Source organism: Rhinolophus ferrumequinum, chromosome 2, assembly GCF_004115265.2.
Source record: "Rhinolophus ferrumequinum isolate MPI-CBG mRhiFer1 chromosome 2, mRhiFer1_v1.p, whole genome shotgun sequence".
NCBI classification, from domain to species: domain Eukaryota; kingdom Metazoa; phylum Chordata; class Mammalia; order Chiroptera; family Rhinolophidae; genus Rhinolophus; species Rhinolophus ferrumequinum.
This window is the reverse complement of record NC_046285.1, coordinates 16,063,319-16,207,497: the sequence shown is the minus strand read 5'-3', so window position 1 is coordinate 16,207,497 and position 144,179 is coordinate 16,063,319.

Below are 144,179 nucleotides of genomic sequence, written 5' to 3'. Positions count from 1 at the left end.
TTTTTTTTTTTTTTTTTTTTTTCTGAGCTCTAGACCACTCATCTGTAGCAAGAAACTCAACAAGGTCAGGCAAAGAACTACAGGAAATTGCAAGATGAACAATTACCAGAGTTTGACCAAGAGAGGGAGGCATTCAAACTCCAACCAGACAGAATGGACAGCACTTAGAGGTCACACATTAGAGATCACCAAGGAGTAAAATCTTAGCAGTAGAGCTGAAGTACCCCTGAAGTGAAAACTAACCTAGACTTTCCACAGAAATGCTTAAAAATAGGTCTTAAAGTGATCTACAAGTAACTTCAGGTTAAAGCCTTATAGTCTTTAAAGGAGAAAACAGATTTAGTTTTTATCTAGATTTAAGATAATCAACCTATATCATTTACAAAGCCCATCATTCTATAAAAATATATTAGATGTTAAATCAAGTAGCAACATACTTAAAATGGTTGACTTCAGTAAAACCATATATAAAATTTTATAATTACTAAGCATTTGAAAATTAAAAACATTCTTCCAAATAGAAAATAAAATCATCGGGGAAAAGAGAAGGTATTTTTAACTAAAGGAAAATGAAAATATCACAATTTGTGGAGTAGCTTAAAGCAGGACTTGAGGTAAATACATAGTTTTAATTTCATATAGAGAAAGCACAAAGTCTTTTCTTTTAAACCATTTTTTGAGGTATGATTGACATTCAAAAAGCTGTATATATTTGATGATTTTGACAGTAAATATACATTAATGAAGCCACCACTGCAATCTATGCCATACTATATATGCAGCTACTATGAAAAAGAGTACGGAAATTCCTCAAAATATTAAAAAGAGAGCTACCATATTACCCAACAATCTCATTTGTGGGTATCTAACCAGAGGTGATGGATATGCTTATGGCATAGATTATAGTGGTGGCTTCATTAAAGTAATTTATTGTCAAACTATTACATACACATATATATATATAAAATATCATGTATATCATATCATATATATATCATATATATGTCATTCTAGAATGACATTTGTTCAAATTCCTAATGTCTATATAATTTTACTTTAAAAATTATGACTAATATATATATGTATATATATATACATACACATGTTTGCATATATAGATATATATATCACAAGAATATTTAAATATATATGATAAAAATTTAGAGCATATATATGTGTGTATATGTGTGTGTGTGTGTGTGTTGTGTGTATACATACAGAGAGAGAGAGAGAGAGAGAAATACAACATTACCAGCAACATTAGAGTATCTTGTTTATGTCTTCTCATATAGACTCATTCATCACACCTAAAGAAAATCATTCTTAAATTTGAGTTTGTCATTCCCCTGCTTAGTACCTGTAACTAACATTACCTGTACTAAAATACATTGTTTAGTTTTGTATGTTTTTGAAATTTTAATACATGAAATTAAACTGTATGTGAAATTTTGAAACTTGCTTTTTCATTCATTATGCTCCTGAAATCAGTCACATTGATTTATATAGCTCTAGTTAACTTATATTTTGTTGCTATTTAATATTTCATTGTATGAGTATTTTATTATTCTTTTTTTATTATTTGTTGATAGACATTTGAGTTATTCTAGTGTCTGTGCATTATAAATGTTGCTATTGGTATTTTGAACCATATCTCCATTACATTTGGACAAAAATTCTCTAAGGACACTGAAGGAGATTATTGCTTCAATTTTATTGGATGACTTCAAATCATTTCCAAATTGATTACATTCACCATACTGCTACCATAAAAGTCTATGGTCCTTATCTTCACTAGTATTTAGTATGTCAAACACTTTATTTCTTTTTAATAAACTTAAGTTAATATTTCTTATGGTTTTAATTTGCATTTTTTGCTTAAGAATGAGGTTAAATGAAAATATTTTTATTTTAAATTAATTATATTTGAGCAAACAATTTTATTTTTAAAGTTTATAAAATAACTGTTTTAATATCTGCTATATTATATGTCTAATAATAGTAAAACATTCCATTTGAAAAACAAAATAGTCCATGATTCAAAACAGGAGAACAAAGGAATATTATCTCTAGTTCATTTCTGATAAAGCAAAGTAAATGTTTCCATCTCTTTTTAAAAATATTATTTGGATACCCTAATGATACTGGAAGCATAATTTAAATTTTAATTTACATTTTTATTATGTATTAAAAACTGGACAGAAATAACCCACTAATTTTAAATTAATTAATATTGAACATCAAGTTATGTTATTTTTTTAAATTTTTCAGGGAAAGCAGAATCCAGATAAAGCACTATTTGTATGAATGTACTGGAAAAGTTCATTAGTAATAAATAGCTTCATAGGAAGAGTCACGTTACCACTACTTTCTATTAGAAAGACTTTACGGGCCTTTGTGGGTTACTTTTTAATTTCTCATTTTCTTCCATTTGTCTTTTAAAATATCTTACAGGTCATTCCTCTAAAACAAAAAGCATTAATAGAAATTCCATTAAAACCAGATTATTGTTTAATAGGTAAATTTTTACAATGTCAAGAGTAATGAGATTGCCAATCAATGGAATATATAGTGTATTAAAATGTGAAAATGAAATGGGAGTATCATGAAAATGCCATGGCCTTGGGAACTTTGAAATAACCTTGCTGTCACAAATGAAAATGAAAAAAAAAAAACGTGTTTGAAAAAGTTAATAAACCTTGAGGTGCTATAGCATGTTTGTTACATCAAGAAAATCCTATAATCAGATATACTATATTAATAGGTAATCTGAAAAATAATATATCTCATTTAGAATCTTGAATTTTTATAAAATGATTACTTCATGATATATGAATAATAATAATAATAATTTTAAATGCTGCCTCTTCTACTAGTTATCTGTGTTGCATGTCCAATTACCTCAGAATTTAGTGGGTTATAACACAATTAACACTCATTATTTCACAGCTCTTATGAGTCAAGCATGCAGAAGCAGCTGGGCAGGGTAGTTCTGGCTGAAGGTCTCTCATGAGTTGCAGAAATAGTTTAGCCAGGGTTTCAGTCATTTTAAGGATTGACTGAGACTAGAGGATCTGCTTCCAACTTGTGTCACTCATGTAGCTTAGCTGGCTTTTGTTAGGGACTGTCAATTTCTTTAACGTAGACCTCTCCATGGAACTATTTGCATGTCCACACAAATGGGCAGTTAGTGGACTTTGTTCAGAGCTAGTGATTAACGTCAAAACATCCTAAAATCAGCAACATCTTTTGTAACCAAGCTACAGAAGTCAGATGTTTTCACTTACGCCATATTACATTGGAGACACAGATCAATCCTGATACGATCTGGGAGGCATCTTCATTACGGTTCATTGGGAGCCATCTCGGAGGCTGGCTGCTACATTCCATTTCAAAGCTGTATATTCTTTTCATGTGCCTATCGCACTTTAGTGTTAAAACAAACAAACTGAAGTGTTAAAAAAACAAACTGAAGAAAACAAAACAAACAAACAAACAAACGAAAAACCAGAAACCAAAAACCTCTTATTAAGAGTACAAGTTACTTAAAGACTCCCTATTGTAATATGATTAAGGTGATTGCAATGGTTCGGGAAATTTTATGTTAAAATTTTGTTACTGTGGAATAATAAACTGTTCTATTATTGGTTATTTTTATAGTACCTGAGCTAAGGATATGGCCAAAATTTTTGGTAATAAAAGTTGTCAAAATTATCAAAATGACAGAAACATTTCTGTCTTAAAAGATAAAGAATAGAAATTAAGAAAAACAAAGAGTTTGAATTCCATATAATTTACAAATTTGCCTAGGCCAACTTACATAATTTATGTTAAATTTACTTATGCAAAGGGATTCACAATGTGGAGATGTTGAATATCTCAAGCGTAAGTTTAACATTACAAAATTATAGTTAATGCACAAGTATCTTTGTACTTGAGTAAACAGAACTACACAACTACAGCAAATATTTATAACTACAATTATTATAGACAAATATATCAGAAATTTAAGCAAAAAATAATAATCCCAAGAAGAAATCACAATAGAAATTTGTTTACATGTCTAATATTACCTGTCTCTTTGGCTCACTAAGCTACATTTATTTAATTAACTAAACGAGCTTCAATTTATTTTATAAAAATTGAACATTGGAATCATGCTTGTATCTCACTTTTGTCTTGAGATTTAAAATCTAAAACTGTTTAGAAGATATTTCAGTAAATCATCACTACTACTTTTGAGGTAGAAATTGTTATTCCCACTTTATTAATGAGGACATTAGGGCTTAAATGTTTACCTGGCTTGCCCAGTGTCTCAGTAGGTGGGTATAAACTGGAGAGTTTTGGATTTGAACTTTGTCTTTTGATTCAAAGTCAAAGCCTTAGCCACTATACCAGATTATTTCTCACTAATCATGTATTATAAAACAGCCTAGATCTTATTCTTTTGAAATCTTTATTTTTAAGAAAATACTTGGAATTGTAAAGACCTAATTATTGACTATTAGGATAATAAGTCACCATTTTAGATAGATTAGTATTTTTTTTGTATAGAACATTATTCAACAACTGAACATTTAAAAAGTGTCATTGGGTTATTTGCCTATCAAATGATGTCCTCATGATTCAAATGCCATAAATTACAAAATGGAATACAAATGGAAACTCTATTATGTTCAAGTGTGTTTTTATGCTATTACTATTATTATTATTACATGGGCTCTAGTCTAGGATACCTGGAGCATGAATATAAGCATGTTATAGTTGAAGACTAATTTGTCTTCTCTGAGAGAATGTATTCATTTTACTTTGACATAATTTAGAATAAGACATTTTTATCATCTGCTTCTTTAACAGTCACATCTAAGAAAATGTAAAATTGATTAGTGTTTTCACAGTAAATAGAAGAGTTTTGAATTTCCTTGATGTTTTTGAAGTATTGAGAAGTGTTATGCAATTCACACCCACTTTATTCTCAATTATTCAGAGTAATAGAGAAAAAGTACGAAATGGCATTTCTCATATCACAGCTAGCTGACAGAATATACAATTAGGCTTGATTCATAGCATTTATTAAAATTTCCATTTAATTGCTAATTAGTCTGTATAGATTTGTAAATGTAGGAACTGGCACTTGTGTAATTTTTTTTTTTCCCCTTAATGCTCCGCACAGCAGAGAGCATTGAAATTTCTGTAGAGTAAAATCACAGTAATTCTTCATTATGCCCTGTGGTAGTCATGAAAATAATTATAGATTCACTAGTCTATTTATTTTCTTAATGTTCTTTGTGTCAATCTTTTACTTCCACTTCTACCCCCAACCTCCAACATGAGATGTTGGAAAAAATCATAGAATATTAGAGCTGGGAACATAATACGTCAATTTCCATGTTTTGCATATTAGGGATAGCAATATCCAGAGAAACTTCCTATTATATATGGTCACTTTCACACATCTAAGTCATCAACAGATTTCTAACTGAAATGAATCCTGATTCTACTTTAAAGTTGCTGATATTAATAAACCATGTCTGATTTATTTTCTTTTTGATCCTAGCTAATTTGGCAAAGAACGTTGTTAAGGCATAAAAATGTCAAATCACTATATTGTACACCAATATAACCAATATAAGATTGTATACCACTATACTTGTATACCTAAATAAAAAATAAAAATAAAAATAAATCAAAAAAGAACAAAATTCAGAATATTTATAGGTAGTTCAGCTAGGCATTGAAATATTTAAACATTTAAAATTTTCCTTTTCCTTCCTCTCTTCCTTCTTTCCTCCTTTCCTTCCTTTCTTCCTTCTTTCCTTCCTTCCTTCCTTCCTTCTTTTCTTCCTTCCTTCTTTCTTTTTGAAATTGAAAATTGTTTAAAGATTGAATCCTGCTATCTGGCCCCTCCAAATTTAAGATCTTTGATTTAGTAAAGAATAAGGACAAAACCCTCAGGTTATCTAAATATTGTGGCCAATTTTTGAAGGCCCAAGAATTGACAAATTTTTATTTTAATATTACATGGAAAATATTTCAGACAACTTAACTACACAACATTAACAACACTAACAACATTTCATTCTTGTTAGTACAGTTAAGAAATGAAATGTGATTAAGGCCATGGTTTTTGAGGCTGAAAGAACAAAATTGTGATTTTTGGCTGTATTCTCCTATTTATGGTCTTGAGCAAGTTATTTAATCTCCTTATGACTCAGTTTACTCATCTATAAGTAAGGGAAGCCAATAGTATTTTTGTCATAGAACTGTTATGATATTTAAGATATTTTATGTAAAACCTTAGCATACTGTATATAACTTTGTAACAATTCTATAAATGTTAGCTATTAACATGTATGACATTGCAATTGTAATTATTCCTTCTAAGAAGCTATTAGAATCTTCTAATCTATGTATCTATGTGTCTATCTATGTATCTGTTATCTGTCATCTATTTGTGAAACTATCTAGGCATACACTTAGGCCTTTGTATATACATATAGAGTGAATGTCTTTGCTTAATATATAGTGATTCTGTGATTTATTTATGATGAAATATAATCACTTTCTCAAAGATTCATAACATTCTAGCATAGTATTTATACTGCCATTTGCGACAATGTGGATGGATCTTGAGCTTATCATGCTAAGTGAAGTGAGTCAGAGAGAAAAAGTTAAGAACCGTATGACTTCAGTCATATGTGGGATATAAAACTGAAAGCAACAAAGGAACAGGACAAAGAAAGAAACAAAAACTCATAGATACAGACAACAGTTTAGGGGTTACCACAGAGTAATGGGGGAGGGAGGATGGTAGAAGAGGGAAAAGGGGTTGAAATAGATGGTGATGGAAGGAAAATTCACTCTGGGTGGTGAGCACACAATGCAACATATAGATGATGTGTTATAGAAATGTACACTGGAAACCTATATAATTTTATTAACCAAATCACCCCAATAAATGTAATCTATTAATTAATTAATTAATCAATTAAAACTAAGACACAGCTCTAGTGATATACAGAAGCCTCGTATTAAATAATAATCACTAAGATGGCCACCAACCTCCAACTTAAAAATATTTTATAAAAAAAAAAGAATTTATATATGATTTTCTCTACTGTCCTTTTGAATAACCTCAAGAATTTATGCCAACAGCAGTTTTCTTTCTCTGCCCTCTTTGTTTATCCAAGCATTCCAGCCCATTGCCAATCTTACCTGAAAAAGATTCTATGATGAAGCACAATAAGTATATTTTTCAGGGTTGCCATTGCTGGAAGAGAAAATCAATGTTCACATCTTTATTAATTTAGTTGGTATTACTTAGTAATGATGATAGTAATAAAAATATTGGCTAACATTTACTGTGTGTTAACTATTGGAAAAGCTCTTTACACACATTCTTTTTTCATTTAATTCTAACAAAAACATGAAATAGATACTAAAATCTCCGTTTTCAGTAGTGGAAGTTGAGATAGAATAAGATTAATTGCCCGAGATGAAACTATTTGAAGCTATTTGGATGGTGTTTGCATTTAAACTCCATAATATTTTAATGTAGTTTGCAGCTCATTTATCTAAATAACATAGCCACTCTTTCAAAACCTAATATTAAAATGATATTTAATATTTTGTAGTTTTACATATAATGAATATGAAAGAATATCTTATTATATATTCATATTCTTGTTTATTAAATACATTTAAAACATTTCATAAGTTTTTTGAGCACTTTCCTCTTCCATGGATATCCTGTTCTGATGCTTTGCCCATATTTGTCTTTAAATTATTTTCATATCGATGTGTATACTTATACCGAGGTTGATCAATATGAAGAACCACAAAATCTGATACACTGCTATTGCCTGCGACACTGCCTTTTCAGCCTGGTTCTTCCACTTAGCAATATGCATTTAAGATTCATTTGTGCTTTTTCATGATTTGATATTTCATTGCCTTTATAGCTGAATATTCTTACATTGTAGTGATATATTGCAGTTCATTTATTTCATTTACCTGTTGAAGGGTGTTTCCTGGCTTCCAAGTTTTGTTTATGAAATAAGTTGCTAAATTGTCTCATGCAGGTTTTTGTGTTCACATGTGTTTCAAATACGTTGGTAAATACCTTGGAGCATGGTTTCTAGATGTATAGTAAGATTATGTTGAATTTTGTAAGAAACTTTCAAAATGTCTACCAAAGTGTTTATTTCACATTTGGAAAAATGTGTTTCTATTGCTATGCTTTCTTGCTAGCAATTGATTTGGTCAGTTTTTTTTTGTTCTTCTAATATCTATTAATATATGGCAGGAGCTCATTGTTTTGAATTGCAATCTCCTAATGAGAAATGATGCTGAGTATCTTTTCATATAAATGTCATCTGCATATCTTTTTTGGTCAGGTATCTGTTCTGAGTTTTTGCCCAGTTTGAAAATTTGAAATTGCATTGCTCTTTTTCTTATATAGTTCTTTGAATATTTTTAAATATAAATCCTTTATATGTATGTGATTTCCTAATCTGTGGCTTTTTATTTTTTACAGTATCTTTCACAGAGTAAAAGTTTTTAATTTTACTAAAGTAAAATTGATCAATTTTTAAATTTATGAATCATGCTTTTTGGTGTTCTATTTAAAAAATCATCATGAAAACCAATGTCATACATTATCCTCTATGTTTTCTTCTGGAAGTTTTATATTTCTGTATTTTACATACAGGTCAATAATCCACTTTCAGTTAATTTTTGTGTTAGAAATAAGGACTTTTTTTTGCATACTGATGTTCCTTTGTTCTACCACCATTTATTGAAAGAACTACTTTACCTTAATTGCCTTTGCACCTTTTCAAGATTCAGTTAACTGTATTTTTGTTGGACTTTTTCTCATCAGACTATTGTAAATGGCATTTGTTATGTCAAATTCCAGCTGTTCATTGCTTACATATGGGAAATCAATTGAGCTTTTATCAATGACCTTGTATGCTATGAACTTGCTACACTTGTTTTTATTTTCAGGATTTTTTTTTTTTTTTTTTTTTTTTTTTTTTTTTTGTCAATTCTTTGAGTATATCTTTGCTTTGTTCCTAATTTTATGGGGAAAGAGTTTAGTCCTTCACTATTACATATGAGGTTAGCCATATGTTTTTTATTTTATTTACTTTACTGGGTTATAAATGTTTTTTCTCTTCTTTGTTTTTGAGAGTTTTTATTATGACTGTCTGAGGTTGTAGTTTTGAAGTGCTTTTTCTATATTTATTTTTCTATATTTATTAATGTGATCTAGATTTTTTTCTTATCAGATTTGTTAAATTGGTGGATTACATTGAGTGATTTTTGAATGATGAATTAATCTTGCATTCCTAGATAAATCACAGTTGGTCATGATCTCTTATCCTTTTTGTATATTTCTGGATTTAGTTTTGTAATATTTTGACAACAATTTTTGTGTTTAAGTTCTTACAGAGATATTGATCTTTGTTTTTCTTTTCTTGCAGTGTCTTATCAAAGTTTGGTATTGGGGTATAATGGCCTCATAACATGAGTTGGGAACAATTACCTCTGCTTATATCTTCTGGATGACATTACACATAATTAGTACTATTTCTTCATAAATGTTGGGTATAATCACCTATGAAACTATCTGGACCTAGTGCTTTCTGTTTTTGAAGGTTATTAATTATTGATTCAATTTTTATGATAGATATATAACTAAGTTCTCCATCTGTGTGAGTAGTGGTATTATGTGTATTTCAAGAAATTAGTCCATTTTATCTACATTATCAAATCTGCGAGCATGGAGTTGTTTGTATTATTCTCTTTTCATGTTTTTCATCTCTATTGGAGCAATATAAGTCACCTATCATTCAATTCTCATATGGCATTGTGTCTTTTCTCTCTTTTTGTGTGTGTTATTTTGCCTAGAGATGATCATATTTATTGATCTTTTCAAAGAACTAACTTTTGGTCTTGTTGATTTTATTTATTGACTTCCTGTTTCAAATTTATTTTGTTTCACATTTAATATGTTTGTCTTTCTTTAGTTTTCTATGATGGAAATCTAGGTTATTTATTTTATAGATTCCTCCTTTCTAATATATTAATTGTGTTTTTCTCTAACCACCATTTCACTGCATCTTACAAATATTAATAAGGCTTTTAAAATTTCCATTTAGTGCAAAAATATCTTTAATGCCTTTAGTTTAGAAACTTCTTTCATCAAGGTTTATTTAGAAATGTATTGTTTAATTTCCAAATATTTGGGGATTTTTTCAGTTATTTAGGTTATCGCTTTCTCCTTTGATTCCCTGTGGCCTCAACACAAACTTTGTACGATTTTTATTCTTTAAATTTCTTTAGATGTGTTTTATGGCCCAGAACATGCTTTATCTTGGTGAATGTTCTTTGTGAGCTTGATAAGACTGTATATTTTGCTATTATTGGATAGAATATTTTAATAATTGTTGATTCGTAATAGGAATTGAGGTAAATAGACCTTTAGAATAAGTTTTATGTTAATGTAGTTAGAAGCCAGACTGTGTTTAATATTTGCTGTAATTAGGTGCCAGATATTATTAATTCCTCTAGAGTTCTGGTTTAGTTCTGTGTTTGTTTGTTTACTTGATCTTTTTCCTTTCTTTTGTGCTTATGGGCTCCCTAGGTATTTGTTCTCAGAAAGATTCTGTGTCTTGCATCTCTTTCCACTGTAATCCACTGTTAATATACTGAAACCCTATGAAGTGGTAGTCAAGTAGGGGGGAATAGAAGTATTATGTCATCTTTCAATTATGTCTCAGTCTTCAGTGAGCCTGTATTTCAGGACTGTGGTTTTCACTAGTGTTTCTGATCTGCTTTTAGTTGTATAAATGTTTTCCTTTGTCTCTTCTTACCTTCCCTGAATGAAATCTATTTTCCTGAAGCCCTGTCTCCTGTTAACTATGCCACTGCCCCACTTCTCAAGTGACTCGGGAATATTGGAGAGGATTGAAATAGGGAAAAATTCCTTTCTTCCAACTAGGATAATGTTCCAACATTTGGCTCTTGACAAGTCCCATTCCTGGAGAGTACATCTTTGTTATACAGAAGTCTCTGGGTATATTTCATAATGGACACTTTTCCCTGTCCCTGTCGAATCCAGGAGGGGATCTTGCTCAGTCTTTACTGGGAGAATCCAATGGAGTTCTTTTAGGGAAACTCACAAAATGTGCATATATAGGACTGGATTGATGTTAAGACTGCAGACTACAGAAGTTCCTCACTCTCAAGCAAGTCCACACTCAGACTCCAGCATTTGATCAAAACTATATCAAGGTATTCCTACCTGTTTATGGCTCCGGTTGTTTCTGCTTCACATGAGCAAATACCAGCTGTGATACTCCAGATATATCTGACTCTCCATATTTTGATTTGGTAGTTTGTCCTGTGACCTCAGTTCTCTGATTGGCCCATAACTATAGTGCAACTCTTTTAAAAGGTTATTTATTGCCTATATTTAATTACATACAAGGTACATTTGATAATTTGGGCTATTTCAAACATTACAAAAAATAATTATCTTCTATATACTTATACTTATTCTCAATTTAGAATCTATGATATAAGTAGGAAAGTGTGACCTAGTAGTTAATATCAGAAAATTTAGAGTCAAAAAGACCTGAGTTTCAATCCTGAATCAAAACTTTGGGAAGATTTTTCTGTGTAAAACAGTAATACTAGTACACATCTCACAGGATCTTTGTAAAGAATAAAGGAGATAATGTATATATTTACTATAGTATCTAGCTTATAAGAAATGTTCAATTAATTGTAATTATTATTAATCCTGTTTCATAGATAAGAAGCTGAGACTCAATGTAGTCAAGGGCTTGCCCATATCTCTAAAAAAAAATGGATATAGGTCTTCATAAGGGGGTTAAAATCAAGCAAGTAGAGAACTATAAGTAAATAAAAAAGTGAAATACAAAGTATTAAAAGTTTCAAAATGGTTATAAAGAAAAACAGTTATAGGGAGAGATGAGTAGAAATGCGACATTGTGTTGTGATGGAAAATTTCTATGAATCAATGGTGTTTAGATAGGCATTGACAAAATTACAGAATTTTCAAAGACAAACATAGGGCAGCTTTGTAAAGAAAGCTGTAATCAATGGATATTTTGCAGGAAAACAGCAAATAGTTCAGTGTATCTGGAGTACAGCATTCCTATTGATGAGTATGGAGGATATAAATGAGAAGCTAGGCTTTCTGGGAGAGAGAAAGTATTTGAACTTAATTCAGTAGTCCATCATTTTTTTATTATTATTATTGGAGCACAATATAAAATACAAACATATTTTTAAATATCCATTTTAATTTTTTGCACAGATCTAAATTCAAGTTTTAATTGTCCATGGTGATAAAAGAGCAAATAATCTTTTATCCAGTAAGGAGTTACTGGAACCAGTGGAACAAAAGTACAATAGTTAAGTTTGAGACAAGGACAAACAGGTAAATAAGTTGGTGAGGAGTTAACAAAGTAGATATATTTAAATCTCAAAGATGAAAAGTGTCCTGCTTTTGGCTGCCTTTTTAAAATTTCCTTGTAAAATAGTTCATGATTAGTTGTGGAGCCAAAGATGGATAGAAATTTCAAAGTCAATAGCACATGCTCTATTTCAATTGTACAATTTCATATAACTAAATATTTACAAAAACCATAATGAACAGTAATGTCCAGTTCTTAAGAAAGTAAAAATTAAAAGTTGTTTTCAGTTAGCAAAATTAAACATTTTTTTCTGTTGTTGTTTTACCTACTATTCCTAATGTTCATAATTGATTCTTGGAAACAAAATACTAGGGACAGCATGACGACTTACTGGGAAATATCCTTGATAGCCATTAGGCACTTCAATATAACTCAAGGAAAAATTTAAAAGGCAGTAGATTTTTGAAGATATATTTGACAATTCCTCATCTAGTGACTCCAATGGCTTATTTGTGAGTTTAGTTTAAAGGCATTCTTATAATGCTTGTCTCAAACCTGTCTTATATTTTTCAGTTTTTATGAAAATAGTAAACTGGAAATAAAAACATATCGAAAGTGGCCTGAATTGTATTAGAATATAATTATTAACTTATACGTAGAGAGGATGTCCGAAAAATAAACAAATAATCATTATTTCCGTCAAATGAGGGTTTTGTTAGCAATATCTGTTCTATGCCCTTGTACGTATACTATGTGAATAGATTTCATCTCCCGTTAATGATGAGGGCTGCGTGTCTTGTCTATGGATCATTTAAAACAATGCTCAGTGACATTTTGGATGGGACATTCATTTTAGAAATAGGCCAAAGCTAAAAGGGCGAGCAAATGCACACAAGCTTTTTTCCTAAATTCATGACTGTTTCATTTCTTCAAATTATGCCAAGGGATAAATATTTTCGTAACTAAAGGGTGTTTAAAACACCCTTTAGAGCATTTTAAGTGTACTGCTGACCAACTTTTATTTTTTTAAAACAACAAGGTTATACGACTTTTACTAGTAATTGGAGGGGTTAAAGGAGAATTGTCAAATGAATTCCTAAAGAGGCTATTTTCATCACAGCTCAGTAAACATGATGGCTGCTGTCTGGGCCAAAGATTCATTTCGTTTTCTCTCTGTCTTTCTTTGCCAGTGGGAAAAATTAAGTAATGCTGCTGTCTTTTCAGTCATCCTTATCATAAACGATCACTCTGTGTGACATGTGTTAATTATTCCAGCCGTCTCTTTTTCTCTCTAGTAGATTAATAGTTGCCAATTATGATTTCTGTCTCCTGCCCTGCTACTGTGTATACATTTTCTAATTCTCTTCATTACACCAATGAGTACGTATAATTATGATTATAAGTTACCCATCTATCTTTTCAAGGACAGTGAGCAATACAATGCTGTAAAAGGCTAGAGAAAGAGTGTGTGTATGGGTGTGTGTGTGAAAGAGAGAGAGAGGGAGAGAGAAAGAGAGAGAGAGAGAGAGAGAGAGAGAGAGAGAGAGAGAGAGAGAACATGATTACCTTAGATATATATACACTGAACACATGAATATAATGCATACATACATATCATTTATTTATATGTTCATTTAAAAATATAAAACAAATAGGCAAAACTAAATCAATGAAAACCAGGTCTTATTGGAAGCCCTTAAGTCTGGCCACTGACCTAGCACTCCCTCTGCAATTCACAGATCTTCTCTTGCTGGTATCCAAACTCTCCATTCTATGGGCATTTAAAGGGTACATGCTCCATAATTAGGTTAAAACACAAAGACGTATACTATCGTATCTACTAAAATTCACAACAAGTTACAGAATTTATCACGTTCAGCAGGAGTTTGGTGGGGGTAACAGATACAAAGGATTAGGACAATTTAAGGTCAAGGGCTAGTCGGACTCAAGAGGAACCGTGACAGAAAACAGAGGTGAAGTGCTCTGAAGATACCCATTTCCTGCCTTAAGATGATAACACAATGATTAGAAGGCAGGCAGAGCAAAATTAAAGAAGCAGGAAAATACATTCTTTATTGTTTATGTTTTTTTTTCCCTAAAAGCATTGACACATTTTTTAAGCAAACTGGACAGTCTCATATTCCCAGGTCACATTCCCAAAACCTTGTGTAATGGGAGGCATGAGATTGTCGCTGATATTCCTTAACCTCTCCTTCCTCTTGTTTATAAGAGTACCTACCAGGAGCCACCAGAACCAACACTGAAAGCTTGTACTGGAGATCTGTCCGAGCCTTTGCCAATGGGAGTTCAGACCTTTATCTTCCTAAGAAGAGATGAATGATCCTCAATCCCAATCTTTTCAACCCATGAACTCTTTTTCACATAAATCTTTATTTTCACAAAGCTTTCTTGGCCCCCAACTGCCAGAAAATTGTCTCATTTAATTCTGTATTCTTAAACTCTTATATACAGAGTGTGTAAAAACAATGTATACACATTTTAAGAAAGGTAAAAGCTGTATATTAAACTTATGCTGATGGTAACCATTTTGAGCCTCTCTTATAATTGCAGAAGCCAAACGTGAATTACATTCATATTTGTTATTGGTATATATTGAGTATTACAGTTTTAATACAGTTTTTTCCTTCCTTAAAATGTGTAAACATTTTTTGGAACCCTGTGTATCTATTAGTACTTACCAGATTATAAATGCTTGTTTATATAGATCTGATTCTGTTCCTAGACAATGAACTTCTAGAGATTAGAGTCCTATTAAAACTATTTATAGCTTCAGTTTATATGATAAGGCCTGGATCATAATTGTTGTTCAATAAGTGTCTTTTAACTAAACTGTATAAATGCATTTTTAGATGAAGTCGATCAGTTAGAAAGATTTTATGTGTCTACTGCCCACTACATACTGTGCTAGGAGCTGCTTTTACAATCCCAAGGCAGAGCCAGTTCCTCAGACAGCTTAAGGTCTAGAAGCAAAGAAATAAAAATACAAAACCAAAATCTAATACAAATATATATGTTACATATATATATACACATATATATATATGTAACATATCCAATATATAATATGCAAGAAAAACATAATCTACATGTATATATGTATGTGTGTGTGTGTATATATATATACACACACACACATATATATATAATTTGCACACATATATATGGATTAATGCTATGATAGCATTATATATAACATTATATATATAATAATTATATAAATATATATGTATGCACAGCTTGTGTGTATAAATTGACTTCTCAATATTTGAAATCTAGTTCTGTAATGAAATCATCCCAAGAATATTTCAACTAGTTTTGTTCGTGGAATAACATTTTTTTGGTAATAGGTGTGCAATGAAATATTAGTATTTGCACTTTTTATAAAATTTAATTTCCTATTTCTGCATATTATCTGATAAAAACTTTACCATATATTTATAATACTTGCAGATATTTATTGAGTGTACACTATATGTTTTGTCCTGATCAAAATAATATCTATATTCACAACACTATTGTTTTTCTCTTCCTACATAACATATAACCACAACCTCTGCCTTCATACCACATAATTTTATCATGTCATCATTACAGTGGCCCAGCTTTCTGGGTTCAGCTTAGCTGGATCCTCTGCTTGGGATCTCACAAGACTATAGTCAAGGTGTATTCTCATCTGGGGGTTTGGCTGGAGAATAGTCTGCTTCCAAGCTGACTCAGTGTATTGGCAGAATTCGTCTCCATGCAGCTGTAAGACTGAGCATCCTGGCTTCATGCTAGTTCAATCAGCTTCTGGAGACGTCCACTCCTAAAAGCCATACTTGCCTTGTGGCCTTCCTCACATGGTTACATGCTTCTTCAAAGTCTGCAACGGAGTAAGTCTTTGGGGAGAGTCTTCTAATAAGTTATTGTCTTTACATAATATAATATAATAACATCTCCATCACTTTTGCCATATTCTATTGGTTAGAACCACACTAAAGGTTCTGCACAGACTTCAGGAAAGGGAATTACACAAAGACATGAACATGTGGAGTCCGAGACCATAGAGGATCACCTCAGAGTCTGGCCATCACACCCTAGAACGAAGTCAACCATATTTTATAATTATAATACTAAGAACACCAGGTGTGATATGACTTGCCCGAAGTCCCACAGTTAGAAGTAGTAGAGCTGAAATTCTAGCCTACACTCTCTTATTCTAGAGCACACATGTTCAACCTCTACGCATGCCATCAATTTTTCATTGCAAAGTGTCAGAAGGAGTTGCTTTACATAATTCAAGTGTCCATGTTAGCTCCTAACATGATTAGACACAGGACCAGTTGTAAATGAAGTAAGATAGAACAATGCCTTTAGGTTTGAGAAAATGTGGAGAATGATAGCCTTGTAAATCCATCCCCAGGTTTGGCCACGGCATGCATTCAGTTAATGTTTAGCTAGTGAATGTCTACCGCACTGCGGAGAACACAGAACACCAATATCAATGTCTACGATTACAAAGTGTCGATTCAGTTAACAGAGTGTAATACATAAAAAAAATAACAAATACTAAATCTGGATGTTAGACGATCTTAGGTCCTTTGGAGGAAGTCAAACAAATGTATTGCTCTTAATAGAGTTAGGAGATGACATGTTAAACTCACATAAAGTATTCACTTTGCCTATTCCCGAGACAAATCAGATTTGGAAGAGGCAGGTTATCCAGTTATGGCCTCCTAATGAAAACCGCTATCTGTAAGAAAAATCATCACTTGAATTGAGGATTACTTAATAGCTAACTGAGAGGAACACCATTGCTTCCCTTTCCATAAATTTAAGAGAGTGCACTATGTATGGATCAGCAATATATAATCTCAGAGGAAACAAAAACAGGTAGCAAAAGGACAAATATCAATATTTAGAATACAACTGACATTATTGGCTCATGAATGGATTAATAATGATGTAATTTTAAAAAACAGAAACAGAACTTGGGATATCTAAATTCTCATCCTTGAGATGGCATTGATTCTTAATTGATTTAAGGAAAACCATGTAAGTTCTCCCTGCTTCATTTTTTTTTTCTTGGTAAAAATGACATGATATTTACTTTATCCAGGGTAAAAATATGTAATAAATAGAAAAGAACTTTTTATGCAGCAGTTTACAATGAATATCAATAGCAGATAATGCATCTTTTTACCCAACTTCTTTGATATATCAAGTGCCAATAACTTGGGGGATAAACCTACATTTAAAAAAATAACCTTAATTTAGATAATTAATATAACCTAGAGTTTCAACTGTATACAGAATATTGAAAACAAATACGTAATTTTACATTGCAAGCTACCTTGAGAAGAAAATTTGGATCATATTGCTGAAGGCATCACAAGTCATTCTTAACATGGGCCTTTTCCTCATTTAACTTAATGAAAAAGCTTGCAACATTTTACTTTCCAGGTGTGATTTGATGCCTTCAGACATCTCTTTGTTCACATTTCAATTAAATTGTTCCTAAGGATGCAATTAAGTCATTGGGTTTGTAGCAAGAAGCTCATTGTTATATAGACAGGCTACAAATCCAGGTTCTTTTCCCTTCTGCCTAATTTCTTTCTACTTTCCAAATGTTAATCCCAGTGAGCGTGAAAAGTTACCTCTCTCCCTAGGAAAAGTTTATTCTGCAAGGCTGTCAATTGTACCTTGCAGCGCTTCAAGCAGAGCACGAAGAATGAAATGATTAAAAACATTAGAACTTGCTTTTCTCCACAAAAAGCAAAGATGAAAATAATGCAAAATGAGTAAGTAAAGGGAATAGAGAATCTTCATTGAATCAACCTCCTTATCAAGATAGGGACCTGTGAAAACACTTACATGGAGAAGTTAGGAGCTTTGCCCAGGGTCACACAACAAATCAGCCAAAAAGTGGCCCCAGGAGCTCTTAATCCTTGTCTGTGCTTTTAGAAGGAGACAGTTATTTGTTTTTTCTCAGTGTGACACAGGCCATCACTCATACTGCTGTGCGAAGCAAAAATAAATAAATAGATTTTCTTAGTAAATAACGAGGGAGAACTACCCTTGTTACTCCTCCTCCCCACCGACGCAGTGCACATTAATCTGCATATAATTTTGTTATTTATGGGAATTCTATGAGACACACCACACAGGGTTAGAGAAGCCCTAATGCAACGCAGTTTCTACTTAGAATGATAAAACTTCATTTAGCTAAAAGACAAATGATTTTCTTCAGGGCTCTTGCGTTTATAAGAAAAAAATGTACTTGTTCTATTGCTCAACTTACACCTTTTTGTTTGTTTTCCAACTAGATGTGGAAGTCAGTAGAGTGGGTTAAAATGAGCAAAAATAGAAGTCAAAACATCTGCTTTTGAATCCCAGGTATATGAGTAACACAACTTTTTTTGGATATGTTAACCAATCTTTCTATGTTTCAGTACCCTCTGATGCCAAATTACCATACATAACGTACTTAAATTACAGGAATTTTGCTAGCCTTCCTTCTGTTGTAACAACACATTTAACAGTGAAGGGCTCCCACTGATCTGAAAAAAACTGATTCTGGGTGGTGAGTGCACAATGTGATATATAGATGATGTATTATAGAAATGTGCCCTGGAAACCTATGTAATTTTACTAACTATTGTCACCCCAATAAATTTAATTAAAAAATAAAAAGCTATGATTTCGATTAAGATGGCTTGTTTACATTTTTATGCTTTAAACTATTATATTGCTCCAGAAATATAATAGTGGATGGTATATAAAAATAGGGGAAAAAATGGAAGTCAGTTTTAAAAACAATACAAACAGTTTTGGGACTACAAACATAACAAAACAACAATGAAATCTAAAGTCGGTAAGCATGGCTGAAACTCTTGGCTTGCTTAGTGCTAGTCTGAAAGCCTGCAAAAGTGGCCTGTTCCCCATTGCTGGCAGAACCATTAGTTAATAGAATTGTTCCAAAAGAATCAGAGAGTTGGAGCTGACATGCTGCTGAAAGCCCGCTAGTGGATCTTACAGATTCTATGAGGAATAAAAGTAAATCTCCTACAGTGACTACAGTTTCTATGGAGCTCAAAGCCTTCGGAGGTGAGAAGACCACCATGAAACCAGAAACTGAACAAAATATCTTACTGCTCTGTCATCGATGATCATTTCTATTTTATTTACAATATTACCTCTATTCTTCATATTGTACCTACGGGAATTTGTTTACTCCCTTAATTTTCAGTATCTCCTAAATATTGGTAATTCATCAGATCTCAGCTATTTCCTGAAATCCATTCTGGAGGCATTCTTGGCACTTCTAATTCAGTTTCTGCAAAATAGAACTGAAGAGATAATGATAGAATTCAGACTCTTGGATTAAAAGGCATCCTCCATAAAGAAATAACAAGTAGGATACAATTTTTTTATTTTTTATTTTTTTAAGGAGAGCACATCTCACAGTGGCCCATGTGGGGATCCAACCGGCAACCTTGGTGTTATTAGCACCATGCTCTAACCAACTGAGCTAACCGGCCACCCCAAGTGACACAAATTTTTAACCAGCATTAATGAAGATTCATCAAGCTATCCTGTTATACAAACGTACAGATTTATAGGTCAAATTTAAACCTAGCTTTAACTTTTAAAATTTTCAGTTTAATTTGTGTGTGTGTGTGTGTGTGTGTGTGTGTGTGTGAGATAGATTAGGACTTACTCTATAACTGGCAAAGGATATGGGTGAGTCCATGTGCACAGAGGCAAACAATATTTATTTGGGACAATTAGGTCAAATATACGGAGTTAATTTTAGGACAAACAATCATTTGGAGGGGCTTACTAGAATTGATAGTATGTAAAACATTATGCACGACAAACAGTTAATTATTCTAAATAGTTTATTTTTTTCTGCTCCTCTCTGCTTTGGTATATTCCCCCTAGAGTGCTGCTTGACTTTGATTGATATCCATCAAGTAACGTACTTCAAGATTTGAAGATTTTGATACCATTGAGAAAGCCCTTGATTGAGGAAATTTTTGCTTAACTCACTTCTATGGTCATAAGTTTACAAAAGTTGTTTCATCGTTTTTCTTTTATTCTCTTCTGTATCTACCGCTAGTTTGTTTGTTTTTTTCTTATCCCCACACTTAGTTTTTTACTACCTCCTTTATGTTTTTTCCCACAACCACGTTTATTTTTATTTGTCTTATCAAAAGTCCAGCTTTTGGTGATTTTGGAATATTTTCAAATAATCTTACTATTATTTTTTTTGTCCTAAATTCTCTTCTGCCTCCTCTAGCAGCTCAATTTTATTAAAAGCTATTCCAAATATTTCACTTGTACCTTTTCTTTCTCTCTAATGATCACTGTTAGCACATTTTCTTCTTTTGTCTGCTTGGTGGATGGCAGGTCTATCAACTACAGCAATCTGTGTTGTGAATTTTCGACGTATCTTAATGAAAGATGGCAGTTCCCTATTGGGGCACTAGGAGGAAGCAAGATCAAGGACAGAGAGAATTATACCCACCTATTCTTCTTTTCCTCTATGTTTTGGGGACAAGGGGGGACCAATAAGTTCAAACAAAGTAGCATTGCTCTTTCCAGAAAAAAATAATCCCTCACATCTCACTTTCCCCTGAAAGTCGTCTGTTCCTTGTCCTAAGTCTCCCCAGTACTGGTTCCTTCATCCTACTGGTCATTAGCCCAAAGGGTGAAGAATTCTCCACTCACTCTCAAGGTCGTTTTTACACAGAGCCTGAGTTCTGAATCATACCCTTCTCTCTTTCACCCTAAATCCTCAGCAACTGCTTGCTTTTGGAGGAGTTAATGGGTAGGAATTCAGAATACACAGCAAGAGGGAAAAAGAGTTTAAGCTTCCATGTCCCAGCAGGCTCTGTAGCTCTTTAGAGAGAAAACACTTTCCTATGGGCTAAGGAAACTTGTCTGAAGGCCAAGATACTCCAAAAAAATTTTGTTAAGTATCACCCATTCATATTCAATTTCCTGTATAGTCTCTCTGAGTTAAAGTCAAAGCTCAAGATACACACTTTAGAGTAAATATAGATATAGATATAGATATAGATATAGATAGATAGATACACACACATATATACACACACACAAATATATATACACATACATATGTGTGTGTATATATATTTTTTACTAACTCTCACTTTTAAAACCTTATACTCAACGAATTATTAAATCAAAAGAAGGATATATATCCACTGGTTTTTCCATAAATTGTCACTATTCTCATTTTCAGGTATCTAAGATTTTCACCTTTAGACTAAATTGTTGCAATAATTTCTTAACTAATATCTCTGCTTCTAGTACCTCGTTTAATGTCAACTTCAAAGGTAGCACTGGACACATGCTATTAAAACTCACTGTTTTCCCATTAGCTAAGAAAAATGTAGTGCCTACTAGTTGCCTAAAAATTAATATACAGAATTTTTATAATATTACTTATGATTTGTCCATGATACACACTGATTCTTTGATCCTTTGCAACTTCACTTATAGGCACTCCTCCAGCTTGAACAATCCATCTCACTTTATTGGCCTTTCTTCAATGTAGTCATTTTGCTTTTCCTAGTTCCCCATCCTAGGTAGACACTAAATTTCAAAGCCAACATTATCATGAGGTTGAATGAACTGATCTATAAAAAATGAGTAATTTGTTAAGGTTCAAATTAATTATTTTTAAATAATTTGTTGATGCGTACCAGCATTACTTGCTTTCACAAAGTTTTTGCAGTAGTTACAGAAAATGTATACGATACAAAAAAACAAATGAATATTTGAGAGTATGTAGGAAAACCAAACCACAGACAGATGCTAAAACAAATACACAGATAATCATGCCATAACCCACTATCCACTTAGAAGAAATTTAACTCTAAATTTCTCAGTGGTCAAAGAAAATAAAAAAAAAAATAATGAAAGTGTTTTTACTGATAGGGTCTAAAAATCAAACATCAAGATAAAGATAGCATTACTATTATTCAAAGATAAGAAGATTTCTTTCTGTATAATAAAAAAGATGTATCTGTGATGCATACACAGCATTTTTAATAATATTCCTATTAAAGATTCAATCACTGAGCACTGTTTCTTGTTACACACCTCAGCAGGAAGGAAAGGTTGCATAAAAAGGCTATGTTCTCATTTTTCATAAGTATGATATATAATCTGCAGGAGATGAATTAGAAATAGAAGTATAAGTATATTTAATATAATTGTGATGTAAATAGTAACAAAATAAAATGTAGGTGAGACAAGGTAAATAGATTATGGTTTCATAGTACTGCTGTCTATGTAAATCATTTATATTATGTGATTAATTACCACATAACTGTACTACTTTGAAAAAATCATAAATAGAAATAAGTCTACAAGGAACACACCCCCATTCTTTTTGAGCAAAATCTAACTTTTTCCTCTACTGACAGCTGTGAAAGATGGCTACAAACTTCTGAGCTTAACTGTTTTTTTTCCTTCACAAGGCTGAGTACAAACTTTGATAGAGAAAAAAACACTGCAGATCAACTAGCAGAGTGATTATTTTATTTACCCTTTGTACATTTCTGATTCAATAAAGAGTCAAAAATATGCAAAAAAAAAAAGGTTAAGAAGGTAGCATTGGGGTAAAATACACATGAAGACACTTTATTTTTTTATAACTCATTTGTCTTGAAGCACATCGCTGAATAAAATTTTGGATTGGATTGATAGCAGTCGCTCTCTGAAGCATCATTGCTCTAATTCCTTTATGGGGCACTGATGTATTTAGTGCTCTCTGTTCCTACAGTGCCCATCACGAGCAGGTCATGGCTATTTTGTTTATTTTAATGAAAGGAGAGCAGTGAAGGGGCATCCCAGCTCACACCATGGGGTCACAGGAGCTGGCAACCTTCTACGACTGACCACGTAGGAACTGGATTGTATTCTCTAGCTCTATACTTCAATGGGTTTCAAAGGTTCATGAGGATTTTTGTCAATATTTTTAAAAAGGCTCCATTCAGTATCACAAATTATATGTACAATTCTATAACAAATCAGGGATGGATAGAGACAATTTTATAGTTTACATTTCAATAAGTTATTTATAATTGATATGCTTTGGTTTATCATTTTTATCCATGAAAACTGTCATGTAGAAATTGTGGTGACAATTCATGCTTATTAATAAGTTTCACCCTTATTACAGCTGCAAGAGCAAAAAAATTGAAAGGACTCGTTTCTGCCGTTTTCTGCCTTTTTCTGCCTTAGTACAGACTCCTGATTTGTGTTAACACAAAATTTAAAACAATAGGCTGGTGGCTGCCAGGGAAGCTACCTTGCAAGAATTTGATCAGGGATCATTTTACTCCATGAAGATATTTTTGTAGCATTGACAATTAATAGTGTCAATTACTTGAATAAAGTGAAGGAATTAAATCCAGTTACGTGCAATGTGCACAGGCTTGGTTTCCTTTCTCAGCGCTGACATTACCTATTGACTCAGGGATTCCTATTTTTCCTCCAGTAATGCATAAGCATACTCATTTGTGTAAAATAGCACTAAATAATTCCATGAGGACTACACGTTTGTGGGAATGTTCCTTTTTATAATGTTGTTGTAGATCACAAACAACATGAAAAAGCCTAACGTGCTCTCACAGCAAGAATGAGGAGTAGCCATTATTCATAAAAATATTTTAACAAAACATGACTTTTAAGGCACAAACTAGATGAACCGCATTTTATGTATTCCATGCATCTCATGCCCCTAGCAGTTGCTGAATGGATATTTGTTCAATGCCTGATTAAATTCATGCATAGAAAAAAGTAAGGCATTAGTATGTCAAACCCCAAGAATGTTTCTAATACTAATATAATTAACTTCAACGCTATTACAATTATTTTCTGAAGCAATTATAAAACCTCAGAATGGGTCATCCCTTTTTAGGCTTATACTACAAAACACTGTGTACTGAGAAATGAAGAGATTTCTATGTCCCAGTTTCTCTTTTGGGAAACTACTAGGAAAGAGGTCAGTTGATCCAAACTCAGACACATGCGCACTTATGTAAATGCCCACATGTAAATATACCTATTTATACCCCCTGACAGTGAGTGAAGAGAGAGGAAGAGCTTCCTAAGGGTAACTGTTAGCTCAGATGTGGTTTTGGGAAAGTTAATATGAGACAGACAGCAGCCTCGGTTTTTTCTATTGTGTAGATTTTCTTATCTATATTCTCCCGTTTTGCATAGATATTTTTAAAATAGGCTTTTTCCTATTATTTCCTTTTTGCAGGCTAAATTCAGGGATTCTCAATAGATTGGAAGGAGTGCCCCTTGTCATGACCTCAGGGATGTACCAGAATATCTAGGTGGGGTAAAACCATTGGCAATGTGAATTCTTTCCCCCACCACCCCATTCATTCTAGTATTTTTCTAACTCATACGTTTACAGAAATTCATGTTCTAATTTAACTTCAGCTCTCACTTCTTTTCCAAGAAGTCTTCTGGGCCACTGTCGTGTGTCCTTCTTATGGCATGTATTTCATTTACCATACTTTTCTATAGCAGCATGCCTCAACCACTAGATTAGAAGCTTCTTGAGGAACAGAGTTCATATTGTATTAGGTCTATTGTTCCCAAGGGCTAATGCAGTCACTCAATAAAATCTTCAAAATTCAGTGTCTGTCTGTCAATGAAACCTTTCTGATTCCTCTGATCTCCTATCGTAATACATGTCACCACCATAAAGTGAATCATAAAGTGAATGTTCTCCAATCCTTTGACATTTTAGTTTTATTTGCAAGATTAAAGTTCCATAAGAGTAACATCTACCAAAATTCATTTTTATTAGTTTCAGATTATTTGATCCTAGTAGCTAGAACATTGCTAAAAGCCATATATGTTTATAAGAGATAAAATTAGAAAACTGGAAAACTTTTATATATCACTGAAAAGAGATAGCATACAATTATGTGAAACAAAACTTCATCAAAAACACTTGCATATATAATAAAGTTTAAACATTGATGCTCAATATTTAAGCTCTTTTACAATCTGGCCTCAAACAGACTTTCAAACATGTCTGTTGTATGAATTTGTCACTTCAGCTCTACTCACCTAAATAAACTAGGGATATTCTATTTCTGTATCTGTGCTTCCCTTATTATACCTTCTCTTTGTGATGCCTTCCTGGATCTCAATGACTTTCTAAATGCTATTCATTCTTAATGTCCTTTCTTCAGCAATCTGAAATCCTTCTTGGCTGATCTAGATCATAGACATCTCTTTCCCTAGTGACATCTTGACAGCATTATTGTGAGGACCACCCATTTCACATTTATTCTCTTATACACCCAATTATTCTCTTATACAAATTTTTGAGAAAACTGTCAAAAAATATAATTTTACATTTTGTATGCAGGTTCTTTTTCTCCAAGTATATTTAAACTACTTGATGACAAAAATAATATATTTGTGTCCCCAAATGGTTAACACCAATGTACAGAGTAGGCACTTAGCAAATGATTATTGATGTATGCCATAGCACCTTGAACAATAGAAAGCTACACAAGTGTCTCGTATTATAAACATTCTACCAAAGCCTATTCTTTTTCTCCATAAATTCATATTCTCTTTATTTATAAAATGAGTATCTTTATTGTCATTGTATTGTGTAGAAGTGACCTGTTCATACAGGGAATCTGAATCTATGTATTTAAAGGCACTGATTTTTGAAAATAACACGTTTCGATTTTTAAACTACTTTCTATTGACATTTTCTTATTTACGTTCAATTTTTGTATCCTTGTATTCTGCACATGTGAATGCAGCCACCTTATCATGATCCTACCTCATTAGAACTAAGTATGCCAATTAAAAATAGAATTGATCACTTTGAAATATATGATAGATTGTTACTAGTGTGAAACAGGACAAGAGAAAAATCTATATACACAGCACTATGTTTAATTTCACATAAAAATGAAAATTTGGTGTGATTTTCTATAAATAAAGCCATCACCTCTGTAAAAATTGATCTAACAGTCACTATATATTAAAGTTTTTATGCAGTTGGACTCCTCTGGCTGCATTAACATTTTTGAAAAAAATCTTCTTGAGTCTAAGAATTATGTTTGAGATGTTCGTATTGGTGTAATTTTTTTATTGGCACACAAGGAATCCAATTTCCAGGTTCATTACCCAAAACAACACAGAAATTTGAAACAAGAAAATATCTCAGTGCTTGAACTATAGATCAAACTATAATTCATGCACCACATTTCCCTTATGGATTCTTAGGGTAAGAAGAAAGAAAAAGAAAAATGGCAATTTTTCTGCCTACTTGATCGATGTTCCATTTGACCTCCGTAATGCCCTCCTGCCATAACCTTTTAAATACCATCTGCTCTTTTTGTGAAGAGTGTGATGGGAAGGAGTCACTTCCAGACAGCAATTGATTATAAGAGCATTAATCAAGAGCATGGATTATCTGTAGCATGACACTGTGTGCTCTAGTTAAGCAATCTGGTCTTCAATGCAATGGGAAGGCTAATCCTTATGTGTAAGCCTAAAATGGGTTTAGCGACACATGTTTAAGGAGAGCCAAGCAAATAATGCATGAACATTTATTGTAATCCATGATAAATTTTAGCAATTTTAGGTCTAATTTGTTTACCCAGTGCAATAGGATTAGATTGATTATAATATGCTCTCATAAAATGCTATACGTAACTCAGATCTTTGTTCTAATCGTAGAAAACAAAAAAAGGCTATGCAGCTTTTGCATAGTTTTGACAAAATATGGTATTTTCTAGTGTAATTTGAATAAAACACGTATCCTATATTTCCATTTATTTTTCCCAGTAATTAATACAATCTAAACTAGGCTTTGGCCATAAGAAAACAATCTACATATATTGTATGCATATAAGTAGAAGAAATTCTTTTTTTACTTTAGTAGAAGTGATTCGTTTTTAGATATGAATATTAGAAAACAAAGATTTTAAACATCCACACAGTTTTCTAAAATGTATGTATGACAGTCTAAATTAGTGTTCAACAGTAAACAAAGTCTTCATTAAATAGCAGTGAGAATGGATTGCCAAGAAATGCTAAAAATGTGTGTGTGTGTGTGTGTGTGTGTGTGTGTGTGTAAAAGGAGAGAAGGATGGAGGAAAATTGAGAGACATTACTTAAATATAAACACTTTAATCATTTTCTTCCTGCCTTATCATGCTTGCCCACAGCATGGGAGTTTATTATTGATACAAAGAACTTCTAGGGAAAACAAATCATGTTACCACTGGAAAAGAGGGAGGCAAGTTATCTCAGCAGATGAGGCATGAAGAAATGATAGAACAGGATGGTTTTTGAAAGAATGATCATTTAGAACCTAAGCAACAAAAACAACAACAAAATTCCCTTACATGGCAAAAAGGACTTTGCAGATGTGATTCCTAAGGACCTTAAAATGTGGAGGTTGTTTCGCATTACCCTGGTGAGCTCCATCTAATCATACAGGTCCCTAACAGTAAAGCACTTTTGCTTGCTATCGAATCATACAGGTCCCTAACAGTAAAGCACTTTTGCTTGCTATCGTCAGAGGGAGAAGTGACTAAGGAAGAATGTTCCTAGTAATGAAACATTGTTATTTTGGAGATGGAAGAAGGGAGCTATGAGCCTCTAGAAGCTGGAAAAGGCAAAAAAATGGATTCTCCAGAAGAGCCTCCAAAAGTAATGCAGGCCTACTGATAACGTTGATTTTAGCCCAGTCAAACTTGTGATATATCAGCAGGATTGTAAGATAACACGTTTTGTCATCTGAAGTCACTAAGTTTGTGGTAATTTGTTACAGCAGCAAAAAAAAAAAGCTAATAGTAGAACTAATGGGAAAAAGAAAACAGAAATTGCCAGAACCCAGAGAAAGTATCTGTGTCCCGAGTAGAGAACTCCCCAACAGGAACTGTGGACGTCATTGAACTTGGCATGAATAGGGTCACTCTTCTAATTTTTTTTAAGTACCTTCCACCGGCAAGAAAAAGATGGGAATCAAAGGGCTAAGATGTGTTTCATAAAAAGTATAGAGAAGAGTGAAGTGTGTATCTATTTGTACTTGTTTTCTTTACTATTATTTTTAATATGGTCTCATAAGCACAGCAGATGAAGACTTCTTTTCAGTATTACACTAAATATCACAAACAATTGATTTTAAGATATCTTAAAAACTGGTAATCAAATGCATGAATATAAAGTAAAATAAGATCCAGCACTGGAACCTTATGCTTGCCATACATATTTGCAAGTACTTTACATTTAATAGTTCACTTAATGTTTAACACAGACTTTTGCGGGAGTTACTATATGTTATTCACCTCTCAGCTTTGTTGTTGCTGTTGTTTTGTTTTAGAAGAGAAAACTCAGGCAAAGGAAGTAAAGTGACTTGTTAACAAGTGGTAACATCAGGATTTTAACCCAGGGAGCCTGGTTCCAGAGTGCTTGCATGTTGCAAGACTGTGCTTTATGCCAAAATGCTTCCTTAATACCCTACATTAAACAAATAATGATATTTGATGATGGGTAAAAAGTATCCCATGTTTCATAATAGAAAAAGAAAAAAAGAAAACTGAACCATCTTTTCAGACCTACAATAAATATTAGAGAAAAGTTTTCCTTAGCCTTCCTTCTTTGCCTTGACAATCTAAGGTTTCCTTCTTGTCTTTTAGCATTTGCTTTGTGTGGGTGTGTTTGTAATTACTGAAGGTAATTATTTTACCCAAAGCTCTTAAGCAGAGAGAGCCAGTCAGGAATTCTGATAGACTTCCCCTGGGTATAAGCACTGCACCAGAAATTATGAGACTAGTGAAAGAGAAAAGGCCTCACAAACAGTTACAAAGCAGGGTGATGAACATAATGAGCTCCGGGCATTAGAGAAAGAAAAAGGATGTTTTACTCACATGAAAGCATGGAGTGGTCAGGTTAGATTTGCAGAAGATGGTGGCTGTAGGGCTAAGGGTCTTGATGACTGGACCAGGAAGAATTGGTAAAGACAAAGGACTAGGAAGAGGTGTTCTAGAAAGGGAGAACACCATGTGAAAAGAGAAGGGAATGGATACATACATTGTGGTACATCCAGACTATGGGCTAGTATTCACCACTAAAAACATGAGGTATCAAACCATGAAAAAACATGGAGAAAACTTAAATGTATATTACTAAGTGAAAGAATCCAATCTGAAAAAGACACATACTGTATGATTCCAACTATATGATATTCTGGAAAAGGTAAAACTAAGGAGACAGTAACAGGATCAGTGGTTGCCAGAGGTTTGGGGGGTGGAAATGCTCATATAAGGAGAACATACAGGATTTTTAGGGCAGTTAAAATACTCTGCATGGATACATGTCATTACATGTTTGCACAAACCCATTGAATGTACAATATCAAAAGTGAACCATAACGTTAACTATGGACTTCCTGTAATTATGGTGTGTCAATATAGGTTTCTCAATTGTAATAAATGTGCCACTCTGGTAGGGGATATTGATACTGAAGGAGACTACGCACGTGTGGGGACTGGGAAACTTGAGAACTCCCTGTACTTTTCCCTCCACTTTGTTGGAAATTTACGTTGTTCTAAAAGAATAAATACAGTCTTAAAAAGAGAGAGAAGGAGATTAAGGACCGCTATGTATGTAGGGACTCATAGTATTTCAACTTGACTGAAGCATAAAGTGGGACATTAAAATGGTGAGAATTGAGGCAACTCGTATTCAATGATGTTCATTATCTTCCCACGTCTGACAAATGGTGTGATATTTCCCACAATTCCCAACATAAACTTGGATCCCTTTTGGTGAGCTTGATATATGTATCTTGTTTATCTTTATTCCATTTTCCTCAATTCAGTCTTTCCTTCCCCTTCTCACTAACTTGCATTTGCTCATCTTTCAAAGAAACAGTGAGTAACAGTGGTAGCTGCTTTTTATAAAGGACTTCCAATGTTCTAGAATTCAGCTAAGTCAGACTATATAGATATTATTGATTTCCACATCTTCTATTCTTTTCTCTTCAGCTGACTGTGACTACTAATCTTTCTCTTTCTATGTTATTATCATGTTAATTCATAGATCATGCAATTTCATTAGTGACAATGTAATATTATATTTAGTTTACTCCTGTTAATTCTCTTAGATTAATTTCCCAGTTATTTGCACAAGTTCATACTTGTGAGAAGGAAGTTCAAGTGTTAGCTCTCTCTTGAAGTCCTTGTTTGAATTACGTTAAAATCCTAGGGGGTTCTTCAGGACAAAATGGTTATATTAATGCTTGACCTAGGGAGAACTCAGTCTGATCAGTCCACTCTTACTGCTTCTGCTGCCTTACTTACTTCGGGCTTTGAAGTCTAACCACACAGAGCTCCTGCCCAGAGCTGCAGGGAGGTTCTTGGTAGTCTTTCTGCCAGGCGGCAGAGGATCCCAACAGTCAGATCTCAAATATCTCTTGGCTTTTTGAGATGCATATCCATTGCTCCCCAAAGCATAACCGCTATGTTACAATTGCTAGGTTCAGCAGCTTTCCATCCCACAAAGTTCCCAAATTCCAGCACTGAGTATGAGTAACCAAAACTACAAGCAAACCTTAAAAAAAAAAAAAAAGAAAAAAGTGCTATCCACATTTAAATCGGCTTAATTCTTTCACTGTAGGTAGGAGTAAAAGAACACTTTAGTGACATGCATGTCATCCATTCTGATAGCACTCTAGCATGCCTTTCCCGACTAGAACACCAATGACATTTAGGGTTGAATAATTATTTGTTTGGGAGCTGTCTTGGGCATTGTAGGATGTTTGGCAGCATTCCTGGCCTCTGCCCATGAGATGCCAATGGTATTCAGTTAGAGAGAAATTATCTTGACACTTGTTTAACAAAAAGAAATTTGCACTGTACACTTGTTAAAAACAGCAAAGAAGATTTTATTTAAGAATATGATAGCAGAGGTCAAGAATATTGCCAGAGGGAGAGAAATTGAACTCAATTCCCAATATAGCAAAGATAGCTGGGGATTTGCAGGCATGGAGCAATGTGAGGGGGTCAATGAATAAAACGTTACTCAAAGGAACAGATTAGATACCAAGGGTAAGAAAATTCTTGCTAAACTGGCTTAAAGAGATTCTTAGTAAAGGCAGGCTGAGGATTTACATATTAAGAGTGGGGATGACGAATGTGATCAGACATCAAATTTTGGGGAGTGTGGGGTTCTCTGTAAGTGCATTTAGCAGAATTGTTTGCTAACATCGGGCCCAGTAGGCCAAAGACAAGGGAAACCAAAGTACAAGCCCAATTGAGTAAAGGAGTCAAGGAAGCCTAACTAAACTTTGATCAAGGACAGAGTCTTTGTTAATCTGCCCTACCTGAAGCAGCAACAATACAAAGAAAAAAATAATGGTTTCTAAATATGGCCAAATGTTCCTTGCTGGAGACAAAAATCACTTGTCATTGAAAACTTTCTGGAGGTATCTGTTGGACAATTATGTGCCCTATAATTTCACGGTCCACGAATCAGGATTTTTTTTTTTTTTTTACTTTTTTTGTCAGTTATGACCATAGAATTTCAAAGTTATAAAATGTAAAAGAAGAGGAAGTGATTACCACCTGTTTTACCCGTAGCTACCACCATTTTATAGAGAGCTTTCAGAGAAAATAGGGTTTTTTGTTGTTATATGTGATTTTTCTACTAGAAGCACGTTATTGGATATTTTGTCATTCACTATTTTGATGAGTTTTATTTGTGTTCTTTTCCAATACCAGTAAAAACTTAAAGGGATTTTAAAAGAGGAAAGAAAGTAAAAATCATTTCATAGATCATATTGATTGAAAACTATTCCATTTTCAAAGAAGCTATACATGTGTGTATTTTCTATTGCTCTGGTGAGCATGGTGAAGGGATTATTGGGTGGTACAAATGAGTAGAAAATATTTGATCTGACTATTAAAATGTTCACATTACAATTGTGTATGTAAGTTATGTATTTATTTTAATGATCCATATATGTGTGGCTATCTTCTAATACATTGTACGTGTTTTCTCTTTTAGGACAATATTAAGATTCATCAATTCTAATAAAATAGGCATTACTTGCTACAGTTTCTACAACTACTATTTCTAAAAATGAGATATATTTTAATATATAAAATACACTTCTATTAACAAGCACTGTAATTAGATATTGAATATACTGGAAAACATATATACCATACAAACAGATTTATAAACAGGATAATTATAGTGTTAATTTAAAAGCAGAGTATTGAGCAGTCACATAAAAAATTGCAAATTCATTCATCTATTTTTTTTTTCAGTCTTCATTTAACATCACATATTCAATAAAATGCTTTGCAGCTTCCTTTGGTCTAAATGGTCACTTTCATTTTTATATTGTCAATATACACTGAAGAAACATTAATTTGGAAAGGATGATTTACTTTGGTTTATACCGTATATTGCAATTTGGGGTTCTAACAATACTTAAATTACACATATGTTCACCCCAGATAATTATCATATATTTGAATGTGAAATCACTATAGATGGTAATTAAAAGACTTAAGACCAAAATCAGAAAAAAACAAAAGTCATGATTTGACTTTACAGAAGTCTTTCAAGATAACATTTTCAAACACCAGAGAACTACAGTGTAGATGAATGACAAAGAGAATTTTAAAAAATTATATTTTTAAAAACAAACACAAAATGGATTTTGAAATAGCCTATTTATGAACAAATACTATATTAAAGTGAATGGAAGGTTTAGTTATCTCATTTTAAGATATTTACTGATCATGTATCCAATTTAGTAATATTAATTTGATTTTTCATTAGATTTTTTTTTATACTTTAATTTCCTATTTGGAAGTATAAACTAGGATCTAAGCTGAGTGTGTTATTGAATTACCCAAAAGTTAAATACTGTACTTCAGCCTAGAATGGCTGGCTGAAACCAGAATCGCTAGAAATTGCACTTTTAGAGCTGTCTGGAGATAATATTTTAGTTATATTTCCTGGTCAATAAAATGAAAGAAAGCAATTTTTTTCTGTCTATAAAAATTAATGAAGAAGCAATTTGTTACATCTCTACTCTCTTCCAGTAATACAAAAATAGATTCACAGAATAGTACCACTTTGTTACTTAAAATATGTATTATTTTAAGAGTGAGCGCCACGATGTATATCTGAATAATGAAGGTACAATATTATATGTTTCTTTATTTTGGGGACTTTTGAATGTATGCTGCAGTCATTTTCATATGTGTCTAACATAAAGAACTTTTTTCCTCGATGGGGAGATTTGTATAATTTTTGTACATCTCCAACAACCCTATCCTAAAACAGATTTAGCAGGTTTTAGATGACATAGGTCATCTAAGATGTCACCAATGTTGCAATGACAGATATGAAACAGAACTGCCACATGAACAGCAATGACTTCAACAGGTCCTTAAAAAATTTAAATCTTAAATGATGACTAATAAAAGTGGCAATGTTTTCTTGGTGGTAGTGTTTATTTTGTTTTGCTTTGTTTTAATAATTCAATAGGATTGTCACATATTCCAATTTTAGTTGAAGCAGAGTTAGTGACAATGCTTAGTCACATGTCAGAGTCACATACCTGGGTAGGATTATACAGTAGTTCGGGGTTCTTTATTTCCCATAAGATAGCCAATATTATTGAAAATTATGCTATGAATATGACATTTTTCAAAGCCATCTTCATAAAAGCTTCTTAAGAAGAAATTAGTTAGTTAGCCTAGAAATATTTGTTCAGGTAGTACACCTATTATATGTATTCTTTCTTTTTTTAAATTAAATCTATCCATGTTATTTTTTGAATATGTATTGCATTCCAGTGTTTCAAAAAAAACATAACATACTAATACAAGTACATAGTGAAAATCTTTCTCCTGTTGTTTCACAAACTCCACACTTTGCACTCAAAATAACTGCTGCTAGTGGTTTTTAATATTTATTTTTAAAACTTTTTAAATACATGTATAAGCAGAAACAAATATCATTTTTCAAATGTATTACTATCTAAACTGCTCTGTACTTTTTCATTTAACAATGTATTTTGGAGAGGTTTTTATATAAGCTTGTAAAAAAATGCCTCATGCACTTATCACTATGTGACTATACATAATTTATGTATTTAGGTTACTTCCAATTTTTATGCATTGTAAACAATGAGCAAAATAAAGTTGAAAATACGTCATTTCACATATGAGTAAGTATATCATAAAGATACATTCCTAGAAATGAGATTGTTTTGTCAAAATGTATAACTGTTTAAATTTGTTCATATTAGCAAGAACTCTTTATAAAGTTTGTACCAGTTGATAATTTCACTATCAGTGTGAGTGCCTGTTTCTCCACCTCTCATTAACAGAATGTGTTGTCATATTTAGAGATTCTTTCTTTTCTTTTCTTATTTGAAACATTTAGGAGAAGTTTTGGCTGAATATAAAGTCCCTAGTGACATTTTCTTCCTTAAGGCTATCTTTTCTAGGTGTTAATCCGCATTCTTCTGTCATCAAATACTGCGGAAAAAAAACCCTCAGTCCCAATTGAATTAGTTTCCCCTCTCAAAGAGATTTCTTTTTTCAGCCAAATGGTGTTCCCTTTCATTATGTAGATTTTAATTTTTTCTAATTGTGTACATTTATTATTATATTTTAAATTATATTTATTTCCATTATTTTGCTTTATGTCTTTCAAAGCACGTTATACATATTTTATGTCTTTTCCTGTCTTCTAAATCTATTATGTATTCTCTTATCCTCACACACTTGTTTTATTTCCATTTCCTTGTGCTTTTTTTCCCTCTTTTTCATTCTTTATGTGCTTACTGTGTTATCTCTAGGGCCTTTTGTTTGTGCTTCTTTCAAATTTGTCTTCACTTCTGTGATGCTGTGGTTAATTTTTCCTGCTTCCTTCCTGCATTCTGCCTATATTCCTGTATTTTCTATTCCATTTTTCTTATCCTCTAGTCCCTGAAATTTTGTTTATTTCTGTATTGTAGCCTTCTTTCAGCAATGTTATTTGTTTAATAAGATTTTTGTTCTTTGGTTGTTGTGTTTTTTTTTTAAATTAAAGTTTATTGGGGTGACAATCATTAATATCATAAATCAGTAAAGTTACATAAGTTTTGAGTGTACATTCTGTAATACATCATCTATATATCACATTGTGTGTTCACCACCCAGAGTCAGTTCCCCTCTTATCACCAAATTAAAAAAAAAAAAATTCATGGGAAAATATATAGCCAAATTGCTATTTTTCTCTGTGGCAATATTTGGGGTTTTTTTTTGGTCACTCTGTGTGTTGGTACATTGTTATGTTCTTTATTTTCTTGTTTTACATTTGTTGCTTTTGAAATTCAGTATGTAATTTCCTTTATTATATTATTCATCACTAGACATGTTAAATATACCTGGTCTAGCTATTTTTATTAGTTTCCTATATATAGGAAGGGGTCCAGGTTTGCTATTAGACAGGGAAGTTTCTATACACCAAAGTCTCACTCTGCCTCTGCTGCGTAGAGGCAGATTTTATTCATCGTGGTTCATTGTGCCGCTCCAAATCCTGAGCCAAATCACTTGCAGAAGAGCTTTGTCTGCCTTTGTCACTTACCCCAGTTCTCACATTTCTTATCCAAGTCAGGAAATACACATTGACAAAATGTAGTTTTTCTGGAATTTTCTGAAACAAGATTTTCCTGGTCCTTACTGTCATTATCTACACTCTTCCCCCTGTTCTTTCATATAGCTTATACCCAATTTTAGATTTTTTGGTAGCATTTACACATCATTTGGAATCTGTGAGTTACAGCTGCTTCCTAGTTTTATATAAAATTGAGTTTGTAAGTTTTTTTCTCTCCTTATGTTGATAGCTGTAGTTTTTGTTTTCAAGGATTTTCATGTGGAAAAGGAAAACATTGACTTACATGGCCAGGTCCATGCTTGAAGTCTCACCTAAATTTCTATTTTAAATTGTTTTCTACTCTTCTCAGACATATAACTGCATCTTCTTCATATTACATGGGTTTGCTCTCAGTAAACACTGTCAAAAACTACTTTATCAAGGAAATTGAAACCACAAGACCAGACACATACAGATTCCAGTTACTATATCTAAACACCAGAATACCCAGATCTAAGTTTTCACAATCACCACTTAAGGACAGTAACTCCTGCTGGGCTCTAGATGTAATGATTGCTTCACCCAACCTTACTGTATCAAGAAATGTGTCATTCTTTCTACGCTGTGTGTGTTCATTCTTTTGGCTGCAGTCTTTCATTAGCATTGAGTTTAATTTCCAGCTATTCTCCTATTTTTCAGCATCCATCTTCTCCTTACCTTTAGAGACAAATTCCCAAAATATTTGTCTACATTTCATTATTTCCGATTACAAGGGGGTGGAGGTAGTGGGGGGACAGGCGGGGAGAGAAAGAGAGAGAGAGAGGGAGAAAGAGAGAGAGAGGTTTCAAGGAATTAGCTCATGTGATTATCAGTCACAAATTTGTAGAACAGGCAGGACGGTCCACAACTCTGTAGCAAGGGTTGATATTGTACGTTAGGTTAGAAGTCCAATCCACCATTATCTCTCACATGCACTACAATTGTAACATCTTACCTCATTCCCACAGTAACACCACCTCAATTTTTTTCTCCACTGGCCACCAGAAGAGTTGCTTACATATATATTCTCATCACACCACTCCCCAGCAAAAACACTATTCTTGTAAAATAAAGAGTAATATAGCCTGAACTTGCCTAAGTATCTGAGTTCTACTTACCACTTTATCATCAATTAACCCACTCTTCAACTGGCACTTTGTACTTACTAGTCTCAGAGCGTCCAAATGTACTGTTACCTGTGACTTGTATGCTCTCCAGTTCCATCCCCCTACCTCGAAAATTTACCTTTACCATACAAGCAGTAATTTAAGATATTGACTTTCTGCATTCATTCTCTTTTCTTCACACTTATTGCAGTTTGTAATTTTATGTTGCGTGCATTTTTTTTCATGTTCATTTCTTCCATTACTCTAAGAGCTCAGGAAAACAGATTATCTTTTTGTTTACCACTACTTTCTTAATACATTATGTAGAATTTAGTATGTAATTGATGCTGAACAAATTATCTGGAATGGAGAAATGACGGAATACGCAAATAAATGAATGATCTCTGCTTTCTAACTAGAGAAAGTCTTTAACCAACTTTCCCAAGGCAAAGGAGGAAAGTCAGTTTAACTTATTCTGGATCCAACAACTTTACATGAAAGACATACAATATTAAAGAAGCTAATTAACCAGAATGCATTTAAACAAGTAACGAATAATCATGGGACTATATAGACTATAAGTATTCGAGTCTAGGTATTATCTGTAGACTCTATGAGAACAGTGAGATTTTGAATAACAATAATATCCAACATGTGTAATGAGTAATACCTTGATATTTTACTAGGGGTTAAGATCCCAAGGGTTTTAGTAGATAAAGCTTGACAACTACACATTTTTCTTGGTAACAGTCTATCATAAAACATTATTTCTGTAGTCAAAAGACCTATTTTCACATCTCAGTGTAATATTTATCCAATACATAATACTGAGTCAGTTATTCAGACTCTTTAAATCTCCATTTATTGTTAATTACAGGGTCAGGTGGGATTAAGATGCTTTGAGATATATGTTTTTTCCTCAAAATGTTAATAATTAAGTTAGAATATCATTTTCAAGATTTCAGGAGTTCTATAATATTGATGATACAATGATTATAGGGAGACTGTAAGATGAGTTAAAAGGAAGTTAATAGATTTCATATCATATTTATAGTGCTAATAAAAATACTGTTCAATAGACAATCTAGTGATCTAGTGAGTCATTTTTCTTATGTCACTGACACTTGACCACGCTTCCTTTCCCTGTTGACTCCCTGAAAGCTAAGAGTTTTGAGTGCAGTTGGAGTAAATACTCTTAAAGTTGTTCTTTTGACATAAATGTTTTATTTCTCCTTATCTTTACCAACCCACGCATGAATCTTCAGTTTTGGGATGTTTTCTATGTTTTTATTCTGATCTCACAGTATTGTTGGATTTGGGTGGTTTTGTCATCAGTTGACTAAAGTCTGTTTTGGCAGTAGCCTTAGTATCGGAGTTAAATATGGAAAATATGACATCAAACTTAATTCTCAAATTCATGGTCAATATTCATTCTATCATGATAAGACTGGCAGTCAGTTTATTTTGTGTTCCTTCCAAAACCAAAACCAATCAGACAGACTCTCTACAAGGATTTTCTTATAAAAATTACATGCATTCCTAATTCACTTTATTGACTATGGGTAAAAGTATTCCATGACATTGAATTTGCTAATATGAAGTTTTCTACCATGTCAGACTTTTGTTATGACAATAAGAACATAAGACTTCCTCACAGTTGTTTTAGCCACCCTACATTGTCAGAGATGTTCTTACTACAAACTGAAAGAGAATACTCCTTTAGCATCTAAGAGTGTTATACATAATGGATTGCCAAGTCATATCACCTTAGAAATTTTAGCTTATGTTTTAGGGCTAAAATGGCCTAATATAATTTACAAAGGAAAAGAAAAAGCAGGCAAATGAAGTATTATCTAGATATTTTGGACCAAGGCATATAATTGCATGGACAAAAAGCATGGGCACCAAAATTTCTAATGTATTAATATTCTGTTTGTATTGTTCCATTTTACCTGGATAAAAGGTTCTACTTATTGGACTGAAAAATTTGCATATGTCCATTACATTAAACTTATATAAACAAAATTGAGGATAATACTAATTTGATGGGAAATAAAAACTATTTTTTGTTTATAGAATTTTATGTAGGAAGAAGAATGTAAATGCTTTAAATTATATCTAAAAAATATGATATGTTTTTATTATGTGCATTAATTTTCAACAGAAGGAGGTACTTTAGACTTCAAACTTTTAGGATCAAAGATTTCTTAATGCACTAATCATAGCTAGGAATACAGAATTAGTTTTACATGAATTGTTCCACAAAGTTAGGTACTTGGGAAAGTTAAGTTAGCTCTTTCAGGCTGTTAGAGGCCATTTAGGAAATCACCACTTCTTTGAAATAATAGAAAAGTTAAATGAAATAAGTCCATCATGTCCACACAGGTCCATGCACAAATAGAATGTTGATCCCCTGGAGAAATTAAGGGCAAAACCACTAATGAATCAGATTAGATTGTGGGTGGTCAATTAGAACTGGAATATGCATTTTTTTTTAATGAAAAACCAAGTCACTGTGTTCTATTAGCACCTACTGAAACAAGTGAACCAAAAGAACCCTACTCAGAGCAGAAAGAGAAATATAGAGAAAGCATTCAACCAAAGTATATATTAGTTGGTAACTGATTATAGAACTATTGATACATAACATGTGGCTATATGTATATGTATATATAGACAGTAAAAGAAAGTAGGCAACAGTAGTGAAAGAAGAAGCTCTTTAACCTTTCAACCTGGTATGTTTTTTTCTGTAAGTATAATTAAAACTTAAAATAGAGAATGTGGGATCTATTCTTTACTGAGAAAAGTAGAAAAGTTTTAGGGTGTTTTACAGTTGTCATATGTAGGTTTTGAATTATTTGTCAAGCATAAGATTACCCTTTTCCAGAATCAGCCATCCATGGGTGAACATTTTTCAAACAACATATTGGAAAATTTAATTTATATTTTTAAATTTTAATTTGATGAAAATCAGACTGTTCTGAGCTCATGTTTAAAGATCAACAGATTATCATCTTGTGCCCATTCTTTCTATGTACAGAATGCACTTTACCCACACTATTTTTTGCATAATCATTCCATATCCTTCAGATCTTAATGTAAATATAACTTTTCGAAAGAGATCATCTCTGTGTCAAATTTAGATTAACTTTTCCTATAACAATCACTCATTTTAATCTTGATTTTTTTCTTCAGTGCTTATTGTAATTTGTAATTATATATACATGCCATATCTCAATAATTACCTACATGATAAATAAAATAATGAAAGAATATAGCAGTTTAAATAGTATTCAAGAGCCGACTGAAAATGGTTCATTTGACAATGAACATTCTTTTCCCAGAATTTATCACGTAGCTATTAAGCAATATTTTCTAGAAAGGAAATTGGTGACATTATATAAATGGTAAAAACTCACTATTTTCATATGTTTTCTACTTTGTATTTATAAAATAGTCATTAAATCACAAGACAGTATTTTTAAATTCTTATAATTAATTAACTATTTTGATACATTTCCATTTTTGTTTTTTCTTCATATTGGCATTTGTTAATTAACCACTCCATAATGATTTATTTCGTGACTAGTAAGTGTTAGGAATGTTCTAATTGATCACCCATTACATACATTTTACAATTTCAAAAATGTGGAGGGAAAAAGTCACCGGCATAAATTATCTTAATGTTATTCTCAAATATCTTTATAACTTAACTAAAATTTTTAGTTGGAGTTCAATGCACCTCTTCACAATGTCGTTTCATTTTTGAGAAGACATCAATTTTTATTCAAACAATTATGTGCTATTAAATAAAGAATAAATTATCAAGGAAATTGCACCATTAGTAAAATTTAAGCTTTCAGTTTCATATAATAAATTATGGTAACCTTTTTACTATGACATTGAAATTTAACATTAGACAAGTTTCATTTATAGTGAAATGGATTTGAGTTATGCTTTTTTATTATTGCCTCTGATAATGCTTTAGTTTTAGCTATATTTCTCAAAAAAATAATAAATAAATTTAGGCCAATATTAAGATAGCTGTCCCAGAATAAGTTGTGTAAAATTTTCTCATTCATAATTAATGAATGTAATATTATGATACCATCATCATGGAATTTTAACTGGTGGATGACACAAGTGAGTAAGGAGGATGTTATACTATGCATTTCTATTTAGTTTATCAATTAACAATGAAATCTTTATTTTACAAATGTATTCTTATACCAGATATTCACTGGATACCTAATATATGTGTCAGGCATTGGTCTAAGTAGTAAGAATATAACAATCCATAAAACACACAGTTTTTATTATGTAACACAAATTCTAATGAGAGGTAATATGCAATAATAATTTTATTATGTGCATATAATATATAAAAAAATTGATTCAGTTTCCTCCTTTATACATCCATCTCTTGTTAATTGTGATCCTGTGAGTCACGTCAATGAACTGGTTCATCTCTGGATAAACTAATAACACCAATTTTTGGAACTACAAAACTAAGAATCGTATCCTGCTATGTAATGGCCACATAAAGCTACTGACACCAGCCTGAGCTTGTACTTAGTGTCTCTCATCTTCTATCCAACTGTTGCAAACCCTTTTGTGGAATCATAGATTTTTATAACCAGAAGTACATTTTTCATAGTAAATTATTTACCATAATCACTTTGTGAATTGTTTCCTCTAATTAGACAATGAACAGACAGACCCTCCTAGGAAATAAAAAGTGGTGCAAATATGTTTTGAGGTGGACAATGTGAGAACGTTGGCTGTTTTCTTAGAACACAGCACATACTGATGCACTGCCTGAGAGCGGTCTGGACAGCATGAGCCCAACTGGCATCTCTCAGGCAGGACCCGGTTGTGATGGGACAAAGTGGGGAGGAGATTACATGAGTATGACAAGAAAAAGGGAGAGGGATAAAGGGTAAAAATGTCCTGCTTCACATGTCTTCCTTGCTGAATGATTTATTTATTTATTTATTTATTTATTTATTTATTTATTTATTTATTTTAAATTTTAATTTTTTTAATTTTTTTATTAAGGATCACACCTTTAATAAAGGAAGAACAAGAGGAGGCAAGGAAAGAAGGAAGAAAAAAGGAAGGAATAAAGGAAAGGTAAATAAGAGGGGGAATGAAGAAAATCATTCCGGAAAATCATTCATGTCAATTTAAAAACTGATAAATTTTTCTTTGCTTGTTTTTTAGTAATATCTAGAGACTGAAAGTATGGATATTTAAATTTTCAAATTTCAATTTTAATGCTATGGATTATTTGGGTAAAACAAAAATACCTATCAAACATCAAAGTGTTCACATTGAGATAAAATTTTTAAAAAGAGCTGCAGACTTACAGATAGATAGTAAAGCATATGGTTACTATTGCTATATCACTGCACTAAGTTTTGCTGACTATGTTCCCTCGATTCTACTCCATAAAGCCACTTATCAATATATTGTATGCTATGAATTACAATAATGCAAGGTAAGTATTTAGCAGTAAGATCAACCAGGGGATAATGTTGATAATTACTTATGCCGTTTATTTACAGAGGGACTTAGAGGATTCCTATACCAAAAGCTCCTTCTGAATTTGTAACCAATTTTCTGATCATGAAATGCTATGCTAAAAAGTGACAAATTTCCAATCCAGTTACAATTAGAACTAAAAGGAAAGATAACTATGCATTTCTATTTAATTTATCAATTAACAAAACAGTGGGAATGAGACTTAGGATAAGAGATACTACCCCCACACTTTTCACTAATTGGGGCTTCAAAGCAAGCAAATAATGATCAGTGTTTCAAAATCAGTGTTCTTTCGGAAAATGAAATCTCTTTTCTACTCAGTAGAAATAACATTGAATAAGAAAGGAGGTAAACAGAAGACATTTTCACAAAGTCCAGAGATATAACAAGATACGTATATTACAAGCAGACTATGTTGTAAGGCGATTGGATGTTACAGTAGTTTTAATTAGAACTTCAGGTATAGCAATAATTTTTAACACTAGATGGACATTAGAGTCACTTGGGGAAAGAATATTGAAGCATGGACCTTCCCCCCAAATTAAATCAAATTTTTCATGGACATGTAACATTAGCATGCATGTTGTAAGACCTCCCCCTATGATTATGAAGTTTGCTCAGTGCTGAGAATCACAGGAATGTAGTGAAAATTAATTTTCTCTATATATTAAGCAAATAAAGACGCTCATTCCAGCTGTTTTTATTTTGTTCATTATTTAGAGCATAATTACATTTTGTTCTAGTTTGGCCCAAACTTACGTTTAAATATTCTTCAAACATATATTGAAAGAGCCTTTTACTGTTTCTAGAAAGAGCACAGCAGCGATTTAGTTTACAAAATCTAGAAAATATAGTTCCAGAAGGCAATTTGGAGTCCTACCTGCTTAAACTGAGGAGTACTGAAAACAGAGAAATCAAGAAGGAAGCGCTGTGTCTATAATTAGCATTTATTTTGTAATGCTTATTAAGGGTCATATCTGTAACTGACCGATGAAGACAGAAACTGTGCCATGCATTCAGCATGTGCATCCTCAAAAGTGAAACAGAGCCAAACTGAGTATCTATATTAACATATGTGCATCTAGCAGCATTAAGGGGATACCTATGATCCTAAGCAATTATTGATGAAATTTCGAATTTTCAAATATTAAAAACACGGTTTCATTTCTATTATAATACCTTGCAAAGCTTACAAAACAAAAGGACTCTAAACAATGCCAGCTTCTGCATTCATCATTAGCATTGTTCTCCACTGGGAATGGAACATATAATGCAGTCACACTTCAGGGCCCAGATGCTTTGCTGGTACCAGGCATCCCAGACCACCTGTTTTCATATGCTTATATGCACTGTAGCCTGTCATTCATGCATACCCCACGCACAAATTTGGCAGTTTGCTTGCCCACTGCTTTGGCAGTTTTCCAAAGACAAGGAAGTACATTGCACTTTACAATTTCTACCTACAGTGCTTTCCAAATTCAGTTGTTACTCACCATCTCTATAAGCGTTAAAGAGACATTGTTACCATGGCCAATTGCATAAGCCAGAATAATTCTACCTAAAACCTATTAATTCAAGGATTTAAAATGGAATTACATCTGATTTTAACAAATACCTCAGAGTATCAACTGCATATTTACAAAACAGAGAAATCAGATGAATTGGTGTTATGGTGTTCCTTAATTCTGGGAATCACGAAGTATGCAAACATAGTGAAAATGCTCTTGTGTAGGCTTTTAATTCTAGTCTTCTGTTAGACCCTCAATGCTATTTAGGAATACACTAGAAAAGTGAGTGAATGAATAGAAATCTTTAAATAATTAACCTGTTTTTCACTTCAAGGGCCGTGACTAAATATGTCCAGGGATTCTTAATGAAAGCTGGCATTTCTTTCCAAAAATACACATATATATTTGAGCATATGCCACGTTATTATAGAGAAAAATAAAGCCTATATGCAGTATGTAAAATCCATTTTAAATAGAATGCTTAGTGTGGCTAATTTATTTTTCAAGACAACATTTAATTTTGCAATATAATGGCATCTTAATTAGGTATTAACAAAGTATAACAAATAAAACAAGAATCATTGCACTGAAAGTAAGCAATTGGATAAAAGAGGCATAGTGACATAAGTTATAAATCCTAGTCATTTAGAAAAAAGACAAAGCACTCAACTCTGCCCCAGGTGGTTCCAAAGGAGCAAGCTATTAAGAGAATGTTTCATGTGTTAATTATTACAAAATTTGAATGTGCAAAGCTTTGACTAGGTAACTGGTTTATACAAAGACCAATAAGAATAAGATATTGTCCCCAGAAGATAAGAGCTCACATTTAGTGGTAAAATGCACATATGCCCCCCACTCCACCCCTCATACTACATTCATGAGGAGAACATGAAAATATATATATATATATTAAAAAACACTATTCTAATTGCAGGGGAGGGATACACGACTCATATAAGACATAGCTGGCTCTTCTATTTTGGAAAACACTTTAATGGGCTTTTTTAATGAGTCAAGTGTGCTCCACCTTTGCCCATCTTTCTACTGGGAATAGAAGGGGAATGTTTTCTACCCACCTCTACGTTTACCCCTCGAATAATAAATTAACTAGATATTTTATTTTTCTCCTGACTGATATAAGATTTCAGGTGTTAAGGGTGATCTGAAATAGGGAGACAACTATAGTTGGGAGAAAAGATTAGGAGAAAGAGAATCATCTGATCAGTTCGTTTTACCATATTGGGTTCAATGGATAAACAGCAAGTGAGAAATGTCTGATGGCAGAGACAGTTGAGCAACTTTTAAAAATGTCATTTCCCATTTATTTTTCAGTCATGGCCTGTTTTCTCGTTGTTGTTGTTTTTTTTTTTTTTTCCTGGACTATTCCTCACTTTCTCCCAAACTTTGGGGAAAATGCGTTAAACACAACAGTCATGCACCTGCTTTTGTTTGTTTGTTTGTTTTTGCAAAATTCAGGAAAAAGCACTTAGTGTATTATAAAGTAAGGAAGAGAAAACAGCAGCTGCAGGATCTGAGGATGGTGGAGAAGATGCAGGCAAACAGTGAAGAAGAAGGCTCCTCTACACACAGACTCAGGGGCAGGTAGGATGGAGACTCCCTGACAACAGATAGGAGATTACATTTGAATGAAGGCTGCTAGGGGGAGCTCTACACGGAGAGAAGTCAGCCAAGCACAATTCCAAAACTTCCACAGAAGGCATGGGACTTCTCACAAGATACAGAAATTATTTTCATTTAAGGGATTACTAACATCGGAGATGTTAAAATATATGTTCTCTGATGAGGGCTATAACAGAGGTACCAAGTGCATAGATGTTTTACGGATGACTAGATCAGTAGCTATAGCCTACCTCTTATTTATAAGCCATGTGGTGTCAGCAAAGGGAATGACTCTCTCTGGGACATGTTTCTCACCTATTAAGTAAGATTAATAATGCCAACTTCATTGGATAGTTGTGTACAACAAATGTGTTTAAAGCACCTGGCATATCATAGCACAGAATAAATCTTAGTTCCCTTTCCTAATTGTCCTATCCATCCTACTCGCCAAATAAAGACTCTAAGAGACAGGCATTGATTCCAATTTGAAGTCAAACAGTTTTTGCGGGGGAAACAAAATTGGCTTTGAATTGGGCCTTGAACAATATGTATGTAAAGTACTTTTAAATATGGATTTTCTTGGGGGAAGTATAATATAATTACAAGGGAATTTAATAGTTTATGTATGAATGTCCTTAAAGGCAAGAAGTGTTCATAGAAGAGGAAGTAGGGAAGTGTGGCTAGAACTGAGATGCTGATGTGTAATAGGCAGGGCTTTGGCTCCGAGATCTTTGCCCACTGGCGCAATGCCTGACATAATGTTACTGTCTATGGTAAGGAAGAGCAAGGCCGAAGAGTTCCTCAGAGAGGTGCAATGTTAGGTCTCTGCCCACTCTTACTGGCTTTCAAGATGGAGAAAGGCTTCTAGAAGCTGGATATACCCTTCAGCTCACCGCCAGCAAGACAATGGAGTCCTCAATCCTGAAACTGCAAGGAGCTCAAGTTTGTTCTACAGATGCCAGAAATGAAGGCAGCTTGCTGAAACCTTGATTTTAGCCTGCTTCGAACAGAACTGCTAACACACAAGACTGTAACAGACTGTTGTTTTGGACAGCGAAGTTTGTAGTAATTAGTCATGGCAGCAAAGAAAAACAATAAATGGTGTGAGGGTGGGTAGATAACAGAAGCAAATGGTACAGAGATGTTGAATACAAATTGTTTCCCAGTACTAGTGGAGAAGAGAGAATCGTTCCATTGCATCACATGCCCTTGTGTCTTCTTTCCCTCACAAATATTTATTTAGAAACACTTAGATAATGTTTTATGGGAGCCGATAAACAGGCAGAAAGCAGGTGGCAGTTTCTGCTTAAGTACTGTGGTTGGGGTCACATTCATTAAATGGTGTAAGAGTGTGTAGTGCAGGGTTTCCTGCTGACTACGCCATGTGTCGTGCGGGGCGGCCTGCAGGGTCTCTGCTCCCGCTCCCCACATAAGAACGCAGGACATGGTGAGGCCAAAAAGGAACACCCACGGAGCCATAAGTAGGGGAGTCACACCACTATACTCTCGCTGGCGGCTGGGTTGGAGACACAGGAACCAGGAGCAACACAATTCTCAACCCTCACTGCGCCGCTTGCAGGCTCAGCCACCATCCTCTTGCTAGCTCCCCCTTTTCTGCTAGCATAGCCAGGGCAGTTATATTAGTGCCCAATGGCTCACTGGTTACAGCTGACGGCCAACTAGCCACAGCTGATGGCCATTTGATCACAGTCGACAGCCATTTACTACCTGAGCCAGCACCTTTCTATGTGAGGCCGAGAGTCTGGAAACTGCTTTTTGGGGCTCTGTCCCCACAGAGTGAAAACTACAAAATAACCTGAATACAAGATAAGGTACTTCAAACAAAGATCAAGAGCCTAATATTGTAAAGAAATACTAATAATCGAGTGGCATTCCTTAAGAAAAGTTTGCTATATAATGACGTGTTTACATTTATTTTTCTTCCTTAGGAGAAACTGCCTTTTCTGTTTTGACAAGTATTTGATTCTGTATTAAAAATCCCACAAAACGTCATTACCAACACTGTATGTTCTGCGATTCATGTTGCCCTGGTGTTGTGGGTGATACAGATATTTTTATCAGAGCAAAGAGACATTTAAATTCCAAAACCAAAATATGTATAATTATTACATAAAACCAGTGGCATCTTTAAGATATTTCTACGTCCTCCATCAGTGTTCCTTGATTTTCTAGAAATATAAATCTTCTAGCCAGCACTCTGTCATTTTTTATATGTTTCTAATTATTCTAAGGCAATTTGAGGATAATTATAAGATTTTATCTGGAAAGTAATAAATGGAGCCTAATAAATGAAAATCATAGCAATTTCTACGCACAACAGGGGCTGCAATTCATTTGTTACCCTTTAGCATAAATCAGCTTGCAACACAAAACCACTGGAAACAGTTTGTTTTGGACTGGCAAATCAAAGATGCACAATAGGTCAAATACATAGGTTGGCTCTTATTTTTATATATTCTGATTAATTAGAACTTTTCTCCTTTCTCTTTATTCTTCTCATTTTTCCTGTAACATTGGGTAATAGAAGACAGCTAAATTGTTCTGTATCTCTGAGAAGCACAGCCAGATCTAACATTAGCAAAGTGATCATAAGATGGGAACGGGCACAATTGTAGCAGGAACCATGGAACTACCTTAATAACATTTCATTCCTTGACTATTTTCTTAAAGTGTTAAAGACATTGATTTCCCCTCTGAGTTTTCTAACATCTTTCTATCTTATTGTGATTTTTTTTTTTCAATCTAAACCTATTATTCTAAACATATCCTAAAGAAAGACTGTTTATACATGTGCTCCGCTACTGGCTTGTCTTTCCCTCTCCTCCAGTTCAGCTTCTGTCCTTTCCACCCAATTACCATTTTATTACTTCAGTATTTTTCTCCTGTGTTACAAAAATCTGTCATTTTCTGTTTTGTTTCAATCACATGATCCCGGATTCCATTCTGTGACGAAAGCAATCTTTCTAAAATTCAAACCTATGATGTGATTTTTGAATAAAACCCCATACTTCGTAAATTAAAGCCCAACTCCTTGTGCAGCATACAAGGATACTTGTAAACTGAGACTTTTCTCTAGCTTTGGTTACAGCAAACCTCAGACACCCCTAAGTCCACGCCCCTTGAAATCTAGTCATATCAACTACTTAAAAGTCTCCAAAGGGAATGAGAATTTCCTCTCCCTTCGTGCATTTGCAGAAATCTGTTTTTTTCCTACGTTGCAATTTCCCTTTCCTTTCTTTTAACTTACATAAATCTTATTCTTTTTATTTTTTTGAAAAAACTAAAAACAAAGTTATAACTTAAGTGTTACCATGAATGGAAAATCATCCTTGGATTCCCCTCTGTACTCAAAATCCCCTCTACTTTTATTGCTTTGAGCATATATTGGATTTTATTTTAATAGAATACATTCCACATTTCACTTTTCTGAGGACAGGCACCGTTTGTTCATTATCTTTTCTCAATTCTGCGTAGTTTCTCAAAGATCGGTAAAGAGATGCATTGGTCAATGGTTTAACAAAATTAATTAACATTATGACTTCATCTTTTGCCAAAGGCTGACATGAGACATGATCTTATAGGGAACTGGTATAAAACCCTTGCAAAATGTATATATTCGCCTCCATATTGAGCACCATTTCATACTCATTTTGAATGGGGGAAATGTGTCCTGATAAATCTCCATGCCCTCTATATCAGCAAAGAACAAAAGAGGGAAAGAGGTATAAATACCACAATATTCTTTTTTTAACCTGGGTCTTAAGACATTTATAACTGGTTTGTTCTTGTTGCGGTTCTAACATTTTTAGTCAACTCTTTTAAATGATGGACTTTTTTCTTAGGAAACTCATTCTAACAGTGTGTTCCAAGATTAAGAGCCAAAAACACTGAAAATATCGTTCTCTGTAAAATGGTATGATGGCACCTCATTTAGGATGGTTGTGAAGTGAAATAAAATAATGTTTATACACAAAAGTATAATGTCTGTTTCAAACAGCATACTTTAAGTTTGCTATATATGTATTATGTTCCTTACTAATTAAAAATAATTATCCCTGTGTTAAGGGTATTAGCTTCATTGCAGCTATGATTTTCAATGTAAATGACTTCCAATACTGTTTTTTTAAACAAATAAAATATAAAAAAGGAACATATAAATTGTTAATAAATAAATTTACAAGTTGATATTTTCAAGTTACAAATTTCTAATTAAAGGCTAATTATATGAAATAGTAAAAATGTTTTCCAGGTTAAATAAAAGGATAATAAACATAAGAGAAAATTTATATTTCTGTTGTCACCACCTCACCTCTACATGGTATCATTCTTCCCTGGCTTACTATATTACCAACCAATACGTCTCCTGTCTCACCCTCTTCTTGTCCCGCTTCCATTTTGCCATCAATTGATCTTTCTAGTGGGGATAGGATGTTATGTATGAAACAATGTTGACATCCCTAAGATTGGAGAAAGCACTCCTTAGTCATCTGGTGTCTTTCTACAAGCTAGACTCATCCCCACCAGGCCCCTCCAGTCCCCAATGATTTTTAAACTATCTGAAATCTCAAAATTTAGCTTAGTCTTGTCCTCTATACCTGGGATTCCATTTCCCTAAAACGTCCTCTCTTTACCCCCAGGCACTCAGATTATCATGTGCCAATCTCCTGCTATTTCAAGTCACATCACAGGTATTACCAGTCAATTAACTTCTTTCCTAATCTCCAAACAGAATTAGGTGATCACTTCTCTTTGCACTAATGTCGCTTATCTCATGCTTTTTCACATTGTTTCTACAGTTTCAAGCTTTTGATTTTTCTTAAATCTACTTCTGATGCTAGGTGATGAACTGTTTCAAGAGCAGACACACATTTTCCACATTTTTCATAACCTAGACAGCCATAACAAAAAGTTCAGCATCATTTTATTACCAAAAAGGTGTGAATGAGTACATACTTAAATAGAAAGTTCAATCGAACAATTAAAACAATCCCAAGATAAAAGAAAAATGAATCACAATTCTAAATTGGTAACAATTGCATTTCTTACTGAAATAAATTGAGTTAAAATTTTCCAATTTTTCCACATCTTATACAGAGAGTTCCTCTGAAGCAGTTCCTTTTAAAAGTATACATAAATAGAATATTTTAAAATACTTATTTGAATATATTAATTGTTATGAAATAATGCAATTTGTTGTTATTCGATAAAAAAAGGCATCACAATTTTTTCTCTCTTTTTTTATAAATGACATGTTCCATTTCTGTTTTGCAAGTCTCAACTCAATCATATCATAAGGTACTTAAGGCAAGCTTCTATTTCTTTAAAGTTAGACAACATATGTCTTTGGTTCATAATAAGGGGAAACTGTTGTGCAAAATATCAAATCTACATATGCATACCTACCTATCTGAGTCAAAACAGTTAAAAATACAGCAAGTAAAATTTTCAAATACACACACAAAAGAAGTATTGAAATCAGCTTAGAATACATTTTGGGAAATAAACGATAAAATCAAAATTAAAATATATATATTTTTTAGTATTTAAAAACTCAATTATAATGAAAGAGAAATTGTCAAAATGAGTATCAGTGATTTTTTGAAAGTCAGTTTTTTACTAAATAATGTAAGTACAAGTATGTGAGAAAATTCAGATGAGCAGGATGGAAGAGTTTTGATATGACATTTTACTTTATGACTTACTTATAGTCAGAAGTGAGAATTTACAAATATAGTAAACAGTAAATTAAAGGTAGGTATATTTCAATAATGTAGTATCAAGTTTTATTAGTAAACTCCATTTGTAAATGTGTTTCATAAGTCAAATATTAAACATGAAAATATTTTGAAAAATATTTTATTGAGAGACAGGTCATTTTAACGTTTTAAAAGTGCAAATTTGAGGCTAGATTTTGAAGGAGGATTGAAATAAGGCTGAAATTCAAAGAGAATGAACACTTCCAGGGTTCTCAAAGTGAATAATAAAGCGAATCAAACTGGGGAGTATCAAAGGGAATGAAAGGTTGAAAGGGGAGGATTTCAAAGTGAATGCTGAAGCAGGCAAATCTGCTGAACACTGAGTTCTGCAGTTGACAAGGATCAAGTTGAAATGCTTGCCTCGTGTAACTTTTCCAATATCCACAACTGTATTTCTTTAAATGTTATCTAATTCACTTGTGGTATCTATGGAATAAAAATAAATTTCCTTTACCTTTCATGTTGTCATATTCAGACTATAGAAATTCCTTACTTTATTGGAATTTTATATTTAGTTTTTACTTTAACTTCATTTTCTGAGACTTAGCTTCTGGTCATGCTGGAATGGCAGGGTCTTAAATTACACTCACATTGACATCAACTATCATACTGGTGAAATTACACAAAGTGATTGTTTTTAGATATTGGACAACACTCAGCGATGATCTATGATTTCTGGGAGCGAGCAGAGAAACATACAAAATGAGTTCTATAGTTTTCCTACTTTGAGCAAGTAACTTCAATTCTTTGCCTCTCTCCCACATATACATTGAGCTCAATACCAATAACATCTTAATTTGTGTTAATCATCTTGCCATATAGTAAACTCTAGAAAATGTTAGCTTTCATTATTGTTAGTCAGTCCTGCCTGACACTCCACTCCCATTCCAGCCTTGCTTTTGCTTTGTACTCCAGTAATAATGTACGAGGTCTGCCAATTAAGTTCACGAACTTGTTGCAACGCTGTTGCTAACCTTTTTGGATACCAGAGGGATTATTCATTATGAATTTGTACCAACTGGACAAACAGTTAACCAACTTTACTATTTGGAAGTGCTGAAAAGGCTGCCTGAAAAAGTTGGACAACCTGAACTGTTCACTAACAATTCATGGCTTTTGCATCACCACAATGCACCAGCTCACACGGCACTGTCTGTGAGGGAGTTTTCAGCCAGTAAACAAATAACTGTATTGGAACACCCTCCCTACTCACCTGACCTGACCCCCAATGACTTGTTTCTTTACTCGAAGATAAAGAATATATTGAAAGGAAGACATTTTAATGACATTCAGGACATCAAGGGTAATACGACGACAGCTCTGACGGTCATTCCAGAAAAACATTTCCAAAATTGCTTTGAAGGGTGGACTAGGCACTGGCGTTGGTGCAGAGCTTCCCAAGGAGAATACTTCAAAGGTGACTGTAGTGATATTCAGCAATGAGGTATGTAGCACTTTTTCTAGGATGAGTTCACGAACTTAATTATCAGACCTCCTTATGCATACTTTTGGGAGAATTTTCTTACATCTTCTGAGAAAAGTCATTAATGGATTTTGTCTTGACTGTATTTTTAACATCCTTGAGATGGAAATAGTGATTCCCTCTGGACCAGAGGATAAATTTGATTGCTGTCCAAGACAATACAGACAGATAATGTTTCCCTCTCAGAAAATGCTGGACAAGTTTGCTAGTGGCCCCTTGTAAAAGGTTAGGGTTTCCTCTAATCCTTTCTTGGGCTCCTCTCCTGCAACCTATCATACTGTATGTCCAGGCATCATATGTTATACCGTGGGAATTGAGGCTCTGAGAGCTGGAATGAATGATGTGAGCACGGCTAAAATATTGCTGTGCATAATAAACTGTCCTTTGTCTTTGAACTAAGAAGTTGTTTTTTTTTCACCAATATCCACAGAACTGTGGCAGGCTGACTTATTAGCTTGCAAGTGGGGCAAAATCTTAGACTCTTCACAACTCTTCGCAGTTTTGATTAGTACAAGGACAAGATAGTGACAGAGACATAACTTTCTGGAAAAGAAAGACTAAGACCTCCCTGCAGGTTGAATAATGAAATTTGAGGGAAGTCCTCAGGAATATGTAGTGAACTTACTAAATTGCATCGTCTATCTGACAATAAATTCTATTCCACTTTTTTGCCTGTTTGTAAGGAGATGGCTACAGACTGAGCACCAGAGAGTAGGTTCAAAGACCTGCCTGGATGGTGTCCTTGTTGCTGCTCATTCTCCTCTGTGTTTGTACCGGTGGAAGAGAGGAAAACCAGGGGTAGGAAGCAAACAAGCAAACTGAAAACAAAAACATCAATAAAGGTGTCAGCTATTGATATGTTTTATGCCAAAAATAAACCATTATGTTGTTAAAAAGGAGAACTGAAGGCAAGTATTGAGGATACTTGTATGATTTTTAGACTTTGCACTGCACACAGCATACAGAGAAGTTGAAGCAGGGGAGTAACCAGATTTTTTTTTTAATGGAATTCTGCTGGCAATTCTGGGAAGAAACTGGAAGAAGGGAGGTCATTTAGGAGGTTATTCCTATAACAAAAGGAAGAGAATAGAACACACAAGGTTGAATTTGATAAGTGAAATAAAAAGATCTACCTTTAATAAAACTTTGTGTAAAGTAGTAAAACATACTGAAAGAGGTAATATTTTCAATTGTGTCTTTCATTTTCATGGATGATATAAAGGTTGTTTTATATCTTGAATATGTTGATATTGTATATGTTGATATGACATAAACTTGGAGGATCACTAATAGGAAATTGATATTGCAATATAACCATTGTTTAAAAAGTGATTCAGTATCAATTATTCTAAAAACTAAAATACAAAATAAATATTTCAATTTGATTGGTATCCTTCAACCCTCCACCATGAATTCTATATTTTAGCTATGTTATAATTAATTTACATAATGATTGATCTTTTGTTTTGTATTATACTAAGAACATTCAGTATCAAAATTGGTTCTCAACTCAATCTAACTAATCTCAACTCATCTAACTCACTTTTTATGTCTGCTACATACGCTTATTGTGATCCTTTTTTTTCTATTTTGATTCATATTTTCCCAATTCTAAGTTTATATTTTCATTGGTATTCTGCCTTTTGTTGGATGCATTACTGTAAGGCCCTTCCATTGTTTCTGTTAAACCAAATCTAATGAAAAACTTAACCACTAAATAGGAATATATATGTAGGAATTTTCTTCTTATATTTTCCGTAACAAAGAAACATAATATTCCTTATGGGGACAGGTTTTAGAGAAGTCTGACTCAATGGACTAGGGTAGACATGAAAAAAGAACAGACAGCATCCTCTGGAACCCTCGAGAAGGGGAGACAATGCCTAACAGGATCCTAGAAAGGAAATCAGCTTCATTAATGGGTGCAGAAAACTTTCAAAATGTTGTGAGAAGTTGTCAACTTCATACTTTAGATTTTAAAAATGGCATGTGATCAGTTTTCTTATTTCAGTTCTAGAACCAAAACTCCATACAGAACAGGATGCAACAGGGAGAAAATTACTGTTTTACTGAACGCAATGAGAGTTTAATGAGTGCAGGTAACATGAGGAGGGGGAAGAAAAGAGAAATTTACTAACCATGTTAGGAGCTAGGAAAGATGCTTTACCTAAAGCACAGAGCTGACTGCCCACACAATCCTGCGCTGTCTATATTATTTGGCTCCTGTTACATTAGAGGAAATTGAGATCAGGAAGTTGATCATTCTTTTATGATCAAAATATAATAATTTATGGAGTCAAGAATCAATCCAGGAATTCTTTCTCCTCAACTCCATGGAAAGACACTGCAATGGTGAGGATTTGCAACTCTGAAAATACAGGAAACATCTAGCATGTTATAGGAGAATGTCTTAAAGCTGAGGACAGGGATATAGCTAGGCCTATATTTGTTCTCTTGTATAGAGAACAAACAAGAACTTGGGAATGGAATGCTGAGAAAGAACTAGGCCATAAGCTCTGCTATTTTTTGTTTGCTTGTTTTGTTGTTGGTGCTTCTCACACTGCTTTTCTTTTTCTTTTTTTTTTTAATTTCTTTTATTTTTTTAAATATTTTTATTGTTTTTATTTATTTAATTTTTTCACACTGCTTTTTTATGACATCTGCTTCATTGTTTTTCCTGTGAAGTTCAGCTTCTTATGCAGGTCTGTCCATAAGGGAGAAGATTGTCACCTCGCAGCAGCTCAAATGCTAGATCTCCTACTTCCAGGAAACTGCTATTTCCAGGACAGAGAATTTGATAAGCACAACTTGGATCTACATCAATCAGGTATGGCAGGGAATGTCTGGGTTCTGAGTATAAACACTGCTCACTGGGTCCATTCCAGAAATGGGTTAGAGAAAGACCATGAACAAGGCCAAACACTAAAAGGATTTTTCTTGTTTCATTTGTTGTTGTATTGGTTTTGTTTGTTCATAAAAGGAAGTGCAAAAGAAGAGAAAGACAGGGTTAAAAAAAAAAAGAGAGAGAGAAAAAGTAAGATTTTTTTTTTTTCTCTAAAGTTGCTAACATTATTACCCCAAGGATAGTGAGGTGATAGAAAATCTAGTGTCTAGTAACTTCTTTAGAGAAATTGCCCTGTGAGAATTCACATAGATGACAGAAAATTTGGGTACAATTGTAACAATATTTGTACTAACACTCCAATCCAATTGGTTTTGTGTTGCCAAATAATTTCTTAGAATTGCCAGACCATTTTGTAGCCAAGAAGCAACGCATCATTATGGAAATTTGGAGATTAACATAAATGCATCCTCTTTCTTGCTTCTCAAGGGAAAAAAAATCTTAAAAATATGAATGTTGCAGAAAACAGGAAAAAATCATAGATTTAAAAATGACAAAAAATAATCTATATCGGATAAGATAAGCAACTAAGTATCTTAGATGAGTAATACTATTAAAAGAGAACCCACCATTTTCCCCATTTTTTTTGTTTGTTTGTTTCTTGAAACTCAATGAGCATACATGAAACTAAATATATAAGCTAACTCTAACTCTAACTAGACAAAATCGTGACGATGCAATGTTTCATTGCTAAAGCCACAATGTGAGTCAGAGTATTGCAGGACAATTATATTGGTGGATATCTCAGATTTCAGAATTGAAGCGATTTCCTGCTGTTAAAGATGAAAGGCCCCTTGGATGCATGTTCTTCCTTTATTTCTGATCAGAAATATTGTTAGCAGCTGATCCCAGCTGGGTTCCAGTGTTGTGAATTGGTATTGTCATTTCTTTTCTAACCACTTCACACTCTACCACTGGGGAGGGAAAGGATAGAGAAAAGGTCAGAGCTTATATAGAAAGAAATGCACTGAATGTAAGGGTATATTTGTAAGTTAGGAACATTAAATCCTGGGCTCACATTCTCACAATAGCAAATGCCAACTCGTTAATAGTTGCATCATGTTGTAAAAATTCTGAGTTTGTTTATAAATACTGATGTTTTTATTTACTTCGTATCAGTTACAGGTACACATTTTTAAAATCCATTGTATTTTCAAATCACGAATTAAATAATTCATGGGAATATGTAAATTAGATGAATTATGGTTTTATGACATATATTGGTAAAAGAAATACATTTTGTATAGCTTATGAGAAAATATTTTCAAGAAAACATTATAATATTTATTTGAAGTAAATATAAATAAAAAAGTAATCTTAATGCCCTTTCAGCCAAAATGATACTTTAGTACTTAGAATAAAATTATGCAACATATTTATTTACTACATATAAATATATATTAACATATTTGTAGAGAATATCTCTGCTTCATAAACACTTACATTGAATCTTTTCATAATCAAAGTTTCAGATTGTCTCTAAACGGTTTATACCTAAAAACTAAAGAACTGTCAGCAATAAAAATCCAAGTAAGCAGAATCCCATAATTTGTTCTTAAAAACTAAAATCTAAAAACCAAAGTAGTTAAATAATAAATATTATGGGGCTTTCTTTCTCCCTCAAAAGAATTTACTAGTGTGGAACTTTAAAAATTAAGACAATTTTCTGTACCCCTAACCTCCTGTTGTTATTGATTAGACTCCCAACATGGATTTGAAGTATCCACGTGTCTTATGACTAATCATCTTGATTTGGAAATTGGTATACTGAGTTGCTAGGCCTTTCAAATTATACCGCAGGTATCAGAACCTCCAGAGATTTCCAACAAAATACTGTTTTTCCATTATCACTGCTGTTACATCTCGAAGTTTACTGAAAATAATCGTGAAGCCATTCGAGTTCTCGTAAGGAGCCTTTCTCCACATTGACAAAGTAAACAATCAACGAGCAAAAACTAAAATGAAATATTGTCTTAATAATATACAAGTTATTTCTATTTTGTCTTTGATGTATGTATGAAAACAGTTCTTTTGCAATTTTTTTCTTAATTTAACAAAATTACCCTGCAATGAGAATCCTTTCTGAGAAACTAGGCATTTGGTTCATGCACATTTTTTCAGTGGATGCCAACATTAACTTAGCAGACACACTGTAAAAATCATTATGAATTGAACTAAAAAATCTCACATTTTAAATTAATCAAAAATATAAAAAATAAATTAATTAAAAATAAGAAATAATCAGATTTTAATTGACCTGATCACCCTATTTTTATATAGGAATATATTTCACACTAGTCAAAACACATTTTCCCAGGAGGAATCACCTTACAATAACTCAATTTTCACCTGTTCAATTATTACTTTAAACTGATTTTATCAGTTGGCCCTCATCTGGCCTCAATTATCAGTGTTTCACCTTCATCATAAAAGACTATTTTGAAATCTGAGAGCTTACTGCAGAGAGATATATTTTATCTCAGTTGGCAAAGAATAAGACATTTGTTTTCTTTACAGAAATGTGATTTATCTATTCATTTGTTCATTTAACAAGTATTTATTAAACACTGGTTCTATTCTTAATATTACATGTACTTTGTAATTTTATTTTTAAAAATGAAGGACAAATTTTAAATAAACTTCAATGGTTGGTTACTTCAGGCAGCATAATATTTTTAAATATATTATGCTATCTCTACAGTATTATTCAAGTGGAAAATATGCAAAATGTAATTCAGTCCAAGTATTACCTGATTGTGACATCAATGTCTGCCTCTGCCTGATGACTGATTCACATATTACATATAGAGGAAGGTTTCTCATTCCTTATCCAAGACTCTACATGTGCCATGTAAAAATATTTGTTCTCATTAAAAGAATAAAATTTTCAGACAGATGATGAAATTTGGGAGAGAAGATTCATAGAATACAGGAGAAGGTTTTTTTTTTTTTTTAAATAATCAAGAAAGATATAAGCCAAGGGTAGGGATGCAGGTAAATTTGTGTGAGAAATTATCAAATACAGGATAAGGGAAATAGACAAAATGGTTTTGTGAAAAAATTTGTAAATATTTACCCAGTAAAACAATTCATCTGCAGTCTTAAAATTCTGAGAATGATTGCAACAATATTATGGAATTTTTAATTTTAGCAGATGTCAATGCAGGTAAAATAAAAATAAATCATTGTAGTAATGAAAATTAAAATCCTACAACATTAGAAAGGTTGTATACATTTTTATAATTTTTTGTTTACTCTCCTCAGAACACTTGATATATTTTATATGTGTGTGAGGCTAACCAGTTCCACAATTAATATCATTAAGCAAATATTGGGAGAGAGAAAACACATAGTGTGTGTTAATATTATGTAGATCAATGGTTTATTGTATTATTTTCCATCACTTTTCTTGAGTATGACGTATTTAGGGATAGGGTGTGGGAAAAGTTAGTGAAACAAAACAAGTTTTAATTAATTCACTGGCATGTAATGTATTTTCTTCCCTTTCTTGCTATGTTGTAACATCTGGATTTCTAACACATAGAGCAAGTGTTGTAGATTATAGTTAGAACATGGTCAGAATGAGTAATACCTATAGAAAATATTTTTCTGTTACATTTTGTGAAAAAAAATAGTATTTCATTATGGGATTTATTCATTTGTATACACTGAAGTTTTATTCTAAGACATTAACTATTACTGAAATAAATCATTGGGATTTGCATTTGATTCTCTAAGAAGAAGAGTGTGTACCAAAAATTCAAGGGCAAGTGATGTATTTAGAAAGTGCTCCAGGAGAAGCCAGGCAGAGATATAGGAGGCAGTGGAGGGAAGAGAAAGGAACCAAGCATGTCCCAGACACATTCTGATGCCAGCTGCTCCAGTAAGCTCTGGGAGGTAAATTATCCCTCCAAGTTTACAGAACCTCAAGTCAAAAGAAGCGGCTTTTTGCGCTTTCATGCTCCTCAGTCTAGATACCACCATCAGTGCTGGACTGAGGAGTTTCTAAAGTGTTAATTCATTTCACGTGTCCCAGGTGATTCCAGGGACCTTAAGCAATCTGAAGGTCATCACTGTAGATTATTAACAGCAAAACCAGCAGAAGGTGGTGCAGAATGGGTATACAAACATGGTAAAAGGAATCTGAGATGTGGATGGAGAACCTACAGTGTCTTGTGCTGTTTCAACACTCTCTCAGATCCTCTTGCTTTTCATTATTAAGTTCATTCAACTCTCCAATGACTTTTTCAAGTTGGTCACAATTTCTGCGAGACAACAAGAGCGGGGGTTATTTGAATGACACCTAGCCTCTGTTGTTCCTAAGATCATTATAGTGTTTATACTTATTATCTTCTTTCTCTACCAGCCTTTCTAGAGACTTCACTCTTGGCTACTATGTCTGCTGGTCTAAGCAGTTTGCCTGATGGGATAAATCAGAATTTGCTCTCTAAGGAGTCTGAGCGTTCAGGTATGATGCCTTTGTAGGCCCAGGTTGATGCAAATGTTCATTCAGTTAAAACTGGGCATGGAAGTACCACTTAAGGTCACAGTGAAATGTCAGAATGTCAATAATATTTCTTCCTTTCCCCCATTATGACCTTGTAATTCTATCTCCTCTTGATAGTCAGCTCAATTACTCTGCCAGTATTGTAACTTTCTTTACCTACTAGTCTACTACTATGAGAAGCTGAAAAGGACTAGATGGTATCCAAATGTTTAAATCTAGCAGGACTCTAATTTCGTGAGGACTCCATTAGTGAGAGAATCACCTCACTGTGAACCAGGATATTTGGACCCACAGAGTCTAAAGTTATAGGAACAGGAAACAGAATTCCCCAAATTAGTTATCAGGAGTGATGGTGAATAGGCCACTCCTACTTGTTGGCTTCCACACCCTATTATCTACCTATAAGGGACCACGTACATAGCACCACGGTACCTATATAGCACCACGTAATGGATATTGATTTAAGGAGTACCCCAAATCCTGAAGAACAGCAACCCAAACTGGCATCACATCTGCCACCTTAATATAAAATTCCAACATTCTTGCAGGCCATCAGTCATTGGCTGATACAGTAGGTTATGGACCAAGTGAATTCATGGTTACGTGCTCACGTTGGCATAAAGTGAGTACCTTGAGATATTATGTGATATCCCATGTCAGTAAATCAGACACGTTGTGAGCCCTTGGGTGGTAATGTGAGACAGAGAAGCACTAAGCGCAAGAAAGGCAAAACCATACTGGGATTATATTTCAGTCTTAGTCTGTATACTCTTGCCAAAGTGAAGGATTATGACATAATTAACTAACTCATATAACACAATATGATATAATAGTCACCACATGCCTGGTTTGTCTTCTTAAAGTATAGCGGCGATTAAATGTTAGTTTACAGAGGCAGTAAATAAATCACCCATGGTGAGTAGGAGCCCAAGTCTTAGAACCATTCAGTAGCCTCCATTTTTCTTCAATCACAGCCTCCTCATGCATAACCCCATTGCATAAGCACTGGGCTGGTTGAGAACACTAGTGGGCAGATCTGTACCATGACCATACTTTTCACCTAATTGTTTAGAGTCTCTTTTGTGTTGGCAATCAAGATGCAATATAAAGATTTTCACATGTTATAATCACTACCATAGATCCAGCCATATATTGTTGTTGTTGTTTTTCTTCAAGCCCTCTTTGTCCTGAATTTCTAATCGTGTTTTTTCCAAGACACTGACCAGCTAGCCAAGCCATTCACCCATGAGTTCACATGTCTCCATTACTAGGCCACATCTTTCTCCATTCAAATGAAATGACCAGGTATACCAACTAAAGGTCTCGCCGTGAGGAGAATTTCCATTCACGACTGTCTTTCAATAGGATCGTGCTGGCATAGTCTATTTTTGGCTCATAATAACATACCTATTTAATCCAACCATGAACCAGAGCCTGTTTTTTTGTTCCCCCCACCACCACCCTTTTCCATCAACAATACTAGTGAACTCCCTTTGTGACCATAAGTATAAACTGAGGGAGAAATGTCAGTGTATTTCTGGTGGGTGAAATGGGAATTTAAGACATTTGTTCCTTCTGTTTATACCAAGGGTGCCAAAACAATTTTTACACATGACTTGTATTCATCTTTTGTTATCGGTATGCGAGCATATTGAGTATTACAATTTTGATACAGTTTTTTCCTTTCTTAAAATGTATATACATTTTTTGGCACCCTCTGTATATACTCTCTGGACTTGTTCAGTGCTGCTCCTTTATATAATAGTCCATTACATAATGAATTATAGCTGGGCAGCTCCACCTTATGGTTTGGTGGGTGACAGTTCTCAGCTCTATAGCTCTAGAAGGGCAGCTCTAGTCAAATGGTTACTTACTGCAGCATGGTCAAACACTTGTTCTCTGTCAGAGGTCACTAGCATTCCAGGAGCTACTTTGAAAATGGAGGATAGATCTCTGCTGATTTGCAAATCGGACCGCTCTGCACTAGAATTGTGGGGTATGCAATGAACAATCATCTGTTAGGACTTGCCACAGGCTGTACATGATGCTTTCCTACAGACAACTCTAAAACTACGTTTGTCAGGTCACACTGGAAGGTGGCAGGGCAGTTTATGCCACAATTAGTCCTGTTACAGAGCCATTCCTTGCTTCTCAAGTTTGGTCTCCATTTTGTATTTAATTTCAACAGGTTAAAGCAGTATTCTCACATGAGATATGTTACCTCTAAGACCTGAAGGGGTGCCTCTTTCTTAGTGACAGGAGATAAGATTATTATGCAAAGGACTTGATAGTGGATAGTGGTTTTTGTGTGTCTTTTTTAGATCAAAGATATTTTGATGCTTTTGTTATGATTACCACTTTCCTATGTATCTTCTTTATCATTATAATAAGAAAACATCAACAGATAGAACTTCACCTTACAGTCTAGTCTGCCTTGGCCATTCTATAGAGAAGCCCTAAAGATTTAGCAAATATTCTTGAAACGTTCATCAAACCTTGACTTAAGTGGAATAATTATTCAATGTTGCCCTCAAGGTTCTCATTTATGCCTAGACATCTTGTCTTGCAGTTTCAATCAGCCCTCACATACTTGCGGACTTCTTAACAGTATGAAAAACTACTCCTAAGACTAGTCAATCTATAATAAAAAATAATTATGATTTTTTTTCTAAATAATGTATGCATTATGTGTTTTTATCTAGTGTACAAAATATTTATATTTTGATATAAGCTTATGAGAGCAAAACATATTTATTCAGTAGCGTATATTGAACATATGCTACTTGCAAAACATCGCTAATCGTATTAAAATACTTTTTTCAAAGTTCAGTGTTTTAATGGGAAAAATGAAATTGTTAGACAAATATAAAAATTTACAATTGAATAGGCATGTTTTAACGGGAAGACAAAGGCTTTTGAGACAAACAGCAAATAATATTATTTTAGTTTTATGACAGCAAATTAATATATAATCAAATACAATGTTTACTCTTTATACAGTAAATTTTTTTAATTCATTTAAAATTCACATTTTTCTTATGTAATGAATTGAAATCTAATGTATTGTATTATTGATACTGCCAACTTCCAAATTAAATCAGAATGGATTTTAAATGATTTGAACTCTATGCATTGTTCTTAATAATATCGTAATTTAAGTCTTGGAAAGGATCTTGCTTCATTTTCCTTTTGTCTCCTGCTAAAATTTTAAAATATGGATCTGTGATGAGAGGAATAAATAAACATTTTGTGTTATCAGACACTTTTATTTGCATCAGTACCTGAAGTTTCTTTGTGGACTCTGACTATTTTTATGTAAGTGACATGAAACATAAATACCTGACATAATTTTGGTGATGCTTAGATACATAATTGAAAAATTACCAAATCTCTTTACATTGCTGTTTTGAAAACTGTTTAGCCTAGAAAAATTACAATTACAGAAAATCTAGAATCAATTTTATCCACATATACACATATGGGAAATAATTTATTGTAGCCGAGGCATAAAAGGGTATACATATTTTTATAAGCATTGTTCTGTGAGTATGGTAAGCTTCAACCATTATTTTCTTCATTTTTTATTTTTCTATTAAAGTTGACATTCAATATTATTTTATATTAATTTCAGGTGTACAGCATGGTGGTTAGACATTTACATAATTTATGAAGTGTTCCCCCCGATTAGTTTGGCACCCACCTGGTACTAGACATAGTTATCACAATGTTATTGATTATGTTCCCTATGCTGTTTTTTATATTCCATAAATATTTTGTAACTACAAATTTGTATTTATTAATCCCTTCACCTTTTACACCCACCCTTAAACACCCTCTCCTCTCTGACAACCATCAGTTTGTTCTCTGTATCTATCAAGTCTGTTTCTATTTTGTTTCTTCATTTATTCTGTTCTTTAGATTCCACATATAAGTGAAATCATGTGATATGTGTCTTTATCTGACTGATTTATTTCACCCTAGTTCCATCCATGTTGTCACAAGTCATAAGGTTTCATTTTTTATAAATACACAGAAGTGGAATTGCTGGGCAGTGCTATTTTCAATTTATTGAGGAAACGCTACACTGTTTTCCACAGTGGCTGCCACCAATTTGCAATCCCACCAACAGTTCACAAGGGTTCCCTTTTCTCCATATCTTTGCCAACACTTGTTTTTTGTTGATTTATTGATGATAGTCATCCTGACAGGTGATGATAACCTTCTCATTGTGCTTTTAATTTGCATTTCTCTGATGGTTAGTGATATTGAGCATATTTTCACATGTCTATGGGCCATATGTATGTCCTCTTTGGAGAAATGCTCATTCAGGTCCTCTGCCCATTTTTTAATTAAACCATTTGTTTTTTGGTATTGAGTAGTATGAGTTTTTTGTGTTTTTTTTTCGTTTTATTAAATAAATTTTGAATATTAACCTTTTATCATACATTGGCAAATATCATCTCCCAGTCAGGAGGCTGCCTTTGCTTTGTTGATATTTTCCTTTTCTGTGCAAAATTTTTTTCAGTTTGATGTAGTCCCATTTGTTTATTTATTTTTTTTCTTTTGTTCTTCTTGCTTGAGGAGATAGATCAGTAAAAATATCACTAAAAGCAATGTCAGAGTGTATACTGCCTATGGTTTCAGGTCTCACATTTAAGTCTTATTCCATTTTGAGTTTATTCTTGTATATGGAGTAAGAAGGTGGCCCAGTTTCATTTTTTCACATATATTTGTCCAGTTTTCCCAACATCACTTATTGAATAGATTGTTTTTACCTTACTGTATGTTCTTGCCTCCTTTCTCATAAATTAAATGACCATATAGGTATGGTTTATTTCTGGGCTCTCTATTCTGTCCCATTGATCTATGTGTCTGTTTTTATACCAGTACCATGCTGTTTTGATTACCATTGCCTTGTAGTATAGTTTGATATTAGGTAGGGTGATTTCTTCACCTTTGTTCTTCTTTATCAAGATAGCCACGGCTATTCATGTCTTTTAGTGTTCCATATAAATTTTAGGACTATTTGTGCTAGTTCTGTGGGAAATGTCATTGGTATTTTGAGAGGGATTGTATTGAATCTACAGATTGCTTTGGGTAGTATGGACATTTTAATTATGTTAATTTGTCGTATCCATAAGCATGATATAGGCTTCCATTTATTTATATTTTCTTCAATGTCTTATAATTTCCTTAGTTAGGGTCTTTTATCTCCTTTGTTAAATTTATTCTCAGGTATTTTATTTTTTTTTTATGCTGTTGTAAATAGGATTGTTTTCTTAATTTCTCTTTCTGACAGTTTGTTATTGGTGCATAAAAATGCAACCAATTTCTAAATATTAATTTTGTATCCTATTTTACTAAACTCATGTATCGGTTCTAGTGGTTTTTTTTTTTTGTGTGTGTGGAATCTTTGGGGTTTTCTATATATAGTATCAAGTCATCTGCAAATAATGACAGTTTTACTTCTTCCTTCTTAATTTGGATGCCTTGTATTTCTTTTTCTTTTCTGACTGCTGTGGCTAGGACTTCCAATACTATGTTGAATAAAAATTCAACCATTATTTTCAATAATTTGTTCCTATATTTGAAATGGATTTTTATAGCTATCATATTATTTCTTATTATCACACTTGTAAAAATGTCATGTGTCTAAATGATTCAGCCTTGAAAATATTGGTTTATTATCATTAAACCAAAAAAGAAAAAAAAGCCCTACTCTGTGAAACCTATGAAGAAAGTAAGCCAATAATAATGAATAAAAATATGCAAAGTGGAACTCAGCCTCATTTATTGTGTTTTTAACTCCACAATGGTACTAGCATATGCCATTAATCTGGCATAATCTTCTCAGATGTAATTTCTCTATAATTGAATTTGACATATTTGTACTCAGAGAATTTAATCAAGATAAATATGTAGAAAGTGTTCAGGGAAATTCATTAATTCCACAAACATTTCTGTCTGTGTAGGCACTATATAGATGCAAAAGTTACATTCCCTGCCCTCAAGAAGGTTGTTACAATGGAGGAGGTACAATTGCAATGTGGCATAAAATATGAAGCAGTATAATTATGAATAAGTAATAGTGTATATAAAAGTAGAGGTTGCTCAAGACTACCAAGATTCATCAGAAATGTTTTCAAAGAAAGTAAATCTAATGGCTATAAAATGACCAATGAGTAAGATTTGTAAGAAAACATGTAGGGATTGGGAAAGTATGCAAGGCAGTGGAAGGAAACGCACATGGTATCCAGCAGAGGACTAATAGATTAAAAAAAAAAAAAAAAGAATAGCTCAGCAGTATTGGAATATAAAGAGGAGGATTTGGAATTCCAAGACTGAAGATGTAGACAAGTCTGTTCTAGAAGACCAACATTACTGAGTACCTGAAAGAGACCTTTAAAAAGAAGTCTAAGTGTACACCAAGCTGGGACAATTGATGTTCACATATACTATTCTCTATCTTGGGAAAAAAAAAAAAAACATCCCTTACAAACTCCAAATACAACCTACGGACATTAAGCTACTCTCCTATGAAAAGCTGGGGTCTATGGTCCTTCCTCTCTAATCGAGAAAGTCTTTATATTGCTTTGCCTGATCGAATATCACAGAAGTGACACTGCACAAATTTGAGGGCTCGGGCTTTAAGAGACTCTCATGTTTCTCTTCTTGACTCTTGGAAAACACACTCTGCGAGCCCTGAACCATCATCCTGTACGAAGCCGAACTGTCCTGCTAAAAAGACTGAGGACAGATCCTGAGACTCCATGAACAGCGTGAGGGCTCCAGCTGAGCTCATTCTTCCCAAAGTCCCTATTAAGTTTCCAGGGATGTGAGCGAAGCTATACTGAACCCATCAGACCACTCTGTCTCCCAGCTGTGAACCTGGAGGTAAAATGTAATGGTTATTTAAGTCACTGAATTCAGTCGTGTTTTTCGGTGTTTGTTTTTTTTTTTACTAGGCAATAGGTAACTGGAATGCAGACTCTGCTATATTTCGTTTAAGGCAAAACTATTGAAAGAATTATCTAAAATCTATGTCTCCAGTTCGCTTTGTTTTTATCAATGCATTCTAATTAGGTAGAATTAGAACAGAATTACTAGAATTATGTGGAATTACTAGCAGTCCACAGAGATCTATTTATCAAGATTGGTAAACACCGATATCTGGTTTAATTCAATTGTCACCTCTTTATCTCAACTTATATACATTTCTACTATATTTAATGCAGCTGCTTTCTCCCTCCTTTTTTACACTTTATTTTCTTTTTCATTTAGCTTTTACGACGATATACTCACTGGTGTCTTTCATTTTGTTTTCTTTTTCTCTCAATGTCTTTTTATTTTCCAGCCCTACTGAAATATAATTGACAAATAACATTGTGTACATTTAAGGTGAAGATTTGATACCCGTATATATTGTGAAATGATTACCACAATAACAATAGTTAACACACCCATCACCTCACATAATTATTTCTTCTTTTGCAATGAGAACATTTAAGATCTGCTTTCTTAGCCATTTTTATATAATACAGTATTGTTACCTATAGTCACCGGTAAATCTCCCTATTTATCTTATAACTGGAAGTTTACATCCTTTGATCAACATCTCCCCATTTCTCCTGTCCCCCAACCCCTGCAAGCCACCAATCTACTCTGTTTCTATGAGTTTGTCTCACATAAGTGAGATCGTACAGTGTTTATCTTTGTCTGGCTTACTTAACTTATCACAATGCCCTGAAGGTCCATCCATGTTGTCGCAAATGTCAGAATTTCCTTCTTTTATATGGCTGAAGAATATTTAATTATGCATCTATACCATATTTTATAAATTCATCCATCAGTGGACACTTAGACTCTTTCAATATCCTGGTTATTTGAATAATGCTACAATGAACATGTAATTCAAAACCCTTTTTGTCTTAATGTACTTCTTCCTCAGAGTAATTGCTGGCTCTTCCTCTTTCCAAAACTCTAAACAATGGGATACCAAAGGCTCAAGCCTGTCACCACTTACTTTCTCTAGTTTCTCTTGTTTCCTAGATGATCTCTTAGTCTCACGCTTTGCGATGCATTCAAAAACTCCTACATTAATAGGATTATTAATATCATAAATTGATAGATTTCATAATGATATCTCTGGCACTGACTTTCTCCTGAAATCCAGCTTCACTTTTTTTTTTCTTCCAATTTTCTACTCAACTCTTCTGCTTTGGTGCCCAACACACCTATCAAACCTATAACCAAAACAGACTCAACAGTGGTTTTCCCTGCCTTTACGCTGTTTTCTTTGCGGAAAATAAGAGGCATTCATGATTCTTATCATCTCCTCACACCTCACATCCTATCCATTAGAATATTCACTCTAGCTTCAAGACGTAAATGAGTTCAACTACTTCTCACTGTTTCTAACACCCTAACTCATAGGGATTAAGCCACTCTCAGTTTTTTTCCCTCTGAATTCTAAAGGGATCAAACAGGGCTCTGTGAGTTCCACTCTTCCCTTTTAAAGTCTATTTCCCACACAGTGACTAGAGTGGTCATTTAAAGATACAAATCCGATTATATCCCTCTATTTCTCACCTGAGATAACTTCCCATTATTTAAATTTTTTGAATTATTTTATTTCATTTAAAATGAAATGAAAACTCCTCACCCTGGCAAATCTAGAATCAATGGATCCTGCCTACCTCTAGTCACTCACCTACCTCTTTCTCTCATTTCTCCCTGCACTCCAGTCACTTTGTCCAAAAACTACGAGCATCTTTCCAGTCTAACGAATATGATGCTTTTCTTTTGCTTCACTGCAACCTTTTTCCAAAAGATCTCCACAATGACTACTCCTTCACTTCTTATGTCTTTTCCTTTTTTATATAACATATTCATTTATTTATTTTTCTGTTTTATATGCATTGTCTTTTTTGTTTTATTTCTTTTAATTAAATTTATTGGGGTGACACTGGTTAAAAAATTTATTTTTCAAGTGTACAATTCTATAATACATCATCTATGTATGGCATTGTGTGTTCACCAACCGAAGTCAAATCTGCTTCCATCACCATATATTTGACCCCTTTATACTCAACTACCTCCTCCTTCCCCACTTCCCCTTTGGTAACCACTAAACTGTTGACTGTGCCCATGACTTTTTGATTGATTGTTTGTCTTGTTTGTTGCTTTCAGTTTTATATTTCACATATGACTGAAATCATATAGTTCTTGACCAACATCTCCCCATTTGGTTCTTGACGTTTCTGTCTGACTTATTTTGCTTAACATGATAATCTCAAAATCCATTCATGTTGTCACAATCAACAGTATTTCCACTTTTGGCTGAGTAATTTACATTTTATATATATATGTACCTCATCTTCTTTATCCAAATACTTATCAAAGGATGCTTCAGCTGTTTTCATGTCTTGGCCACCATGAATAAAGCTGCAATGAGCATAGGGGAAGATATATCTTTACAGATAAATATTTTTAGATTTGTTGTGTAGATACCCAGAAGAAGGATTGCTGGGTCCTATGGTAATTCTATTCTTAATTTTTTGGGGGGAAACCTCCATAGTATTGAATAAACACATAATTGAATGAATGAAATAGTAAAAATACACAATGATCATGAAATCTTCAGTAAAGATTTTTTAGTACATATTTAACATATACAAATTTAATTTTGGGACAGGTACAAAACAAGCTAACACACCAAATACACACACACACACACACACACACACAGTAAAACAAAGCAAAGCAAATGAAAACAACAACAGCAAGAACAACAAAAAGAAAAAAATAGAGAGGCTACAAATGAGAGTGATTGAGCAAATAAATAGTTGAGGGTTTCCAGCAAATCTGGTGTTTAACAAGTTTATGCCCAGAAGTGAGCTAACAGGGACAGGTTAATTTGCTTCTACCTCTGCCAGCCTCAGCTTTCATGTATCATAAGAGGAGTATCTTCTTTTGCTAAAGGTGTAATTCCAATAAATGTATTCTTGTACTTCTTTTTTCCCTTTTAAATAAGTACCCACCAACCACTTCCTCTGGAACTCAATCAAAGACAAACATGATTCATTCCAATGCTGTAGGAAATCCTGGCTTTTTAGAGCTCATGAGAGAGAATATTTGACACTCCAACATGTCAAATTTGTAAGAGATTTGTTTATAACATATGTTTAATCTATTTATTAAAACATAATTAAGCAGATATTTATAGGGTACTTACTACATGCTGGGAACATCACATGCCAGGGTTAGAGCATGCCAGGTGAATTAAACAAATCCCAGTCCTTAAGGAGCTTGCATTCTAAAGAGAGAGGTCAGATACTTAATAATACTATATAGTATGTCAAGTGGTGATAAATTATTTGAAGATAAATTATTTGAAGAAAATGAATCATGTTAAGGGGTATAGGTGTTTATGTGGACACGTTTCCAAGAACTGGTAAAACCTGGATCAAATCAGACTGCCTTAGTGCTCTTCAGAAATATATTTATATGTGATTTAAAATTACACCCATGGAAAAATACCTCTCAATTTCTGTAAATAGCTACTAAAGGCAATGTCTATATAATGGGAAGGTCTCAAAATTTATTATTACAAAAATTATTATTATTAGTTCTGAAGGTCCAGAAAAAGCTATTTTAACCAAATTTCTTGAGGTATTATTTGCATTTAATAACCTGCACCAATTTAAAGTACACCAATCAATGGATTTTGACAGATATATACTCCTGTGAAACCACAACCACAATCAATATAAAACTATTTCCAGCAGGTCAGAAATTTTCTTGGAACCAAGCTCTTTACTCATGATAGCAACAAGAGTTACCGTGAATTTTCTGATAAATTTTCTTCTCTACTCTGATCTGACCTGTTGTGTTTGTGTGTGCATAATAAGTAATATATTTAGTCTGTTCAAACAAAATAGAATAAGTAGAAATCTCACTTATTTTGTTGTTCATGTTCTTGGATTCCATTCAGCTATCATTAGGAAACAGCTTTTTTGTATATGTGTATTTTTACAGTTATCTTTATGTAAATACAGGCAAATGCAAATATGTTCTTATTTTTCACTTTTATATATCAAATTACCATGTTACATATGCTTTTCTATACCTTGTTTTCTCACTTTATAATGTAAAATATATTGTTTTTCATATAAGTGAATAGAATCCTTTATCATTCTTCTTTATGACTGCTCAATAGTATTTCATATTGATGTGCTATGATGTATTCAAGCAGTCTTCTGTTGATAGACATTTGGGTTGTTTCCATTTCTTTGCTATTACAAACAGTGCCACAGTGGCTGACCTTGAAAATTTGTCTTCTTCATGTGTGCCAAGAGTATCTGAAGGATGAATTCCCATAAGTGTAATCACTAATCATAGGGTATATGAATTTATTATATTGATAAATATCGCTGAATCTTATTCATCAGGGTATGAGCCAACTTCTAATGCCATCAGAAATACATGAATATACTGCTTTCTCCCAGTCTTGCCAAGAGAATGTATTATCAGATTTGAGGATTTTTGCTAAATTGATAGATATAGCATAATATCCCAATATAGCTGTTCTTTGCAGTTTGCATGTTTTTAATGAATGAAGGTGAGGGCTAGAGTTAATAATAATTTAGAAAATCAAAGAAACCACCCTTCCTTAATGGATGAATTCATAATGAAAGGTTGTTTGCATGTGGTGCTCATACCTGACCAAGGAAGACCATAGTCAATGCGATATGCTTAAGTTGTTAAACCTCAATTATTATTTTTATTTCAAAAAATACATTTTTTAAACATTCAAAAGATTTTCTTATTTATTTTCTAGTGATAAAACACATTCAAAACAAACAGTAAAATTAAGAAACTATAGACAAAGCTGCATCACCTAATAAAATGGAAAGATATAAATATCAAAGGAAGGTACACTGAAAGAAAATGAAGTTGAAAGGTGGAGATAGATATAAAAATAAAAATCTATGGCAATAAATAATAAAATAGTCAAAATTGCAACATTTAAATAAATCTTTTTATTTTCTACCTGATGAAATGCAAAAATATTAGAGAGGCAAAAAATGAAATGGAGGAAAATCATTTCATGAGCTTCTAGCAATACTTAAGGTACAGCCTTGATGAGGTGAAAATTCTTATCAGGCCATAAAAATAAAAATTTGAAATGCACCAATTGCACAATTAGCAATTATTAAAGTATTGTCTATAAATTCTCCTTGACTTGTAAATGTATAGCTTTACAATATCAGTCAATTGAATTTAAGAAGTTTCCTCTCTCTCTTCATCTGTAGTAACTCGCTCAATTTAAATCCAATGTCATTTGCAGTTTCTGGTGGTAGATAAGTGAGTATCATTTAGAACACAGACTTTCCAAATTTATTTGCCTGTGTTAGATAATAACAGTCAAGTTGATAGTCTTCTGTAGAACAATTAAAGTTTCATCTCCAGGGAGAAGAAAGAAACCCAGAAAACAGACAAAATCATAGTAAGTAGATGGTATTGAACCTGTACAAACTGACCGCTCTGACTTGCTCAGGAACAGAGGTGAGCACAGCAACCAAACTGCAACAACAACAGTCTATTAAGTTTGACTTCAAGAAAATTGTGAAATTATATTGTGAATCTTATAACTGAGGGTGGTGATACATTGTCCTTGTGTGATACTAACTAGGTTGACCTAGAAAGCATGGGAGGCTGGTTAGAAGTTTGACCCTACAGCCAACCCTGAAGTGTTATGTGGGTTAAACAAACAAACCAAAAAAAATAAAAAAAGAAAAAGAAAACGCTTTTATAAGCTCCTAAAACATTACATTAATTGAGGGATTTTTTTGTTTTGTTTTGTTATGTTTTATACAAATTATAGCGAATATATACTCACATGATTGCTTTAGGAATAAAACCAATATATGTATAAAACATTCTGCCCTCACAATATTACTCTCTAACTCCTTGGATCATGCTCTGTGTTTTACAGAAAAAAGAAATTTCAGTCAGAAGAGACTCAGCTAAACATATGCCACAGCTTATTGACCTCTGTGTAATTGTGTATTGTGGGAGAATTTGGTGCCACACTGGGCTAAGCCAAACCTGTTATGACTTGTTTCATGGTTTTCGAGAGAGGAAGCAAGAGAGCAAATTCTCCAATCTGGCTAATTAAGGAGCTGTAAGACTGATAGAAATCCAGTTCTCTCCTATCTCAGCCAAAGCTGCCAGCACTGTGGTTGCAGGAGTGAAAATGGGATCCAGATTGGTAGAGACCGAAAGGTGAACCATCAGAGGCAACTCAAGGTCAGAGGGGCAAAAGCAATCGTAACAAAGAGTTCCAGGTGGTAGAATAAAGAGCCATCCCAGAAGGTCACAGAAAATTCTAAGTGGCTGTCAAGGAAAATAAGCCTGCTGTTCACAGCACTCCCAGGAAAATGGTGAGCAGTTATGAGTCTTGAATGTCAATTGACACTCAATAAGGCTCAGGGCCAAAGCTTATCTTCTTTACCAGTAAGATTGTTATTCATGTTTTTTGAACTCAACTGTGCCCTGGACGAAGAATAACTACACTGGGAGGAAATAGTTGTTTAGATTTTGATACAGCTCACACTTGATTAATTAGGATAATTTGTATTTCTTTGAAGATTTTTTAAGTCATGTATGTCATTCCGTTCAAAGCCAGTTTGATTATTCTCCTCTAAAATGTATGATGACAAATACAGTAAATAAGCTCTGATAACAAATAATTAGTAATAATTCTAGACACATATAAGGCAATCATTTATTTCTTTTCAATCTTGAAATCACATCTGAGCCTTAGTTACCCTGCCTACTTAAAATTTTCATTTGTATGTCCCACAATGGGTTCATACTGTCCAAAGCAGGGTCCATTGACACAAATCCTAGGCAAGTAAAAGAAACATATAATTTGGACGGGTATCAGTAACGTGGAGTGATAGAGATGGCAAACTACAAATGGGTATTCAAATATGTAATGGCACAGTCCTTTCTCAGGCTCAATCCAGTTTTCCTTTACTACTACTGGCCATAAGAACTACACTCAGTGTTCTCTCCTATGGCAGCTGCCCCCGTCTAATTCACCATTGAGAGACTGGCTGGAAAGTAGAAAGATTATTCTACAATGCATTTCTTCCTTACAACTATTGATGACAAATACGAGGTATGATCAAACAACATGGTGAATGTTTAAATTTTTTAAAATTATTATAGTAAAATACACAGTGCCATTAACCGCTCCCCCCCCCACACACACACAAAATACTCCCCCTTGCTTCAAACATACTTATCTCATCATTCTTGCCACTTTCTGAAGCAGTTCTGGAAGTGCTTTTCCATATGAGTGTCTTTACTTCATCCTCCATCAGGAGAATGCTCCAAGTCACGCATTGCTCCCGGTACTGCAATCTGTCAAATATGATGTGTCCTCACCCACCTTATTCATTAGATCTGGCACTGGGCAACTTGTGGCTCTTCCCCAAAGTCAAAATGATTCAGGACGTCGAGGCAGCCAGGACAGCGCGGCTAAAGACACTCACGAAAGAGGACTTCCAGAACTTTCTTACTTTCAGAAAGTAGCAAGAATGGTGGGATGAGATGTTCGAAGCGAGGGGGAATATTTTGAAGGGGATTAATATCAATATATCTTTTACTGTAATATTTTTTTTAATTTAAATATTCACTGTAATTTTTGATCACACCTCGTATGCAGAACATTTTAATTTAAGGTTGCCATTACCTGTAATTAGAGGAAATATGATAAGTATTTCAAAAGAAATTAGAGAAATGGGTAAGTTTATACAAATACTTAGAGTCATGAGAGTTTGGCACTTTCTGAATTACTTAATAGTAATTGGATGTCATTGCAGATACCACACCTGAATGTACAAGTCAAAAATTTCTTTTCACACATCCTTCCTTGCCCTGTGGCTATACAGTGAAAGGAGCAGAGATTATTTTCCCTCAAATAAACTGCCAATTTGCACCTCTAAAAGTTTCAGATTGAGTCACAGGCAAATGATAAGCTCTTTACTAAGTTCTAGAATACTGTACACACACACACACACACACACACACACACACACACACACAATCCTCTGCCCCCTCAAACAGGGCAAGCTTCCTCTTATTATTTCTGTTAATAATCAAATACAGTTTATTTTAATGTAAATATTCCTCTTATTCAGCTAGCTGAGTAAGTATAAAAAAAAACAAACTGTATATTTTGTGGCTTTCCAAATTCACCAATTATGTCACCAACACCTGAAGACATAGTTTTGAAAACTCAGCTATTTCCTGAACTTCCTACATGGCATACTTTCAATGTTGTTGGCTACCCTTTCATTAAAATTGTCATCCAACTAATTTGGCTTCATTTCTTAAGCATGTTATCTTACGTTTTCCTTATTGGAATACATTGCAAATTTGCAACATTAATAAACAGATACCATTTATAATGAGTTTCTATAATGACCTTCATAATTACATTTTCATCTCAGTTTGGGCGGGATTGACTGATAGAATATAAGATTACTATGCAGCCACTTTCCTACACATGCTTCAAATACATACTATGTTTACAGTGGTGCTCTGAATGTTTTATATGTGATTGTCCTGACATAAAACTGAACAAAAATGTAATCCAATAAAAAATTATTATCAAATATATTTATTCATTAAGTAAACATTGTTGAGCATGGCTGGGACACATACATTAAAAACAAAGATCTTTGCAATCCAGCAGCTTTCTGGGAGGGAGATAGATAATAACCAGTAAGTAAATTTTATAGTATGTTTTAAGATGATAATCAGTATAGAAAGAAAACCAAATTAGAGCAAGGGGTGTTGGGGTGTTATTAGTGGGGTTTGGTGCCAGGTTGCAGTGAGAATTGAGCCCAGATTTAAGGGGTGAGGGAGCTAGCCAAACTCTTTTTTTCACTCTTTAAAAATTAAATGTAGAGCATATAATTAGCAGAAATCTGTGGATAGAAAAAAAATCCATTTATTTTTATAAGTTGTATTTAAAATAAAATGCAACAGGTATGTGGAATTAGGAATGTGTGTTTAGCTATAAAAACAAAATATGTTTTGAGAAATCGTGCTAAATCAGTAAAAGAGAAAATATAAGACTCAATTATCTGTTACTCCCCCTGTTCCAACCCTAAAACAAATTGTAATGTGATGGGAAATATAATGAAATCATTCCCTTTAATTTCATGGTTGCCTAATTAACCTGAGCAGAAACCAAGCAACAGTTTACAGTGCATGAATATATTCAAATAAGTTCCTATTTATAAAGTAACAAAATGCCTGTGCCTTCTATTATTAATTGGGATAATTACATTTCTAATTATAAGTTGTTGGCAAATACATTTTGTGTATTGTGTCACTAATATAGTGTTATTAATATACATATATTACTATACAAATCACATCTAATTGTGCAAAACACATTGTTTGAAGTGGAACATATACCATTTTTTACTTGCAATCAAATTCACTATTTATTGTAAATCTTAGTAAGTCACCAATAGAAAATTAGAGTATCTTCATGTCTTAATTTAGAAAATAAATTTTATTTAGAGCCATATAAACTCCCTTATATAATTCTAAGAGGTATAAGATTCCTACTTTAGAAAATTTAACAATATGTAACAATAATATATTTTACCTTCTTTTGGTTCAACTGTAATTTTTTGCTCTATCAGGGTGAGACAAACAAAAAATAATAATATCAAACATCTGTGTATCACTTGATATGCATTATCTCATTTATTTTCAAAATAGCTTAGAGAAGAAGTACGTCTTTCCTAATAGGTCACAACCGAGAGTCTTTGTCCTTTTTCAGTTTTCTGCCATTTTGGTGATCGAGTTCCTTTAAGTCACTACTTCTGCTTTTTATTTTTCACAACAGATTTACAGCACCACTCAAAGCTGGATTTCATTCCCGTCATTCCTCCTGTTAAAACTGCCAGAGGAAACACTAACTAACCAGCAAATCACGATCCAGAACAACCTTCCCTATTAAGCAGTCCTGTTCTTGGAAACGGACTCAGTCAAGTGCCGGGACACTGATACCTGGTCCCTTCTGTTGTGAGAGGCCTGGTGAGGGCACTGTGTAGAGCATTCAGAGATGCTTCTGGAAAGCTTTACTAGAAAGGAGTCTGGCGGGGAGGTGTTCACTGAATGCTCAAGGGTTCTTCTCCAAAAGACATTTGAATCGCATGCACCGATTCTGGACATTTTTCCGAGTCATAGATACCTATTTCCAACTACTGGTTGGAATGCTAAAATATTTGCCTCATTGTATTAATTACTGTAGCATAGTTTTATATGATTATATACATATATATGGCATATATATATATATATATGTGTGTATATATATATATATATATATATATATATATATATATACACACACACACACAGTTGTATTCTGGGTGTATATCCAAATATTGAATTTATAAAATACTAGAACAAAGTCTTATCTTGGAATTCTTGCCAGGCACCACAGTCCATAAGTGTGTGTGTGTGTGTGTGTGTGTGTGTGTGATATTAAAATTAGACATCAAACTTGTAGAGAGGTGAAATAGTGTTTGTACAATTGTGGTAGTGGCTTGCCTTGGTTGGAAGCCAGAATTTGCTTCCTTTTATGGTAAAGCTCTTCTTCTAGAATATCAACTCCTGCTCCTCTTTTGCTCTTTCAAACAAAGAATTACCACAATGTGCAGTTTTGAAGAAACTTCCTAGGGCACAGCTCCCATATTGAGGACTTTGTATGTGAAATTAACCCACTCGGGATAAAGGAGACAGTCCTGACATTGAGTGGAGGTGAAGTGGCCTATGGTTAAAAAAAGCAGGTAGAAATACAAACAAACAGACAAAAAAAAAAAATAGAAAGAAATAGCTCTTTGGCGATATTGTTGCATCTTTCATGACAACAGGTCAAACATTATAAGCGCATATTCAGGATATTTCAATTTCTTGATTTTGAAAAAAAAGACAACTGAATAAAGAAACAGGATTTGTTTCTTAAATTTAGGGATAGTTGACGTGATAACGTGATTGTAACGGGACTAACTGGTTGTGTCACCCTGTTTAATTTTTGTTGGTTAACCTCAGTTATTACTGTTCTTTCTCAAGCTGAAAATATTGCAGCCAAATATTACAGTGAGGTTTATGAATCAATTAATAATAAGGAGTTCAACCTCAACTGTACATGTAATTTTTAATTTCTGGCAGCTTTTATGAAGTATCTTATAATTTCAAATGGTTTTTAATTCTACATTTCAAAGTAGCATTTCCAGAATGTGGCCGTAATTATTAGGTTGGTACAAAAGTAATTGCGGTTTTTGCAATTATTTTTAACCTTTTAAACCGCAATTACTTTTGCACCAACCTAATACTTCTGCTTAAAATTGCCTATTTAGAGGCTCATTTTGTATTTTCTACAAAGCCCACTGGACATCTAAACACCTAAGAAAAGCATATGCTTCCCTGTAGCAATGTTTTAAATTTAAAAATCATTCACAGTAGATTTAAAACTGAAAATAGCTTACCTGTTTCTGCCTGGGTATTAGTGTTGCTAGCATGTAAATGCTCTTTCATTATTAGTTGGTTTTCTTTATATTTTACCCTCCAGTAAGATCTCTTGCTGGTATTTGTTACTAAGTCAATCTTTCTTTGAGACATCAAGAGATGACCTTTTAGACCCAAAGATTTATCAAGTCAGCAATCTATTCCCCAGGGCCAGCATCTTCAGCCCTTCCTCTGCCAGTCACGTCTGTTGAAGGACTTTGCCAAAGCCCATGAGAAAATAAACTAATCTACTTGTTTCAGAGAACAGGGATGACATCTTTACCGGCTGTACTTTGTCTATAGAGGAAAAAAGCTAATAAAAGATGAAATACTTTATCTGACTGTGAAAGATTCAATGCAGTGTTTTTATAATAAAGGACACAGAAAAGAGCAGTTAGTAAGTAGCTACTCTGAGAACGTACGGCTTCATTACTGGGAACAAAGAGGAGAAACTTATTATGATGAACTCAATGAGACAAACATATTTTAAAATCCCATTTCCTATGGTCAGTTCATTTTTTTGTCCCCTTGATACAATAATGTTGCTATCACATTCTGTAATAATTGTGCCACGATTGGTTACTGGCCTCTTGTTTTGATATCATAAAAGTCTGAGGGCACCTGCACTTAAGTCCAATTATTTGTGAGTTGTGAGGTAGTTCCTGTAAATGATGGCTGGTGAAAACATTACAGAGGTGGCGTGTCAAAGACTCCTTGAAAAACTAAAAAGTGTAAAGACTAGGCAATTATCATCAATGCTAGATTTTAGATGGGAAAAGACAGCTACAGCCACAGCAATAGCATTCAAAATGAGTTTCCAAGTAAGGAGGAGTCAAAGTAATCCTGGGGGTTAACCAGATTTGCAAAGGATGCCACCAGGTTACCTAACGAGAGGCAGCTGGGATGTGGCACTTTTGTCATGGAGCTTAAATTACCCTATTAATTTTTCTTTTATTCTTCAGGTGAGTAAAACAAATAAAATTCTGTTTCATGCCTATGTATTAATCGATTTGTATCGTCTTTTTCTCATGCTTTTCAACAATAGTGCTTAGATATGCTGTTAAATTGCAATATCTAAGGAGTCTTGTATTTTATGGTATGATTCAGAGCTAGAAGAAGACATAAACTCACTATTTCTAATTGATATCTCTTTTCAAAATTTTCTCTGGTTCTTTATGATCTCTATATGTGCATATTTAAAAATGTAAAAGAGAGAACTAAGGTTTTTTAAAATACAGCCCGTAATAACTAAATACAATCTACTATTAAGTGAAATTATTCATTTTATAAGGTACTAATATGTTGCACATAAATTTGCAATATTTAATATGTGGAATCTGAAAAAAAAGTAAAACAACACACACAGATACACAGAATAGATTGGTAGTTGCCCGAGGCAGTGAGTGAGGGTGGTGGTGGGAGCAATGGTTGAAGGGAGTCAAAAGATACAAACTTCCAGTTATAAAATAAGTCCTCAGAATGCAATGTTTTAGCATGGTGACTATACTTAATAATATTGCATGGTACATTTGAATGGTGCTAAGAGTAGATCTTAAAAGTTCTTATCACAAGAAAAAAAACTACGTGTGGTGATAGTTGTTAACAGACTTATTGTGGTGATCATTTCACAATATGTACACATATCGAATCATTATGATGTACACCTGAAAAAATATAAGGTTGTATGTCAACTATATCGCAATAAAAAAAGATATACAACTAAGTAAAATGTAAAATATTGACCTGAAAATTATACAGTCTATACTATATGAAATCATCTACAAGTTAGGCATGAAAGTATAAAGTTCTGTGTTAATTTATACAAGGGCTTTTTCTGTGTCAAGTATAGTAAAAATCAGTCGTGGTAAACAACTTCATCATAACTCCATTCACCATATAAACATCGATGCCCTCCAGAACAAAACCACTCCCTTTGAGTAAGAGAACTAACTAAACTTAACAATATTACTTATCTGAATGCAGAGTAATTAAAACTCAATGTAAGGTATAAATCCTATTTATTTTCTGCCTCAGATGCCAGTTATAATACATATTTTAGTTCGACCATCTGACCGGAACATCTGTTACCTGTTTTGTTCCGGATTCTGAAACTTTCCTTTGTAGTGTGACTGCTCCCCCTCTATGTGTTTTATGATGTACAAGTGGCATAACAACACACAGCAGATGTTCCGTAGCGTTGGGCTACATGCCTTTTCATTGACCATGGCTGCAAATCTTCCTTCAATTCATCAAGTAACATAAGGATTCTCCGATAATCTAGTTTTAACACCTGTAAGCCATGCATAGAAAGACTCCCTTTGATTACAAATACATAAGGAAGAGCAGTTTGCAACACTTGTTTTAAGAGAAAATAACCTGTGTTTCTCACCAGTTTCTCACAGTATTGCTACCTGTGCTTGAAGAACAGCAGAAAGATAAAATAATCTGTGGGGAAGGCCGTAGCAACATGTTTCATCTTACTACTGTTTTGTGAAAAGAGAACAACATCATTAAACCTAAGAAAGAAATAATCACCGTTCTTGTTTAGTTAGTATCAAACAGGTACCATATGGTTTACATATCCAAGTGAGAATCAAAGAGATGAGGTGAGGTGCTCGTCTGTCAAGCCCCTCCATAGTAAATACGGTCTGTGGCTCCCTACTGCTAGATACCATGTTCTTCCCCCTCCTTCATATTGTTGGATTCATATTGTCACTGGAAGAGTGACATGGTGGGAATAAAAGCAAAGTATGGCCACTGTCATCCATCATCAATTCCTTTCTACTGTGCATGTGTGATATGTTCATGCCATTATATCCCCTCTCTGTGAATTCCAGCTGGACTTAGCACATTGTTTGTTCAATAGGATGTGGCGAAAGTGATTTCAGAGATGGGAAATGCTTTGCAGTGACCCTCTATGCCTCTTGGAAGACTCAGAGAGAAGCTAACTGTCTTGGGAAAAGTTTCACTGTCTCGAGAATGCCCTGCTGTTAGGAAGCCCAAGTTTGCCAGGTGAAGACGCCTAAATAGTGAGACAGATGCACAACCAGCCACTAGCTGTTCCACATGTTCCAGCCCAGGCACCATAATAAGAATGAAGAAGCTGTCTTGAACACTCCTGCCCCACAGACAGCTTGTGGGGAAAAGCCAACGGTCCCAGATGACAGGCAGAACTGAAGCCCTAGACTTTGGGACATAGTCAAGCCATCTCAGCTGTTTACATCCATATGAACCACTTCAGCTAAGGGCTGATGAAGGTATCCTGGAGGCATGAAAAGCATCCTTACTGTCCTCTATCAAACTCCTGACCCATAAAATTATATGTATAATAAAGATTTTTCATGTTTTAACTCCTAAATTTTGGTTGTTTACTATACACAGCAATAGATAACCTGGACATGTTTTAAGAAAAAATGCTTATAATGCAAGGCACCATATTTATTACCTTCACATTCTCTAAATCTTTGTTATAGATAGTAATGGAAAGCCTTTTACTAACATTTAAAAAAAATGTTAATTTATTTTTGAAAAACATGTTTCTTTGACATTTTTATTTTGAAATTATATAGGTTTCAAGTGTACGTTTCTATGATACATCATCTCTATACTGTATTGCGTGTTCACCACCCAGAGTCAGTTCTCCTTCCCTCACCATATGTTTGATCCCTTTTACCTTCATCTACCACTCCCCTCCCGCCTTACCCTCTGGTAACCACTAAACTATTGTCTGTGTCTATGAGTTTTCGTTTGCTTGTCTGTCTATCTTGTTCCTTTGTTGCTTACAATTGTATATCCCACATATGAGTGAAGTCATATGATTCTTGACTTTTTCTATCTGGCTTATTTTGCTTAGCATGATAATCTCAACATCCATCCATGTTGTCGCAAATATGCTCTTATATGCTCAGAAAGCAAGGATAAAGAAACAGCTCTGTGTTTCCCCTAAAATAAGACCTAGCCAGACAATCAGCTCTAATGTGTCTTTTGGAGCAAAAATTCATATAAGAGCCGGTCTTATTTTACTATAATATAAGACCACATCTTTAATATAATATAATAATATAATATAATATAATATATAATACTGGGTCTTATATGAATTTTTGCTCCAAAAGACGCATTAGAGCTGATTGTCTGGCTAGGTCTTATTCTTGGGGAAACACAGTATGTATGCATTTCTATGGAGAAGCAGGATATAAAATTTTTAACTTGTTGTAAGGGTGGACGTCACTGAGGTCACCAGCAAATAAATAATTTTTTTAATGTTTTTTTCTTTAAAAAAATACAGTTTTCTGTCTTGTCATTTCCACCTCTCTGGTTATCTTTTGAAAGCAGTTACAAAACATACATATAGAGACGTAGACATAATATATCGAAGCCATGCTTGATTTAGGAGAAATTAAAATGATTTAATTTCTAGCATTTGCTATTGTCAGTATCTGAAAAAAGCATTGACCGAAAAAAATTACCTAGAGACTCCCTTTTTCATTCTTATTTGTTCCCTAGACTGTCAAAACTGCTCTGGAATCTTAATCCACACATTTTGATTAGGTTCTAAACCATATGACTTCAGGCAGAAAGATATTTCAACCCAATTGGAGGTCCTAAGGGAGAGCATGCCTGCTCAGCCTGATTTGTTCCATGTGCATAGCCACAGGAGCATAAGATCTCAATGAATAAATGCATCTAGTTAATGATTCTTCAACTGTTTTTAGCAGTCACTAAAGGTGCTATATTTACAATAATAGAAACTGTAGAGGTTTTTCTTTTCCTTTTTCAGAATTAAGTACATGTTAAGTGCAAGAAACATAAAGAAATTTTAAGGAACTAGGATTATTAACTAATGATTTCTCCACCCCAGTGGGAATTCAGGTCTTTGGGAATTTGGGATGGCGGATAAATATCATTTGTGAATGATTTTAGCAGTAGACTGAATTCCTCATGAGAATTAAAATGTGGTCCAGGCTTGGCTCTACATGTTCTTATCATAATAGTCCACTGCTTAATGACTATTTTATTTTTTAAGTTATTTTATTTTTTAATTTTTGTTTTGTTTTGTTTTTATTGGGGGAATGTTGGGGCCCATCAGCTCCAAGTCATTGTCCTTCAATCTAGTTGTGGAGGGCACAGCTCACTGACCCATGTGGGAATCGAACTGGCAACACTGTTATTCAGAGCTCACGCTCTAACCAACTGAGCCATCCAGGTACCCCATAATGACTATTTTAGAATAAGAAGAAGGCACATGAGATTGATATCAGAAAGCCCAGGAAAGTTGTGCTTAATTTAATCTATTAAAGCTTTTTTTTTTTTTTTTAAACCTGATCCTCTGACCAATGTCTACCTAATGATTTTTAATGAGTATTATGAAAGCAGGATGTAGTTGCAGGATGAAATATATGTTTAGATCCTTCCTCTTTATACCAGAAAGATATGCCTCACTTAAAATAACTCATAAACCAGACTATCACCTCATTGTCTAGATCAGTGGCACACAAACTTTTTCTGTAAAGGGAAGGTAGAAACCCTGTGAGGCTTTGAGGGTCATAAATTCTTTGTCACAACTCTCTGCCTTGTAGTGAGAGGAGCAATAGGCAAGGCATAAACTAACAGGAGAGACTGTGTTCCAACAGAAGCTACAATTTCATCCCTAGTCTTAAGATTTCTGGAAACTATCAGATTTTACTGTGAAATGGATCCTATATCCAGGAGACCAACTCTACAGGATCCAGTTACAAAGCCTGATGATTAGGAATTAGTATCTAGGAAATACAATAAAAATTAAGCCTCAGTAGTTGGAATAAGAAATTAAAATGTAATGTAGGGCACTGTGCTTATTAATAGTGGATAAAGGAGCACTCACGTACAAACACTATTTTCCTGTTGCAGAGTGTGAAGGAAGGCTCTATGGCAGAAACACTCCTCAGAAAGGTATATCATGACTACCCCCATTGTTAATGACGAAGGATCTGAGACCAAAATGCTGAGCTGAATTTCAGAAAGTCGCAGAGCTGGTCAGGGAGTCTGTGTTTGAAGTTAGTTATACTTTTCTCTCAAAGCCACACTCCCTTTATATGAGTGTATTCAGCATTTCTTTGGCATTTCTCAAATCTTTAAATAAAACTCAGTTCCAAAGCGGTGATAAAGGTGACAGTCCTATGTAGGGACAGGCTCCTCTGTGTAATTAACCATATACTTCTTTATATTTACATTTGAGCCGACTAATGCAGAATGTGACACTAAGGATGGTTTCTAGAATCTATCTGATTATAAAGATAGGCCTTTTGATGTTACTAATAATCTAATCCACTCTACTGTTCGCTACTGTGCTGTCCTACAGCCCAAAAAATAATACTCAAGGTAGTCCTATAGGCATATTTCCTTGAGGCTAAGAATTGCAACGAGGCTAAATATGTAACTAGTCTGAGTTATCTGTATTCCACGCTCTATTGTTTCAGTTTCGATTCTGGAATTTCTTCTGATGTAACAGCATTCATTATGTCAAATGGGAAACATCACATAATGGTAGTGATTATCAAAATAGTATCACTGTGCTTAGACTGGTACTGATAATAGAATAGAATAGAATAATATAATAAATATATAATTAATATATACATGCATGTGTTGCCTTATGACAAGATACATTCTTCTAAAACATCCCTCAAAAGGTGATGTCACCATTGTGTGAACATCACAGAGTGCAGTTACACGAACTCAGGTGGTATAACCCACTACACACCTAGGCAATGTGGTATAGCTTATTGCTCCTGGGCTACAAACCTCTATAGCATGTTACTGTACTGATGCTGTAGGCAAGTGTAAAACAATGGCAAGTATTTGTGTACCGAAACATATTTAGACATAGAAAAGGTACAGTAAAGATACGGTAGCAACGATAAAAAATGATACACCTGTATCGGGCACTTCCCATAAATAGAGGTTACAGGGCTGGAAGCTGCAGTGGGTGAGTCAGTGAGTGAGTGGTGAGTGAATGTGAAGGCCTGGGACATTACTGTACACTACTAAAGACTTTATAAACACTGTACACATAAGCTACACTACATTTGTAAAAAATATTTTTATGTCTTCAACAATAAATTAATCTCAGCTTACTAAACTTTTTTACTTACCTGTTTAACTTTTTTCTATTTTGCAATAACACTTAGCTTAAAACACACACAGTTGCAAAAGAAAAATTCTATCTATCCTTATTCTATAAACTTTTTCTATTATTTATTTATTTATTTATCTTACTTTTTTATTATTAGAAACTAAGATACAGATATACACATTAATCTAAACCTACACAGGGTCAGGATCATCCATATCACTGCCTCCACCTCCACATCTTCTTCCCCTGGAATGTCTTCAAGGGCAGTAACACCATGGAGCGCTCATCTCCTATGACAGCAGTGCCTTCTTCTGAAATGCCTTCTGAAGGACCAGCCTGAGGCTCTCCTTGAAGACGTGTCACTCTTTTCAGAAATATGTCTTTGGCTTGTTTAGATGGCTTCTTTTTTTTTCCATCCTAAATTTCCTTTAAGCAGTTAATGCACCATTAACATTCTATTAATTAAAACATTTTGGTATGGGGGTCCATGTTTTCAAACTTCTTAAGAAGCTTCCTGAGGTCCATAAAAGACTTCTGCTAAATCCTGTACTATAATTTTCTTAAAGGTCCTTCTTCTTTATCTTCCCTTCAAGTTTCCTTTTCTCTTGCCTCTTCTTCAGCTACTGTTCCTGTCTTGATTCCAATAACTCCTCATTAGTCAGTTCCTCAAGGAACACCTGTAGGAGCTTCTGATGTCACCCTCATCCACACCCAGGTTAAAGCCGTTTGCCATCTCAACCACAGCCTTGTGGATTTTTGCAACCTCCTCATCCTTGACAAATTCTTTGAAGTCATGGACAAACCCCCTGAGGCCCTTCAAGATGCTATTAATACATTCTTGGTGACATCACCCCAAGGCCAAGCAAGGTTCTTGATGAAGGCATAGATGTTGTAATTCTTCCAGTATTTTTCATCATATCTTCTCAGTGCCTTCCTCAATTGGAGCAATAGCCTGAGATAAGATCCCTGTCAGGTAGTAGACCTTAAAATCTGCTATAATTCCTTAATCCATTGGTGGATCTAAGAGGTGGTATTTGTAGGGAGAACCACACTTTGATATTAGGATGAAGATGACCAGGAAAAGGAGAATGTCCTGGAGCATTATTAACAATAAGCAAAATCTTGAAATGTATGTTATTCTCTAAATAGTATTTCCCCATTTCATTGGCATTGCAATTCAGGAGGGCATCTTGTAAAAGGAATTGGGTCATCCATGACTTTTTATTGCTTTTGTAGTACACTGGCAGTTAGTGTGTGCTTATTGATATGTGCGACGGCCCTTGGGTGCTCACAGTGACAGATCACGAAGAGTTTCAATTTGTAGCCTGTAATGTCGTTCTCAAGCAAGACTATTACACTGTCTTTAAAAGCCTTGAAACATGATATTGCCCTGGCCTCCTTATGGATGAAAGTCCTTTTAGGAATCCATTTCCAGAATAGGGAGGTTTCATCCATATTGAATATTTGCTCTGCCAAGTAATTTTCCTCCACAATTATCTTATCTAGAGTTTCCAAAAGTTCTTCAGCTACTTTCACATGAGCACTCACAGACTCACCACTCACTTTCACATTATGTGATGAATGATTCTTGAATCATTTAAATCACCAAGAGAGAGCAGTAAATTCAACATTGTAGTCTGGTCCAGCTTTTTCTTTCAACATTGCAAACAAATGTTTTGCTCGGCCATGTTCATCATGATGCTAGGAGAGATATACTTCTGTGCCTCGTCTTCAATAGAATTTCTCCAGTCAGATATAGGTCCTTTTCAAATTTATGTTAGTCTCATTGCCTTCAATGAAGCAGATGTTTTAACAGCTTCCATCACTTTGTTCTTGTTCAGTGCGGTAGCGGTGGTGGAATGGGATATGCCTGACTGACAAGCAATAGCCATCACTATGTTCACCTTCATAATCATTAATCACTTCTAATTATGTTTCTAGCTCAGTCACCTAATGTGGTCTCTTACTGGAAACATTAGCAGTGGATTTTGTATGGCTTAGAGGCCATGATAAACAAATAATACAAGATTAATCCAAGCATGATAGAAAATGATGCAATCAAGAAAAATGCTATGGTAAACAGGAAAAGTGTAAGGCTGCTGCCAGTGTAACAGGGTAACAGGGTGTACTGTTTTATAAAAACTTTATGTGTGTATATATATATATATATATATCACTCTAAAATAATGATATAAAGTATAATATAGTAAATATATGAACCAGTAACATTGTTGTTTTTTATCATTATCAAGTTTTATATGCTATACATAATTGTATGTGCTGTATTTTTATACAAATGGCAGCACAGGATGTTTATTTCCACCAGCATCATCATAAACATGTGAGTAATTCATTGCACGATGACCTTGTGACAGCTTTGATGTCACTTTTCAGCCCCATTATAATTTTATGGGACTACTATCGTACGAGTACATGCAGTCCATCGTTGAACAAAACATCATTATGCAGTACATGGCTGTACAATACAATTAATAGATAATATAATACAATGTAATGTATATGTATATATAATATGCATGTATTATGTATATAGTATTTGTAATGATTATTATAATTCTGTTTATGTCATATAATTATGTTATATTTGTAAAACAACATATATTAGTATAAAGAATTTTATATATACTAATATAATACTTAAAATCAGGCTAAAATAAAAAAAGTCAGACTAATTTTTGGCAATAATAAAAACTGTATAAATAGAGCCACACAGGTGCCCTAACAAGAAATATTATTTGTATTAGAAAGGCAAGAATCTAAAGAAGAGACACATAATATAAAGCAAGACAGGCGTGCAAAGCATGCACGAGTTTATCTGCCTAAGGAAAAGGGTGCAAAATAATGGGTTTAAGTAAAAGTTACAGTTCCAAAATCAGATTTTTCTTTTACTTGAAAAGATAAATCTCTGCACAGTTAAACTGATACCTTTCATAAAATTAAATTTACATAAATATCATGGAAGATGCATGTGCTTTCCTGTTCAAATAATTGAAAGTGCCAAAAGATGAATGTACCAAAATAAGCAAGCCTCAATGGGTTTACTTATGCAAACTGACATTACAATACTGCCAAGATGACTAAATTCTAGTGTTATCAGAATTCATGAAATGCAGCTTGTCTAAAGCTCCTGAGAACTCCTTCTGCAGTTCCAAATTAGATTCTACTCTTTGATGTAGTTGCTTCGTTGGGTGAAATCTAAATTTAAACTGCATCCAATTTGTAACCCTTTCCTTCTTAAGAAAAATAAATGTTTTGCTAACCTATTCTTACATCTTAATGAAAATATTACATTAGTTTTTCATTAATTTAAAACCAGTATGATGGAATACTCTTAAAATGTTGCAGAATTTAATTGGGCTTAGTTTTCAATAATCTAATTCTGCTCAGCAATATCATATGCATCAAATAGTGGATGTTTGATAGAAACAAGGAATCTAAATTAAAGTTCTCAGGTTATCCTCATTTGCATTCCTCTGCACACAAAATGTTTAAGCTCTTTGTTTTTCTTTTTAGACATCCACAATATCAATAAAGATGTTGTACATATATAGAACACTTCAGAAACAGAATAAAGCTGGCATTTTAGCCAGAAAGACAATTTTCCTTGGGGGCTCCTTCATTGCTTTAACACTAATCTGTAACAAAAAGGTCTTGTCAGGTTCTTATTGCGTTTAAGAAGCTTTTGGTGAGATTTGTATCGATCTGGAATAAGGCAACCGACAACATTGCAATAAATTTTTACTACTTAGTACTGATCAATATGTGTTCTTCCCCTCAAACTTTTTTCAGAAGACTGTCTTAATTTTTCTCAGATATGGCCAAAATACTGCTAAATTAATAATATTTTATTCAAAAGGTTACACATGAGCAGGGGTTAATGAGCATTGTAGTAAAATCAATATTATCTGGGATTAATTATATCTAATATGATGTATATAAAATATACACACAGAGAAGCACACACAAATACATACAGATAACACAGAGATTGAGAGAAAGCCAAGGACACATATATACTATTTTTCAAACTGATCACCATATGCGTCTATAAATTTTCTGCATGCCATATTAAGATCATAGGGATTATCATTTCATGACATGGAGTTATTGTCTCTAAGTATATGGTATAGAATTGAAAAGAATGAATAAATATACAATCATAAATATACTCACACATAGATTTTATCATTATCTCCCTTATCTCATAGTCTTGTGTTTTAATTATTGATTGTTTTTAATTTTCAGAAACATTTTTTGCACTTCTCTTTCTTTCTTATGTTATCTTGATGTTAGTATAACTTTTCAAACTCAGTTTTCTATCAGTAATATGCCAGACTATGAATATATTTAGACTAAAATTAGAAGCAGAGGGAATAAGAAAATAATTTCTTTAACAATGTAGTGAGACAACTGCCTGTGAAAGAAGAAGTATGATACAAAATTCCACATTTGAATACAGTATATTTTTAAAGAAATTTCTATTGCAGCTACAAAAATCTTCCTGTAAGTAATGCCTAAATAAAATTTGTCTTGTTTTACATAAATTACCCAAGTGGAAAACCTAGTCTTTACAAAGTAATTTTAGACAACTAAAATCTCAATGGAAGAAAGGAATATCAAAGGCATTTTATTTGTGGAGAACATGTAAATATCTAAGCTGTATCGCTCAATAAAATGTATTCTTACTTTATAGGTCCTAAAAAAATATTTTATCTAGTAAATCTCTTAAACTTGAAACATTAAACTCAGCATTATCATCACACACTTTTAAGATTATAGTGCATTACCTATACCTTTCATCTGTAAATTGTCTCAGGAAGAGTCTGGGAGAACATCTCCAATTTATGAAATCTCCCATATTTGAATGTAGCTCTATTTCTGAGATATTTAGGTACTTGTCCACTCTGTTATGGTAGGAGCAATGGTCCTGGTTAGACCGATGCCGTACTTATGATATACCTTAGTTCTAAGGGATGCCTCAGAGCAAGAAGCGACAAAGCATGTACATTAGCGACACTGCAGTAATCTCATAGCCAGGCACAAATTCTGACATCCAAGCCCCTCCACATTTGGGTCAAACACAGTAAAAAAAAAAAAAAAAAATATGGAACTCAATTGGCACAGTTCACTACATTTGAGGAAATGCACTGGCTCTTGGAGGCTTTCATCTTTTATACATGCCCTCTCTCTCTCCCAGGAACAATACTTGTTTCCATTCGTTCTCAGATGCAGCTGATTCTAATCAATGTCAGTTATATGTTACTGAACATGTAAACTAAGTAATTGGATACAAGCGATTGGTGCAGTCATAGTCTTTGGCTGGATTCTATTTTATTTGGATCTGTTATATGTATTTTTTCAGCAATTTCTTGAGTTAATGTTGCAAGAAAGATTCAAACAGTTTCAAAGAAGCTGACCTATCTGAGTCTACAGGAAAGACCAGAAAATGAGTCTATAACCCCATTCTTCCACTTAAAAATCCAATTTAAGTATCCTATCCGTTAAAATAAGGAACATTGTTGACCCTCTGAAATACTATAATGCTTATGATAATCATGCTGCAATAATAAATCATTATATCTTTGTATTATTTTATTTACTGCTTTGTTTTAGAACTGGAAAAAAAAAAGAATAAGGCCATGAGTACATTTTCTTTCTTTGAAAGGTATTTTGATTATATTTCTATATAAAAATAAGCTATAATTATGCTTTGGATTTATATAATACCTTTCTATCAAATGACTTAAGAAATTCCGTTTAATTACATGTTTAAGAATAATGTAGACATTAGTATTCAGATGGAGTGGTATTCAACTAAGGCAAGATGGAAAGCTTTATCATTGCTTCTTAATGTTCTGACAAAACTATGTACATAGCACACCAAAAAAAATGCTAGTTAAAATATGTTTTAAATCGTATTAAAGATCACAGTCTAACTGACAAAGAATGTATGAAAATTCAGGAGAGAACAGAACAACAAAAATAACATTAAGAGTGTGAATCCACAGAATTAAGGGATGCTGATGTTGGAATTTGCCCTGGGTTAACTGCCAGTCTTGCTGGCTTATCGCCTGGATTTTAATGGGCCACATGCAAAGAACAGGAGGCAATTCCTGATGCCCTTGAAGGGTGAGAAATAAGCTTTAGAATCCTGAAGAAATCAGAGCTTTTAAAGTGTGACATATTAAGTATGAATAAGGGGAAGGATAGGAAAAGTCACTCAATGGAGAAAGGCAGTGAGAAAACTTTCCAGGTTTTTCCTTAGCTCTAGTGGAGAGTGAGGAGAAAGTAAAGGAAAAAAAAAAAAAAAGTTCATGGTAAGTCTCACCCTCAAGCAAATAATCAGTTTTGTTTGAACCTAGAATTAACAACAATTTTATGGTCTGAAAATACCCACAGGAAAAGTATAGAGTAGAGCCTCCAGGTGCAGGCCAAAAGTAAACAAAAAGTACTATCTGAAGGGAAACATTTTAATTCATTGACAGTAGAGCCTCCAGGTGCAGGCCAAAAGTAAACAAAAAGTACTCTCTGAAGGGAAACATTTTAATTCAAACCACCAAGAACATCTTGGTGGTTTGAGTATTTTAAATATATTCTTGGTGGTTTGAATATTTTGAATATATTTAAATATTTTTGAGGAACCCCCAGATTGTTTTCTATAGTGGCTGCATCAATTTGCAATTTCACCAACAGTGCACAAGGGTTCCCTTTTCTCCCCATCCTCGCCAACACTTGTGGTTTATCGATTTATTGGTGATAACCATTCTGACAGGTGTGAGGTGATATCTCATTGTAGTTCTGATTTGCATTGCTCTGAGAATTAGTGACATCGAGCATCTTTTCTTATGTTTTTTGACCATCTGTATGTCTTCTGGGGAAATGTCTATTCAGGTCCTCTGCCCATTTTTAAATTGGATTATTTGGGGGAGGAGGGGCTGGTGTTAAGTTGTATGAGTTCTTTGTACATTTGGATATTAACCCCTTATCAATTGTTAGGCCATATTTAGGCCAGGTGCAGAAACCTTCTTATCTTAAAAGCCATTTTGTCTTGCTTTGTACCTTGAACTGGCTGGCCTGTGTTTGTCTTCTAGGGGCTTATAATCAGTGGGCCTGGGCTTCAGGACAGTAGTCTGGGAGCCAGGATTCGGAGTAGGAGGGCTTGGTCACACCCTGAAACCCTCTGTTGTGAGAGACAGCACAAAAAAAAAGCCCCTGAAGCATTGAAGGGGAACAGCCTCATTTACCCCCTTCTATAAAACTCCACACCCCTTTTTGCTCGGAGAGGTTATGGTCTTTTCTAGCCTGACCTCCCACTGCTCAAACACGCCAAATAAATTCTAATAGACCAATTCTGGTCTCCTGCAACTCATTCTTTCGGCATCAATTGTATCATTGGTGCCTATCTTCCTCCAACCAGTGGGCTGTATTTTTGTTTTGTTGATGGTTTGCTTTGCTGGCTAAGATTTTAACATATGAATTTAAAGGAGACACACATTCAGATCCTAGCATATGATATACATTTTCCCTTCAAGACTTTTGCTTTTTCTGAAAACAGTGTCAGACTTTCAACAGAATCACATGACTAATATTGGGATTCACTGGAAATTGAAATTCAGTTCCCACAAAGGAGAAGGAGCTCTACAATAACAAAGGCTTTCTGCTTTACCACTGTTTTATATTAGCACACGGATTGAAAAATATAACAAGAAAATGAATAGAAAGTCCAGAAAGGGACCCACGAATGTATTGAATCCTGACACATACTAAAGTTAGCATTTCTAATCAGTAGAGAGAGACTAGAATATTTAATAAAGGGTGATGGGACAAGTTGTTTATCCATATGGAGATACAAAATATACGTTTCCATTCTTTCTCCCTCCTAAGCTTTGGTATCATTAAGCTAATAGCTATAACAATACTTTCTTAATATTGTCCTCTTGGCCCTTATTACAATAAATGTCACTTTTTTATCTCTTCCTAGATCTTTTAGGGATTCTCAGAACATCATACCCAAAGGGAAATAAAATCAGTTATATATGATCCGGGACATAACTACATGAGGCAAGATTTAAAACATTTTGGAAGAAAATACAGAATTTATCTTCAGGTCTTGGATAGTAAACATTTCTTAAAATGAGATGCAAAAATGCCAATGTAAAGAAACAAATTTGATAAATTTGACAATTAATATAAAATAATTTTAATTAAAAAAATCACAAAGAAAGTGGAAAGATAAGCCACATATTAGAAGATATTGTACCTGTAATATATGGAGTATACAAATAATTCAAACAAATTTATTATTTAAAAAAATCAAGAGAAAACTGGGTACAGGACAAGAATAGGCGTCAATTCATAAGTAATGAGAAAATGCAAAATAAAACCACAATAAGGTACCATTTCACATCCACCAGACTGGCAAACATTAAAACATCTGAAGTTATAGAGCGGTTGCTAGGAATAAACTGTTGCTAGGAATATAAATTGGTACACTGCTTTGGAAAAAATATTTAGGATGTAGCTACTAAATTCTCAAGCACATATATCCTATTACATGGCAATTCTGTTCCTAGTTATATATCCAATAGAAATGTGACTTGAATTCTAAACAATCAAGAATATAACTCCTGTAGAAAGACTTTTACATGCTACAAGGCTTTCTAGTAGAAACCCAGTTTCAGTGCTACTTGCCTATCAGCAGGTGTGATAGTAGACTGGACGTAGGACAAGACTGTTGCTTCAGAGTATGGAAATTCCTCTGCCACCGTATTTGCCGGGGAAGCAAGTTTCCCTGGGCTTGGCTGACTAACCTGCCTGTGATTTCAGCATCCAACTTTTTAGCGGTTTAGTTCATTTGGTGTTATTACTAAATAAAGTGAAATATGCATGTAAAACAATTCTAATTTCAGTGGGTATGCCACAGACATATTTGCAGACGTGCATCTTAGCAAGCTTGTTTAATAACGGCAATGACTGAAAACAGTCCTAGTATTCACGAACAGCAAAGTTGATAAAGTAATGGATCTGTATTTATGCTACAAAATACTAAGAAGTGAAAATGAACAAAGTTAAGATGATGCACCTACTTGAATAAACATTATAAACATAATCTGCAAAACAGGAATGATAATCAAGTCACAAATACGTGTAGTATAAATCCCACCTAATGAGTTTATTCAAACGGGTCAAAAGCCGAAAACATGTAACCATACCATAAAATGAACCATTGTTTAGTTTACTTATTTTAAATAAAATCAAGGAACATACATGAAGTTAGGTTTAGAATTTTCTTGGGGTGAGAAACTAGAGAGGGTGAGAATAGTGAAGGGCATATTGTGTGCATTAAAATTAAAACAGTGGTTATGCTATATTTCTTAAACTGGGTGACCTCTCAAATGTCCTCCTTCTTGCTCTTTTAAAAACTATATAGCCTTCCAAATGTATACATTGCACTAGAGGAGAATTTTAAACTATGTTAATATGAAAGTAGGTGATCTATCTTGAATGAAGTTATTCTTGGTGACAAAGTATGTGCATTTTATTAGAAGCATAATGCACTCGTCTTATAACTAGATTCCAGGATTCTCAGATAAGGTGATAAGAATATGCTGCATTTGAAAATGTAAATCTGACCATCTTTTACATTATTTATTTCAAGATCAGTCAAAATATACACAAATATTCCTTTGTTTGTAATTTATTTTTAATTATGCCGTCTAACCCTCACACTCCTCTTCGTAGGCAGACATTTTAATAGTTTGCAAACACACACAAATGAGTGCAACTATCTTGTCTAAAAAGACATTTTATTTCTTAAAAGGCATACTCATATTTTCTGTTCAGCAGAATTTTATGTTTTGTCATCATCTTGGGGACAAGCACAGTTTATCTTTTAGAATGGCGGGTCTTAATGGTGAGATTTAAAATTTAATTAATCTTTTATTCAAGCTTCAGGCTCATGCTTATGTACTTAGTCTCCAAAGAAAGAAGAAAGCAGGCAAAGAAAGCTACCCATTTCACTGGCTGGATATTAGAAATGGGTAGGACTCTTTTACAGAAAAATTGAAAATGATTTCTAATGATGAAATCTGAATTGGAATTATTTAATGTATTTAGAAGTAAAACTTTTTATGGACAATCCATTCAGGGATAAATTAGTCACAAAAGGAATATATTGGAACTCATACCACCATGCAAGTCCTCTAAATAAACTGTGAATTTTTATTTTTTTATTTTTTTATGGCAGGGACCTATTGAATATATTCTAAATCTTATATAGTATTTAGAACAATTTCCTGAACAGCAGTTACTATAACTGCCTATTTGTGGGGACAGAGCCAGGAGTGCAGTTTCCAGGCTCTCGGCCTCACATAGAAAGGTGCTGGCTCAGGTAGTAAATGGCCATCAACTGTGATTGCGTGGCCATCAGCTGTGGCTAGTTGGCCGTCAGCTGTAACCAATGAGCCATTGGCCACTAATATAACTGCCAAGGCTTCGCTAGCAGATAATGAAGGCTAGCAAGAAGATGGTGGCTGAGTCTGCAAGCGGCGCAGTGAGGGTTGCGAACAATGTGGCTCCTGCTTCCTGTGTCTCCAACCCAGCCGCCAGTGAGAGTATAGTGGTGACTCCCCTACCTATGGCTCCGTGGGTGTTCCTTTTTGGCCTCACCATGTCCTGTGTTCTTATGTGGGGAGCGGGACCAGAGACGCCTCAGGCCGCCCAGAGTGACACTATTGATTAATGAACGATTCAATAATAATTAAAACTCTGTGAATAGTTGCTCATATTTTAAACTATCAATCACATCTAACAGTACAGTCAAATTAATGGTAGTGGTAAGTATAAAATAATTTACCATAATTAATTCCAGAATGGCATTTATACTGAACAAGAGCTGTTTTTAAAGAAAGTAAGCATAGTTTTCTTTACTTCTTAAATTTCTATGGTAACTATCCTTCAAATAATGTATTATATAATTTGATATTTAGCATTTAGACTGAATCATAGATTTTGAAGCAAGTTGTAAATGAATAAAAATAAAATATTGTAGGTAAAGGCCCAGGTGTCATATAAAAGGTCAGAGATGTTTTGATGTCACTGAAGTGGATATAGCAAATAAATATAGATTAAGGATAGACAATGATGTAGGAGAGGGAAACTCGGACTGTAAATTTGATATGAGATCAACTTTTTATAATTGTGCCAGGGCTAAAATCAAATATTCTAGTGAGTACATATTTTATTGTTCAAGTTTGCAAACAAACTTAGAAGATAATATTTCAAAGGTATTTTGGGCGGCCCATTAACTCAGTTGGTTAGAGCGCAGTGCTCTTAACAATAACGTTGCCAGTTCAGTCCCCACATCAGCCATTATCAGCTGCACCCTCCACAACTAGATCGAAGCAACTACTTGACTTAGAGCTGATGGGTCCTAGAAAAACACACTTAAATAAACAAAAGTTTTTTAAACAGTTATTTTATTAGCAAATAAAAGTAAGGTACATAAAATATTATTAATTATTAATAATTATTGTTCATATGTCAATAACCAATATTGACATGCTATATTAAGACTTTAGGTATGCAGAACTGAAAATGGCTGCTGAAAATGACTTTTCTTATTCACATTACTTTTGGTCTCCCTAGATTCAATTTTTTAAAGTGGTAAGGAATTACAACATTTTGGTTTATAAAATGTTAGATGTTATTGTTCTCATGCTATAAATTAGCAAATGAAGACCAAGTTGTGTCTCCATGTAAAACAAGTCTTTAAAGTTTGAATAGGATCAAGGAATGTCTAAATTAAAACAACTATTATAACACCATCCTAGTCCAGGATTGTTAAAACAAACCACATTTTATCACAGTAGAGATTAGTATAAAGGAAGGGGACCTGGTAACCTTTGATATATCTCTTTGGAGGTTCAACAAGAAATCCTTTTTTCCCTCCTTTGTAGCATCTTGTGATAAACACCACCCCCATAAGAATTAGAGCATACTTAACAAGTTGACACATGGAGTCAGAGTGATATACTTCTTTTACAATATTTATCACCTATACATTAAAGATGAAGCTCTCCCTTACCCATTATTAATTCTAGTTTTGATTAAGCATACATTGATCATAATCACCCATGAGTCAGCACTTCTTAGTTGGTTATAAATATAAAACCTGAACCATCACACTAATTCTTTTGTAGAGTAATAAATCGGGCAAGCCATTCCTAGTATCTGTCCTGAGTACATTGCAAGTACTTTTTCAACATGATTGAAAAGGAAAACTAGTGCAGATATAAATTAGCATTGTTATATGAAATTAATTGTAAAATACCTAACCACAAATGTCTGACTCTCTCATTGCACTATTAATTCAACTATGTGTTCTCACATGGGCACACTGTATGAAACCTGTAGAGTGGTTATGCTCTCTAGTTGGATAATAGGTAATGAAGTACATGATATTTAAAACTGAAAAATGAAGAAAAATTCCATAATGCATGAATGCTAGATAATGATATGTTTACTTGGAAATTTAACAACCTTTTTCTGCTGAAATGATTTTAACAGAGTTTGGGATAGAGACAGACATTTAAATTTCTTACATTTCAGTAGATTACCAAGAATTATATTTTTGACTGACTGTAAAGTGATTGAAATTAATTAACAAAATAAGCATGATGCTTTTTGCAATCAATCAGAGATCCTGACTCAGACAAGTGACACAATTTTCAATTACAAAAACTGAAAGGCTATCTCTCTACTTCATCATGGAATGTAGAAAATGGGTAGTGAGGTTGGGATGATCAACAGAACTGGAAACAATCAAATTTCCAATTAAAAATAGAAAAAAAAATTTCACATATTATTGTAGATATCTAAGGCATATTCAAAGGTCTTTTTTGTATGTGAAAAAAATACAGGATAGGCAATACAGTACAATAGAATATTAAATGTAAATTATATGAATATACTTTTCTATTGTGTTCAGGTTAAAGTGTAACAAAAAAAAACAAAATTGGGTTCTGAAGAAAAATACACTATTATTTTGAACAATAAGAAGACATACTCGTATAACTGTTTTTATTTAGAATAAATTCAAGAAAATATGTATTAATGACACTGAATCAATTTGATAAAAAGCTTGTTTCAAATTTGAATAGTAAAATAGATCATTAGTCTAAAAAGATATATTTCATTAATATGATATTCTTTTTTTCAATATTAACATATATGAATTAAGAATATGTCTTGCAATAAATGACATATTAGGATAAGAAGTATGGAATTTGAAATGTTAAGTTACTAGGAATTATAAAATAAATTGTCATATACCTACCAGCCAAGTTAAGCAATGGAGCGTCATTCTGCTGTGGATCCCTTGTGTGTTCAGCTGTAGTGGCCTCCCTCTCTCTCACTACAATAAAGGTTAACAAATAAGCCAAGTACTGGTTTTATCATTTTCCTTTCTTTCGTATAGTTTTAATACATGCACATATCCCAAAAATATATAGTGTTTTGTATGTTTTTTTTTTTAACTTTATAAACGTTTTTATAATTTCTGCAATTTATTTTACTTCAGACTCTAGTTCTGAATTTCATTTCTGTGGATGCTTGTCATAATACTTGCTATGGACTGAATTGTGCCCCTTCCAAAGCTCATATGTACAGGCCTAAACATCAAAATGGCTGTATTTGGATATAGGGCCTTCAAGGGGATAACTAAGGTGAAATGAGGTCCTAAGAGTAGAGCCCTAATCCAATAGAATTGGCGTCATTATAGGAAGAAGAAACACCAGAGCTCTCTTTCATTTCCCTGACAATGAATCTAATAGTAGAAACCAACAGAACATCCAGGTTTGGAGAACTCCAAAAATCTTTATATCTTAAATGCTGATTACACTTCTTTTGTTTATAGCAGCTTTATTTAGAAAAGCTGAAATGATTGTGTGCTACATTGAACAGCTAGGTTATACAAGAATAACTTGAAAATTCTCCTTTTAATATCTTCCAAAACTTGGATTCCATTTATACACACATTGTTCTTTCTTCAAACTTCTAGCTTCAGGCTGGAATTGAGCAGAAATATGACTTACAGTTTCTCTCAAATTGTTCTTGGGCTCCAGACATGGTGCCGAATCTTTGAGCTAACAGGCAGGTTATTGGCAGTAGTTCTTAAAACCTGGAGGCTTTTCAGGGGTATACAGGAAGGAGTTCTTCCACTTTCAACTCTTTCCAGAAATTCAACCCTGGGCAGATCACTGGGCATCATAAGACAGATGTCATCATCCAGGTAACTTGTATTTACTGTGGGAGGCTATTGGATTCCTCAGGAATGCTGATGAGATGCTGGAACACCACTGTAATGATGGATTTGCAGAAGAATGGGTCCTGTCCCATTCTCCAACCAGTAAGCTCTTTTGAGCTGAACAACATTCCAAGAGGGCTCCTTTTGATTCTTTAGTGTTTAAATGTGCAAGTGATCCCTGCACACAAGAAGACATTAGATTTAGCACTGGATTGTTTTGTGAATGCTTTGTTTCCTGGAACTACTGTCTAATTACTCTTGAAGGAACTAAATCTTCTAATCAAAGTGTCCTCTAAAGCCTTGGGGAACTACATAAATATTTAGAGATTGGAGAATGTCTAATTTATGATTTTTCTACCTCAGTAATTTTTTTTAACAAATCACCATTTTATAGATCTTCTTTGTAAATTGAGGTATAGATTTAGGGGATTAAATCTTTCAAGTAATGAATAAATATTTGAAATTATCCCATATGTTATTGTTCCTGAATCTTTAATTCCCTATATGCTCTGCCAAAATTATTTTTTAAAAATATTGAGTTTATTGAATAGAGCATAAGAATAATCTGGGGGAAATGTAATAGATAATTAACATAGTATTATAAGTAGTTAGGAGCATATTAGCTAAAAATAAATAAATAAATTAGGGAGAGGAACTTGAAATAGAAAATTTCTAAAATAACTAACATTGTTAATATGAATTCAAGCAACCATCCCAAAATAATTCTTTAATTTAAAACTACAAATAGAACTAAAATATGGTAGAGATAAGTAAATATTCAAAGGGCAAAATTAAATGTTATTTAAATGATGAACTAAACTAAAATAAATATGTTTTTAATACTTCAGAGCTAAGAAATTAAGGCTAAATCAAATAAATACAAAGACTGAAAAATAAAAAGAGAAGCATCAACTCAAAAATGAAAAAATGAAGATTTTAAAAATAAAATTGTCAATCAAAAGAAAAACAACTTAATGGGAAAAGAATGACAAGAAGATATGTTCTCAAAATGGAGGTGGGAGACAAGAAATATTTCATCTATACATTGGCAAAAGGAATTTTATTATTATTATTATTATTATTATTATTATTATTATTATTGAAAAGAATTTCTAGATTGCAAACACATTTCAAATAGTTTGAATTGATTATTTCATGAATAGTAAATTCCCAAAACAGAAAAGAAAGCATTTATTCTCATTAACAGGGTCTATAATCCTTTGTTTCCCATTGTTTTTTTAACAGGACTTGCTTCCAGGTTTCTTTAGTGTAGCTATAAACTTTATTCCGGAAGTAGTTTATAACTGCTTTCAAGGTAGGCCCTTTCTTGAGTCTCTGTTGAATGTCCCAGGTGTTCAACAGAATTTCAGTACAATTAAAATCCTAATTGTTCTTTCCTTTATTATTATTTCACCAGAATTTTGTTCTTTACTTGATCTCATGAAGTCTCTACCGATGAATGCACTTACTAGATAGCTGTAGTTGATTAGCTCTGAGAGATCACACTGAAAAGAAAAGCAAACCAGGGGAAGCCTACAATTGCCTAAGCTGCTTATTTGCATGTCTGGAGACGCATTGCTACCACAGCTTACAGACAAATAAGAATGCAACAGACATAAGCACCTCACTAACCAATATCAGATAAGACAGGTATCAGAATTCATAGTTGTGTTGGAAGATGAAATTTGCAAGACAAAATGGAAAAAGAGACCCAGAGAAAAATTCCAGAAATTTGAATAAGGTTCTTCTTAAGTCTTTGACCATATACTAAGTGTAGGGAAGGAAAAATAATTTTCCCTCTACCTTCATAGTTCTTGACTGAGATCCCACTGTCAGAGATTAACAGGAGAGTGAAAAAAAAAACAATTCAATTTTAGTTATGTATGTATATAATTTTGTATATGTATGTATGTATATAATTTTAGTTATGTATGTATATGTAATACAGGAGCCTCTCAAAGATATAAGACTTACAAGGTGACAGGATGGTTGAGGCTTATACACCATCCTGAACTAAGGAGTCATATAAGATATAGGGCTTCAAAGGGAGGAAGTCAATTCATAGAAAGGTGAGAAGAAGAAATATTTGGTAAACAAATGTTGCCCCTGAGATAAATCTCTCAGGTGTACAAGTTGTTTCTGGTGTTAGCTCTCTTCCTGGTACAGGCCACCACCTAATGAAAATCTCCCTTATGAAAGGGTAATTTCTACTCTGTGTTCAGAGCTTTTCCTATGTCTGCAGTGCCTCAAAATAATCCACATGCCAAAGAGGCATCTTTTAGGGTAACATATTCTTCTACCCTACATAAGCTATGAAACAAGAGTAAAATGACCTTATTGAACATCTGAAACATTCAATAGAGACTCCAGAGAGTATGGCTAAACTACTACCAGAACAAAGATTAGTTTACACCCACACTAAGACAGCTTAGAAAGAAGACTTGAAAGGATCAAGCTGAACTATAATTAAGTTAACTGTCAAAACAAAACTCAACACCCTTTAAAGAATGATTGAAAAAAAAAAAAAAAACACAACAGAAAAACACTAGGCACTCAAAAAGTAACATCTACAATGTACAACATACAGTAAAATTTAATAGACATGCAAGTAATCACAGGAAATTAAACACTATAATAGAAACATATCTGAAAATGACACAGATGATAAAATTAGTGTAGAAAAACTTTAAAACAGCTATTATAAATATGTTCAAGATGTTAAAAGAATATGAAATCAAAATCCCAAAATGATGTTTCTAGAAATGGATACATCAACATCAATAATTCTAAACCTAAATGAAAATTCAAAATACCTAAGAAATCCAAAAAAATTCTGATTGAGAAGTTTAAAGATTTGCACTATGTAATTTCAAGATGCACTGTGAAACAGTATGTTAAGAATCAAATGACTAACTTGAAAGAAAAAAAAAGGATAAATTACACATAATCAAAAATAAAAATATCTGCTCTTTAAAAGATATTATGAATGAAAAACAGAAAGAGAAGACATACTCAAAGATAACATCTGATAAAGGAATTATATCCTTATATATAATGAATCTTTATAAATAATAATAGTAAAACAAATGACTAAATAAAAATTGGAAAAATATTTGTACAGACACTCCACATAACAAAATATGCCGATGGCCAACAAGCACATAAAAAGATACTTACTCTCATTAAGAGAAATGCAAGATTCTCATTAAAAAATGAGAAAATTAAGGTAATTAAGAAAACACAAATTAATACTACCATCAGATATATAGCACCCATTAGAATGATTATGATTAAAAAGATTGACCATGACAAGTGTTGATTAGGATTTGGAGCAACTAAAACTCTCATACACTGTGGTAAGAATATAAATCAGTACCTCTCATCAAATTAATCATATACTCACCATACAACCTAGTAAAGCCACACTTAAATATTTATCCAAGAAAAATGAAAACATGCCTATGTAAAAACTTACACTTTTATCACTTTTATCCATAGTATTCTCAAACTGAGAACAACCAAACTGCCCAACAATAGATGAATGGTTAAACAAATGGTGGTATATTTAAAGTAACCAGCAATGAAATGAACAAACTACTAACAGGTGTCATAACATGGATTGATTTTTTAAAGTTAAAGCTGATCAAAAGAAATTAGACATACAAAAAATGCCTACTGAATAATTCCATGTTAATGAATTTCTGGAAAAGACAGATATATAGTGATAGAAATTAGGTAAGCAGAAATGTGAAGCCATGAATTGGTAAGGGGGTAGAGACTTGCTGCATAAAGGAAAAAGGAAACTTTTTGAACATGCATGTGCATTTTATTATCTTCTGGTAAACAGTCAGATATTCCCAAACTCAAAAGACTTGATTTTTAAAGAGCATGGTCGTTGTGTTGTTGTTTGATATTACCTATACCTGTTCCCCCCCCATACATAAAAAATTCTCCTTTTTTGGTAGCTCTTTTTTAGGGAAAAATAATTCACTAGACATAGAATGTTAGAAAATGTGGATTTTCTTGGACATTACTTATGTACTGAGAACTAAAAACAAACAGATCAAATTCAATTTCTTCTAACATCATTGGTTTTGTTCTGAGGGAACTGTCACTGAAATCTTTATTATTTTCTTCTCTGAGGACTTAAAATATTTATGCAGAAAATCTTTAAACCTGAGACATTTTCATGAGACTCAAAGGTGTATGTAAAGAAAAGCAGCATAGCTTTCAGTGTAGTTGGCTTATTTTGGCATATTTATATTTCTTCATTAGAGACCTCTCCTAAAACAGACATAGTCATGGGGTTTGTTTCCAGATTATGCAGTTTGTTCTATTTCAGAGCAGGAGCTCTTAAATCCAGGCAGCTGTTTTATGAATGTCTATCCCTGGTCACAGGAGGATATTTGTGACCACATGGACAGATGAGCTAAAGACCTTCACTATTGAGAAAACAAGTAATTGAATATGGCCTATAGGTGGTAATGTCTTATTTGTGTGAGGCATCCCAAGAATATTTATGAATAGTAAGTGGTCTGGGATGTGTGTTTGTATGTGGAGTCAGGCAGAAGGATGGGAAGGGCTACTCTGTACTAACAATATATAAATCACAATCCTTAAGAGGTCTTTCCAGTTCTACCTCTTGAAGACAGTGATACTTCAAGCTGCACATGGGAATGCTGGCTTGAGGTGTCCTAAGAATTGCAAACACAAGATAATATTTCCACCAGGCAGCTGGAGGTTTTCCAGGCTTATTGCTGCAGGGAGAAAGGTCACATCAGATAGAACAAGAGAGAGGGCCAATTTCAAAGGATGCTTTGTAGACTGAAATTAAGTCATATGTCTTGGAGGGTACAAAACAAAGAGGAAGGAGGTACGTGAAAGACATTGAGAAAGTGATTCAGAACTCTGATAATAAATAGGAAATGTATAGTAGACGTCTTTCAAATAAAGCATTGCAGAATTTTGTTCACCAAGATTTGATCAACTGATGGAAGTTATCTGAGGGTGGACAATGTTAACATAACCCTATGCGACTAAAAGCAGAGACATAGGAAGCACTTCTGGCGACAGGCTCTACATCTGTCACGTCACTATACAATGCGTGAAAAGAGGGATGGAAGTTTTTAATTTACTTTATGAGCTAGTGCCTTCAATGGAAAAGCAACGTATCACGAGGGCCAAGCAGCAGTGTTCCCCTGCTCTGTTCAGCAATTATCGGTGGGTTATCAGCAGGGATCACCTGAGTGTGTGCTGCCCCACCTGGTCCTGCCAAAGGACTCAGTATATCCGAGGCAAATGTTATACTCAAAGGGCCATTAAATGAAAGGGCAGGTCAACTGAACTAGCCATTTGACTGGGATATTATGAGAAACTAAGAGCACAAATCTACTTGTAGACTAATAAAATACGGTTAACCTTGGCTGGAGAAGCACCTTGCTCTCGCATCAGCACAGTGCATCATCGTGAAGAACAATAATTAGTACTTTCCAGGGAAATAACATAAACAGGTACAACTGCCACAAATGGATGTCAGTTGGGGGTTATATTATGAAGCCTTGTCAAAGCAGAAATAGTCATATTTTCATATTTATCTTACAGAATTTCTATTGTACAACATTTCTTTCTCTTTTATTAATGTAATTGTAGATACTGAAATATCACATTTTGAACATGACTTTTACTATGACATATTTTACATTTATATACATAATTTACTATCCAAGATTTTATATTCTGAAATCATGACAAAGTTATACCTTTATGGATGTTTAAGGGAATTTTAAAAATAGTATTTATGATATATGGTTTTTACTTTAATCTCTAATTTTACAAACCAACCCTTGCAAAAGAGATGATTTCAACCTAATGAAAAAGAGAGAAACCCAGTCAGCAATTAAGGAAGATACAAAGAATGACTCAGGAACTGCACACTTGCAAGAGGAAGAGAGTATGTCAGTATCCTTGGGTCTCCTGGGCTAAGGTTAGAATGATTAGGCTAGTGACTGAACTCATGTTATCACATCAGACTTTCCTCATTTACTCAATTAATATACATCTATCGTACTTACCATGTGCTAAGCCATTCCAGTGGGTGGAGATACAATACTCTTTAATGGAAGTATTTATTAAATAAAAGAAACATCAAATTACAAGAGGGATTATGATGAAAAATAAAGGAGATAGAGTGTGGCAGCTCGGTTGGCCAGAGAAGGTTTTCTCAGGAGATTATATCCAAGCAGAGATCTGAATGAAGTGACGAAGTGAGGCACATAACTATCCAGGGAAGCGTATTCCAAGCAGATGAGACCACAAGTACAAAGGCCCCACCCAAAGTGTGGAAATACGTTTGGCATATTGGCAGAAAAACAAGGCCCATGTGGTCTTAGCACAATGGATAAAGAGCAGATAGGCAGAAAGTGAATTCAGGGGGGAGTCAGAGCCCAGATCATAAGGAACCATGTAGTCAGGCTATGGGTTGAATTTTGTCTCCTCTCCCCATGAGAAAGAATATATGTTGAAACCCTAACCCCTAGTACCACAGAATGTGACCTTATTTGGGACATTGCCAGTATAATTGATTAAGATGAGGTCGTTCTGGAATAAGGTGGGCCCCTAATCCATTATACTAGCAGCTTTATATAAAAACATTTATCTGAAGACACAGAGACACACAGGTGAATGTCAGGTGATAACAAAGGTAGAAATTGGAGTTAGATAGCTGTAAGCCAAGGAACAACAGAGATTTCCAGCAAATAACCCCAAGCTAGGAAGAAGCAAGAAAGGATTCACCTACAGATTTCAGAGGGAACATAGGCCCTGCCCACACCTTGATTTCATACTTCTAGCCTCCAGAACCCTGAGGAAAGAAATGTCTATTGTTCTAAGTTACCCAGTTTGTGGTACTTTGTTACAGGAGCCCAAGGAAACTAATATAGTACCTTTGTCTCTTTTTTTGATAGACTTCATATTTTAGAGAAGTTTTAGGTTTACAGCAAAATTAGGCAGAAAGGGTAGATGAGGGTAAAGGGGATCCAATATATGGTGATGGAAAGAGAACTGACTCTGGGTGGTGAACACACAATGTAATATATACATGATGTATTACAGAATTATACACCTAAAATCTATATGCAACTTTATTAACAATTGTAACCCAAATAAACTTTAATTAAAAAAAAATTAGGCAGAAAGCACAGAGAGGTCCCATATACACCCTGCCCTGACATGCCATCAGCCTCCCACACTATCAACACTCCCTCCAGAGTGGGACATTTGTTACAATTGATAAACCTACTTTGACACATTATAATCACCCCAAGTTCATAGCTTACCTTAGGGGTCACTCTGGTGTACCTTTTACAGGTTTTGACTTGTCAATAATATGCATCCATCATTACAAAACAGAATAGTTTCACTACCTAACAATCCTCTTTGGTCCACCTATTCATTCTTCCCTACTCTTCTGTAATCCCTGGAAACCACTGATCTTCTTACTGTCTCCATAGTTTTGCTGCTCCCAGAAGGTCGGACAGTTGGAATCATAAAAATATAGGTGCTATGGGTTGAATTGTGTCCCCAAAATTCATATGTTGAAATCCTAACCCCCATTGTGACTGTATTTGGAGATGGGTCCTTTAAGGATATACTTAAGGTTATTTGGGATCATATGGGTGGGGCTCTAACCCAATATGACTGGTGTCATCATAAGAAAAGAATGAGACTTTAGGGATGTACACAATCAGAGAAAAGGCCATGTGAGGACCCTCCAAGCCAAGAAGAGAGGCTTCAGGAGAAACCAAACCTACTAACACCTGGATCTTGGATTTTCAGCCTCCACAACTGTGAGAAATACACTTCTGTTAAGTCTCCCACTCTGTGATATTTTGTTATAACAGCCCCAGTAGACAAATAAAATGGAGCCATTTCAGATTGGCTTCTTTCACTTAGCCATATGCATTTAAAATTATTCACTGTCTTTCATGGCTTGATAGCTCTTTTTGTTTGTTTGTTTGTTTTTAGCACTGAATAGTATTCGATTGTCTAAATGTACCACAGTTTGTCCATTCACCTACTGAAGGATATCTTGACTGCTTCCAAGTTTTGGCAATTACGAATAAGGCTGCTATAAACATCTGTGTGTAGACTTTTTTATTGCTATAAGTTTTAACTCATTTGAATAAGTACCAAGGAACATGATTGCTGGGTTGTATGGTAAGTATACGTTTAGGTTTGTAAAAATCTGCCACTTTTTTCCACAGTGACTGTATCATTTATATCCTCACCAGCAATTCATGAGAGTTCCTATTGTTTCCCATCCTCACCAGCATTTGGTGCTGTCAGTGTTTTGGATTTTAGCCACTGTAATAGAAGTGTAGTGGTATCACATTTTGATTTGCAGTCCTCTAATGATATATAATGTTGAGTATCTTTCTATATGTGTATTGGCAGTTTGTGTATCTTCTTTGGTGAGGGGTTACATTTGTCTTTTTAATGTTATATATGATGGGAATATATTGGAGAGGTTTGCACAGAACAAACATGATTTTATCTCTGTCTTAAAGTATAATATTAGCTAATGCATGGCAAAGTGACTGGGGGCATATGTGGGGAGAGGTCAAAAAGTGGTAACAGAAAATGAAACACAGAAACTAAAAGGTAATGGATGAAAAGAAGGTCCAAGATGGCAGATTAGGTAAATGCTATGCCTACTGCCTCCCAGGATCACCCCAAAATTACAAATAAATTATAGAATAACAAACCTCAAGAATCATCTGAAGATTAGCTGAACAGAACACCTATAACTAAGGACATAAAGAAGAGGCCACATTGAAACTGGTAGGAGGGGCAGAGATGAGAAATGGGCTGACTCCAAACCCACAGGTAGTAGTTGAAAACCAGGAGGGACACCTCAGTGGCAGAGGTTCTCCTGGAAGAGGAAGGGGTCCCAGTCCAACAGTGGGCTCCCCAGCCTAGGTGTCCCATACTGGAAAGAGGAGTTCCCACAACGTCTGGCATTGAAAATCAGCAAGGACTCTGTCTGTTCAACCTGGTGAGATGGAAGGCGACTGGAAACCCAGATGCCCTTTTAAAGGGACCCAAAAAAGATTAACTTGCTTGCAAATACTCATCTGGTCTCCAGTTGAGGGACAGCAACTGAAGAGGTGCCAGAGGCATAGCAGGACAGACTGAGTTGTGTGGCTTTGGGGCAAGGGCTGAAAGGACAGGAGCCATTGTCTTTGGGTGGAGCCTGCCTCATGTGTAGCCTACAGGAGGGTACCATCTTTTCTGTGCTGAACCCTCTCTAAGGGCCAAATCTGAGACCTTATTGGTCTGGTAAAATTCATGTTTGTGCACCACCTTGGTGACACTCTGGATCCCCCCCCCCACCCACACACACACACACTGCATTGCCAGGGGTACTTCTGGCTTCTGGGCACCAGCCCAGCCTCACAAGCTGTGGAACCTTTTACTGGTGCAGATGACTGTGGCAGCCTGGAGAATGTTGGGGTGGGTAGTGAGCAACAACCTGCACCATAATCTCTCTTGGGTGGCTCTCAAGTTACTGCCAGCCTGAGGTGAGCAGTGGCTGGCCATGGTATTCTCAGGGCATGTGCACCACGTTGTCTCTACTTCCAGCACAGGCAGCACAACCAACCACATATGGCTTTGTGAGTCCTACCAGGTAGCTCCAGCCTTGTCATACACAAGGCTGAAATTGGCCTTCACAGGAACCTCTCCCAAGAGACACCAGAAACAATACACACAGAGCTGGACCTCAGACCACACCAGAGCACTACCTTGCTAGGCCCACAAGCAGCACACCAAATGGTGATCCAAAGAAGCACAAGAGCCCCTGGAGGTGGATCCCCTTCTCAAGGTCACCACATACACAGCAGGTCATACCTTGTCAGTATAGCCAATCCTCACAGTCAGTCAGGCTGAGAGTCAATCCCACCCATTGACATGCCAAAAGCAATCAACGCTCAACTATAACAGAGATACATACAACACACACAAGGCACACTCTTGTGACAAACAGACAGGTAATAAAGGAGATGGTGCTACTGAACCACACAGGACACCTACTACATAAGACCACCCAGCAAAGACTGAGAGACGAAGGAGATCTACCTAATGCATAGAAGCAAACACAGAAAGGTAGCCAAAATGAGGAAACAAAGAAACATGTCCCAAATAAAAGGAGAAACCTCCCGAAATAGAATTAAATGAAACAGAGGCAGCCAACCTACCAAAAACAGAGTATAAAACACTGGTTATAAGAATGCTTAAGAAATTTAGTGAGGATTTCAACAAAGAAATAGTAAGCATAAAGAAAGACTTAAAAAACATAAAAAAGTCAAAAATAAAGAAGGCAATAACTGAAATGAAGAAAACACTAGAAGGAAACAATGGCAGATTAGATGACTGAAGGATTGAATCAGTGATTTAGAAGACAAGGTACCAGAAAACACCCAATCAGAACAACAACAGCAACAGCAAAAAAGAAGATAATTTACGGAACCTTTGGGACAACATCAAGTAGAACAACATTTGCCTCATAGGTTAACAGAAGGAGAAGAGAGGGAGCAAGGGATTGAGAACCTATTTGAGGAAATACTGACTAAAAATTTCCCTAGCCTGGCAAAGGGAATATATACACAAGTCCAGGAAGTGCAGAGAGTCCCAAACAGGATGAAACCAAACAGGTCTACACCAAGACACATTATATAATAATTGGAATGGCAAAGGTTAAAGACAAAGAGAGAATCCTAAAAGCAGCAAGAAAAAGACAACTAGTTACTTACAAGAGAGCTCGCATATGACTTTCAGCTGATTACTCAACAGAAACTTTGCTGGCCAGAAGGTATTAGCAGGAAATACTCAAAGTGATTAAAAACAAGGGACTAAAACCAAGACTACTCTATCCAGCAAGGCTATCCTTTAAAATTGAAGGAGAGATAAAGAGCTTCCCAGACAAGAAAATCTAAATAAATTTATTATCAACAAGCCAGTATTATAATAAATGTTACGAGGATTTCATAGAGCAGAAGAAGAAAACAAACTAACAAAAATAGAAAATATGAATAATAAAATTGCAATAACTATGTACCTGTCAATAAACACTCTAAGTGTAAATGGATTAAATGCTCCAATCGAAAGACATAAGATAGCTGAATGGATAAGACAAAACCCATGTGTACGCTCTCTACAAGACACCCACCTCAGATCAAAATACATCTATAGACTGAAAAAAAGGGAATAGAAAAATATATTTCACACAAATGGAAATGAGAAAAAAGTTGGGTAGCAATACTTATATTGGACAAAAAAGACTTTAAAATTAAGAGACAAAGAAGGATATTACATAATGATAAAGGGATCAATCCAACAAGAGGACATCTCCCTACCCAACACAGGAGCACCTAAATATATAAAACAAAGATTGACCCACTTGAAGGCAGAGATCATCAGTAACACAATCATAGTAAGGGACTTAAACACCCCACTGACACAAATGGACAGATCTTCCTGACAGAAAATCAACACAGGAACAGTGGCCTTAAATGACACACTAGACCAGATGGATTTAATTGATATGTTTAGATCATTTCATCCCAAAGCAGCAGAATATACATTCTTTTCAAGTGCACATAGAATGTTTTCTAAGATGGACCACGTTAGGCCATAAAACAAGTCTCAGTAAATTCAAGAAGACTGAAATCATATCAACTGTCTTCTCTGACCACAATGATATGGAACTAGAAATCAATTATAAGAAAAAAACCCTGAAAAACACACAAACACATAGAGGCTAAATAACATGCTTCTAAATAAATGATAGGTCAGTAGTGAGTGACATGAAGGAAGAAGTCCAAAGATATCTTGAGACAAACAAAATTGAAAACACAGCGACCCAAAATCTATGAGACATCATGAAAATAGTCCTAAGAGTAAAATTTATAGCCATGCAGGCCTACAATCAAGAAACAAGAAAAATCTCAAATACACTATCAAACTTTACCCCTAAGGGAACTTGAAAAGAACAGCAAGCAAAGCCCAAAGTGAGTACATTGAAGGAAATAATAAAGATCACAGCAGACATATAAACAAAAGAGAGGCTAAAAAAAATAATAATCAATGAAACCAAGAGGTGGTTTTTTGAAAAGAAAAATAATTGACCAACCTTTAACCAGACTGAACAAGAAAAAAATAGAGGACCCAGATAAGCATAAATAAAATCAGAAATGAAAGAGACAAAATGACAATGAATACTGTGGAGATACAAAAAAATTTTAAGAAAATACTATGAGCAACTATATGTCAACAAAATGGACAATGTGGAAGAAAAATGAGACTACATCAACCTAAAAACATTTTTCAGAGCAAAGGAAAATATTAACAAAATGAAAAGACATTCTACTGAATGGGAGAAGATATTTGCCAATGATACATCTGATCAGGTGTGAATATCCAAAATGTTTTGAAAACTCATGCAACTCAAACACCAAGAAAACAACCAAGCCAATTAAAAAAAAAAAAAAATGGACTGAGACGCTGAATAGACATTTCTCCATTGAGGACATACAGATGGTCAATAGACATATGAAAAGATGTTCAGCATCACTAATCATCAAAGAAATGCAAATAAAAAACAACAATGAGGTATCACTTCACTCCTGTCAGAATAGTTATCATCAGTAAATCAACAGTGTTGGTGAGGATGTGGAGAAATGGAGCCCTTGTGCACTGTTGGTAGGATTGCAAATTGTGCAGCTACCATAGAAAACAGAATGGAGATTCCTCAAAAAATTAAAAATAAAACTACCTTATGCCCTAGCATTCCACTCCTGGGTATTTATCCAGTGAAATTCAAAACACCAATTCAAAAAAATATATACACACCCGTATGTTTACTGCAGTGCTATTCACAATAGCCAAGATACGGAAACAACTGCAATGCCCATCAATAGATGATTGGATAAAGAAATTGTGAAACATTTATACAATGGAGTATTACTCTGCCATAAAAAGAATGAAATTTTACCACTTGCGACAACATGGATGGACCTAGAAGATATTATGCTAAGTGAACTAAGTCTGACTGAGAAAGATAAATACCATATGATGTGACTTATATGTAGAATCTAAAGAACAGAATGAATAAATGAACAAACAAAACAGAAATAGATTCACAGATACAGAGAACAAAATGATGGTTGCTATATGGGAGGGTAATTGTGGGATGGGTGAGAAAGGTGAAGGAATTAGGAAGTACAAATTGGTAGTCACACAATAGTCACAGGGATATGAAATACAGCACGGGGGATATAGTCAATAACGTTGTAAAACTTTTGTATGGTCTCAGATGGGTGCTGGACTTATCAGGGGGATCAGTTCTTACATTGTATAAATGACTAACTGCTATGCTATACACCTGAAACCAATATAAAATAATATTGAATGTCAACTATAAAAAAATATAGAGAGAGTTTCTATAGGGAAAGAGTTGTAGAGAGAGAGAGAGCAGCGATTCTCTCTCTATATAAATAGAGTTGCTGCTCTCGCTCTCTCTCTCCATACACACACACACACACACACACACACACACACACACACACACCGGGAGTGCCAAAAAATGTATCCAAGTGCACACTTTGGTCAATGTTGCTCAAGCAGTAGTTTGCCGTAATCAGAAGTGTCTGGACCCTGATGGAACCACTTTGAGCAACTCTTGTAATTGCAGAAGTCAAACGTGACTTGTATTCATCTTTTGTTATCAGTATATATTAAGTATTACAATTTTAATACAGTTTTCCTTTTGTGCATACATTTTTTTGGCACCCTCTGTGTGTGTGTGTGTGTGTGTGTGTGTGTATATATATATATATATATATATATATAGTCACAGATGTAGAGTACAGCATAGGGAATAATCAACAGTACTGTAATACTCGTAGCTGTGTATGGTGTCAGATGGGTAGCAGACTTGTTGGGTTATCACCTCAGAAGGTGTGTAACTGTCTAATCATTATCTTGTTTTGTACACCTGAAAGTATCAAAAAAGAGAAATAAAGGTAATGGATGACTAAGTATTTGCTAGTGCTATTTTCTGTGTTGTAAAACAATGTCATAGGAGTATGTTTAAGAATAAAAATGAACATGATCTGTTTAATATTTAGACCTCTTTTTAATTTTCACTTTTAGTTTAGGGTTACGTGAGAAACATAGGTTATAGATGTACTTGTTTCTCATTACTGAGAATTAAAGAGTACCTTATGCAAAGTTATGTAATTAATTTCTCACATTGGTTTATAATTTTGTAGTCAGGATATGGCCATACGAAGCATCAACACTCACAAGAAGATTATAAATATTGTTGCCTGAATATATGCTTATTCATAATAAATTTCCAAAAAAGGGTTTCTCAACAAAAGTGCTTTTGACCGTTGAGGTTGGATAAGTATGGTTGGGGAGGGAGGTGCTGTCTTATGCGCTGTTGGGTGTTTATCAGCATTGCTGACCTCCACTTTCTAGATGCCAGAACACTTCACCACAATTGTGACGTTTCAAATGCCACATAATCTCCAGATGTTATCAAATGCCCCCAGAGTGGAGGTAAAATCATCCTGTTTGAGAGTTGCTGCTCTATAATAAGCATGGAATGACTTTAAAGTTATTATAAAACTATGTGTTTCATGTTATGAGGAATTCTAAATGCTTAGAAATTACCATGGAAAGGAAGGAAACACTGACTTAGTGGACATAATTTAAGGTAAAAAAGACTAAGTATACATTTACTTCACCTGTCAGTCTTCCAAGTAAGATTTTACTTGAACGAAGTGTTTCACTGCTGAAGCATTTAAAGAAAAAGAAAAAAACTATGAGAAAACATGTATGACTAGACTCATAATTTATTTTCTGTTCACAAAATAAAACAGAATCTAAGGAAGAAAACACTAATACAAACTAAACTATCCTATATTTACTTAACACAGTAAAATCAAGACTTAAATCTTTTTTAGTCCCCCTTAATATTTCAGATATTATGTCAGTTTGTGGAGAAAAAACATAATGAGAGAAGAAGTGTAATATTTTCTTTTCTAATGATAAATACGAAAAGATAATGGCAGTTATACAAGTAGTAGAATCAAAGTAAAAATTACATTTGACCAAAAATGAAACCATAAATTGAAAATAAAATGGCCTTAGATGAGATTATTCAGATATAAAATATATTAGAGTAGCTAGAAATTTTGATAATGATGAAATTGAAATTACCAATGAGAGAGGCTTTTGAAAAAATAAATATGTAGTGAAATTGGAAATGAAAGATTAGGATCTGAGTAAGATGCAAAAAAAATGCAAAGGATAAGAAATTTTTAAGACAGTGTATACGGCATTTAGTGGGGGACAGGAAGTAAAGAGCATATTTGCAAAGTTACTTTAGGAGGCTACATCTGATTCATATATGAAAAAATAATTTTTATACTGACATATGCCATAAGGGGACAAAAGCCACAAAAACTAAAAGAAGACATGTTATTTATATATTTGCTTACAAGGACTGCGTGCTACATTATCTCAGATTACAGGATTTAATTTGTGGATTCTGGGGGGATACGTAGAACTAGAATCCATCATGTAGGCTTCATGGTGAGGGAGACTTTGTTTATAGCCTTTTAGGATTCACTGTAGCTCTAGTTGTCTCGTATGTTAGCATTATATTAGCAATTCTAGAATTTACCATGTCCATGACTCAGACCCACCTTCTAGGCTTCTCTCTATATCTAGGTTCCTCAAAATTCATTATTACTCACAATTCTGTGTTCTCTGCATTACAGCATCTGCTTTTCCATACTTCTACTGCATCAAACAGTGTGCTTATTTGATTCTATGCGTCTTGTCTTCAGCCAAACCTATTTCGTGTACTTTATAAAGAATTTCTTGGGGGGAAAAATGATAAGTTCTGTCAAGGGACTCTGATGAACAGCAGAGCTTTCCAGCCACTCCATAACTTTTCCGCCTTGAGAGTGGGCACACACCCTAGAGTCATTCATGTATATTTTAGTATGCAGTTTCATATGGGGTAAAATTTGGTTTATGCACATAGAATACACCAGACCCAGCCTTTTGACCGAAGACCAATAAGAAAGACCAGTCTAGCTAAAGTGGAGTGAATGAGAAAGGAAGCCATTATGAGGTGAGATATGAGAAGGGGTGGGGGACCTCAGTTATACTGAGCATTGTGGATAAAGGTGTTACTCCAAATGAGAAGTGAAGTCATTGGAGGTTTTTTGAGAGGATCCATAATATGATGTTTCATACCTTTTAAAGGGTTACTATGCATGCTGTGTTGAAAATAAATTTAATGTTAGGAAAACAAGCTTAATGCAAAAACTAAAAATAATATCATTATCATGATTTGAATTATAGATGGAATAGCTATAGAATAATTAAAGATAGAATAAAATCATTTATAAATGGTGCTGCCCCAAAACTAAAAGGATAATTATAAATACCATGTTTCCCAGAAAATAATCCATAGCATGATTTTTCAGGAAGCTCGTAGTATAAAATAAGCCCTGATTCATATATGCACATTTTTTTTCCTCCAATGTGTCTTTTGGAGCAAAAATTAATATAATACCCGGTCTTACTTTCGGGGAAATACAGTAGGGCTTATTTTATATTACGAGCTTCCCGAAAAATCATGCTAGGGCTTATTTTCCAGTTAGGTCTTATTTTCAGGGAAACACAATAGCATTAATTTTCTTAGATTAAATTGAAAAAAATTATTTGTATTATATTATCTAACAGGTTACTTTTTGAAATAGTCTAGGTATAACCAGACTTACTGCATCAGGGTATCCAGGATAGGGCCTGGATTTAAGCACATGTTTTTAGGAAATGTTCCGCAAGTGGTTCTGATGTACAATACATATTCAGAACTATTTATACTAAGAATTAGCTAGCTATTCAATGACAAAAAATTCCACATAATAGCATTCTCATGCTAGCACCATTTTAGAAACACATGTGAATTTTTATATAAATCTTTGCAAAAATGTTCACTGTTATCAAAATGTTAAGATCTCTATACCCCCCTAATATACTGAATAATTGCCACAATGATAATGGAAAAGCAATTACTTCTACAGGATTTGCACCACATGAATTCATGTTGGTGCCTAATGATCAACACTATACTTGTGAAATGCTCACAAACCATCTGCTACATAATCTGTTTAGAATGTTGCCAAAGACACATGTCAAGCTTATGAGCTAACTGATATATAGGTTTAAAATCCTTTTACTTCCCATTTTGGAAAATGGCAATAATATTTGTTTTCATTCTTTTGGAACTTCCACTGTTGTCTGTGGTTTCATGTGCAAGAGTCTTCTGTACTTTTAATTTGTAGACATAAATTTTCCTGTAAATATTGTTTTTCCCCCACCTCTGCATCAATATTTGAATGTGATTCGATTTTTAAAAGTTTTTTTCCCCCATTGTTTACAATTTCATTACAATTCTTTCTGGAGATGTCAAAAACAAATTAGAGAGAATTAGGAGTATGCTCTTGGTCACCAACTTCATTATTTCTTTATTTAATGGCATCTATTTGCTTGCTCTAGGAAGTTTATTCCATCTTTTAAAAATATTTTTTCTAATAAATCTCACTCATTAGTTTCCATGACCTGTTTAGAAATGCTGAATTAATATTTCATTCTTTCCAATATTTCTCAAGTTATTTAATTATGATCTCATAGAATTTAAATTCTGATGGTTGTTTTCAGATAACAACTCTCAGAATCATCAACAAAAGCAGTTATACTTTTTTGATGGTGATTAGATGCCAGGTATATACAAGTTCTGACAATTAAGTTCACGTACTTGTAGCAACAATATTGCTTACATTTTTAATATCAGAGGGATTATTCATTATGAATTTGTACCAACTGGACAGTTAACCAAGTTTACTATTTGGAAGTGCTGAAAAGGCTACATGAAAAAGTTAGACGATCTGAACTTTTCAGCAACAATTCATGGCTCTTGCATCACCACAATGCACCAGCTCACATGGCACTGTCTGCGAAGGAGTTTTTAGCCAGTAAACACATAACTGTATTGGAACACCCTCCCTACTCACCTGATCTGGCTCCCAATGACTTCTTTCTTTACCTGAAGATAAAGGAAATATTCAAAAGAAGACATTTTGATGACATTCAGGACATGAAGTGTAATACGACAACAGCTCTGATGGCCATTCCAGTAAAAGAGTTCCAAAATTGCTTGGAAGAGTGGACTAGGCACTGGCATTGGTGCATAGCTTCCCAAGGGGAGTACTTGGAAGGTGACGGTAGTGATATTCAGCAATGAGGTGTGTAGCACTTTTCTTAGGATGAGTTCATGAACTTAATTGTCACACCTTCACATGTAGCCTTTTAGGTGCATTATCTCATTTAGCATTCATGAGATTGGAACTACTTTAGTATGTTATGTAGTTGGTTATAAGATGCAAAGATTTCTGCTTTATTTTTTTCTTTTTGTTTATTTGCTTATTTAATTGATTGACTTCTTTTTTAGTGCAGTGTTTGGTTCAGAGAAAAACTGAGCAAAGAGTACATAGCTCCCATGTGTCTCTTTCCTCTCTTCCCACCTTCCCCTATTATTAACATCTTTCACTAGTGTGGTACATTTGTTACAATTAATGACAATATTAAATCATTATTATTAACTAAAGTTCCTAGTTCACATTAGGATTCATTCTTTGTAAACCTTTTATGAGTTTTGAAAAATGTATAATGACATATATCCAACATTGTAGTATTATAAAGAATAGTTTTCTTGCCCTAAAATATCGCCAGTGTTCCCACTATTTATCCACTCCCCTCTCCCTTTGAACCCTATTTATATTTTTGTTATCTTCATAGTTTTGCCTTTTCCAGAATGTCATATTGGAACAAAACAGTATGTAGCGTTTTCAGATTGGCTTTTTTCACTTAGCAATATATGTTCAAGGTTCCTCCATGTCCTTTCATGGTTTGATAGTTCATTTATTTTTCATTCATTTCATTCCATGCACAGATGTACCCAGTTTGTTTATACCTTCATCCATTGAAAGATATCTTGGTTGTTTCCAAGTTTTGGCCATTATGAATAAGGCTGCTACAAACATTCATCATGTGCTTTTTTGTGTAGATGTAAGCTTTCTACTCATTCAGGTGAAAATCCAGGCGCATGACTGCTGGATCGTATGGTACGAGTATGTTTACTTTTGTAAGTAACTACCAGACGGTCTTCCAAAGTGGCAGTACCATTTTTCATTCCCACCCACAGTAAATGAGAGGTTCTGTTGCTCCATATTTTTTCCAGTGTTTAGTGATTTTGGTGTTTGGAATTTGGGCCATTCTAACATATAAGTAGTGGTATCTCATTTTTCTTTTGGTTTTATATCCTCTAATGAAATATAATATCAGCATCTTTTCATATGCTTTTTTAACATTTGTATATCTCCTTTGGTAAGGTGTCTGTTCAGACTTTTGCCCATATTTTAATTGTTTTTTTTACTTTCTTATTATTGAGTTTTAAGAGTTCTTTGTGTTGGCTCCCCTGGGTGCTAGGTACTCTCCTACACACTTCACATATACTCTCTCAGTTCCTGGAAGTTTTAATATTTTTTATTAACATTTACCACTATGAATTTAGAATTGTATTAATGATGTCTTTACTCTTAGCAATTCCTCCAATAAATTATTGACGATAATTTTTGTCACCTTTTCATTTATATTTTCTTTCACAATTAAACTATTACAAATTTTTCTTCATATTAAAATCAATTAAAAAGCATGCTGAATAAAAATTTTGAATTGAGAAACACTTTCAAAGAAATATACTTGTGTAATCATTCAAATTAGTATAAATCTTGCAAAGTAGCAATCATAAAACCAACAGATATTTTTGGACATTTTATAAATCTGAGACTCTAGATCTTTTTAACCACAAAAATTTCCTTCTTTCAGAAAGCTGAGGCTGTAGGCATGAAGAAATATTACTATCTTGTAGATATCATAAGAGTTTTTATTTTTTTCCTTTAAAAGTGGCTTCATGTTGGAAATCCTGAGAAACATTTTTCCCTCAGATGAAATTACCTCCTTTCATTTTATTTTACTTTTTTATTTCACATTAACTTCAAAGTTATCTTTTAGCCTAAAGCCAACCAGAAATTCAATAAATTCTGCATTTGAGTATAAAATAAATGTAAGGTTTTCCATGGAAGAAAATAGCCTATGAGAAAAGCAGCTTTTAACTCTAAACCTACAGATAAATAATATTTAAAATATAGGTGTTTCTATATTTATTTATTTTGAATCCTGGTTTCATTTATTGACTAATTTTTAAAAGCATCATGTGAGGTTCATATAATAAAATCAATAGAAATGATACTAAATAATTACTTAAACTTAATTGTAAATTATATTTCTCATAACAGTTTTTATTTTCCCTGGAACAACTTTCTTATATGTAGCAAATGTTATTTGTTAAAATCAATAAGGAACAATTTTGTTTTATTAAATTGATTCTTATAAATATTTTAGCTATGATTAAGTGTGTTAATTAAATGGTAAAATTTAAAATGTTAAAAAGCATTTGCCTAAATAAAATTGTATTCATCTCACCTTCTTCAGTTCTCACTAAAGGCAACATGAGGTTTAGCAAAAAGAAATTGGAGTACATTTGTTAAAAAAAGAGAGTTATCATTGGCTTTCCTAGTACAATCTCAGTATTCATTGGTAGACATATCCCTGGTTTCCATCTTTCTCTCTGCCATTTCGTGCTGACAATTATTAAACGTATTTCCTGACGTCAGACATATGCCTTAAACTCCAAACTTGTATATTCCGGTGCTATGAAATCTCTTGTTGGATGTCTCACTGGCAAATTATACTGAACTTTGCTTCTCTGCCTCCACCTACCTATAATCTCTTTCAGTTCCAGCCAACTTCATCCCCACCTTCCACTTTCCTCATCACTCTCTACAATCAATCCATCCAGTTTTTTTTCTATGCTCAAAATATATCTGGAATCTGCCCAATTATCAACTTCCAATTTTGCTTCCTAACAATTCATCACCAGAGGGTTCCCAGGTGACATTTTTTATATTGAATGTTATGTCATCGTGCTGCTTCAAATCTTCTAATAAGCATCCCTGGCAACTGGAATATATTATAGTTTACAGATTCTCGCAGGATCTGGCCCTGGAGCTTTAATCTTCTACCAGTCATTCTCATGCTCAGTGAATTGTGTACTAGTTGTTTTCAAAGTGCCATTCATACCAAGCTCATTTCAGCATCAAGGCTTTTTCACATGCTTCAATCATCAAAGCTGTTGTATCCAGTCATATTTTTAGATAATGAAAGCTGGATACTCTATGGATTGAGAAAAGAAGAATTTGCAAATGAGAACAAACTTTATAAAAATAGTAAGTGTTATTAAATTATACAAATGTCATCATATTCATCTAATTTTACTTAGTATTGGACTACATTTCTACCTTTGTGTACTATTGCTAGAATTCAAAAGTTGCTTTACATTTTTTAAACTTATAAAATTCTAGCTTGTGCCAAATCATTTATGATATTCACCTAAATTCATATAAATATTAGATTACTTGAAATGTAATTTTGCTTATATCTCTTGTAACTATTTTAGATTCTGAAAATAGTATGTACTTTCATTTTTAAAAACTTGATTATTAACAGCAGTAATAATAGTATTCTTCTATTATTAGTTTAAGAGACAATTTACTTAGTCCATTATTTTTGACAACCATACTTTTGGTGGGCATTTCTGACTATGTATTCTGTAGACTCAATGCCAGTTAGTGAATTTGTCTTCTTTTTCTTCTTCTTTTTTTTTTTTTAATGTATATTCATCTAATAACAAATAAGTGGTGAAAATGATGATTAAATGCTTATCTGAGAAATCTGAAATAATAATCATCTCTGCTATCATCTCTGAACAGTTAAATTTAACACAGTCAGGTCATGAACATTATGTTATCATCATCCTTCATGAATTCTGAATATTGACTACAGAACAATACTCTTCATGGCTGCCTGCTTTTAAGCTCTTTCCCATCATGCTTAAATGTAATCCCCTGGAGTGATTATGTGTGAATAATTCAGAAAATTGCACCATGCCTGGGGTTTTAAGGCCACATGATGAAATCCAATATGAACTTTACAGTATTGAAGCCATGTACCTTAGAGATGTACCTTAGTGGTAGCCCTGAAAAGTATAGATACAGGGAGAAGTTAACATTTCTTACTTATATTTTTCAGTGCCAGGCAAATAGAAAGCCATCCTAGAATCTTAAATATCATATGTGGATTATGTGCCCAGATATTCGACAGAAACAGAATTAAATTTGGAATAACACACAAGCGTATTTAAGTATAAATATATAGCACTGGCACCAAATTAACTAACAAACTGATATATGCACTTAGGTAATTGTATATACATATATGTGTATATAGTGTAAATGTGTGTGTGTGTGTGTGTATATATATATATATAATACATATATATATAATACATATGTATAATAAAGTAGTTCTATTTACTGATGTTTTATAGATATGCCATACAAGAATGAAATATCAATGTCTAACGAAATTGATGTTTGAATATATTTGTTAATCATAATCTGATATGTCATATTTGTATTCTTTTCCCTCTCTAGTAGTATTCCTTTTTTAAGAAGTTTCTCCAAATTTTAAAAACTCCATTTGTAAAAGGTAATGATTGTGCTTAATATTATCACTATACGGAATAATCCATCTTATCACAGAATTGGGCTGAATATGGATAAATTCTGATGAAATACGCAGTTCACAAACTTTCCAACTAGAAAGATGTTTCGATAAGAATGTGTGGGTTTAAAATTGTCATGTAGTGTTGGGAGAGGCAACCTACCACGAGCCCTTCTTTGTAAATGAAATTTGATTGGAACACAGCCATAGTCCACACTTCTGATTTTATATATTGTTTACAGCTGCTTTTGCACTACAATAGCAGAGTTACTAGTTGGCACAGAAATTCTACAGCCTGGCTACGTGATCCCATACAGAAAGTTTGCCAACCCCGCGTTTAGGTGAATATGTTATATTTTAGGAATTTTTGAATTGTGCGGGGTTTTTTTATAGCTCATATATGTCATTTTAATTTTTTGATGTAGCTTTAATTACATTCATGTGTATTTTCCAGATTGTATATTGAATATTATTTCATGTTTTAAAATAAATTTAAACTCTTGAAAAGTCTAGTTATTAACAGCTTAACATGCTATGTACAATCCTATCAATGTATAGAATATGGAGGATAAGATTTTCCTTTGACATTAAGCTCAATTTTTAGGCCTAGATAATAACAGTATTTGTTTCAGAAAAGTGTTTATTAGTAAAGCTATCCATTTCAAGTGCAGAAAACATGAATCCTTGAAATGACTTGGGGGTATCTCTTAAAGATTTTTTACTTCAATAGTTAATGACATGTTTCAATAATTCTTAGATTTATACCAAGTTACAAATATATATACTAATATAAAGCCATTGTTATTGTAGCACATTAAAACTTTTGAGTATTTTTTTTAATTCTAAACAGACTTTCAACAAACTTATTTGTACAAGTTTTATTAAATCTTTAAACAATCTTTGATTACTAATATTTTAAATCTTTGAGCAAGCTATTGTAAAAAATCTTGTCAGAAACAATTAGCTAGCATAGATTTTTAAGTTAATGAACAACAAAAATGGATGTCGTCTTTGGAATCTGTAAAAGAAAGTTCTCATATCAAAGTTCGATTATATATTCCTTAATAATTCACATATTTTTGGATTACATATTTTTTTTAAGAATCAATAACTGGCATAGACTTACAGATGACTAAAATTTAGTATTAACGGGAGAAAATAATTAGATTAAACGAAAAAGTTTCAGTAAGAAATAAAAATATATGAATATTGCAAAATCATTGAAACCATCTATATTCTACACATTACACTAAAGTTTCAGCAAAGAAAATAAAATTTCTCTAAATTACTTTGTTTAAAATGCTTTCTATTGAAAGACGCTTTGGTTGTTTCCATGTCTTGGCCACCATAAATAAAGCTGCAATGAACATCAGAGAACATATATCTTTACGGATAAATGTTTTCGGAGTTTTGGATAGATACCCAGGAAAGGGATTGCTGGGTCATATGGTAATTCTATTTGTAACTTTTGATGAATCTCCACCTGCCTTCCACACTGGTTGCACCAATCCGCATTCCCACCAACAGTGTATGAGAGTTCCTTTTTCTCCACACCCTCTCCAACACTTGTTACTATTTGTCTTGATGATAGCCATTCTTTCTGGGGGGAGGTGATATCTCATTGTGGTTTTTATTTGCATTTCTTTGATGATTAGTGATGTTGAGCATTTTTTCATGTCTATTGGCCATTTGTATTCCTCTTTGGAAAAATATCTCTTCAGGTCCTCCGCCCATTTTTTAGTTGGATAGTTTGTTTGATTTTGTTGTTGAGTTGTATGAGTTCCTTATATATTTTGGATATTATCCCCTTATCAGAGACATTTGCAAAAATCTTCTCCCATTTGGTTGGTTGCCTCTTTATTTTGTCAGTTTCTTTTGCTATGCAAAAACTTTTTAGTTTGATATAGTCCCATTCATTTATTTTATCTTTTACTTCCCTTGACTTTGAGGTCAAATTCATAAAATCATCTTTGAACTTGAGGATCATAAGTTTAGTACCTATGTTTTCTTCTATGCAGTTTATTGTTTCAGGACTTATGTTTAGGTCTCTGATTAATTTTGAGTTAATTTGGTACATGGTGGCAGATACCAGTGTGGTTTCATTCTTTTGCACGTGGCTTTCCAATTCTCCCAGCACCATTTATAGAAGAGGATGTCTTTTCTCCATTGTATGTTTTTGGTTCCTTTGTTAAAAATTATCTGTCCATATTTATGTGAATTTATTTCTGGGTTCTCAATTCTATTCCATTGGTCTGTGTATCTGTTTTTCTGCCGATACCATACTGTTTTGCCTACTGTTGCCCTGTAGTACAAGGTGAAGTCAAAGAGTGTGATACCTCCAGCATTGTTCTTTTTTCTTAGGATTGCTTTGGCTATTTGGGGTCTTTTGTGGTTCCATAGAAATCTGATGGTTTTTTTGTTGTATTTCTTTAAAAAATGCCATTGGGATTTTGATGGGGATTGCATTAAATCCATATATTGCTCTGGATAATACGGCCATTTTAACTATGTTGATTTTTCCGATCCATGAACACAGAATGTCTTTCCATTTCTTTGTGTCTTCTTCAATATCTTTTTAAAACATGTCTTATAGTTTTCAGTGTATAGGTCTTTCACATCCTTGGTTAAGTTTAGATAGATAGATGATTGGATAAAGAAGATGTGGTATATATATACACAATGGAATATTATTCTGCCATAAGAAAAGATAAAATAGTGCCATTTGTGACGACATGGAAGGATCTTGAGATTATTATGCTAAGCAAAATAAGTCAGACAGAAAAAGTCAAGAACCATATGATTTCACTGATATGTGGGATATAAAACTGAAAGCAATAAAGGAACAAGACAAACAAACGAAGAAACCAAAACTCATAGACACAGATAATAATTTAGTCGTTACCAGAGTGTAAAGGAGGGAGGTGGGTGGTAGACGAGGGTAAAGGGGGTGAAATATATGGTGATGGAAGGAGAGCTGCCTCTGGGTGGTGAACACACAATGAAATATATAGACGATGTATTATAGAAATGTACACTTGAAACCTAATTTTACTAACCATTGTCACCCTAACAAACTTTAGTTAAAAAAAAAAATGATTTCTATAGTTTTATTTTTTTATCCCAAAGAATCTTCTTCAGATAATACAGGAAGTTAAAACATAAACTTTTAGTATTTGAAAGTCAATGAATGTAAACAGTATCCCTATAATTTTCCAGCTAGATTTGACAAAATGATTTATTAGTCATTATTGTTCGGGTTAAGACATTTATTTTAAAAGCCTAACTTGAATATACAGATTAAATAAGGTCTATGGTATTTCAAAAACAATATCTATAAGCAACAACAACAATAACAACAAAAGTCTATATTATCATTAGCTTTAAATTTGGGACTCTGAATAATGGTTCTGAAAGAGATAATAATTAAAAGGTAAAGAGGATTTTAATTTAGTAATAAGCCTCAATGAAAAAATCATTAAAAGGAGAAAGATTAGAAACTAAGCCAATTGTAAAATCTCTTATGTAGTGATTTAAAAACCCATCTAATTATCATTATCATCTCTTAAATTACAATGAAGAATCAAGAAAATCCATCAACATTGAGGACTTGGTGATATGATAACATATGCAGACCTTGTGTTTCAGGAGAAAAGGGGAATACGGCTAAAGTCGCTGTTCCATAAATAGTTAATGTCTTCCTCAAATTCTTGGGGAAAGTATGATTCTGTCAGAGGAAATTATACACCCTACTTATTTTGATGTCATAGATAGGTAAGTAAAGAAACATTGCAAAGATTAGTCATAAAGTGACACTGAAATAAACAAATTTGACGCTGACTAAGTATTTGGAAAGTGAGTTTTTCTTCTGTACCTTTAAATAAAAGCAAATTTTCCATGGGGAAAAAAGTACAAAAAATAGTTACATTCTAATTTCCTATTTAACTCCAGCTGTCAGTGAATAGATAAATATTAATTCCTAATTAATGTGTGAATTAGCTGCTAAAGAATTTAAGCATAGTTTCTGCTTTATTAAAAAAAAATTAAACTCATCAATAAACTAAAAAGTGTTCGTCTACCATTACAACTACAGATATTTGTTGGAAAAACATAACAAAAACCTTTTTTTTAAATGTGTTAATATTGTTTGTTATATCAGGAAATGTTATGCTCTGTCACAGCTGTAGAATTAGGAAATCAACACTACTGGGATTTTAGTGAAGGATGGTAACTAATATTTACAGTATGGTTATCTTATATTTGTGCATCTTATGAATTCTTAAAACCCTGGGATTATTATGCATGACCATTCGCATCTCACTTGAGAAAACTGAGGCCCACGAAAAAGTTAAATAACTTGCCACCTGAAAACAAATATTTGTGGTTGATTAAGGCCACATGTGACAGATTCCCAGGCTCTTTCCCCTTTTTTGGAGAAAGGTTCCCCTTGGTCAGTATCTGACTGCCCCATATAGAATGAATTTTTGTGGATTTTCTCCAGATCACCTGCTTACGAAACATTTTGACAATATATTGCCAGTGGTGAATTTAGGTGGAATGATTACAAATATCACATAAGCTAAGCTAATATTGCCTTTATTCTTCTTACATAAAGTTAGACATGTGTGAAAGAATTAATAGTGATAATAGGGTAACAGATAAGAGTGACAGAAGTAAGTTACATTCACAGAATTCTCAAAAGAGTTGATTGCAACACCATAAATCCAGGAAAAGTTAAACCTCGGTATTCTCTCAAGAATTACAGTATGAATGGCCTAATTTGGATTTCAGGGCCAGATAGAGCCTTAGTCTATTTAAAGTATTTATTGATATGCCAAGTGAATTTAAAGATCTTCAAGCAAGGAAAATACTTTTCCTTATATTTTCTTTCCATTTCAAATATTAGAATACACGCACACGCACGCGCGCGCACACACACACACACACACACACACACACACACAGCAAATATTGGTAGAACATATATCACATTTTCCTGGTTGTCAGAGTAAAATCAATGAGCACTACATCATACTTAGAGATTTGGAAGAACCCCAAAATAAAAACATTCATAAAAATCGGAATGACAAAGATACGCATGTTAGTAAAGGTGGTTGTTAATTTGCTAATTTTCAGTTTGGTTAATTGTTAGCAACATTACTTTTTACTCAATAAACAAAATGGGAGAATTTTTTTTTTTCAAATTATTTGACAAAATTTGAAAAAACTAATTTCTTGGGTTAGTTAGGTAATAGCTTCTAAATATATTGCAATCCTTAGTAATGAAAATGTGTTTGTTTGGCATAAATCTTATATTTTCTGCAAAACAGGGTCACCCCCCAAAACAATTTAAATGTCAACAATTCTAATTAAGATGATCTCAATTAAACTATTAAAGGGTATGGATTTGTGAGTAGAGGCTCTTTTTCTGATTTTCCAAATAGTGAACACAATTTAAATTCATCTTGCACCACATTCCAAGTCAATCAGTCCTCTTTAGCATAACTGTGTCAAGAAATACGTAACAATGGACATGAACAAGAAAACAGAAAAAAGATCAGCAACCATATTGATTTTATTTGTGCTATGGTATAAAGGCCATATTTAAAGGGATTCTTAAATACTTTTGACGAAACATTAAAAAAGAAACGTTTTTTTGCTTCCTAAAAAAAAAGCAACATTAAAAAAGAAACATTAAAAAAGAAACGCTGCTCTTGCTGTCAGAATATATTTCTTTGTTTCCTCCATGTAGTGGGGACAACAAACCAATGTTTTCTTCTTTCTAATGTGGTAAGATAATCTCACCTCAGTATTTTCAGGGAATCTGAGCATCTGTACAGATCAAAGATGCTGGGTCTACAAGTAGAAAGCACAATGTATAAATGAAACTGCTGGTCTCTGGTTTCTGTGTAATTTAGGAGTTATTTTGTATCACCTGCCTGACCAAGCAGAGAAATGAGTGACAAAATTGAAAAAGTTTGTTACAAATAGTCATAATTCAGCAATTGGAAAACAACCAAATGGGAGAATTAAAACTAAATAAGCTACAATCTGTAATTTATCAATTCAATTCTGAAACCATATACAAATGTGAGCCAGATTTTAATTAGAAGGTGATAAAGTCCCCACATTGTGTCACCCTTTGTCCCCCATCGGAAACCAAATAAACCATGCTTTGTTTAGGGTTATAAACAACAAAACCTATCTGCCTGCATCACTGCTTTGGAGAAAATGAAACCCATGGTTTCCCTTTGACATTTTTGAAACTTGGGAATATTTAGTAAATTTTTTAGAAATCCTACTACTAGTGAAAATCTCTAATGCCTGTGCGTTATTAGGATATAAAACGCATTCTGCAACTACCCTAAAGACCAAAATGCCCTACTGTGTAAATTTCATAAGACGTATTTTTCTATCTAAAAACTTTCATGCATATTTCCTGGCTTTGTTTCTTTTGTTTCCTCTCATTGTTTTTACTTTCATCTCATCACCTCATTTATCATCTCATCTCTCATTATCATCGTATTAGATCTGAATCCTCCTTCAAAGAATTACCAGATCATCCTCTCTCTGAGGATTGACTCCCGAAAAGTGCTTTGAGCTCAGGTCTGGCAGATAGGTTTGATATCTGCATGCAAGCCTTCATTGAGAGATTATGGTAAATCTTGCTTGTGGCAATTTTTGTTTTCTCTAGCATTTATCACCCCTCCTCCATCCCAAACATATATCATCACCTTTCTCTACTTTGTTTTTCTTTTTTTAATTTATTTTGTTTTTTTTGTTTGTCCACTGATTTTCAAGTCCTTGTTCTATTTTATACACTCCAGCCTGCTGACTATCTCAATATACTTTATTTTCCTGCTGTCTATTCCTCTATGAATTGAGAGTGGTACTGTATTACTTTGAAAACTGACAGCACAAGTGTTTTGAGCTTAAAATGCCACAGTAAAAAATTCCAGATACAACTAAAATTTGGTTTTTACAAATAGTAAACAATTATTTCTTTCAATAACTGTGTACAAATATATATATATGTATATATATATATATATACATATATATATAAACACAATATACATATACAAATGCAACATATATAAACACACAAGTGATACGCCCACACATGCATATATATTTATATACACCTCTACACACACACATACACACATACAGTTATAAATAGTGACCCACAAATGTTTTCACATGACCCAAAGTGGCAGTAGTCTAAAGAACATTATGACAGTCCAAGAGTTCCTATAGAAAAGTTTTTTATTTTCCTAGAATACTGTAACTGAGGAAATCTATTCATGGTGTTAGACATCGTAAACATTGAGTTACTTTTTGCATTCCTATAATAGCTCAATTTTGGCTTTGCATCAAAATTAAAATAAATTCAAACGATGCAATGATAAAATTAATTAGATGTAAAAATGTGAAGTGTTTATAGATTTTTGCTGATTTCAATTTAATACTTTAGCCTAACTGAATTAAGTAAAAACAAAAATTATTTAATATAAAGAAGTTGGGTTTATATTTAGTAGAATGTAAATTATCTTGTTTATTAACTATTATTATTTCACATTAAAATGTGCTTTGGAAAACCCACATACATTTTTGATTGCACATATCTGCTTTTAGAATGTAAATTTATAAGATCATAATGCTTTTTATTCTGGCAACAACAAACGACAATACTTGTTCACATTACTAAAGGCATTTGTGGAATTCCGTAAAACTTTTTGAAATCTCAAAAGTTTCATAAAAATATAACATACTTTCAAAAATTGTTTGTAAAACTTTACCTAAAATATAATCCAAATATAATTATTTCAGTGTTCACTAAGATATTTATTGAGTCAACTAATAAAAAAAGAGTATGGTTTAGAAGCCTTATTAATCCTTTCATATTGAAATGAGTATATAAATGTCTAATCGTTATGTTGTACATACACCTGAAACTAATGCAATATTGTATGTCAACTGCAATTGAAAAATAAAACTAAAATAAGTAGCTAGTCATTTGATTCTATTAACACCTTTGTGAGGTAGTGAATTGCAATTAAACATTGAAATAATACTGACTTCTTTAGAAATGTAATGTTCTTAGGTTTTTACCGTGTTTCCCCGAAAATAAGACCGAGCCAGAAAATCAGCTCTAATGTGTCTTTTGTGGCAAAAATTAATGTAAGACCCAGTCTTATTTTACTATAAGACCAGGTATAATATAATATAATATAATATAATATAATATAATATAATATAATATAATATAATATAATATAATATAATATAATATAATATAATATAACATATAATACCAGGTACAACATAATATAATACAATACAATATAATATAATATAATATAGTATAATATAATACCGGGTCTTTTATTAATTTTTGCTCCAAAAGACACATTAGAGCTGATTGTCTGGCTAGGTCTTACTTTCAGGGAAATTGTATATTCCAGTCTTAACTCAGAAATAAACAGAAGGAGGACACTGGAAAATTAAGCACAGCCAATCCTTGGATATTTTTGATAATGCATTTTTGTATACTCAGCATCACGTAGCAGTTAAGGGCTGAGCCTGGGAGATACTTGCTTGTACTCAATTCCACCTTGCCTTTTTACAAACCATATGATTTTTGGCCAAGCTACACAAATTCTCTGAATTCATTTTCTTCATTTGTAAAATGAAAATGATAACAGTGATCATTACATAAATAATACGTGAGGATTCATAAATCTTTTACATAAATAAATTAATTCATATAACTTGGAAAAGGCTTAAACCATAGTAAGTGTTCCTACACTATGAGTTTTAGAGTTGATAAATATTACCTACTTCAATTCTATCATAATATAGGTGAAGCTCTAAAGTCAAAAAAGTGCAAGATTTGTCTAATACCAAAACACGAATTTAAAACTAGACTCTATGTTTTATGATTTAAATTTTAGCACTGTACTATAAAAAATATGACTTGCATCCTTTTGGACAAAGATACACACATATGCGTGCATGGGTACTCCCATACACATAGAACTTAAGTGTATATAAAAATGGAAAATATGTACATATAAATGAAGACAAATCCATATAAACATATATATGAGTATTTTGAAATGTTGGTATATAAATAACATAGGAATATAATGACTTGAGTTTTATTTATATATGTACATATATACATTACATAAAATACAGATGGCTTATCCAAATTGCATAAAATAATTGCTTTCAGAAAACTTGGTTTTATTTTTAAATAATCCCTTTAATTTTGGGCAACATAGTTTCTGTCTTGGCTGTTTGCCTATATCACAATAAAAAATAACAATATATTTATATGAAAATTCTGCTGATATTAGCCTCATCTGAAATACGAGAGAATTGAAGTAGATGGTTTGTGGTTGCTTTCAATTCTCTCAAAACTGATAACTATCTGAAAAGTAGTATCTGTATGTATGTATGTATACATACATATACATATATATGTATGCAACATATATGTACTAGCTATCTAAAATTCACAAAAATTTAGTATTTTTAAACACACAGTATTACACTGAATAACGGCTATAAAAAAGAGACAAAATCAGTGAGGATGTAGAATATGTGAACAACTCTGTCAATCAAACTGTGTGATTGCTATTAACAGAATACTGTACTCCAACAATTAGAATATTAATCAAGATAGAAAAGATGGACCATATTCTATAAAAGAAGTCTAAAGACATATAATAAGATTGAAAATAATACGGAATAAATTATAGGATAAGAGAATATAAATTTTTGCTTAGGACACAGATATTGAGCACACTAATGCCTCCATTTTATCTAATTTTATATTCACTACCACCTTACTTTTAGGTTCTTAATTAGTGCACAATTATTTGATTAAATATTTTGCATAGAAACACTCCAGAGAATAGTGAGCAATGAGCCGTAATAACTTGATTACTGCAGCAGGTTTACAGTTTCCTTGTGTGCAATTTTTTTAAGGAGGAGAAAGGAAATAGCCAGTGAAGAAAGGGCATTAAAAGAATAGAGAATAAAGTAGAAATGCTGAAAATATTCAGTTCACATTTTATCCTGTCCCGAAGCACCGGAGGTTATCAAATTCACTGTGTTTTATTAGCAGCTTGTAGTTTCAGGGACAGTGTTCCAGAGGTATTAGCAGAGCTCATTTACTTGGACCTATTTGTATAGATCACTAGTATATAAAGGAAAATAGGAGTAAAAATAGAACAATATGCTACTGATAAACACTGAATAATTAAAAGTAAAAACAAACGTGTGCACCGAGGCAGCTGAAGAATTGAGAAGTAACATTTTGATACCAACTGTTTACCAGAATAGTGAATGCCAGCACAGGAGAGGAAAAATAAAAACAAAATTTAGCTGAACAAAATATAGGATTCAAAGATGGCCTTGATGAAACCATTACTTTAGCAATTCTTGGCCATTGATTTCACCAATATGTCAATTACATTTTAGGATTTCTTACAGTTGAATCCTTGAGAAATAACTCATTTTTGTCTTTTAATATCCCAGAGCCTTTAAAAAATTAAGATACTTTTACATACAGTAGATTTTACTCTTTAGTACATGGTTCTGTGATCTGTGATAAATGCATAGGGTCATATAAATACAAACAAGATAAATTTACATCACACACAAAAATTTTCCCTGTGGAACCCTTGTGCACTGTTGGTGGGAGTGAAGATTGATTGGTGCACCCACTATGGAAAACAGTATGGACGTATCTAAAAAACTGAAAATGGAACTACCTTATGACCCAGAAACTCCACTCCTAGGTATCTATCCAGAGAAATCCAAAATGTTAATTCCAAAAAATTTATTCACCCCTTTGTTTATTGCAGCACTATACACAATAGCCAAGACAAGGAAACAACCAAAATGCCCATTGCTAGACGACTGGATTAAGAAACTGTGGTACATTTATACAGTGGAGTATTACACAGACATAAAGAAGAATGAAATTTTACCATTTGCAACAACATGGATGGACCTAAAGAACATTATGCTAAGTGAAATGTCAGACAGAGAAAGACAAATACCATTTGATTTCACTTATATGTGGAATCTAAAGAAAAGAATAGATGAATGAATTAATCAGAAACAGCCTCAGAGACAGGAAAAACTGAGGATTGCTAGATTGGAGGGGGAGTGGGGATAAGGGGGAAGGTGAGGGGATTAGAAAGCACAGTCAATAACCACAAGATTGCCACAAGGATATGAAAGTCAATTTGGGGAATGTAATCAATAATGTTGTAAAGATTTTATAGGGTATCTAATGGACTCTTGTCTCATTAGGGAGACCACCTCAGGGAAGATGTAGATGCCTGATCACTGCATTGTACACCTGAAGCTGATGAACAATAATAAATGTCAACTACAATTTTATATATATATAGTTACAAGAAGTGGAGTACAGCATTAGGAGTAGAGACAGTGGCAATGTAATGGCCGTATGCAATGTCAGAGGGGTAGTGGATGGAGGAGAGGGTTGTCACTGTGTGAGGGATGTAAATGATAAATGTCTATTACATTGTTTTGTAGACTTGAAACTAATAAAAAATGATAATTAGAAATAAAATAATTCTTAGTTTATAATTTTTAAAATTCAATCACTGTAAGAAAGAGCACAGACGTGATTCACAGGACAGACATTACTGTGTGGGTCAGACAGAATTCAATTATGTTATTTTTTTATTAATTCCTTGAAATGATATCTGACTATGTAGTTAATTTGGGTGTTGTAAAAATGATGGAACAAAAAGATAAATGTCACCATACTCCCTTTATATAATAGAAGTAGAAACATTACAAAGTTATTCCATACCTATTCTGTTTACTGCACAATTAACGTAAAAAATAAACATATAAAAACAATTTTTAAAAAATTTCCCTGTGCCCCTGTGTCATCATAGGTATGATAGAGAATTCAAGACAAGACAGAAAAATCACCATAATTGCTGCAGTCTAATTTGTCTCCATTAAAATTTTGCTCCATTAAAATGTTAGAACTAATGGATGGATAATTTAATTGTCTCCAAATTATTGCTCCTCCTAATTTCCTGATTTTTCCTCATATTTTTCATACCAATATTCTTCAACTTATTTACAGATTTAGGAGAATATATTTTTAAAAGATTAGTGAGATAAATAACTTTAAAATATGCCAAAGATGCTGTAATGATATAATGGGATTTTGCACTTTAATATTACTGAAAATAGATTTATATACATATGTGTGTGTGGGAAACATAGATGCTTTTCATTGAAATAACTGTAAAAATCAAGTTAATATTTATTGAAATTATAGGAATTAATAAATGCTGTAAATAATATTGAATTTAATATTTGTCTATTTGTTTCAGTCAGGAGTTTCATATGTCCCACTTCCATGCATATCTGTATCTGAATAATAAACACCACCTAAGCAGTGATGCTGCTTGTATAAACAGAACAAACATGAATGCTTTCTGGTTATGTGTGATAATTCTACTTTACTTGCCTAAACTTATCATAAATATATAAAGCTGTGCCTAATTTACTTAAACTTTTCACCAGAATACTACTACTAAAATTAGTAACCTATTATTTAATCCTTACTATTCTAAGAGCGTTGTACGCATTATTTTATTAACAACCACTGCAATTTTATGTAATAAGAATTATTATTATCCCAATATTACAAATGAGAAATCTGAGGCCGAGAGTGTTTAAATAACTTGTCCACATCGCACAGTTAATGACAGGATAGCTTAATTTGAACTCAGTCTGTTTCTAGAGCCCACACTGCTTTGCTTGAGACACTCCTGTGAAAATTTGAATATGCTTTAAAATTTACTGCAACAATCAATTTAAAAAGTTTCTACATTGTTCATGCTATATCTGTGCTTACCTATAATGTACACACTATTTTTTAACATCCGAGGATATATTGACTTTCTACCAATTTACATACATTTTTTTCTAGGATTGACATAACTTAAACACAACTACATAAAATAAATTTATATAAGATGGAACTTAAAGACTATACCATTAGTCAGGTTAACATGTATTATTAATAAAAATTATTAATTATATTTGAGTAGAGAGTTTGCGGGTCATTGCCAAATAAAGGCATTTTAGATACCATGCTTATATTGCAATAGGCGACACTCTTCAAATTGATGATCAACATGCTTCTATCCAACAAGGATTATTTGTCTGTTAGTATTTGTCTTATCTATCAAGTTACTTTCTACTTTTATTCAAATAAAGCCATATTTCAAAAAAATCTTTGAAGAGACTAAATAATGGCAATGACAAATATGTATATAACAGTGAATTGCATCAAAAATTTGCTTTCATGTTTAGAAATGTCATTTTAATATTAACTAAAATGTTAAGAAAATTTTAGTAATGAAAATTATTAAAGAAAAATACGAAAGATCACATTAACAATAAATCAAGAGTAAAAAAATATTTTCCAAATTCATGAACTGAAATTATAAGCTTCTTCATTTATTGAATAAACTGTTATTGAGTATCAATTCTTTATAACTGTATAATTCTAAATGTAATATTTATTTTATTAGTTTGAATAAGAGAAGCATTTTTTGATGTAATTATGAAAAATTGTTGTTGACAATTATTCTTTAATTATTTAAGGAATGAGGTCAATGAAGATAATGGGATATTTAGATGATCTCATTTGAAAAAAATTATATGATGAAACAAAGGAATTAAGCTATATATGATAATGTTTTTAACGTAATATACTATTTTTATATTCCTATCTCCAATATGTTTTCAACTTCTTTCATAAAAACATGGCCTTCATTGGATTAAAACCTTAGAAGCTTTTGGTCTCTCATTCATCAGTCTAAAAAATATCAAATATAAGCAAGTATAGAGGGTGCCAAAAAAAGCATACACATTTTAAGAAAGGAAAAATCTGTATTAAAATTGTAATACTCAATATATACTGATAACAAAAGATGAATACAAGTCACATTTGACTTCTGCAATTACAAGAGGTGCTCAAAGTGGTTACCATCAGCATCCAGACACTTCTGATTATGGTGAACTATTGCTTGAGCAATGTTGACCAAAGTATCCACTTGTATACATTTTTCTGACAACCACCATATAAACATCTATTAGTTAGGATAGTCTAGCATTGTTGCAGTGATAGATAAACAAATAGAACATAATAGAGAGTGCTTATAATATGTTGCATATCCTGAGCCTTGATATAGGACAGAAAACACTGCTTGACAGTGGGTAAAATAAATATTTCTAAATACGTGTAAATGGTTATGGAAAAAAGTGTATCCATATAGAAATCAAAATGGATTGTATTTGTACCTCAAACTACATGAGAAAATTGTTTCCAAGTGTATTACATACCTAAATGTAAAATTCAAAGTTATAATATTTAATAAAGTTATATAAAATATTTTTTTTATAATTTCAGTATAGAAGACATTTTAAGCAGAAAAAGAAAATGTACTAACTATAAAAGAAATTATTGATTAATTTTATTACATTAAAAATGAGAACTGCTCATCAAAAGACTGACAGAGTGAAAACAGGCAAGTCACAACGTAATGGAAGTGATTTACAACACTATAACCAACTGGGGACTCAGATCCTGTGTAAAATGGAAACACCTAGGAGTAAACAAAACTAAGACCAACAACTCAATAGGATATAGAAAAGAGCAAAATTTTTTATTATGCAGTTCTCAGAAAAAATTCAAAACGGCCAATATACATATAAAAAGTCCTGAATCTTAGTAATCTGGGAACTGCAAATTAAGTCATACTGAGAGGGAAGCATTTCCAAAATGGCAAAGTAAGTTGTTCTGAAAATCTGTTACTCCTGCAGAAAAACAAAAAACAAAAAAAATTTAAACTCAAGTTTTTCAGAACTCTGAAAATTAACCACTATCTTACAACAATCCTGTGAGTGTTTATTCGTCTTTGTAAAATCAGTAGGCTTTGTGGTATTATGTGGTATGTTACCTACACCTACCTGTCTCCCTTGCCTTGCAAAGTGGCAACCTCACAACCACGATGGCTATAAAAATCATCAACTTAGAAGTTTCTGGAGTGGACAGAACAGGTTAGGAATGCCCTACCCTCTGAATATTGCACCTGCCTGGGAAAGCTCAATTCACAAGACTTGTCCTTACAGACCTGGCTCAGAGCGTGCTGGGGGCAGAACATCCCTTTTCCCAGGACATCTGTCAAAATAAAAATTGGCACAATTTTCTTAACATTACAGTTGTCTGAGGAGGCAAAACCATTTGGAGTAAACAAGAAGCTGACCCAAACGCTTAAAAGGAAAAACTGGGGAATAAGACGTCCATCAGGGGCTTTGGAAAGCTCCAAAACATTCCTAGAAATCTAGAAGACCACACACATTTGAAGTGTTGTGTACATGCCAAGAAGGGAACTAAGAAAACCTCTGGCTGACATTCATCTCACCTCAGGCTGACATTAAAATTCTGTGCAAGCAACTAATGAAGTCTGTAAGCTTTGGGTTGTAAGCTACCCAAACCATGCACTGAACCCCTCAGAAATGATAGAAACCTACTCCTTCAGGGCATTTAAGTCAGTCTCTATCTAATTATTACAAAGATCACTAAGCAGATACTTCAGTGGCCTTACAAAACGAACAATACAGACCTTATAGAATTGGTCCAGGAAAGTAACCTTGGTCCCGGAAAATAAAATCAATTTTGAGAGGAAGGGGATCTGATTACTGGAGATGCTACATATTACTATTATTTATAATATTCAGTTTCAACAACAAAAAGTATGAGACATGGAAAGAAACAAGAAACTATAACCCATACATAGTAAAAATACCACCATGGAATAGAACAAAAGAAGAAGGAAAATATAAATGAAATATGGATTATTTCATATAAAGATCAAAGAAAGAAACAGGTATAAATTTAATTGTCGCCAAAGGCTCACGGGGATGTCCAAGGGAGAACTCAACCCAGAGCTGTGGTGAGTTCTTGTCTCCACACAAGAAAGAAATCAAGAATGATTTAGTGGAAATGAAACAACACACTTGAGAGGAAAGTGCAGGTGAACTCAGAGAATAAGTTGCACTGAGGAAGTCACCAGCAGGGGTATTTATACCTCCTGGGGAGGGAATTGGTGACATCCCATTGACCTGGTTCATTCATCTTTTCCCTCTGGGAGAGCCCTTCATTTTCCACTTTTTGTCTTATTTGGTTCCTTTGGAAATGTCGTGTTGTCAGGTGCATGATGGGAGTCGTAGTAACTGCAATGCAAATGACATTATACTGACATTTATATTAGCTAAAAATAGGTCCCAGTCATAGGGATCAGCCTTGCTGGATGAAAGTGGTTCTTGTTCTTCTCCAGCTGCAGGTGCTAGATACAGCCACTTGTTACTTGTGTAACCAGTGAGGTGCCTCACGTTGTATCCCAGAGGGGTTGTCAATTTCAAGGCTATCTATCCTGCCTCAGAAATAAATTATTAATATCTATGTGCTCAGACACATTACTTTAAATTATTTTAAAGAATCAGAATCTGATTGCTGTCAAACTCCTTATATCTACCAGTAAACAATGCCTACAAAATTATGAGGGAAAGTATTTTGATTATAGTGTTTTACATCCAGCTAAGTAATCACTCAATTATGAACAGAAATATAAAAATATTTTTTAACTTGCAAGTAGATAGGTTCTTCCTGAATAGAAGTATTGAAAAATGGACTCTAGTGAAAACACAACAACAAAATAAAACAAAAACAAAAGTAGTAAAAGAGTCGGTGCTCAAAATAAGGCTATAGAAGTTCCCAGGATTATGACCATGCAGCAAGGTAAGAAAAACAAATCATACGATCGCTGTGATTCATGGAGTTCAGAGATAAAGACCTTCAAATAGAAGTACATCCTCTGTGACACATAGTATTATTAACAAGACGTATGGATGTAATTAAAGGGTGTAAGCATTTAAAAACTATGTATTAAGCATATAAATTAATAACTGAAAATGCCTCACCTTCAAAACTCACCAACCTACTCTCTCTCTTGGTTTTCTTAGTTACATTTCTCCTTCAACTATCACATATTCAGTGAATACGTGATATGAGAGTCTACAGACTCAAACATTACATGGCTTTGCATTTAATACTTTTACAGTCAAAACTAGCTTAAATTAACTTATTGTTAATTCCAAAGTTTGAAATAAACTGACAATCAAACTAATTAAGACTTAATTTTACCTATAAAAATTCTTCTTGCTATAAACTGTAACAACATAAAAATAATGAAAATGTAGCCAAGAGAAAGAAAAATGAAGGTTCATATAAGAAATGGCATATGTTTTGGTTTGCCTGGGATTGTACTGGTTTAATACTGCTGTCCCAATATCTTCTGCAGTTGAGCCCTTGATGGGATTTTTCATTTTAATGAGACATTATTGTTGAATATTACAGTAAGCCAGAATGGGATAAGGAGACTTTCCCATGTGGTGAACTTACAGATAAAATGAAGTGCACTCAGACATTGGTGCTTGGGTTGAGTAACACCTGTGAATCGTGGGTGTTAGTGAGAGGAATACTAACTATTAAATGCTTTCACCTACCCCAGCTGGGCACTTGGTGTGCTAACTAGGTATGCTATGGCCTGCCAGGTCTGTGATCCATGTGAGATATGAGACATCATAAGTTCGGTCTATGTGAAATATAGGTGGGGGGTGAGGGGGAAGAGCCAAACAGTCCTGCCTGAGAGCATACAGGAAATAGTATGAACTCTTTTATTATAATCTTTGTGTCATTTGTTTTATAGATTGATTCTACAACTATTTATTAACTGTATTTGGTGACATTTTTTAACTTTTAGATAAAGCTTTTAGAAGCAATGAACACTATAGTTCATACTTAACAAAAATCAAGAACTACTTGTATAGTTCCTTTTTTCCAAACTGTTCAAAATAAACACGTAATTTGCACAAAATGTTTGCTGATATTAACCATCTACTATCATGTCTCTGTCTCTATCGAGATCTAAAATCACATGTGTACTATATAACACACACAAATCTCCTATAGAAACTATGGCATTTATTCAAAAGTTAGTAATTTTTAGGAATAAAATTTGCCTGAAAACAAAAAAGTTGACATATACATCTGTGGAAATGCATTTACATATTACTCTGTGAAACATGACTTTTTATTTTGAACAAATGACTGTTTTCCTAAATTAATTAGGCTCATTTTAGACTTCCTCAAAATTAATTTGGAAAATACAAAAAGTGAAGATTGTGAAATTTTCAGTTCCACAAGAACTTAGCAAATGGTTATATCCTGCCAGTTTTATTATACGTGTTTCAAGTAAAAAGTCACATGAATTCCATTAATAGGCATTTTTCATTCAATTCATGAAATCAATGTTTACATTTTAGAAACTCATTATTTGAAGGTGAAATATGATATATAATTATAAATGGTTTTATAAACAAAGTTGGAAGTTTAATGTTAAGGAAAAAATGTGTTTGTTTTTGGGATGATACTGTGACTACAATTTTAATGGCCTTGCTAAATTTGGAAAACTATGGAGCAGAAATATATTTAGACTTGGTTCTGGTACATACATTATTCATAACTGCATCTGAACAGGCTAAGATATTCTGCTAATCCAAAATAAGCAATTGACAGATTTATAAAATAAAAGAAATACACCTTCATATACATGCATGTGTAGATATACATTCAAAGGAACTGAAGTACAGATCATTTGTAGAAATGCTTATTTTGAGTTAAAAACAAACATTTCACTAAACACTTTCTTAGATGCCTATCATCAATCAGATTTCAGTAATGTTTAAAACTTAAAAAATTAACATACTTGAAACAAGTGTCCAATAATGAGTTTGATATTTTTGTAAATGTGTTCTCTAAATTTTGTTGTATTTTATTCAAAATTATTTGACAGCTTTCAAAATTTTCAGTGTTACCCAATGATTAAGGGAGAAATAACACAAATACTTCAGAAACTCTAGTATTTAATGAGGAGGTTATACTGACACCACACATTTGCAGGTCAGTGTTACTCTAATACCACAAGTAGACAAAGACATTATCAGAAAAGAGACAGTATCTATCATAAATCTATGGGCAGATTCCCCTACAATATATTAGCAAATAGACTCTAGCAATATATAAATAATTATGTATAATATATAATAAACATAAATATATTATAATATATAAATATATAAAAATAATAAAACATAATCAAGTGGCATTTATCCTGAAAATGTAAGAATGATTTAATATTTCAAAATGAATCAATATAATCTCCATATCAACATTGTAAAGAAAAAACACACGATCGTATTAATTCATACAGTAAAAGCACTTAAAAAAATTCAGTGCGCATTCATTAGAAAAAATTTATCATCATATTAGGAATAAAAAGAATGTCCTTCAATTGCTAAAGGGAATCTACAAAAAACAATAAGTAAATAAGTAATAAATAAGTAAGCAAGTAAGCAAATGAATAAATAAATACCAATAACATTATACTTAGTGGTGAAAGATTAAATGTTTCCCATAAGTCTGGAAACAAAGTAACTAAGAAACCACAAACATTTTTAAAGAGCAACTTTGTAACAGGAATTCTAGAAATTTGGAACAATATGTTTATACAAGTGCAATAAGAAAACATTAAAGTTATCCAAAAGAATTATATTGGATAATTGATAGTCAGAGTATCCGATTATTGTGTTCTGTATCTTACAACCATGGTGTTTATGAAAATATGTGTAAATGTACTTATTTTATCTTGAGACATTTTGAACTTCATAAAATTAATGTTTTCTTCTGGAATGTAATTTTTGAGCTCTGAAAGCCTTATATGCTCATTGTTTGTCATTTGTAATTTTATAAAAATAGTATAATAAACTTGGAACTATAGAATACACATTTCTCTGTGTTACAGTAGAAACTAAACAGCACAAGAATCTCTAAATTTTCTTCCCTTACACACAAGATAAGTTAAATATTAAAGACTCTAGTAAATTTGCTATTTTGGAAATTATATGCCTGAAATATTGGGTTTGCGTCACACTTTAAGAAGTACATTATATCACTTCTTATTGCTTTTTCTGTTTTTTGGTTGGTTGGGTTTTTTTCTTTGTTTTGAAATTGCAGACATACAATGAGATGTAGATGAAGGGGACATGTCTGGGAAACACCCCTTTGCCTATCTTACTTTATTGAATCTGCTTTATTGTATGACTGGGCAGTAGAATTGAGAAATATACATAACAGACAGAGAATAAATGTTTTATTTTATTAATCAGAATGCCTACATCTAAAAAAAAATGAAACTACAACTTCTTACATTTAATTTCTGTATTTGAAAACTACTTTGTCCAAAAGGCTTGGAGGCTGACAGCAGCAATTCCTGGTATCTTTAAAAGAAGAATAATTGTATTAAAATGTGGACAAAATTAAGCTGATGTATTTTAAAATATTAAATTAAATTTCCATAATTCTGAATAATACTATATTGAAATAATATTTTTCTAAACTAAAGTAATTTTTTTCTTCTAAAGGCTAATTGGATTGTATCTTTGGCTTAATAGCTTATGACTGTAACATATTTAA